The sequence below is a fragment of the Prionailurus bengalensis genome, chromosome X (genome assembly GCF_016509475.1).
Source record: "Prionailurus bengalensis isolate Pbe53 chromosome X, Fcat_Pben_1.1_paternal_pri, whole genome shotgun sequence".
NCBI classification, from domain to species: domain Eukaryota; kingdom Metazoa; phylum Chordata; class Mammalia; order Carnivora; family Felidae; genus Prionailurus; species Prionailurus bengalensis.
The window spans coordinates 100,470,409-100,614,587 of NC_057361.1; positions in this window are offsets into that span (position 1 = coordinate 100,470,409).

The following is a 144,179-nucleotide window of genomic DNA, read 5'->3' on the forward strand; positions in this document are numbered from 1 at the left end:
AGCTAATATAGCCACCAATTTAAGTAGACAAAATTAGTTCAATTCTCATATTGTAAGTTCATATTTGCACATTGTATTTTTTCCTCATCCTTTATATATCATATATATATTCATATCTCTGAAAAAATTTGTTACATATTTCTTAAATATACAATGTATGTTGGAGTAATACTGATGAAACTATTGAATAAAATCAGATGATCAATTATTATAATTTATAATTGTAATTACATAAGTATTATGTTCAAGTAAAATTGAAAAGGATAGAGTTCTCCATGTACACACACACACACACACACACACAAATCAGATCTCATTCATAATAGCATAAAAATATTAACAATACATGAAATATACATGAAATGAATAGAACCGGTAAGAATAAGCTATAACATTTAGCCAAAAGACAAATACTTTGTTGCTTATTGGTTGAAGGTACTGCATATATATGGAGTCTTGGTTTGAATAAATATTTTTCTGCAAGTATTTATTACCAGTGAGTGGCTCTATATTTGTAGAGGTCTTGAAATGGAGCTCAAACAATTCATACATGGGTCTTGTTTGCTGGATGACATTTTTCTAGTTGCAGAGGGAGGGTGTTATGTCTGTTTGGCTAAGGTCTTCACTAATGACATTGAAAAGAATTTAAATGGTATGTTAATTAAATTTGAAATGATAATAAAGGAGACAATGTTGTGCACATTATGAGAATCCAAACAATAACCACTCCAGGAGAGGTTAAGGATGTGAGCAGATAAGAAAGCCAGATTTAACGTATCATGTAGATGGCAATCGTGCAGGGAAAATGATCAAAAATAAGATATTTTAGTCTAGGGAGTGTGCTAACTGGAAATCAGCCATGCTGTGAGCATTTGGCAGTCACCAGAATAGAATTAGGCTTAATAAAATTCTCCAGCAAGGAATGGAAAGATTCACACTGAATTTCTAACTTTTCTCTAAAAACAATTTGTTTTAACTTTGAAATGTTCTAAGTGTTGGCATAGCCCATGGTCAAAGGGTCAGAGATTGTGGAGATTGATCTGGATGATCAGACAGCATTCCATATCTGTTACTGAAGTGGAGAGAAATCTCTATACCATGAGTGAAATTTATTATCTGAGGAAAACCTGACTAGTACTTCACTTTTTAGAGAGTACTTTGGAAAAGGGTAAGTGATGATCTTTTAATCTGTCTTTTAGTGGGCCTTTCTGAAAGATCAATCCTTTTAGAACTACTGGAAATGCCTTTTAAAATTCAGATTTCTGGGCTCCACTCCTGACCTAATGAAACAGAGTGGTTGAATATGGGTACATGGAATATGCATTTTAAAAGGGGTGTTTTTTCCCTCTTATGTAATAACTTTTGGGAGCCACTGTTTTATGTTATCGGTACTAAAATTGGATGAATGGATAATAATGTACAAAATAATAACTATAGTTTAATATGGAATGCTTTTTCTGATGACTTGTAATATAAAGGCCCAGATTATCAGGAGGCAGCCATCTGTGCGTATAGAAAGAGAGGCATAGCAACATCGGAGTTAGTGTGTACAGCCTCACAAATTAAGTACTGCACGATTCCACGCGGCAACATTCACGTGAATTGCAACGTGAATGGAACAACCCAAGGTTGGTGCAGTATAGATCCTGAATTAGTATATACAAATTTTCCCATTTAGGACTAGCTTGGTTCTATTGTAAAGAAGAGGATTTAATTCATTTCTATCCTACTCCAAATGAAAAGACTTAGGTTTTCTTTGATCTGTGTTCACTAGAATTTACAAATTTGATATCTGAAGTGCCTTGATCCTGAGATAGGGATGTCATTGGAAGTAAGTTTATACCCTGTTATAATATTATACAGTCACATCTTCATTCATAAGTCGTTCTTCTAGATTTTGGTGAATCATAGTTTTATAACCTGTAGAGTTGAGGGCCATACCCTGGAGCAAGAAAGATGCAACTAAAATACGTTGATCTCACTGAAGCCACCCTGAAAATATCAGCTAGCTTTGCCCTTGTTATGATTACAGTTGCCATCCTATCATATTATGCATTTTAGTTTGTAAAGAAAAAAAATTGGTGTTTAAGTATATAAGAAAAGTTGCAGACAGCTTGATGAGCCATAGATTACATTTAGAATATTTTCACTCAAATGCAATTTTTTTCTTTTTGCACCTGCAAGCAGATTGTAACCTTGAGAAGTATCTTATGCACAAAATTAGAGGCCACAGTGGAAAATTTACTTCTGAGAGTAGGTCATCAAAAAGAGCATGCTGAGTCCAGATGCAGAGGAAATTAGAACTTTTGTTTGTTCTCTCTTTGAGGACAATTGTGCCCTCTGTGAAAATTACATAGCCCCTCCTTACGCCGTTTGAGGGGGAGAGAAACCCATTAACAAAACAAGTACGGGAGATATTGGAACACAAAATCAGGAGGAGGAGTTAGGAAAATAATTGAGTTTGAAAACTGCTGAGTCATTATGACTGATTGTATAACCTGAGGGAAGAGAAGGGGAGGGAAAATAAGATACCTGAGTTAAAGGAGTATATGGGACTGGGTGAAATAGTTCCTAACAGGGCATGGCTTCTTCCACAGGTTTCCCTTTTCCTGCAAATCATCTGTACTTGACCCTACTGCCCTTTTGGCTTCCTCCTTATTCCTTTCCTTCCTTTTACAACTAAACTTCTGTGTATCATTTGCCTTTCTATCCTCTCCATACAGTCCCTCCTCATCCCCTACCTTAAATACGTTTCATCTGAAATTTCTTCCCACCATTATACCAAGTCTGTAATCCTAAAATTCATCAGTGCCATATCAAACCTATCAAATTTATTTCTCAGTCTGTTTCTGTTTTTCTAAATATCTGCTGGAATCTCTCCCTAAATATAACAGCCACAACAAAAGCAAAAACAGCCAAAGCATCACTAATAATAGGACGGGTTTTTCATGGAGCACAGCCAGGCCCTTTTCCAGGTACTAACTAATTTGATTCTCCGGAGTCTATGAGGTAGGTGCTTCTATTGTCCTCACTGTGGTGTCTTAATGGGGTGTCTCTATCGAATGGGGGCTCCCAAATATGGGGTGACCTGGTGGAAGCTGGTGGCACAGGAGGTGAAAGAATTCACCTGAGGCAGAACAAAGGAGATAGAAGTTTGTTGAATACACCACAAGAGAGCAGCAAGCAGGACAGCAAAGGAGAGGCTGTCTACATGGAGGCAGTGGGTGGAGTCTATTTTTAAAGGGGGGAGATCAGGAGATATGGGACATATGGAATTCTCCCTTTTTTGGTAACTGTGACTAGTTCTAAGTAGTCCATTGGTTAGTTAAGGCCTACGGATATTTTGAGTGTGTCACCTGATGGACCTGTCTGTGTTCAGCCAGGTGGTTGCTGTAGGCCCTCTCTAAGTTCCATTGCTCAAGCTTCTTTGCCTAAAAACAGCCTCTACACTCATAAAGTAACAAGTTTGGAGAGGATTCATAACTTCATCAAGGTCACGTAAACTAGTAAATTGCAGAGCTAGGAGCTAAACTTAGGTACTTTGACTTCTACGTGCTTGGCCACTTGTAAGCTTGCTTGCTGTATGCTTTGTTGGTTCAAATTCAGCAAAGCTTAAATTAAACTCTTAAATATTTATCACTAACCCTAAGTGGGGTTTTTTACTTTTTCCACTTTCATGAAATCACCATTTTTTCCAAATCCTTTTATCATTATATTTAAGTATTGGTGATGGGAAATAAGGAGATTTCAACATTTTGATTTACCAATACATGAAAATGTTGATCAAAAACTTTACAACTTTTCCCATAACTATATGGTCAATTAATCTTTGACAAAGCAGGAAAGTATATTCAATGGAAAAAGACAATCTCTTTAAGAAATGGTGTTGGGAAAACTGGACAGTGACATGCAAAAGAATGAAACCAGACCACTTTCTTACACCATACACAAAAATAAATTCAAAATGTGTTAAAGACCTAAATGTGAGATCAGAAACTATAAAAATCCTGGAAGAGAACACAGGCAGTAATTTCTTTAACATCAGCCATAGCAATTTCCTTCTTGATATGTCTTCTGAGACAAGGGAAACAAAAGCAAAAATAAACTTTTGGGATTACATGAAAATAAAAAGCTTCTACACAGTGAAGGAAACAATCAACAAAACTAAAAGGCAACCTATAGAATGGGAGGAGATATTTGCAAATGACATACCTGAGAAACGGTTAGTATCCAAAACACGTGAAAAACTTATAAAACTCAATACCCCCAAAACAATGAATCCAACTTAAAAAAATGGGGAGGAGATATGAATAGACACTTTTCCAAAGAAGACATACAGATAACCAGCAGACACATGGAAAGATGTTCAACATCACTGGTCACCAGGGAAATGTAAATGAAAGAAACAACAGGTGTTAGGATGTGGAGAAAGGGGAACCCTCTTGCACTGGTGGTGGGAATGCAAACTAGTATAGTCACTCTGGAAAACAGTATGGAAGTTTCTCAAAAAGTTAAAAATGCCACTGCAATCCAGAAATTATGCTACTAGGTATTTATACAAGGAATACAAAAATACTAACTGAAAGTGATTTATGTACCCCAATGTTTATAGCAGTATTATCTACAATAGCTAAATTATGAAAACAACCTAAGTGTCCATTGACTGATGAATGGATAAGGAAGATGTGGTATTTATATACAATGGAATATTACTCAGCCATCCAAAAGAATGGAATCTTGACATTTACAAAGACATGGATGGAGCTAGAGAGTATTATGCTAAGCAAAATAAATCAGTCAGAGAAAGACAAATACCATATGATTTCACTCCTATGTGGAATGTAAGAAGTAAGACAAACGAGCAAAGAAAGAGCCAAACCAAGAAGCAGACTCTTTTTATTTTTAAAGTTTATTTATTTTGAGAGAAAAAGCATGAGAGGAGGCAGGCAGAAAGTGAGAGAGAGAAAATCCCAAGCAGGCTCCATGCTGGCAAGCACAGAGCCCAATGCGGGGCTTGATCCCACGAACCATGAGATCATGACCTGAGCCAAAGTCAGACACTTAACTGACTGAGCCACCCAGGTGTCCCAAGACTTTTAACTATAGAGAACAAACTGGTGGTTACCAGATGGGAGGTGGGTGGGCAGATGGGTTGAATCGAGATGGGAACTTAAAAAAAAAGTACACAAAGAACAACTTCACACCTTTTTAGGCAGAATGTGGATAATTTGATACAGTAACTTATACACAGGTATTTCATAGTTTTTAAGTGTAGATTTCTGTTTTTAAACACTATAGATTTATTTTAATGCTTTCCTGCAAATGCAAATTTCACTTTTAATTCAATTTGATTTTATTTTAAGAAATCTGAGACTTTATTTTTTTAATGTTTATTCATTTTTGAAAGACAAAGAGAGACAGAGTGTGAACTGGAGAGCAGGGGGCAGAGAGAAAGAGGGAGACACAGAATCCAAAACAGGCTCCAGGTTCTGAGCTGTTAGCACAGAGAGTGACACAGGGCTTGAACCCACGAACCACAAGATCATGACCTGAGCTGAAGTCAGCTGCTTAACCAACTGAGCCACCTTTATATTTTAACATTCTTTTCATAGCGCGGCATCTCGCAGTGGGGTGTGGGGCTGGTATACTAAAAGATTGACTCAGTTCTGCCCATGAATACATCTGAACTCTAAAATAGCTGTAGTTTGAAAATTTCCACAAGTTCTGGCAGTAGTCCTATTCTCTAGTAAAGGGAATTAAAGTAATTATTGGCCAATAGCTCAAGACCAAGGTACTCTTGCTGAGCCTGACATTGTGACTTTGTACAATGACTGAGCCCTTTCTTGCCTTCTTGTGGAAAACTGACCTAAGTGCTTCAGAGTCAAAATATAATGGACACAGAGTCTGAGATAAAGAGGAACAATAGCTTTATCGCTTTACAGGGCGAAGGAGGCTTCAGTAGGCTATGGCCTTCAAAAACTGCAACTCCAGAGGAAGGGGCTGGGGGGTTTTATAGGGAAATACAGGATCTAGCTGGTTTTGACAGGAATTGTGTATATGCTACCAGCCTCCTTAGTCTTGTCTTTAGGGTGGTACAGGGTTCCTGAAACAAAAGGCTAAAAAGGGAGGAGGGGAGGTTTTGGGAAGAGAGGAAAAAAGTTACTTTAAAATCGAGCTTCGCTGAAGGGTTAGTACAGCCATTTTGATTTGTGTTCAACTTTATTCCTTTAAGCGTTTTCATTCTTTCCTAAGATCAGGTAGGTCCCTGTATCCTTCTCCAATACCCATAACCAGCCTTGTGTTTCCTCCTGTGCTCCATCCTTTGCGAAGTATCCCGAGTTCCTCTAAAATTATGTTTTCTTTCTTTCTTTCTTTCTTTCTTTCTTTCTTTCTTTCTTTCTTTCTCTCTCTTTCTTTCTTTCTTTCTTTCTTTTTAATGTTTGTTTATTTTTGAGACAGAGACAGAGCATGAACAGGGGAGGGGCAGAGAGAGAAGGAGACACAGAATCTGAAACAGGCTCCTGGCTCTGAGCTGTCAGCACAGAGCCTGACGCGGGGCTGGAACCCACAAACAGCGAGATCATGACCTGAACCGAAACCAAGAGTTGGACACTTAACCGACTGAGCCACCCAGGCGCCCCTGAAATTTTGTTCCTAAGTTTTTTTTAATCATTATATATTCCCAGAGACTAGAATCCAAACTCAGAATTTAATTTCCCATGTCTTGACCCTTGAAATCTGCTACCTGATTTCTCTGGCACTTCCTATGTATCTGCCTAGACCTCATGGCTTTCGCATATGGCCCTGGAAGCTCAACACTGTGCGACTCCAGGGGGCACCATTGTGAAATTTGTGATCTGAATGTTGCCCCTGGAGTTGTGCAATGAGGCAGCGCTAAGTAGATCTTGATGTATTTTGTGTTGATAGACTTCTCTCCTTTTGTAACTGCCTTTTGTAACACCTTGCTCCCCCATGTCATGATTATTTGCCTAATATTTCTTACCAGGGTGCCCTGACCTCAGTTATCTACCTTCCTGGACCTCCTAATAATGCCTGCTCTTTAAATACTACTGGCAATGATTACAGATGCCGTTTTTTTAAAAGCATCAAAATGGCACAGAAAAAATCAACTTGTTAGAATGACAAAATTGCAAACCTCAGAATATGTGAAATAGCTTGTTGTCATGGTTCTGATTTTCACTCTGTTCCTTTGAGTGCATATATTATATACACACACACACACACATATGCAGCACTGGTTGCTGAAAATATTTATTTAAAAAAAATTTTTTTTTAGCATTTATTTATTTTTGAGAGACTGAGAGAGAGCACGAGCAGGGGAGGGGCAGAGAGAGAAGGAGACACAGAATCCAAAGCAGGCTCCGGGCTATGAGCTGTCAGCACAGAGCCCAAAGTGGGGCTTGAACCCATGAACCATGAGATCATGACCTGAGCCAAAGTTGGATTCTTAAACGATTGAGCCACCCGGATACCCCACTTAAAACATTTTTCTAATTGCATTAATTTCAATAAGCAGACTGTTTTGCATTTATACCCTCGTACCAGCAAAAACAAATCTAGACTAGTTCTTTGATGATTCAAATACATATACAATACTGGGAGTGTTTTTGCAGAGGGTCTAAGAATACAGCCTGAGTTGTAACTAGATTCTTTTGTGCAATTTTGCTTAAACTTTTGACTGAAAGGGTTGACCACAGTGGATAGTTCACATTCTGTTTGGTCAAGGAAAACTTTCTTCAGGCTGTGTTAGATGGTCATTTTTTAAATGATTTAAAAAGGAACGTGAAGAGGAATACTATTAGAGTTGCCATGATAAAGTACGTTATTTATACATTATATAAGTCAAATACTGTTCTATTGCAGTTAACTGTTTTAGGAGAAATCTAGACATTTCTTAAAAGCAAGTAACCAACTATTTGTTTAGTTGCACAAAATGAAATTTCCAAAGTGTAGAGATTACTTGAACAAATTAGTAGGATTGGTTAGACAGTTACCCTGCGGTTCTGTGAATGCTAGGAAGTTTATGACAGTGGCTCACGGATTTATTATAGTGCCTTTTCATTTCATTACCAACTATAATAAGTTCAAAATATACTTAAGGGCCCTAAACCTAAAGGCCTTTTTTCTCTCAACTGGTTTGAAAGCTCCTTTTTATTTTCATGAAATGTGGATATCATACACAAAAGAAGTAGAGCCATTCCCCATAACTATAAAGAGAGTGACAGAAGAGGTATCATTTTCTCACCTCATGTAAACTGCCTCATTGATGGAACGTTTTTGATTGTCTTGTGTTTTTGCAAAGTGCTGCTAATCAATATTGGCTAAGAGCACAGATTCATAGCAATCACTCTGCTCCAAGGCATATAATTGGAACATGTAATTCTCTAGCCTGCTTAATATAAATGATAACCAATACTATCATATCTTTGTTTAAAGTTTATTAAGTGGGATGGAAATCACAAATATCTAAGATCCTTGCTGCTTCAATGACTAGACTGAGCACTTTTTTCTCTTCAGCCTCTTTCCATCATTCCCCAAAGGCAGCTTTATTGTATTAGCAAATTCTAGTTAGCTTCCTTCATTGAATTTTTTGATTGTAAGCAATAGCAATCTGACACAAAGTTGGTAGTACTGAAATGTTTAGCCTCAAGTTCTTTCCTTTATTCCTTGGTAACAAAACAAGGTAGATTTACTGTTTGTCCATGCCAAGAAACTTTATTCAGAGTATACCCTTTTTATTTTAGTCAGTGAAATAACCAAACAATGGAATATTTAGTGCTCAAAGCTAGGGTTATCTACATTTTATCAGAGGGCATTCAAAGGGAAACACCCATGCTGGTTTCTTATGCCGTGATGCAAGTTTTCCTAGGGAGTCAGGTCAAAGGAGTCTAGACTTAAATCTAGAACAGATTGTTCAAATCAGAGATTACAAATTTAAATGCCTGTAAGAACCAAACCGGTAACAGATTTGTAATGAATCTAAAAGTGGCATTTTGGGGGGGTGCCTGTGTGGCTCAGTCAGTTGAGCATCTGACTCTTGGTTTCAGCTCAGGTTATGATCTCACGGTTTGTGGATTCATGCCTCACATCAGGTTCCATTCTGACAGTGGGCATCCTGCTTGGGATTCACTCTCTCTCCCTCTCTCTCTGCCCTTCCCTTGCTCGCTCTCTCAAAATAAACAAACTTAAAAAAATAAATGTAAGTGGCATTTTAAGTAATGGTAGGGTCTGCTATGAACTAGAGATTGTATTCCACTTTTAGATAAATCCAGGTGAGCCTGTGACACTATTTTAATGGAGTTTACATCATTTCTATCCTCATGCGGCAGCTTGTTAAACTATGGTAATAAAAAAACAAGCTAGTGGGATATTAAAGCATATTAAAGCCTTTGAGAAGTACCATAGTCAATAAACTTGTTTAACCAAGAGTTTCTCAAATGTGACAATGTGACCCTCCCTTCTCAGTATCACTATCCCGCCTCCTTTATGCCTGTGCATCCAACTGTGGGTATTTGGCAAACACACAGTGCCTATTTGTTTCCTGTGGGATTTTAGTTACTTTATGGGATGCAGTTTAGTAAATACTGTCCTTACGGAACCTACTTGAAGGGGTCATAAAAAAAAACCAAGCAGTCAATTTAATGAAGTTTACTCCTCTTGGATACTATATAATGGGTTCTTCATCTCTGTCCATATTGTGAAACACTAAATATTTGCACTGTCAATTCTTATGTATCTGAAAATCAATTCAAAAGAGTCACTTTCAAGTTGAAATTAGTCATCATGCAAGGTGCCAGTTTTGAGCTTTGTAATTTTTCTCATCAGTTAATGTGATACATTGGTTAAGGAATGGGCTATGTTTTGATAGAAACGAGTCCAATAGAGTGATTCTAAAGAAAGACCAATAATTTTCTGTATCACAGAATTGTCCAAATCTATCAAGGGCAAGAAGGTTTTTCCTTTAGAAGCTGAACCAGGAACTGCACACTGCATTTCCGACTCTATCCCATTATCTAGAACTTAGTAATGTGGATACACCTAACTGTAGGGAGGGTTGGGAATATAGTTTATACCTGGGTTGCCCTGTTCCCAGCTGAAACTGAGAAGAAAAGAATGTGTTATGGGGACATTTAGCAATCTCTCTTACACCCAGGAAACATTTATGGCCATGGTACAATGTATTAGGTAAGAAGCTTAATGAAAATTCAGTGAATGTCTATTGAAAAAAATGGTCATGTTTTGAGCATAATAATATACATATACACAAATATATTTACTGGATAAGAAAGACAGTATGATTTATCCTTCCCTTTTATATTGATAGGCACTTAATCTTAGTGAACCGCTTGTGTATGTTTATTAAACACTGAATATTAGGAACTTTCTTTATATCAGGCCCTCTACTATGGATTGCAGATGCCATGATGAATAAATACATGGCTACTGTCTTGGAGAAGATCATAGCATAGTGAGGATATATATTGTTGCATAATCCCAGAATTTTTTGGCTATGGTCATATTTTCTTGTTCCTAAAAGGAAAATAGTAAAATAACCCAGAAATCTTTTGGTGGGGAAGAAATTCCTATTGTTGGTATGCAATTCTTACTAAATAAGTTTTCATGTTACTCATTATCCTTATAGGGATTTATTTATTTATGTATTTATATATTTATTTATTTATTACTTTTGAGAAAGCACAAGTGGTGAAAGGGCAGAGACAGGGGGACAGAAGATCCAAAGTGGGCTCAGCTCTGACACACTGACAATAGCAAGTGCGATGTGGGGTTCAAACTCATGAACCGTGAGATCATGACCTGAGGTAAAATCGGACACTCAACCAACCGAGCCATTCAGGTGCCCTAGGGCTTATTTATTTCTTTTAACAATGTTTCTATTTATTGAAACTCTCCGATGCAATGAAAATCTCAAGAAGACCAAATATGTGATTTGTTAACAGAAGACATCTCTAAGAGTGCTATGTGATGATCCTCCTTTTCACATTTCTATGATCCTGAAATGCAGTGTGATTGATATAGGACTTGGTTGGGAGTCAAGAAAACTAATTTTAGATTTTTTCAGTTGTCTCAGTTTTATAAAATGTATGATGGAGATAATGAAACTTCTTCCATGTATTTCCTACACTGTGAGGTTCAAAAAAGTCAGTACATGTGAAAATGCTTTATAGCCCCTAAACTACTGTGCATTTATTATTACACTATCAAAACTTGGAGATTAATATCAGGACAGTTGTTATCCTTATCATAGCACTTGGATTACAGTTCTAAATATTTTTTGATTTCCTTTACAGTTTATAGGTAAGAGGTGGAGGGCAGTGATAAGAGATGTAAATTGAAAGGTAGAGATTATGTAGGCCATGTCAAGGAATTTGAAAACTTTTCCAAGTGAAATGATAAGTTATTGAATGGTGTGAAACAAGGAAGTAGTGTGATCTGTTTTCCTCTTCTGAAACATTTACTCTGGCTACTTTATGGAGTGTAAACTTTACAAGCAAAAATTAAAAGCAGGAAAAAGACCATTGAGAGAATTTTACCACGGTCCAAGCAAAAACAAACAAACAAACAAACAAACAAACAAACAAAAAACCCAAAAGTGGTGTTTGGGGTTAAGGTGTTGGCTGTGGGGATGGAGAGGACAGGGCAGATTTGGGAGATGTTGGAAGTAGAGCTGTTGCTATTATGTAATAATGAGTCTATAAGCAAACCCCTTATTATTATGGTAATAGTATAAATATTGTACTATTTATAGGTGGTATGTACTTGATGCTAGGTCTTTTATTTTTGATCTGTGCAATGCATTGTTTTTTATAAACAGCTTCCTGTCTCTCAATGTTACATATCCCATGAATTAGTAGAATATCATGAATAATTGCTTCCAAGACCACTTCTTTTTTTTTTTTTTAATTTTTTTTTTCAACGTTTATTTCTTTTTTGGGACAGAGAGAGACAGAGCATGAATGGGGGAGGGGCAGAGAGAGAGGGAGACACAGAATTGGAAACAGGCTCCAGGCTCCGAGCCATCAGCCCAGAGCCTGACGCGGGGCTCGAACTCACGGACCGCGAGATCGTGACCTGGCTGAAGTCGGACGCTTAACCGACTGTGCCACCCAGGTGCCCCAAAGACCACTTCTTTGATTAAATGAAGTTGGGAGGACTTTTTCTGCCTCAGGTTTTTGTTTATGATTATCACGTAATCAGGTTGATTAGCAAGATTAAGACAGTTATTTAAAGCAGTAAATATAGGGGCACCTGGGTGACTCAGTCGGTTGAGTGTTGACTTCGGCTTAGGTCATGATCTCTTGGTTCATGGGTTCAAGCCCCATGTTGGACCCTGTGCTGACAACTCAGAGTCTGAAGCCTGCTTTGGATTCTGTGTCTCCTGCTCTCTCTGCCCCTCCCCCACTCTCTGTCTCTCAAAACTAAACATTTAAATAAATAAATAAATAAATAACTGTAAATATATAGAAATGTGATGTTACATAAAATATTTGTGAAAAAACAATTGTAAGGTTAAATAAACTTTCATGAGCAAATGTGGGAAAGCAAGGCCTTAAGGATGAAATCTGTTTTGGGGTTGGACTACTAAGTATATGGAGCAATTTAGAAATCATTGTAAGACTCAGAGAGTAACAGGCTTGTGGGGGAGAATTGCAAATTCTGTTTTGGGTATGTTGAGGTTGAGATGCCTGCTGGATACTCTAACCTGTGGAAGTTCTGAGTCAGCAGTTAAGAGTGTAAATGAGTTTAGGGATTAGATGTTGGGAGGAGATAAAGATATGGGAAATGTGTTTTTGAGTATATGATGGAGTTGCCTATTCTATTCTATTCTATTCTATTTTATTCTATTCTATTCTATTCTATCCTACTCAACCTGACCCAACCCAACCCTCCCCTCCCCTCCCCTCCCCTTCCTTTCCCTTCCCTTCCCTTCCCTCCCCTTCCCTTCCCTTCCCTTCCCTCCCCTCCCCTCCCCTCCCCTCCCCTTCCCTATCCTATGCTATCCTATCCCACCCTATTCTATCCTATCCTATCCTATCCTATCCTATCCTATCCTATCCTACCTATCCAAATAACCATGCCTAGTAGCAAGTTGAATATGTGTTTTTTACTAAGGAGAAAGAACTTGGATATAGATTTTGGAGTCTTCAGTGTATCCACAGCAATTGAAACCATGGAAATGTAAACAATTTTACACTAGCTAAAAATGTAGTGGAGAAAGAAAAGAGGGACCAGTACAGAATCTTGGGGAATACCAGGAGATGAAAGAAGAAGGGAATCCCTGGTAAAAAAAAAAAAAAAAGGTAGGAGGAATACCAAAGGAAGAGGGTATTTTTAGGAGTAAGGATTTTTCAACATTATCAAATGTTTTTGGTGGCTCAAGTGTGATAATGACTGATAACTGTTTTTGGATTTAATGTAAGGAGTTCCTTGACGTCCATGGCGAGAGATGCTTGGGTGAATCACTAGAGATAGAAACCAAATAATGTTGACATAGATTACTGATTGTAGATTCGAAATGGAGATAGTAATTGAACATATTTCTTATAAGAAGCTTGGTTGTGACCTGAAGGAGAGAAATAAGAAAGCAGCTGGACAGGGTTAGGGAGTTATGTTTTTAAGATAGGAGAAACTGAATTTACTTAAATGCTAATGGAAAGGACCTAGTACTTGGAGGTTGAAGATAAGAGAAAGGGTACAATCAATTTAGTATGATTTCTTTTATATGACTGGATACAAAGAATAAATGAAGGTATTAGTCTTAGGCAGAAGAGGAAGTAACTCTGTTGTAATAGGAAGGTAGAAGAAAAGGATGTATGGGTGTGAATGCCAGGGAAAAAAAAGTTAAAGTAGTGATTGGAAAATAACAGAGTCCCCATCCTATTGCTTTCTATGATCTGTGAAGTGGGAGGCAAGTTCACCTACTGAAAGTGAATAGTGGTGGATTAGGGTCAATAATGAGAGAGAATGCTGGAGAGCAAGCCTAAGCAGGAGACCAGAACAATCCTGTCTTTTTTCTTTTTAATTTACATTTCATTGCAAAATATTCAAACAGTGGTGAAGTTCATTTGCCAGAAAAGTTCCTTTTACTTCCCCTCAATCCTAACACCTAACTCATTTTTTTTTTACTTTTTTAAAATAAATAATTTCAAACACAGCAAATGCAGAGAGAATATCACACTGGACCTCTGTAGCCACCTAGCAGTAATCTTTGATAGCGTTCTCACTTTCATGCATGACAAGGTGTCCCAGGCTCACCTTGTAAATTTCCTACACCAGACCTAAAATCAGGGCTTTCTCTTTCTTCATTTTACTGGAATATGGTGGTTAAAGACTGAGCAATATCTATTGACTTCTTTTACATAGATGAGGATTTTTCTTATGTCATTCCCTGTAATCAATAGTTAAATCGTAATTTTTGGTTAAATCAATATTTACTAATTATATTACTATGATCATGTAATATGATTCACACAATGTGTTGTAATTACATTTCTATTCTAGTACAACTTTCTGACTTCCTCCTAAATAATTATTATTCCTTTCTTTAATTTCCTTAAGTCTATGTACTTTGTTCTGTATCCTTGTTCTCAAGCCCTCTAGCTATTTGTTAATGAACTTTTCCTCACAAATATATCAGAAAATCTATCATCTCCATTCTTTTTTTTTTTTAGATTCAAGTGTGTTAACATATAGTGTAGTATTGGTTTCAGGAGTAGAATTTAGTGATTCATCACTTACGTATAACACCCAGTGCTCATCCCAACAAATGCCCTCCTTAATGCCCATTACCCATTTAGCCCACCCCCCCACCCACCTCCCCTCCATCAACCCTGTTTGTTTGCTATATATAAGAGTGTCTTATGGTTTGCCTCCCTCTGTTTTTCTCTTATTTTATTTTTCCTTCCCTTTGCTTATAATCATCTGTTAAGTTTTTAAAATTCCACATGTGAGTGAAATCATGTGATATCTGTCTTTCTCTGACTGACTTATTACACTTAGTATAATACCCTCTAGTTCCATCCACCTTGTTGCAAATGGCAAGATTTCATTCTTTTTGATTGCTGAGTAGTATTCCATTGTCTATATATACCACATCTTAATCCATTCATTAGTGATGGACATTTGGGCTCTTTCCATACTTTGGCTATTGTTGATAGCACTGCTATAAACATTGGGGAGCATGTGCCCCTTCAAAACAGCACACTCATATTCTTTGGATAAATACCTAGTAGTGCTATTGCTAGGTCGTGGGGTTGTTCTCTTTTTAATTTTTGAGGAACCTCCATACTGTTTTCCAGAGTGGCTCCACCAGTTTGCATTGCTACCATCAGAGCAAAAGGGTCCCCCTTTCTCCACATCCTTGCCAATGTCTGTTGTTTCCTGAGTTGTTAATTATCACCATTCTGATAGGTGTGAGGTGATATCGCAATGTGGTTTTGATTTGTGTTTCCCTGATGATGAGTGACATTCATCATCTTTTCATGTGTAGGACAATTCCTTCTGTTTCTCTTTGATTACTTCTTGAATGGTCTTCATTTTTTTTTCCTTTTTTTAAATTGAAAGATACTTGAAACATAATATTGTATATATTTAATGTATGCAATATGTTGATTTGATACATTTATATAATGTAATATGATTTCACTGTAGTGGTAGCACAGCTATTGTATCATATAATTACCATTTATTTTTGTGATGGGAATAGTTAGGATTCAGTCTCTTGGGGTGTCTAGGTAACTGGGTCGGTTAAGTGTTCAACTTTGGCTCAGGTCATGATCTCGTGATTCATGGGATTGAGCCCCACATTGGGCTCTCTGTTGTCAGCAAGGAGACTGTTTAGGATCCTCTGTCTCTCTGTCTCTCTGCCCCTTCCACACTCACACTGTCTCTCTCTCTCTAAAAAATAAGCAAACATGTAAAAAAAAAAACCTAGTCTCTTAGCCAGTTTGATGATTATAATATAATATTGTTGTCTGTAACCCCTATACTCTATGTTGGATCTCTGGGACTTATTCATCTACTACTTGCAAGTTTATAACCTTTAAATAACATCTATTTTATTTCTCTATCCCCAGCCTCTGGTAATCAGTATTTTATTGTTTTCGTGAGGTTGGCTGTTTTAGATTCTACATATAAGTGATACCATACAGTTTTTGTGTTTCTCTTTTGTGTGACTTTTCTTACTTGGCATGATGTCCCCTAGGTTCATCTATGTCTTCTTAAATCTATGGTCAAAGAGCAATACCTCCCCCAATCCAGTAATGGTTGTATTTTATTCTTAAGATTACATTGTCAGTCTTTTTTTTTTTTTTATGACTTAGCTGTGAGAGTTTGTATCAGCAGCTTCTTGCCAGATACCATTACTATTTAGAAACCTTTTCTGAAGGATTCCTCCCCTATGCAGTGAATAGGTTCTTAATAGATTATTTCCATCTATAAGAGGCCTATGAAAGGACATTAAATGCATTTGTAGCTCTGTAATTTTTTACAGGTGCATTTTACCAACTACTACAGTTGACCCTTTAATATCATTGGCATTAGGGACATCACTCTCCCTGTCCTTACACACGCATTTGAGAAATCCATTTATAACTTTTGTTTCCATAAAAATTTAACTACTAACAACTTATTGTTCACTGGAATCCTTACTGATAACATAAACAGTTGATTATCACATGTTTTGTTTCTTATTTGTGTTATATGCTATTGGATAAAAAGACCTTCCTCTGCCTTGTGGTCCTTCTAGCTGGCCTTAGAATCAAACTGACATGAGACAGATTAAAAGAAGAAAATCAAATTAAATAAGCATACATATGGAGAATCCACACAGAGAAGAGATTCGAAAGACAATGAGGCCACATGAAGTTTATGTGGGCTAAAGAGAGGGTTGGGTCTGAGGATACAAAGGGGAGAAGGCCATTATCAAGAAGGTGAAAGGAGATGTTTGGAAAGACAAGGTTGCCTTACTATGCAGATTAAGTTCCTTAGGTAAAGGGGAGTCTATTTTAATAGCAGTCTTCCTTTTTCAGGCTCTCCTTTCCAATGTAAATTTAAGTAGTCATCTGGGAGTCAAAGAGCTTTTCCTTCATTTCCTGGGTTTTGATTACTTTTAACTCAAAATAATCTTTATGCCAAAGTGGTCCATCTTTGCACAGCCTGCCCCAGGTCTCTACAATGCTGTGTTTATACAATGAAGTAAGCTAGAAAAAAGAAAATGTTATTAAGGAAAGCATAAGGAAGAGAAAATACATTTCCAGGATTGTGCTGTATTTATCAATACCATAGGTTTCTGTCATCTCTTTACAGGATGAATTGTCTGTCAGTTCATCAATATTGTCTTATGTGATACAGATCACTTTAGATGTTATAACTAGACATCAAAAATGAAAAAAATATATAGTCTGTAAGTGCTTGTAAATTTTGATAAATTTTAACTTTTTATAGTAGAATCATGTATGTTATGGTAGTAAATGATTAAATAAACTAGTAACTACATATATTTTATCTGTTCATGACTCATCTAACTTTTTCTTAATTCTTTCAATATTTCTATGATATGTGATTTCTCTGTGAGCTTTCTCAAACTGTTACAAAAGCCCCCCAAATTATCCAACATATTTATTGAAAAAAATCTACATATAAGTGGCCCCATACATTTTAGTCTTCATTGCTGAAGGGTCAACTGTACTTGTTACTGCTTGCCTCGTTTCCCTTGATGCCTCTGTTATAGAATCACAGGTGCATAAGCATTTTGTGTTATCCTTGGAGGCATTTCTTATGTTCTTAAAAGTACTCTATGTGCCCATCTTAGATATTATTTAGCTATTTTTTTTTAGTTTATTTATTTGTCTTGAGAGAGAGAGTAAACACAGGGGAGGGGTAGAGAGAGAATCCCAAGCAGGCTCCATCCTGTCAGCACAGAGCCCGATGTGGGGCTTAGTCTCACCAACCATGGGATCATGACCTGAGCCGAAATCAAGAGTCAGACACTTAACTGACTGAGCCACCCAGGTGCCCGTTTAGCTCTTTTCTATAGTGTCTGCTTTATTGCCATACTGTGATGATGCCTCAACTCTTCTCAGCCTTAGTTAATTTATAACTCCAGTGAGTCCTTTTTAAAAAAAATTTTTTTTAATGCTTATTTTTGAGAGAGAGAGAGACAGAGTGTGAGCAGTGGAGGGGCAGAGAGAGAGGGAGACACAGAATCTGAAGCAGGCTCCAGGCTCTGAGCTGTCAGCATAGAGCCCAAAGTGGGGCTCAAACTCACAAACTGAGATCATGACCTGAGCTGAAGTCAGATGCTTAACTGACTGAACCACCCAGGCACCCGACTCCAGTGAATCCTTAACTGGTCCATTCAAGCCTTGGATAACGCTGGTTCACCAACACAGTATAATCAAGTATAAATCTCTCCTTTGTTACAACAATGCCTAGGACAGAATTGTTTACAGAAACTCTTGGTAAATTACATGTTCCTTTCACTTATTTTCTTCTGCTTGAGACATATCTGCCCCTTTTTCTCCATTGAATCCTCTCGTTTGTTCTCTTTTTCTTTTCTTTTCTTTTTTTAACGTTTATTAATTTTTGAGAGAGAGAGAGAACGAGCCAGCAAGCAAGAGGGGGAGGGGCAGAGAGAGAAAGAGAGAGTGAATCTCAAACAGGCTTCACGTTGTCGGCTCAGAGCCTGATGCAGGGGTCAAACTCATGAACCATGAGTTCAGGACCTGAGCCAAAACCAAGAGTTAGACGCTTAGCTGACTAAGCCACCCAGGTGCCCCTCTTTTTATTATTTAAATATTCTCTACACCCCACGTGGGGCTTGAACTTAGGACCTCGAGATCAAAAGTGTATGCTCTTCTGACTGAGCCATCTAGGCGCCCTTGTTCTCTTTCTTATATCTATGTTTGGATAGCCTTTGTATACAGTGGTATTTGTCTAATTTTCCCACTAGCACAACTTTTTGAATGATCATCTTATTTTATTATGTTTTTCCTGTCTTCTGTATTACATGGACATCTGTGTCATTTGTAAAATTTTGCTAATTAATTAAAGTCCATAATCTTTTATTAATTCCTGATGGATATTTACATTCAGTGTATTGTACTTATCATTTCTCTGTGGTCAAAGAAAGAAAAACTTAATTTAAGCCAGCTTAAATACAAATGGAATTAATAAGCTGAAATAATTAAGAAACCTAAAGGTAGATATCTGTTAGTACCATATCTGGTGCTCTATTTCTCTCTGTACATCAGGATCATTTTTGGGAAAGCTCTTCACATGGCAAGGAAGATAGCTGCCATCATACCAAAGTTTATATCTTTAGAGTTTGTAAATCATAAGGGAAGAGTTTCTCTCAATCACAGTGTGCATGTATCAGATTTTATGCAAGAGCTCTGCTTATTCATGCATTAGTCATGGGTCTATATAAGAGAAGAAGTGTCTTGATTGGTAGGATATGGGTCACATGCCCATGTATATATATCTTTAAGGAAGAATCAGGCATTATGTTTAATTACCCCACTAGAACCATTTATTATGTGGGTAAAATAGATCCTCCAAGGAAAGAAAGTTAACAGTCAAAATTAACATTTAGCATTTATATGATGTTTTACATAATTTTTCTGTATTTCTGCCTTTAAGAATACATTTTTAAAAACTCAGTGGATGGCAGTACTCATGCCTGAAATCATGGTCTTTTCCAAATTTTTTATTGAAAACTTATATAGTGATTAATATATACTAGACACTATTTTTAGTATTTTATAAATATTAATTCATTAGTATTAGAACCAATGAGGTAGCTACTATGTGCATATTTTAAAGATAAGGAAACTAAATCGTAGAGGGATTGAGTAATTTGCTTATGGCCCCATGGTCAATGAGCATGAAATCCCAATATTTGAACAGAGGCTGTCTGGACCCAATGCCTATGTGCTTAACCATTTCATCCTATGTACTATGCTCCCTCTTTGACACCCTCCTCCTGCCTCATTTATCTTGGTCACAGACTGTGTTGAGCTTAACTTCTATCACATTAATAAATTGCAACCATGTTCTATCTTCTAGAGCTCTCCATCCACTATTGACATTCCGTTCATTCATCCCTGGTACCTTGTTCATGTGTTGTTGTTGTTTTTCCTTTTTCTTTTTTCATGTGGCAAAGTGTTATAGTATTTTACCTGATCTTCTTTTTTTGAGTTCAGTCCTGTGAGACAGGTTTTCCAACTTCCTCTAGGGAAACTTTTCTAAAATACAAATCTAATCATTTGCTTTCCTGATGAAAACTATTAAATAGTTTCCCCAAATTTTAAAGTTAATATTCAAAATCTTTAACACAGCCTACAAAGCCATGAATAAGTTAAACTTTTTCTGATTTTTCAGATACTCCTGACACTCTCACACTTTTGCCTGATTTTTCATACACACCTCTTGCCACTTTCCTACCTATATCTCACATGTTGCCCACACTATCTGGCTGTATGACCTTTGGAAAATCTTACTCTCTGACTGAGGTAGCTACTATGTGCATATTTTAAAGATGTCCTGAACTGTAAAATGATGAGGCTAGATTAGAACAGCCCTATGTACCTGTCAAACCCTTAGAAAATCTGTGAATCTAATTCTTTCCTTATCAACTCTTCCACTGTGATATATTTAGCTTTCTGGATCCTTTGTATATATCCATGATAAGTGCTCCTGGATACAAGTTTTAGCTATATATCCTTGGAGGAAGAAAATTTCTTAAGTTTTCCTTTTTTGTACTTTGAGACTAAGAAAGATTTTTAGGAGAGACTCAATGTATGTATTTCTTTTGTACACTAATGATTTAAATTCTTAGACCAGAACGGGGTCTGATCTCACCAATTTTATAAGCTGAAGAAAAATACTGAGTTATTTACAGAGTGTCAGCAAATCCTGTATCAAAGACTAGAATTCAATTTAAAGTTCAGAAACCACAAAGTTGGAATCTTTGTTAATAAATAAATTTCCATGATCATTTTCAATACCATCTTCACTTAAATTGTGTTCATTCATTCTGGTGACTTCCATAGTTTTCCCTTTGTGTTAGCTAAATTAAAGTCTTGTAGCTTTGACGTATATAAACACTAACAGACTCTGAAGGGCTGAGGATTGATTGTTTCTTGTTCTTTTCAGAGTCAATGTTTTGTAAACAGCATTGCAGAACAGACAAGACCTCCATGGCTAGTTGCTTTGTTACAGAGGGGGAAAAAATCCCAATGAACTCTGTATATGGAGGTGAAAGTATATTTTTGACTTTCAATTTAGTTTCCTTTTGTTTATGATTTTCCTAAAAAGGAACTTGCTGCATTTCTGGAGATTTATCATAAAGTGTGAAGATTGAGAAGGAGTTCCTAAGCATACTTTTCAGAAATGTGATTAACTGGCATTTTATAAAATGTAAGACAAATCGATCTCTAGTACCATGCAGTGCAAGGTTTTTTTGAACAGAATTGGGGCCTGTAGGAAAGAAGAGAATTCAGAAAGGGATTGATTCTTTCCTGCCTCTTTCTGCTTTTCATTACTTGGCTTTTTTTTTTTTTTTCCCGGTAGTGTAGACTTTGGAAACAAGCTGATTAGCGTATGCATCCTGAGTCAGCTACTTCCTAGCTGAGACTGGGCAGTTATTTAACCTCTGTAAGCCTCAGTTTCCTCACAGTCAAGTGGGGATAATAAAAGTACTTATCTTGTAGGATTGTAATAATGATGAAATGGCATAATTCATGTTATGAACTAGACACAATGTTCACAGTCAGCAAAGATTAGGTGTTGTTATTATTATGAAATATTGCTGCTGTCCCATGGATTGGGGAATATGAAAATTATATTTTATACCACACACCAAATTTAATTCACAATTACCCGTGTGACCTTTCAGTTTTCTTCCTGAAGTTTCTACGTGGCATTCCCGTGCCTCAGTTCACTTTTTAGCTCTCTTGCCTCACACAGGCTCTTAAATCTTCCCTGTTGCCTGAGTAATTCAGTTCTTTCCAAAAGTGCTTTTCTAGTTAACAAAATAAAGACAGGAGAATCACCTAACCTGCCTTTCATAGAAACCAGTTTGGCGCATGTTCAGTAATACTTCAAGCATGTGCCTTGTGGGGACTTGCCCTTTTACCTTGTGTTGCTTAAATGACCCTTTCATCCCCACCCCCACCTACTGTCCTTCCCTCACCACTCTTCTCCTTTCTAAAGAAGGAATTCTACTACTGTGAGCAATATGATTTCTCCAGTGGTAGAAATATTATTCTCCTCAACAGGCAGAAGATTTAGCTTTGGCATATATTCTATGTAATTGCATTGTTTGGTTGTACCTTTAAGGTCTCAGATCACACACCGGAAGAAGGCCTGTTACTTTTGGAGGAACTTACTGACCAAAGGTAGTTCATGGCCATAGAAGATGGTGAGTTTTGACCATTTACTGGTCTAAATTCTCTATTCTGTATTCTCTGAAGCCTAAGTCGAAGCAACAGAAGTTACTATACCATACTATATCGGATTGGTGTGTTTAAGATATAGGGCATATTAGAAAAGGCCAGGCCTGGATTCACATCCTAGCTCAGACACTTACTGGCTGTGTGAACTTCACTTTTCTGACCTTTGTTATCATCTATGAAATGGGGAAAACACATCGTAAGGTTATTTTGAGGATTAAATGTAATACAAATTTAAAGTCCCTGGTATATCCTATACATAATAAATGGTTCTGTGATTGCTTATATGTGTGTGCATATCTTACACATTCTTGGTTGAAGGAAATATCTAGAAGCATGGCCCAAAGTGATATGCAGTTCACATCTGAGTATGTGTGCCACTAGAAATTATAAACTGTCAAGAGCATAGATGGCTGCTATTAATAGCTATTAATAAATTAAGTCAATGTCAACATGTTTAGAAATGCTCTCTTGGGGCGCCTGGGTGGCGCAGTCGGTTAAGCGTCCGACTTCAGCCAGGTCATGATCTCGCGGTCCGTGAGTTCGAGCCCCGCGTCAGGCTCTGGGCTGATGGCTCAGAGCCTGGAGCCTGTTTCCGATTCTGTGTCTCCCTCTCTCTCTGCCCCTCCCCCATTCATGCTCTGTCTCTCTCTGTCCCAAAAATAAATAAACGTTGAAAAAAAAAAAAAAAAAGAAATGCTCTTTTGACCAGTCTTTTTGTGTGGACTCCGCATTGGCACCAGGACCACCCTGTAGGTCTGTTGTAGAATTGCAGTGTTGTGGGGTCTGCTTTGTAACAAAGTCTTTTTGCTATTTCAACTTCTAAGTAATTTATGTAATTCCTGAGTTCGCCATATCTAATGCTGAATTCTTCTTTATAACAAACAAAATGGTTATCTTTACCAGAGAAAAATAAACTCCTCTGCTTAAGGAGGAGATAGAAGGGAAAAAAAGGAGTCACACCAAAATAAGAGTGTCTTTTGCATGAAAATGTGGCCACTGCATGCTTTCTCAAGCAATCATTTGACAGGCAATGCTTGACAATTAAATGTTGATCCCCTCTTTTACTGTTAGGTCTTCAATACAAAATATCCTGTCAAGATGACAAATGAATCTAATGTGAGCTACAAAAACAAAACAAAACAAAACAAAACAAAACAAAACAAAAAAACCCAAAACCCAAGACCTATCTACAGACTCCTCGTGTGAACAGCATGTTGTATATTGGATTAGCTGGAGTTTAATCAGATTTTTTTATAGTCACTGAAAGGAAGGAATCTTCTCCTTTCAAAGCCACTGGAATTACCTATCTATCAATTCTAGAGCATATACATATGTATTTTTTGAGTCCTCTTGGTTCCAGTATTACATGCTGCTTAACGCTGTGTGTAGGTATTATACCTTGTTTTGAATCAAGGTTCTCATTGCTCTTATTCTCTAGGGCCATTACTATCATTTGCTATCAGAGTACTTGAGTCTATCAGCCTGGCTTGCTGTTTTGACTACCAAGAGGAATGTTGGTAGGCTCATCAGCCTTGTCTAAAAGAAAAGAAAGAGAGCTGGGGAATGAGAATTCTTCCTATATCATGCAGACTTCACTTGGTCTTGAACACTCATACCCTACTGCACTTTGATTAGTTAGGGGCCACTTACCATTCAGATCTTACTTTAAGCTTCATTTTCTGAAGGAAACTTTCTCTGAAACCTATAATAGATGAGGTTCCCTTAGTGTACACTCTAATTTTTTAAGTTCATTTATTTATTTTGAAAGATAGTGTGAGCGAGCATGAGCAGGGGGAGGGGCAGAGAGAATGGAGAGAAAGAATCCCAAGCAGGCTCCAAACTGTTAGTGCAGAGCCTGATGCAGAGCTCAAACCCACGAACTGTGAGATCGTGACCTGAGCCGAAACAAAGAGTCAGATGCTTAATTGACTGAGCCACCGGGCACCCCAGTATATACTCTAAATGTTCCCTCTACTTTTCCTTAATGATGGTCATCACAATGTGTCATTATGTTAAGTTGACACATAATGCTATTCATGTTGGTCAAAAACAGTGAACTATTGGTAGTTTCATATGGTCTAACCTAAAATAATTATTTGTGGAGTTATTTAATTTCTCTCTCCCTTAGTATACTCTAAGCTCCATCTAGTCAGAATCCAGTCTATTTGTTTACTTCTTTCTGCCTAGTATCTGGCAAAATGTCTGCCAGGTAGCAGTTGCTCCATATACATTTGTTGAATGAGTGAATATGACCTGAATACCAATTCCAAGTATCATACATAAAGTCTTGAAATAAGTATTCAGAATACTCTAGACTAGGACAATAATACTGTGTGTGGAGGAACGATTATGCTTTATCGCGGTTGGGGGTACTTTCTAATATAAGTGACACTGCTTCTTCACTATAGATTCTCTTATGTTCCCTATGGTAGTATACGCTTTCCCACTTCACCTACACTCCCTCATCAGAATTACTATTGGATGTTTCTGTGCAGGATGGATGTCTATCGTCTCCCTCAGAGACTCAGTATAAATACTCTGGCTTCTGACTACTACTTCCCTCACAAACCCGTGCTGTTAGATGAAGCTTTTACTGAAACCAAATCTTTCTGCTTGCTGTTCCCCATTTCTATTTTGGATTTCTTTCCATATGCATCCTTTCTCGTGCCCCTGTTCTGTATCTACTAGTAGTCCACCCATCTTTCAAAGCCCCATTCATGTTCCTCCATTCCTGAGTTGTTTCATGACCATTCAAGGAGGAGTTCTCCCTTCAGACTCCTAGAACACTTCCTTTGTGTCCCATACAATCCTCTTATCACTTAGTTACAACCTAGTTTGACAGTAATTTGGTCTTGTGTGGACTTGCTGTTCTCTTTATGCTTTGCACATTTTTATCCTTCACTGGCAATCATTTGGGATATACACGCTGCTTTAGGGAAAGGGTTATCCACAAATTTATGTTTAAAAAGCTTAAGATATACTTGTTTTATTATACTAAGCATATTAAGTTTATGAGTTTTTATGTTTAGCAAAAGGCAGCATTCGATTGAAAAGTTGAGAAATTCTTCAAAAGGGAAAATAAGAAGCCACTCTTGGCATTATGTAGAAGTCAAAAACGTTCCCTGGCCTGCGGGGAAGAGAAGATGGCACCTTTCCTTTTTCACCCCTCAGAATGTCAGGACATCACAACAACATATAATGGAATCTTTCTTCATCATTCTTCTGTCTCTTCCTTTCCCAAGAGCCGCAGTTTGGGCTATTAGATTTGGACATAACGAAGCAGTATAGGACTGAGGTGACTCTTGCTTGGAAGGTCCTTTAGAGGCAGAGTCCAACTTTAGCTACAGAGCGAAGTGAATGAAGTTGGGAGTTAGCTAGTTTCTCTCTAAATTATTAGCCTAGCTTGTTCAATTAGGAGAGAAAATATGAGACAGAACAGAAGTTCTGTCTATCCAAAGAGACTCATTAGGCTGGAGCCAGTTTAGGCTATTCTTTCTAGATGTAATTTTGTCATAGACAATTAGACAGATGCATCGTCAGTAAATGCCAGAGAAGCAGAAAAGTGTCCTGTCTCTCCAAGTACATTATCAGGTCCTTTAAAATAATGTTCATAGCTTGTACTTTTAGTATTTGAAGCATAGTACATTACAAGTAGTATGTTTTCAACAAATATTTCATTGAATAGCTGAAATTAGTTACTGAAATGACCCTAGGAATCATTAAATTCAATTTCTCCATTTTATAGTTCATGAATGCAACAGACATTTATAATGTGACTACTTTGTACCAAGTACTCTGTCCACTGAAGACCCAAGGACACATAACACAGTAATTGTGTTTGGGGAGTTATAGAGTGAGAAAATGGAAACTCAAAGAAGTAAATTCTTTTGCTTAAAATCATGAGGCTTAGGGTAAGTTGGGTTATGAACAGTTAGTGCTATTTTCTTAAAAATGCCTTTCTTGAGTCTTTAGTGATCATACGAGGTAATTATGATCCCTAACTCGTGAATGTTATCCCTACCCCTTGAAAGTTATTCCTTGCTCCTGTTCTAACCCTCGAAGAGGAAATACAATTAGTAAAGCCTGGTACTCTGTTATATCTTACTGTGTATAAGTTAAGAATTCCTTCTTAGAGTAAGTGAATCCTTTTATATGTTACTGTCTTTATTACAATAATTTATATAAAGATTTACATATCTGAGCCATCAGCTTAACTTTTGCTTCTATTTCTTTCTTTCTGTTTTTTAAAAGTAAATTCTGAGGACAACTGGGTGGCTCAGTCAGTTAAACATCCGACTTCAGCTCAGGTCATGATCTCATGGTTCATGAGTTCGAGCCCCGTGTTGGGCTCTGTGCTGAAAGCTCAGAGCCTGGAGCCTGCTTCTGATTCGGTATCTCCCTCTCTCTCTCTGTCCCCCCCCAGCTTGTGCACACTCTCTCTCACTCTCTCAAAAAAGTAAATAAATAAACATTAAAAAACATTAAAAAGAAGTAAATTCTACACCTAACGTGGGGCTCAAACTCATGACCCTAAGATCAAGAGTCCCATGCTCCCTGACTGAGCCAGCCAGATGTCCCCCCCCCCTTCTATATTTCTATTCAGGTTTCTCTTTATCTATGCTTTTGCCTCATTTTTAGAAAACCTGCCTCTGAAGAGTACTTTCTTTCATTTTTATCAAAATAATTTTTATTTATAACAAATATTTTTCAAAATATTTGTTGTAAATTTTAAAGATACAGAATATGTAAGGAAGAAAAAGAATCGCCCATAATCGTTCATAACCAGAAATAATTACCAAACTTTTTGACATGTTACTTTTGTTTTTGAAGTAAAGTGATGGTGGTTTAATTCTATAATTTTTAATTCTGCAAATTGCTTTTTTCCATCAATAATCTTTCTATCATGTGACTGCTATGTGCATGGAATTATGCTTTAATGCAGAGGCATTTTTCATAAAAAATAATTATAGTGAGAGAGACTTAGACATAGCCTATATACTTAGGTAACTCCAGATTCCATTTATGGAAAAATATGTTGCTTTTGTTTTGGCTTTTGTTGTTGTTGTTGTTTTGTTTTGTTTTGTTTTGTTTTGCAGAAATACCTTGATAACTATCTTGGGAGTAGAAGGTTGAATCTTATGCCAAGGCAATTTGAGAGCAAATTTGGCATGAATAGATTACTGAACTCCTTTGTGTAAGAAAATGTAGCAGGAATATAGGGCTAGAGGGTGAGGTGGGTTATGATAGAAATGACAGGACAGGAGAGAGGGAAGAAGTTAGGCAACATGGGAGGTGTCGAGAGCCATGAGAATGATGTGTCCCACGACCCCAAGTTAGTGGTAGGATTGTTGACAGACATTTAACAGCAAAAATCACTAATCAATGTTTATTTCTGTAGCTATAATGGAAAGTCATTTCCCCTTCTCAGACCTCTAGTAAAGTCTGATATACCTGTGTAATCTTGTGCATTCATGTTGCAATGGACTAAATTCGTGCAGATCTAGAGGGAAGTGTTATTTTACCCTCTGCCAACTCCACTGATGCTTTGTAAGTCTGTGGCATTGAATCACGAGATTGGTCTAGGAGTTCCTGGAAGTGACCACAACAATGTGTTCAGAGGCTAAAGATGATAATCTGGGTAATGCATACAAAACACGGTTTTAACTTGTTTAGAGTGAAGAGTGTCCATTTTACAAAATCCTTCCTTCTGCTATAAATAAATTGGAGAATTAGTCTTTGAAGCCTGGAATGTGTTGGGAAGCTGACGTAAAGGTTACATCATAGAATGTAATACATTCTGTAATAGGGGTATGATCAATATCTTTGTTGGTTCTAATGTGAATTGATATTTACATATAAAGATTCTCCATAGCAACTGTCAATTAAACTTTGGTTTGGAACTAGGAGTTAGGAAAATCATGACAGTAGTAGACACATTTTTCCACTAAAACACCTATTACCTTCCTTAGAACAACTTTGTCAATAAACTTCCTACAGTACTTAAAACATTTCTGAAAAGATAGCAAGATTCATCAATACAGAGTCAATTTAGTATCTTTTTCTGCCTATTGCCAAAAGATTCAACTTACTGCTTCTCTGTTGTGAGATTTTCCTGACATGCATATGAATCATGACTATCTTCATTTAGGGCTTAGTTGTAGTGCACCCTGTGTTCTAGTAACATAATGAAAACCTATTTTATTTTATTTTATTTTATTTTATTTTATTTTATTTTATTTTATTTTGTCATTATTATTTCTAAAATATTTATTTATTTTGAGAGAGAGAGAGAGAGAGAGAGAGAGAGAGAGAGACAGCGACAGCATGAGTGGGGAATGGTCAGAGAGAGAGGGAGACAGAGAATCCCAAACAGGCTCTCTGCTGTCAGTGCAGAGCCCAGGGTGGGGCTTGAACTCACGAACCACAAGATCATGACCTGAGCTGAAACCGAGAGTCAGATGCTTAACTGACTGAGCCACCCAGGTGCCCCTGGAAACCCATTTTAAAAGACCAATAGGTATATCATAGGTCAAGACATCTTTCTAAAATAAGATGCTTTTGTATAGTAAAAACCTGTTATAATATGGTTAACTTACCAAGACATATCTGTTATTCCTATATCCCTACCCCAGCATTATAAACGAGTTCTGCTTTATTGGATTGACTGATTTATCATGATGATTAAATGTGTGTGCCTTAATTCTTGTTCTTTTTCCTTTCTACTCCAATGAAATGGAACTTTTTGAGTTCCTATGAGATGTTGGTGGTTTGTAATGTTTTTCTAGCTGGTAGACGATATTCCATATTGTACTATTGATTGCATTTTTGTCAGGATCTGGAGGCCTGGAATATGGAAGCAGAATATCTCTGACCTGAGATTGAAATCTAGAACACAAGGATAGGTATCAGAAAAAACAAAAACAAACAAACAAACAAAAACCTTTGTAAGTATTTTCTGTACCAGAAGAAGCAGTTTGGAATTAGATCCCAAGTCAGAATGGAGTTATAGAAATGGAGAGCTGAAATGTAAAGTCATATAAGAAAGGAAGTAACTGGAATGGAAATGCGAGGATGTGCAAGGCAGTGAAAGGCAGATGAACTTGGAGTAATTTGTGACACGGAGCCTAGAGTGATACAGAAATTCTCTTCTTTGTTTTAAAGACTATTGGCATAGTCATGTTGAGTCTAATTCAAAGCAGGGTTTCACCAGATAATTTTGGACCAGATAATTCTTTGCTGTGTGAGGCTTTCCTGTGTGCTGTTTGATGTTTAGCAGCATCCCTCACCTCTACCCACTAAAGGCCAATAGCACCCCTCCCCCATTGTGAGTTCCTCTGGTCCCCAAATTTCTCCACTCATTGTCACATGTCTCTTTGGGAAGTAGGGGTGAAATTGCCTAGATGAGAGCTAGTGATTGATGGTTTAACAGAAAGAAATTAGTCAAAAAGGTTATAATATGTACTAAGTCTGTATTTGCCAGATATAGATAAACTCCTAATACTGTCTTATTGTCTTTCTCTGTACCTCATAGTTCCAAGGTTGTATCATGTGTCCTTTCTCTCTTATAAAAATTAAGACTGTTGGGATGCCTGAGTGGCTCAGTCTGCTAAGCATCTGACTTCGGCTCAGGTCATGCTCTCACGGTTCACAGGTTTCAGCCCCAAGTTGGGCTCTGTGCTGACAGCTCAGAGCCTGAAGCCTGCTTTGGATTCTGTGTCTCCCTCTGTCTCTGCCCCCCCCCTGCTCACACTGTCTCTCTCGGTCTCTCAAAAATAAATAAATGTTAATTTTTTTAAAATTAAGACTGTTGATTACACTTTTACTGTTATCGTAGTAATTCAGGTGATAACAATTATGATAAATTTCATATCCTTAGGTCAGGATATGTATTCAGGATCTACCTTCAAATGAAGAATGGTATCATCAGGCAAAGAAATCCTTAGAGGAATTTCTGACATTTACGCACTCTCAGTTGTGTGTAGGAAAAGTTCTAGACATAAAGGAAATAGGCATTCAAATATATTTTTGATGGGTTTTCTGTTTATGTGGTGCCCCAGCTTAACAGTGCAATATAACCTTTGTGCATGTGTGTGTCTGTGTGTGTGTGTGTGTGTGTGTGCGTGTGCATACGTGTTGATATTCAGAGTTTTGTTAGACTTTATTTCTGTTTGCTCTTACAGAGAATAAAAATGGAAAATAAAACAAGGCAGCTTCCCCCAGTGACACTACTATCCTAGTGTTATTTTGGTCTTCAATCCATCCAGTTTTTGGAGGTTTCTTGTCTGTAACTTTTCATCCATTTCATCCAAGACAGCTGAAAATATTACATAAAATGTTTTCCTTATTTGTTTGTTCACTGGGTTTTTAGAATTCAAGCAATGATCCCAAACTGTCCTCTTCCATTGATTTCTGCAATTACTCATTTTAATAGCTTCTCTTGGACAGCAGGGGATCATCTCTAGTGTTGTAAAGCAGCATCTCCTTTCCTTACTCAAAAACAATTTTAGTGATGAAGATTTATTGGCCTAAACTATTTATAACCTTTTGTTCTGTTTGTTTAAGTGCTAGCTGAGCTATATACTAGCATTCTTACTTCAGAACATGTAGGTTACTGTTAGTCCCTTATCCTTTGTTGACAGAACAATCAAGACTCATTTTTAACTCAATGCTATTATTTTTCACAATATTTTGTTTTTATATGGAAGATTTTGAGGACCTTATGTAAGTCCAAATTTTTCCTGAGCCTTCAGTATTTGATTTCTAGATTAATTTTCCATCTTGAAATATCTTATCTCATAAAATTTCCCAAATCTGTAATTTTGAATAGTTGATATGAAATTTGGTAAAATGATTTTAAAATTTCTCTAATATGCTAAAACCATCCCCAAATTACAAAACTGCCTTGTACAGAAATATAACCACTCTGTGAAAATGCAATGAATGAAAATGTACTTTTACAATCAGTTTAATCAACTAGATGGCCCTTTGGTCCAGTTGTATTTATGTTTTCATTATAAAATTTTGTTCATTATACCCTCTTACACGGTTGGTAGGAATACAAAGTGGTGCAGCCACTCTGGAAAACAGAATGTAGGTTCCTCAAAAAGTTAAAAATAGAACTGCTTTATGATCCAGCGATTGCACTACTGGGTATTTACCTAAAGGATACAAAAATACTTATCTGAAGGGGTATGTGCACCTGATATTTATACCAGCACTATCAATAATAGGCAAACGATGGAAGAAACCCAAGTGTCCATTGACTGATGAATAGATAAAAAAGAGGTGGTTGTGTGTGTACACACACACACACACACACACACACACACACATGCACGGAATATTACTTAGCCATCAAAAAGAATGAAATCTTGTCATTTGCGACAGCATGGATGGAGCTAGAGTGTATTATGCTAAATGAAATAAGTCAGAGAAAAATAAATACCATATGATTTCACTCATATGTAGAATTTAGGAAACAAAACAGATAACATATGGGAAGGGAAAAAAAAGAGAGAGGGAAGCAAACCATAAGAGACTCTTAACGATAGAAAACAAACTGAGAGTTGCTGGAGGGGAGGTGGGGGAGGATGGGCTAAATGGATGATGGGTATTAAGAAGGGCACTTGTGATGAGCATTGAGTGTTATATGTAAGTGATGAATCACTAAATTCTACTCCTGGAACCAATATTACCTTATATGTTAACTAACAAGCATTTAAATAAAAATTTGGGAGAAACAAAATTTTGTTCATTATAAATACTTAAATACAGATATTTGTGTATAAAAAGTGAAAGGCTTTTATTCATCTCATATCCTCTGCCCAATCCCTCTCTCCTGACATCCCTGCTGATTAAAGTTAGGTTTATAACTTAGAATTTTGTTTTAGGTATACAGAAATAATGTAAGAAATATGCTATTTTCATGATATACATATATCCACTCACCGACCTATCCAACACATATCTATGTTTTTTAAACATGAAACATGTTCATCTTTTTAAAAATGTTTACTTATTTATTTTTTGAGAGAGAGTGCCTGTGATCGAGCATGCTTGTGTGAGCAGGGGAGGGGCACAGAGAGAAGGCATGCGAGAGAGGCAGAGTGAGAGAGAGAGAGAGAGAGAGAGAGAGAGAGAGAGAGAGAGAGAATCCCCAGCAGGTTCCATGCTGTCAATGCAGAGCTTGAACTCACAAACTGTGAGATCATGACGTGAGCTGAAATCAAGAGTCAGACACTCAACCGACTGAGCCACCCAGGAGCCCCTAATATATACCTTATTTTTTTAAACAACTGCTTGAATATTTCATTGTATAGGTGTAGTACAATTTTTTTAACTGATCCTTAAATGATGGAAATTTATTATAATCATTTTATAATTAAACAGATGATTTTTGAATATATATATCTGTTCTCTAAAAAGACTGAATTGGAGATGAGTAGCCAAAAGTTAAATTCCTAGGATATGCAGACATTATTGGAGGAGCATATTAGACTTACAGTGCAGCTGGCATTTTAAGCCAAATTTACCCGGACCATAAGTGGAAGGTACTTGCAGTTGACATCTAGCTGTTAATGAGAACTAAATGACATGCTTTAAAGCTTAAAAGTGATCTATCTAAGATAAATATAAAAAGGAATCAAAGTATCGGGACTGCAGTTTACACAAGAAAATGGGTCATATATTGTTCACCACTTTGACTTAAATATATTAAGCAATATGGTAAATATTTTTTTTTAATGGAAGAAAAGAAAAAGAGGAAAGGAAGAGATGGAGGGAGAAAAGGAAGGAAAAAGAGAAGAAGGAAGGAAGGAAGGGAACTTATGAACATCCTTCTAAAAAAATGCTTCTGTTTAGCATCGGAAAATCAAGATCTAAATTCAAAGACCTATTTAAATATTTGGGGATAGCTATGAAGTCTTAGATGCATCCCTAATTTATGAATGTATGATTATATGCTTTAATAACATATCCTTCAGTGGTTCTGTAAGAGGTTAAACATTAAGCTGCATCCATTTATTTTTGCATTTAGTAAATATTTATTCAGTGGTCATTATGTATGTACCATGCTCTGTTGTGGGATACACATGATTATTGCCTTTAAATTGTGTATAATCTAGGCTTAAATGCACATGCACGTATTTAATTGACTTAAGAGAACAAAAAGTAGCAATGGGCCAAAGGAGAAAATACATGAGTTTTTGAGTAAGATAGATTTAAGTTCAAATACTGAGTAGCATTGTGACCTTGGCATGTTCATACTACTATTAATCTTCGTTTTTTCATCTATAAAATGAGGAAATTAATATTATTGACCTCATAAGGCTATAATGAAAAAGAATATAATGTATTTAAATACTTAATCTATTGCTTGAAATCATGAAAACACATAATAATGTTGATATGATTATTAGTATTCAATAATAGTGAACACAGGATATGTCTGTAGACAGTATGTGATTAAGTGCCAAATTACAATTATAGATCAGCGGTCAGCAAAATTTTTTTCTATAAAGGAATACATAGTAAATATTTTAGATTATGCAGACCACATATGATCTCTCTCACAAATTCATTATTTTTGATTAGAACTCTTTAAAAATATAAAAACTACTCTTAACTCAGAGGCTGTACAAAAATATGCCTATGGCTGGATTTAGCCAGAGACTATGGTTTCCAATCCCTGTTATAGATGATAAAGTTCTGTCAGATCTCAAAAAGGATACTAGCTGGCATGTTGAGATTTTGTAAGAGGTGGTGCTTGATTTGGTTCATAGAGAATGAATGGGATATAAATATAATTTGGAATGGTAATTCTCATGTTCTTAGAGCAACTGATAAAAATATTGCTCATAGTATCACCCTGAAAATATATGGACTGCAGACTGTAAATAACTGAAAACAGAATTTAGGAACAGGCTTTTAAATGATAGACCACTCAGTGAGTTTCCTGGACCTACAGATGGGGATAATCCTTGATTATCACCCCTTCTATGAAATTTCCCATAATAATTTTTCTCTATAAACTAGCCTTTTAAAAAATTTCATAAGTATGTATGGGGCACCTGACTGGCTCAGTCGGTTAAGCCTCTGTCTTTGGCTCAGGTCATGATCTCACAGGTCGTGAGTTTGAGACCCATGCCAGGCTCTGTGCTGACAGCTCAGAGCCTGGAGCCTGCTTCAGATTCTGTGTCTCCCTCTCTCCCTGCCCCCCCCCCCTTGCGCATTCTCTCTCTCTCTCGATAAATAAATAAATGTTAAAAAAATTTTTAAATTTCATAAGGATGTAAAATTGAGAATTCAGGATATTTGAAAGAGTGGCACAAATATAAGAATAGTTGATTTATACCAAGTGATGTTCCAGGTGACTCACATTCATTAACTCATTTCTTACAATAACCTTATGATGTACATATCATTATTACCACCCCCATTTTACAAATGAGGAAACCAAGACTGAAAGAATTTAGGCAAGCTATCCTATATCTCATAGGATATGAGATTTAAACACAGGTAGTCTGGCTCTTGAGATAATACTCTGAGCATATTTTCTGGGGAGGGGGTTCTGATTCATTAGTGGTCTTAAGACCCATGAGACGGAAACTCAATTTTGTATAATTAAAATTTTATCTTAGCTTATCTCCTAGAATATAAATTTTTATCAATATATTTGAAAGATACACTGATGGAAGACAACTTTTTTGACCATCCACAAATTTCTATGATATTTTGTCTACATATACAACAGAGATAAATACTGTGGGTGGGGGAATATCATCACCTTAAAATATAGACGCTGATATAATCCTCATTTCACAAATGAGGACACAAATTTGGAGAGGTGAAGAAAGTTGTCCATGACATAGCTAATCAAATGGCAGACCCAAGATTTGACCTCAAGCCTGTGTGATGCTAGAGCCCAAGCTTTAACCATCTTACATACTGCCCCCAAGTAATTTACCCCCTGGTTGGGAGAGTAAGGGATATACATATGAAATTATACTAATAGCACCCAATGGTATTCATGAAATTAATTGAATAGACATTAAGTGTTGTTCCCATTTAGAGGAAGGAGAGGACATTTTGGGCTGGACTGGACACAGAGGGAGTAACAGTGATGTTAATTTTTATAACAGTCAATCCAAAATTACCAAAGAATAAATTGCGATGTGGGAGTGGGATAGGATTGGCAAAAGTATTGGAGACATTGCAATGGATTTAAGACAATCACAAATTGGAAAATATTATTTCTGCTGTAATTTATTGTTATGGAGGCAATATACACTAACAATAAATGTTCCAAAAACAAAGAACCAAAGACTAAAGGAAAATGGGAAGTGACATCTGAAATTTATCTTTAAAATATTAAATAATGAGTCATATGAAAACATTGAACAGGAAAGTTAAACATGATACCATTTTGGTACAATACAATCTTTTCATAGCATAGGAAGAAATTAGAATTAGGAATGCTGTATTTTTTTAAAAAGCAGCAACTGCTTTGTGGATACTGTCAACATTTAATAATATGCTAGTGATTTAACAGTTTTAATGCTATGGAACAGGTTATGATTTTTACACTAATAATTTTATTGCATCTTAAAAAATAATCCTATTTTAAACACCAACGTTCTTATTATCTATGTCTGTCCTTTATTATATTTTGATTTTTTAGTCTCATAAGTGGATATAATTTAATGTTTCTAAAAAACTATTATCATCTATTAAGAAGTAAGATCTATTGTTGCATTCATTTTTCTGTTATTCTCTTGAAAAACAATGTGCAATTTCTTTTGCAATTCCTGATAAGGTGGGTATTTTTCTTTGGATTATAAGGTCATTACGAATCTCTGAGTAGATTGATGAAACTGTTAATTTACCTGTCAAGAGAGGGCCACAGATGTATCTGAAAGAGGTATACTAATGGCATAGCACTAATGCAATTTCACAAACGACTTAATGGAGCACATAAAGCATATTTCCTCTATTAAATACACATAGTGTAGAGTCATATCTTGCTTTACGGGCTGTGAAAAATATTTTTAATCAGCTAAAGGATGAAGAGACTCTTCAAGGTTATGCAGATTAAGTTATAAAAAGCCCTTAAACACATAATCCTCAATGAGTGTTCAGGAAGGAAAATTTCAATCAGGGATGTTTGTTTAGATTGACAACTTTTGTGAGGTTCTTAAGTTTCCAAGAGGATTTTAAAAAGAAAATTGGAATGTGAGTGTCATTTTTAAAAAACAAAATAGGGAAAATGCAAAGTTATTCAAGGCTTATGTTCATTAAAAATGTCTATTGCACTGTGATCCTAGATTATTGACCTCTCTTCTAGTCTGGATCAGAGCACAATTATAGCTATAGTTTTTGTTTGATTTCAATTACCTGACTCACCCGTGGATGTTCCTCACTGTCCTTGATACCATAGCCACGTCTTCCTTTTCCTTAGCAGCAATAATTATCAAAATATCTTTAAGTACCAACTTGCTGCCTTATGTATGAGACAAACCCTTTTATAGTTCATTGATTTATTCATTGATTCATTCACTTATTTACTCAACAAATCCATACCTAACTTGTAATATTCTCAGCACTCTAGTAGGCCCTTGAGACATAATGGGGTTCAAAATACTTCTATATGTCAATTATACACCAGTAAAATTCAATCTGTGTGACACTGATCTTATTATGAAGTGGGCTGGGTATTAGACTGAGACGGTACCAGGTAGGGGTTCCAGCCCCTTAATACATAATTGAGGGGTGGCTGCTGTTCCATTTTAGTATGAATATTATGCAAGAAATGGGAAAATGGCATGTAAGGCAGACTTCAGGGAATTAGACATGCCTGGGATCAAGGAAAAAGTCTCTTAGTAGCTTGAGGCAAAAGTCAAAAAGCCTCCAATCACCTGTGGTGAGAGACAAAGTGGAAGATCTCCCAGCCAGTGAATCAATCTCTGTAACCTCTCCCTTAACTTCCAACTCTTATCTTGCCCCAGACAATAAATGACTATTAGTATCATCATGAGAGTTGTTGGTCTGAAAATTGAAGATCCTGAAGCATTAAGGTCTTTAATCATCCAAGAATAATTAAAATTGTTTTCAGCCAGTTATTCTCCCCCAGTCAATATAAACACACCCTCGAGAAGAGGTGATTCCAAAAGTGGCTTCTGCTTTATATTAAAACATTCTGAGAACTCCATCAGGGTCCCAGGAACTGAATGTTGGTTCCAGCTGGATTACTTCTGAAGTGTGTGATCTTGGGCATATCATGTGACTACCTAGACCTGCAGTTTCCATGTATAGAAAAAAATCTGACTCTGCTTAACATTTGGGATGGTTAGTAGTTCTGATGATATTAAATGTGTGAGCATTTTAAAATTTGTTCTGTGATGTACAAATGTAGGGAATTTTTATTTGAGAGTATCTTAGGCTCTGAAAAAGCCTGCCTTAGTGCTTGAGCAGCAAACTGAGTAAGCGTCTCATCTGAAAGTTATTGTAGCAGCGGAAAATATTTTAAGAGTTTATACTAAAAGTGGAAATGAGAGGTATTTTCATTTTGTTATGCAGGAGATGGAATGGCCCATCATCAGGTGAGTTTAGGGCTGACACTCTTATTCTTAATAAATTTTATATTGACTCTTTATAATACCTATTTAAAAAGCTTTTCTAGACTGTTGTGGCCCTCTTTATAGAAGGAGTTTTGTCTCATAGGTTGAACTGAAGGCCATTGTAGTGTATCAGACACAGGAGCGCATTATCTACTCAGTACAGGAAGACAGACATAAAGGCCAGAGACCTAGTTTATGATGTCCCAGTTAATGGTCCCAGTTAATCAATACCACTAAGGTTTTGCAGCATGGAAAGTTTAGCAGTATATCCAGAAAGAAAAGAAAAGAAATTAAACCAAAACATCCTATTATATTTCACCAAAAGTTGTTAAGAAATGTTGTTCTGCAATGAAAACATGTACATGTTTATGATCCCCTCTTTTCTTCCACCCAATTTTCAAGAAAATTTGTTTTCACTAGACTTGCATGTATACTTTATGATGTACAGTTAGGTCAGTTATGAAAAATGCATAAAGTCATGTAACCTTTGCCACAATCTTGTGGCCTAAGAAAACTTCATCTTGTTGCCCCTTTGTAGTTAAACCCTACTTCCATTCATAACTCCTGTCAATCCATTCCCTGTCTCTATAGTTCTGCTTTTTCCAGAATGCTTCTTCCATTTATCAGTAAATTATTCCTTTTTATTCCTGAGTAGTATCCCTACTGTATTACTACAGTTCTTTAACACATTCACCTGTTGATGGACATTTGGGTTGTTTCCAATTTTTGGTGGTTATGAATAAAGCTGCTATAAACATTCTTATACTGGTTTTTGTGTCAATATAACATTTCATTTCTCTTGCCATGAATACCTAGGAGTAGGATTGCTGGGTCAAATGAGAAGTTGTATTTAGTGTTACCAGAAACTACCTAATTGTTTTCTAAAGTGCCTGTACCATTTTCTCTTTTCATTTGCAAAGTGAGAGAGTTCCAGTTGCTCTGCATTCTCTCCAGGATTTGGCATTTTCATTGTAATAGATGTGTAATCCTATCTCATTGTGATCTGAATTTGTCTTTATTTCCCTAATGATTAATGAGACTGAGCACACAAAAATGTGCTTATGTACCATTTACATATCTCCTTTGGTGAAAAGTCTCTTCCTGTGGTTTACTCATTTATTTGGGGGGCTCAGTTGGTTAAACATTGGACTCTTGATTTCTGCTCAGGTCATGATCTCCTGGTTTGTGAGCTAGAGCCCCAAGTCCGGCTCTGCACTGACAGCAGGGAGCCTGCTTGGGATACTCTCTCTCTGTCCCTCCCCCACTCTCTCTGGTGTGCTCTCTCTCATAAAATAAATAAATAAACATTTAAAAAATAAATTAAATTAAATTTTGTTTTCTTTTGTTTCTTTGATAGTTATTTATATATTGTGGATGTAATCCTTTGTCAGATATATGATTTGAGATTATTTTCTTTTAGAATGCAGCTTGTCTTTTCATCCTAGTAATGGAATTATTTTGAGTACAAACATTTTTAATTTTGATGAAGTCCAAATTATCATTACTTTCTCTTTAAATTTGTTGTGCTTTTGGTTTTATATCCAAGAGCTCTTCCAGATCTGAGTCCAGAAATATTTTGGTTCTATGTTTGCTAATGCTGGTTTTATACTTTCTCATTTTACATTTGGGTGTATGATCCATTTTGAGTTAATTTTTTGAATAAAATATAAACAATAGATTGAGGGTTTATTTTTTGCATATGACTGTTCAATTGTTCCAGAACCATGTGTTGAAAAGCTGTGCTATTAGGTACATACACCTTGAGGATTATGATTTCTTCCTGATGATTTGATCCTATTGTCATTATGTAATGTCCCTTTTTAGCCCTGGTAATTTTCCTCATCTGTAAGCCTGGTTTGTCACCTGTCAGCATAGTTACTCCAACCCTCAGTTTGTGTTTGCCAGGTATTTCTTTTTTTTAGACTTTTATTTTTAACCTATGTATATCTACTTCTTTAACATAAGTTTCTTATAGAGAGCATATAGTTGAGTCTTAAAAAGGGTGTTTAGGGGTCTTTTATGCAGTCTAACAGTGTCTGTTTTCATACCATTTGTTAATGCGGGGTAAAGATAGGAGTTAGAGTCAAAAAGAATTTTTGCAGTTTAAAGCTTTATTGGGAACTAAGGTTCCGGGCGAGGTTCCGTGACTCAAGTAGGGAGTCAGGGAAGTCGTGCCCGGGTATGGCGGGGTAGGGTTTTTAAGCTGTAGCAGTTCCGGGTTTAGGCTCGGGTGGGTCTTTCTCTCGTGCCATGTGGTGCCGTTGCTCGGTAATTGGTTGACCTTCAGTTCGTTCTGGAGAGCCTCTTGGGGCTTTCCGTTGGATTGTGCTGGCGCTCGGTGATTGGTTGCCCTTCAGTTTCTTCCTGCTACTGGCGATGTTTCTTCCCACGCGCTGGCGAGAAGGCCATCCCCTTCCAGGGACATCCTAACACCATTTACGGTGCATTTTAACAATTTTTCTTGGATTGGGTCTCTAATTTTATTCTGTGTTTTCTGTGGGTCTCAGTTTTTGGTGTCTCTGTTTTTCATACCTTGCCTTTTTAAAAAATATTTTGATGTGGTTTGAAGTGTTGGGGTTCAGAGCCGATGGCTAAGAAAGAATTTTTGAGATGTCTTTGGTGCAAAAACAGTGGTTTCATTAAAGCACAGGGACAGGGCTCATGGGCAAAAAGAGCTGCACTGGGGTAGTGAGGGGTGACTGATAGACACTTGGGAGTTGAAGGAGGTAAAGGCAAGGGGAAATTTCCAAAAGGACTTTCATATGCTAAAGAAGACTCAAGGGATACTGGAGGCCTAGCTATTGTCAAGCTAAGGTGGTTTTTCCCTCTAGCAAAACATTAACAGTAAGACTGTGGGAGTTGCTGGAAGAATGTCATATTCTGCTTATCTCAAGTATCTGTCAATGGGCTGCGGTTTATATGGAAATTTAATTTTATCTACAGTTCCTTCTGTATTTGTTTCCCACATCAATTTGAATAGCTTTTAGTATTCTGATTTAATTAATCTGTTTTTTTTCCTATATACCATCATAATTGCTAGTGGTTGCTCAAATTAAAATATACATATCTGTATTTTTGCAGTCTATTTGGAGTTAATATTTTACCACTTCAAGTGAAATGTAGAAGCCTTACAAAAATATAGGGTTCTTTATCTTTCCTCTTGTATGTTAATATTTCTTTGACTCTTGTGATTTCTCATGAAGTCCACCAATCATGCACATTCTCTTATATGTAGTCTCTGGATGCTTTCAATATTTCTTCTTTATTTTTGATTTTTACCTATTTGATTATCATGTATCTGGTATGGTTTTCTTTGGGTTTATCTTTTCTTAGTATGTTATACTTCTTTTTTTTATAAATTTATTTCTTTCATTAAATTTGAGAGATTATAACTATTATTTTGTTCAAACGTATTTTGTGTTCCAATCTTTTTCTCCTGTCACCCTGGGACTCCATTGACACAAGTATTAGACCTCTTCAAATTTTCCCACATGTCCTGAGGACTCTGTTCATTTTGTTAAAATTTGTTTCTCCCTATTATTCTGACTATATAATTTGCCTTAATGTATGTTTATGTTCGCCTCCTATTTCCTCTGTCATCTCCATTCTGCACTTGAGCCCAACCCAGTGAACTTTTTACTTTGGATACTGTGTTTTTCAGTTTTTCAGTTTCTGTTTGGATCTTTATTGTGATATACGTTTATCTGCTTTACATTTTTGGTTTCTTATTTCAGGAGTGTTCACCTTTACCTCTTATTGGGTCATTAGAAAAGCTGCTCTTTGTATTTTTGTGATAATTCCAATATTTAGTTCATCTCACATGTAGCATCTTTTGAATGTCCTTTCCCTTGAGAATTGGTCAGATTTTTCCTGTATTTTCTTTTTAATGTCAAGTAATTTTGGATTGCATTCTGGGAATTATGATTATTCTGTTAGGAGACAATGGGTTCTATTACAATCTGTTGGAGATTGTTGATATTGTTATTTTAGTATCTAATCAGCATAGTTATTTTCAGACCGTAAGTTCTAACTTGCTTTCTGTGGATAATAGCTTCATTGTTAATTTGTTTGTACAAACTTTTACTGTGCCGTTTGAATCTAAACATCACATGTACCACTCAGCAGTTACTCCGGAATTGAATGGTGGTTTATATCATATTTCAGTTCTCATTCCTTTCCTGTGTTTTTTTGTGTCTGTTCTTTGTATGTACAGACTGGAGTGAGCCTGTTATGTTATTTTCCTACACATATTTAAGGTGTTGGAAAGGAGGAAAGATCTTCCTTTGCCCTATATTCCTTCTAAGTGGACTTAGAATCAAATTGTCATGATATTTTATGATTTCACTCATATGTGGAATTTGAGAAACTCAACAGATGAACATAGAGGAAGGGAAGGAAAAATAAGATAAAAACAGGGAGGCAAACCATAAGAGACTCTTAAATACAGGGAACAAACTTAGGGTTGCGGAAGGGTTGATGGGGGTTGGGTAAATGGGTGATGGGTATTAAGGAGGGCACTTGCTGGGATGAGCACTGGGTGTCATATGTAAGTGATGAATCCCTGGGTTATACTCCTGAAGCCATGACTACACTGTATGTTCACTAACTTGAATTTAAATAAAAAAAAAAAAACTAATCAACTGTCATGAAACAGATTGACAAGAGCAAACCAAATTTTTATGTGTACCTATGAGAAATCTACACAGACGTAGAAATTCCAAAGACAGTGTGGCAACATGAACCTTATAGGAACTAATGAGAGGTGTAGGGTCTGAGGATACAAGGGGGAGAAGGCCATTAGCAGGAAGGTTAAAAGGAATTGTTTGGAAAAATAATGTCTATTTTTCAGATAAGTCCCTTAGGTAAGGCAGAGTCTCTCTCTCTCTTTTTTAAGTTTATTTATTTATTTTGAGAGAGAGGGGAAGAAAGAAAATCTGAAGCAGGCTCAAGCTCAGGGCTGTCACTGCAGGGCTTGGAGCAGAACCCTGAGATCATGACCTGAACCTAAATCAAGAGTGGGACTTTGGGGCACCTGGGTTGCTCAATTGGTTAAGCTGCCGACTTCGGTTCAGGTCATGATCTCGCGGTCTATGAGTTTGAGCCCCACATCAAGCTCTGTGCTGACGGTTCGGAGCCTAGAGCCTGCTTTGGATTCTGTGTCCCCCCTCTCTCTGCCCTTCCCCTGCTCATACTCTGTCTGTCTCTCTTTCAAAAATAAATAAACATTAAAAAAAAAGAGTCCTTTAAAAAAAAAAAAAGAGTGGGAGCTTAACCAACTGAGCCACCCAGGTGCCCCAAGGGCAGTCTCTGTTACATAGCTCTATTCCTGGTACAGGCTCTTCTTTCCAATATGAATTTAGGCAGTTGAGGGGAAGACAGAGAGCTTTTCCTGCATCTACTGGGTTTTGATTACTTGTAATTCAAAATAATCTTTATGCCAAAGTGGTCCATTTGGGGGCAGCCGGTCCTGGGCCCTTACAATTTCCTCCTCTGAAACTTCCCTCAAATTTCACACATTAAAAGTTGAGCTAGTAAATTGTTCTGTCGTAGCGAACATTAAGTATGTCCTGACATTAGGTATGTTCAGTTAAACTCATTTCAGAATATGGTTATGCAGATGTGTTTTAGTTAGGCCTGTGGTTCAATAAATCAGGTATTAAACAAGAGGTATCCTATGGAAACAAACAGAAAAAAAAAAAAAACCCAGCGGTTAATGATTAGCTCAGAATATAAATCAGTTTCTGATTTCTAAGGATAGTTTGTGGAGAAGATTTCTGGATGTCAAGCTTGAAGTATTTTCAGATAGAAGGAGAGCAGGCAGTGTGGCAGTATGACAGATTTTCCTGGTTTATATCTCAAATGTCTCTTGGTAATATTTCAATGGCCCACACGGCAATAGGCATGACGATTGTCTATACATGAGCTGTTGTGGTGATTTCTCTGAAGTTTACATCAAGTCGTTCATATTTAGTTTGCAGGGTTTCAGAAAATAGGGCAGTTTTATTTCTCAAATGAATCCAATTCAGAAAAGTAGGAGAAAAATAGAAAATGCTAGTTTGGAGAGTGGCAGTCAGGCACCAAAAGAAACCTGGATCTAGTCTAGTTGATAATAAACAGCATTAGAATGTAATATTTTCTCAGGTATGTTGTTCAAACATTTTTTTTCTCTGTATAATCCCCCTCATTTCTATCAGAGATAGCCAAGTTAACATCTGTTTGCAAAACAAGTTTAATCTTTACAGCTTGGCCTAATTAATTACATAAGCACAGCAAGAATAGTGATTTTAAATCTGTTTTGCTGGAACTTAAAAAAACCTGTTTATTTATTTATTTTGAGAGAGAGAGAGAGAGCATGAGCAGGGGAGGGGCAAAGAGAGAGGAAGAGAGAAAATCCCAAGCATGCTCCACGCTGTCAGCACAGAGCTTGACACAGAGCTTGAACCCACGAAACGTGAGATCATGACCTGACCTGAAACCAAAAGACTGACACTTAACTGACTCAGCCACCCAGGAGCCCCTTGCTGGAACTTTTTATAAAGAATTTCTAGATTGAACTTTCCTTAGCCTCTCCAGGCCAGAAGCCAAGCCAAAACTTGCACCAAATGTTTCCAGACTTTGCCTGCAGTACCTACAGATACGGGTGATTTCCCCTCTTCTCCAGGTCTTTCAAATATCTTGAGGTTCTGGAATATTCCAAGAAGTATCCTTCTTTACTCACCAGGAAAGGCTGCTGGAAACTGTAAGGAAGGTCTGAGGCCAGCATCTCCATTGGCTCTATAAAGTCAACCTTAGTTCTTTAAATCTGATCATATCTGAGTTTATGCATATTTCTAATAAGATATTCTAGTCAAAGCCTGGATAATATAACCAGTGATTCCAATTGTATCCTGTTAGAAGAACAAATTCTTATCTTATGTAAATAAATATATAGCCATAAAAATATAACTGTACTCACTGAGTATTTCAATTCTGGAGGGTTCAGATAGGGAGAAAAGATAAATGTTTCAATTCTGCTTTTAATGGTATAATTTATCAAAATTGCCATTGCTTAGGTAGCTTAAGAAAAGATTTCCTTGGATCTGGAAAAACAAAACATTTCAAAAACTTGACAATGTTTAAAGAAGGTCATATGAATTATTATCTTTCTCAGTTCATTCAGTCTCATTCATTTTTATTTTGTTTGAATCCAGTTTTTTCCACTCTTTTGAAGCTTTTACCTAATTCAGTTTGATGATTCTATGGTTATCAGAAACCTGTACTCAAAAGAGTTCTCTCTATGAGTCTCGCTGAAGAGGAAACACATTTGCAATAGCATTACTGTAAAACAGTAACTGTAATGACAAGACTTAAAAATGGTCATTGTTGAAGATTTGGTTAGAGTTCATTATGATGAAATTGGCAAGGTGGGTTGGTTATTTCTGTGACATATAGCACCTCAAGATAATAACATACCAGGACATCAGGTTTCTAGGGGTATTATATACTTTTAGAACACTTAATTACAATCTACACAAATATAATCTAATGAGGTTTAATATCTCTTATTTGCAATTCTTCTCATTTTATTTAACATACCAAATATGTCTAATTAATATAATTTCTCACAAAATGTTTGAAATGTTCCAGGAACATCTCAGTGTGCTTGTGGTCAAAAGAATTCATTTTAGAATTTGATTTGGGAAGCATAAGAGACTCTTAAAAACTGAGAACAAACTGACAGTTGATGGGGGGTGGGAGGGAGGGGAGGGTGGGTGATGGGTATTGAGGAGGGCACCTTTTGGGATGAGCACTGGGTGTTGTATGGAAACGAATTTGACAATAAATTTCATATTTTAAAAAACAAATTTGATTTGGGAAGTATGTCAAAAAATATCCATAGAGTTTGAATTCGATTAAATAGGATCACAGATCGTTATAAAACAATATTTAATCATCCATTTAACCAAAGTGACAATAAAATATTTAAAACCAAATCCAGAAGTTTGCACAGCTGTGAGCAAAATTTTGTGTGTGTATGTTTTTTTTAATATTAAGACTCAATTTTTTTTAATAATCAAAAGACCTGATATACATAGGAAATTATTTTGGCAAAATCAAATCCTTGCTTTCTAGGCAGATAACTTTAAAGATAAAAACTTTTACACCATTTTAATAAGAGCAGATTCAATAGTTTAAGAAAAACAAGGTTTAATTTAGCACCAGTGTATTTTTTATATGAAAATTCATTTACTTACTAAAGTTTACACTAATGTTATCCAGTATTGACCATACATAAAATTCCATTCAAAAGATCTCTTCTCTCTAAACCATCTACAACCTTCCTGTTTACATTCAGAGTTTGTCCTAAGTTTTCCTTCTTTAAATAACCAGTCTTACTTTAGGACAAAATTACCTTCTTTTCTGTTAACAAAAATGTATTCCTTTTACTCATATTTTTTCCCCAAAACACATATCTTACTTTGCTTGAATACAGAGTTATTTATCTTATTTTTGGTAACCTTAATCACATTTATTAGAATTCTTGATGTTTAGAAACTTTAATTTCCAGTGAAAACTATGTAGTAGGCACTTGTGAATGGGTTTGTTATACCAGTATTCTTTTTAAATTAGCAAATGTATGAATACATTTCATGATTTCTAGAAACACATTTTTCTCATAGTACAATTTTAAAAATAAAGCACAATCTAAGTTTATTAATAGAACTGTATTTATCTTTACTTTTTCTGTAATAAGGGCAAAAGTAGACAAACATGCTCAGTTCTCAATGTTTTACAGTTTTATCTTATTTGTAAGTGATCAAGATATTTAGTAAACTCAATTCAACTCATCATCTAACTCAGTAAAACACCAAAATATCAGGTTAGTATAACTAAACCAAACCATTTGCTCCTTGATGAGTTCCAGATACACAAAGTGGAGTTGTTGCACAAGGTACTTTATTTTCAGCAAATAAAGAGATCATGGGGAATAACTTCCAAAGCCCTGTCCCCCTAAACAAGGGTGAGTTGGTTCCTTTTATTTTGGGTGAGGATAAATTTTCAGATAGGGAAGCCATGTTGTCATATATAGAAGTAGACATAAGGCTACACATGAACCTTAAGGAAACTTACTTATACATAGATTGTATGTTATGTAAATGAGGACTGTGCTCCTCCTTGGGCAGGGATTTTAGTATTATAATGTGGTAAAGGTAGTTGTAGGTCATTCTAGAGGTTACTCCATGGTCCACCTGTGTACACACAAGTCAGAGGTTACACTCATACTGGTCTGGTTGTTCTGGGCTGGTTGTAAGTCTTGTCAGAGCAGTCACTATAGCTTGTGGGGTGGTTTTGGTTTCCATTTCCCTGAGTTAAGATATATTCTGGAAAGAATAGTTTAAGGAGAAATGTGAGTCAAAGGTCAGTGAGTTCAAGCAGGTGGGCAATAAAGGTCAGGTCTTGGGGTATAGCTGATGACGTTACCAAACATTTTGGAAACCATCCAAAAGTTTACCTCTAAAATTTTTGACCTTATTTAAATCTATTTAATCTACCTGTTTTTAACAATCATGTTTAGATTAGTCGCAAAATTTCATGACACATTAGACAAAGTCAACCATTATTCTAATTTTTTTGGACCAATGTGCAATAGATACAACAAGAACCCATTCAACGTTAATTAAGCAGGTAAAATAATAGTCTTACATTTAATACATAACTCTATAGACGATTTATTTTAACTAAACCAACAACCTTATTTTAGCTGTAGTACTTACTAGAATATTTTCCAGATCACATGAATTTGAATATGATATTGCTTAGTTTTGATCTTTTAGAGTTTTGGAATGCCCAGTTCTTACAAGAACTTGCCTTCAATCCAACTAAATAGAGCTCTTTGCAAATGAATTTTAGCAATACCATCTGGAGTAGAAAAACGATTTTACATTTATAACATATATAAACACATATACACAGGCAAGATGTATGTACACGCATTCACAGACAAGATGCAATCTTCTAGCCTTAATTCTTACTAATATATGTAGAAAAGACTTTGAAAGACAACTTTCCAAGGGGCTCCTGGGTGGCTCAGTTGGCTAAGTGTCCGAGTCTTGATTTCAGTTCAGTCATGATCTCACGATTTGTGGGATGGAGCCCTCCGTCAGGGTCTGTGGTGACAGTGCAGAGCCTGCTTGGGATTCTCTCTCTCTCCTCTCTCTCTGACTCTCCCCATGCTGACACTCTCTCTATCTCTCAAAATAAATACATAAAACATTTAAAAAAACCCACTTTATAAATACTTTCTTCCTTTTTTCTTTTGAAAAACTTTTCATAAGGTACTCCCTAATTCTTTATATTTCTAAGAGAAGTATAAAGTCCTGGAGTAGATGGAGGTGGTTGAAAATTTACATCACAAAGGCAGAAAAAGTATCCACATTTTCTCCAGAGTGGATATTTGATACGTATCTTCGGTTATGAGAGGTGCTAGAGTCAGGACTCAAAAGCCATTTTAGTAGCAGTTTATATTTTTAAAAAAGAAAATCTCTTTTTCCTTTTTATTTTTTTTAGTTTCAGGCAATTGTGGTCTGTGTTTCTATTTTAAAGACATAAAATTCATAATTTCAAGGGACAGAAAGAATGTGAAACAATTTTTTTTCAAAGTTTCAGGGTTATTATGATTTAAAATTCACCTTTCTTTCTCCTAAGTACAGGACAACTTGTTCCAATATCTTGACTCTTACAGTATCCTGAAACAATTTCAGAGGGGTAGGAATGGTTTGAAGATCAGTAAAGATAGGTAGGTTTTGACTGGTTTCTAGAGTTGCACTTCTGCTTTTGTAGAGAATTTAAGACAAAGAGTTGTTTTTAATTCCCCAAAGAACTAGATTACAGCCTGAATATCAAGCAAGTAGCCTGCCTTTTTAACTAAATTAGCTTCTTTATATTAGGGTGAACTTTAACTGAAATGGTAATTCAAAAGGTTTTTATCTGTATTAAGTATTTTAATAAAAGCCTTTATATTCAATCTTGGGTTCCATTAGTAAGAGGAACTAGAAGAAATGTTGGTCACCTTTTCTTCTGTAAAGGGAAGGTAGTGAATAACTTATTAACCTTTTGAATTTCTATCTAAATTTTGTAGGGTCTTTTTAATGTGAAGGGAAAAGGGCTTGACTAAAGATTTTGCTGCTATCCAGGAGACATGAATTCTTTTCTAGTAGTGGGTCAAGGGTACACCTGCAAGGACATTACATAGGAATGCCTGACACTGGCACAGGTTGATTATTAATCCACAGAAGGTAGGAACAAAGCAAGTGTTATTTCCATTTTCAGGTGCTTTGTTAAATGTATTCCTGTCTTTCAGCATTCACATGAGCAGTGTGTACACTTTGACCCTAGAAATTAGGCCTGAGTGCTCTTTGTAAATCTTTTAGGGAAAGGTAAGTTAAAATAGGCAGATGAGGCTAGATTTTAAGGAAAATTCACATTGTAGGTGGATATTTGTTTTTAAGTCTTAAGTCTAATATCTGTAATTTCATCTTGTCAAGGGATTCTCTATGTCTAGCCATTATACTAATAAGACGTTTGAGAGCTCTCTATAAAGAATATTTTTCTTTTCAATATAATCAGTTTAAAGGATCCATCATCTGGCTGTTGACGAGTAGGATCTAATAGCAACTCAAACCCATAAGCCTTAACGGGCTACCCAAAAATGCAAGATGCATCCAAAATGCGCATAGGGGATACTGCCCTATGATCCAAATATTTACTCCCAAAATTATTCTAAGAAAGCATAGACCTTTGTTGCACAGGCGATAAGGGTTATGTGGTGAAAACGGTTTCTCCAGTCTCCCACAAAATGGTGAGACCCCTCCAGGCACAGACTCACTAATCTGTGGCACCAAGTAGGTGATTCCGGAATGGGATTTTACAGCACTAATAAGCAACAAGGTTGACATGACAAAGGTTTCTTTTTTTTAATTTTTAAAAATGCTTATTCACTTTTGTAAGAGAGAGAGAAAGAGACAGAGCAGAAGTGGGGGTGGGGAAAGGAGAGAGGGAGACACAGAATCTGAAGCAGGCTCCAGGCTCTGAGGCATTAGCACAGAGCCTGATGTGGGGCTCCAACCCAGGAACCGCAAGATCATGACTTGAGCTGAAGTCGGATGCTCAACCAACTGAGCCACCCAGGTGCCCTGACATGACAAAGGTTTCTATGGGATAGAAACTTTCATGACAACACCTTTGCGAGATGGCATGGTCAGGCAGAGGTCAGGCAGAGATAGTCAGGGTCAGATCCCCAGTCTGTTTGACTAGCCCCCAAAGTGCATACTGGTAAGTGCACCCTCTGATGGTGGAGACCAAAGAGAATCTTCTCACTGATCACAAAGCCAAACTCTTAGGACATAGAATAAGATGAAGGGGAAAATATATGCACTTTAGTAGTCTTGGCCAAGCCTTGGGACTCTTGGAGCCTAAGAGGGATGTGCCGTGGGGTTCGAGATTATGTTGTTTTTACATCGTACTGTGATGCATGGACATTTTCTTGAGCTCCGTAGATGACATAGTGCCAATCTAACTGGTGCTATGGCCAACTTACCATATCACAGAAGTCTTTTTGATGTGGCAAGCACTCTAACATACTGTAAGTGCTCTACCACTATCATTTTGCAGCTTTGGCTTCCGAGAGGTTCCTTAGCAATAGCCTTTACCTCATGTGCACGTGAAAAGATACAGAAAAAAAGAATACAAAGACCATATCTGGGATGAAATGGATCCAAAATCTGAGTACTTCACCGAATTTAACCTAAGAGTCACTAGGCCTAAGTAAGTAGTTCCACAATTAATTTCTCCTGCTAATCTAAGTGTAGAAAGGGAGAAAAAGGACTCCCAACATTCTTGCTCCATTGGATTCTATAGATAGAGACTCTGTAAGGCTGACATAGTAAGAAATCTCACTTTCTGCTAGCTGCTTGTTAGATATCCCAAGGATCTCTCAGCCACAGCATTGCCTGGAGTAAGCGGTGTCCAGTGAGGTCAAGTGTACTGCTGACAATACCACCTGTTGGGAAGGAAGAATTTCTGCCCTGTCATCCTTCTAGCTGGAGTTAGAGTCAAATTGTTATGACACAGATTAATAGAACAAAATAAAATTTAACAGGTTTATCTGTAGGAAATCCACACAGACTTGGAAATTCTAAAGACAATGAGGCAACATGAAGTTCATATGAACTAAGGACAAGGGTAGGATCTTAGGATACAAAGGGGAGAAGGCCAGTTGCTAATGACCTTCCTGCTGAAAGGTGAAAGATGTTTGGAAAAACAATGTTGCCTGATTATGTAGATACATTTCTTTGGTAAAGGGAGTCTCTGTTAATAGCTCTCTTCCTGGTACAGGGTCTCCTGTGGAATGTAAATTTAGGCAGTTCAGAGGAAAGCAGAGAGCTTTTCCTGCAACTGCTGGATTTTGATTACTTTTAACTGAAAATAATCTCTAGGACAAAGTGGCTTTTCTTAGGACAGCTTGCCTTGGGCCCTTACATAGGGATCTTTTATTCTTGCTTTCTTGCATAAGGATTCTACCATGTTCTTTAGCAGCTGGAGTCCTGTTACTCCTGATTCCTCTGGCCAGAAAGATGTGCTGCTTTTCAAATTGGAGCCCTTCTTAAAAGATTTTAAATGGTGGGGCTGCTTCTACTGCGCCTATGCAACGTAAGGTTCAGGGATGTCCCCAGAGTCATGGTAAGACATAAAAGAGAGATGAAATGTAGCAAAATGATGGGGATGAAGACAATAACGAAATACCTGTACACACCTATTAGAATGACTGTAATACAGAAGACTGACAATACTAACTGCTGGTGAGAATGCAGAACAACAAGAATTCTCATTATTTCTAGTGGGAGTGCAAAATGATAATAAAGTGGAAGACAGGTTGACAGTTTCTTTCAAACTATACTTAGCCTTACCATGTAATCCAGCAATCTCCTTGGCATTTTCCCAAATGAGTTGAAAACTTATGTCTACACAAAACTGCACTTGAATGTTTATAGCAGCCTTATGCATAATTGCCAAAACGTGGAAGCAACCAAAATGTCCTTCAGTAGTTGGGAGGATAAGTAAACTGTGGCCCATCTATACAATATAATATTATTCAGTGATGAAGAAATGAGCTATCAAGCCACCAGAAGGTATGGAGGAAACTTAAATGCATATTGTTAGAGTAAAAGAATCCAATCTGAAAAGAATGCATACTGCTCGATTACAGTCATATGATTTTTCTGGAAAAGTCCAATGCATCAAAGCAGTAAGAAAAGTGATGTTTGCCAGAGGACCATGGGAAGGGCTGAAGAGTTAAAACACCCCAGATTTGGTTTGGGTAGTGACACCATACTGTTATGGTGGCTAAATGACAGTATGCATTTATCAAAACCCAGAAAACTTCACAGTAAAGAGCAAATCTTAATGTATGGAAATTTAAAATCCTTTAGGAGCTTGAGAGATTGACGAATATGACAAAATAATCTGAATGTATCACGAATGTATGAAACAAGTGAACAGAGTTGGGGAACAAGGTGTATATATATATAGAGAGAGAGAGAGAGAGAAAGAATTATATTTATATACATGAATTAGTATACATACATGTATTTTTTTCCTCTTTTAGTGGGGAAAGCAAAGAAATAACAAGAATCAAGTATCAATGCCATTGCTTAGCATCCAGATCTTGGTTTCTAATACCATTCTGCAATAAAATAAACCTCTGATACCTTGGGAAATGCATAAAATGAGCTTGAAAAAAATGAGCTTGGTCCATCTTGTAATGTCTAAAAATAAGAAAGTACTCCTCTCTAAAAAATAAAAGACCCAAAATTGCAATGGCGGATTATGTCAAAGGGTATCAGAAGCCAAATGAAAGAGCTTCCAATTGTGAAAGTTGAAACATTTTTAGCAATACAACAGCTAAAATAGCATTACATTATATCTTAAAAGATAAAATAAATATTCATGAATAAAACTGATATAAATAAATGATTGAAGAAATATATAAATGAGCAAGAATAGAAAAATCTCCCATGGAGAAAAATCTCAAATAATTTATGTAGCTACTCTGTCCTCAAAGAGGTAGAGAATAACTCTCCCTTTATTATGTTTGGCCTGTGCATAGTGACTATGTTCTAAAGAGTACATTATGGAAAGGGAGGAAAACAAGAGTAAGTATACAGTGGCAAAACCTGACAAGGACACCTCAAGCCTAGTGATGAAGGTTAATATCAACAGTGATAAGACATATTGATAATATGTTACCTTGATATGATGGTACGTGAATGGCTTCTTACCTTTGTGATCTTCTTCCCCAAAATATATCACATCAGAATCATCATAATTACAAGATCAGGAAAATCCCAATTGAGGGAAATTCTATAAAATACCTTGCCAGTAATTCCTCATATCTGTCAAGGTCATCAGAAATGAGGAATGTCTAAGAAACTCATAGGCAAGTAACTGAGGAGACATGTCATGTATATGAAATGTAGCATCCTATATGGCATCTTTGAACAGAAAAACTCCTTGGGGAAAAAGTGAGGAAATCTTATAGTATGGACTTTAATTAATAATAATGTACCAATATTGGTTCATTATTATGAAAATGTTATATAGTAATGTAAGATGTTAATAATTGGGTAAGTGTCAACTATAAGGGTATTCTTTGTACTATCTTTAGAAGAATTCTGTTATCTAAAACATTTCTACAGTTTATTTAAAACGATTTTTAGAAAAGAGTGTGATTGTTCCACATTCTTCACCTTTTAGTGGTCTCCCTTACATGTCCTCTGACTATAAATAAGGAGTTACTCCTGGACTTTTTGTGTACAGTGCTTCCTATAGTGCATTTATATAGCCTTTCAAGTGTAATGCAGGATACAAGGAGGGGAGAAAATCTGTGAAACGTACTGTTATTTAAGTTGTGTCTACCATCTCCAATCTGCTGCCTATTGTTTACTTTCCCCTGCCCTTAGGTGGAGACTTTTATATTTTGTTCAAAGATTGTAGGTGTAATCAGTGGGAGAGAGAAGGTGGAGGTTACGTACACCATCTTGGCTAGGATTGGAAATCACAACACAATTTTATTTGGTTGAAAGGAGAACATGTATATCTTTGGATGATTTATTTTTCTTTTTGAAGTATCTATATTATAGTCAACTTATTTCCTACGTGCTCAGACCCCACTGAATGTTTCCTATAGCTTCATTCAGAGAATCCCTGTGTGACTGCATCATTTTATGCACTAACCCACAAGTTTATCTGTCATTGATTATAATTCTACATTCAAAGATGAGAGAGTTGCTATATATGTATATAAAAATGCCTACGTGTGTGGTGCATCCACCTTTCTATTTGTCTTAGCTATATATGAGAGATAACCTTACTTAAGGACGTACACAAAATACAAAATATGTTGTATTTTTAATTTGATTTTTTCAATAATATATATTATGCATTTTATCATGTCCACACATGCAAATCAATCTCATTAGTGGCTCATTAAGTGGCTGCATGTGTATTTAAGGAAGTTAGATTTAACTCATGGCTCATGGGGAGTATTTAAACATAGGTACCCTCACCAGTTACATACATAATTTTGGCTTAATACAGAAGGGAACAAGGCAAGAAGTAGGGAAGCTAATAAAGAAGGTGAAGCTGGGGTCCTCCAGTCAACCAGGATGAGGACCTGGAATAAAGTACAGTTTGTTCCGGAAACATACTTGTTATCCAAAGCACTTGGATATCGAAGCGAATTTCAAGAACCATTGGCTGAGTTGTGATCATGTGACATTCAGCGTCACGTACTACTCTTATTGCAAGACATCGCTTATTTATCAAGTTAAAATTTATTAGAAACGTTTGCTCCTCTTGCGGAACACTCTCAGACCAAGTTACTTGCAGTCCAAGGTTTCGCTTATTTTGGGGATAGATATGTTTGGATACATTTGAGAAGTGTTTGAGAAATTAACAAAAAAAGTTATGAGGGTTGAATAGGATTTAAGGTAGTGCTTAATTTTATACTATAGAAATGTCTTAATGAACTCTTTTAGCATTGGGTTGTTTTAAGTCCACATAGAGTTCAATATAGAGTTTATGTCAGCATTTCAGTGTGGAGTAATTTTATTTTTTTAATTTTTATTTTTCAAATGTTTATTTTTGGGAAGGAGAGAGAAAGAGAGAGAGGGAGAGAGAGAGACAGAGCATGAGTGGGGGAGGGGCAGAGAAAGAGAAGGAGACACAGAATCTGAAATAGGCTCAACCTCTGACCTGTCAGCACCGAGCCCGATGTGGGGCTTGAACTCGGGAACAGCATGATCATGACCTAGGCCAAAGTCGGATGGTTAACCAACTGAGCCACCCAGGCGCCCCAAGTGTGGAGTAACTTTAAATGTTCATGGCACAAGTACATTTCGATACCATATCATCTGTATAGTTTCATTCTGTTGATCTAGGGCTAGCTTTATGATTAGGGGGAAATGAAAATTGGTTAAGGAAATTGAGCTTGCATGAATGAAACACTATACTATGTTACTAGCCCTGTACTAAACATTTTATTTACTTGATTGCAGTGTATTAATCTGCTAAAGCTGCCATAACAAAATAATGTAGACTGGATGGTCCAAACAAAAGAAATTTATTTTCTTATACTTCTGAAGGCTATAAGTCCCAGATGCTGTTTTCCTGGCTTTATAGACACCTGCCTTTTTACTATGTTCTCACATGATCTTTACCCACTAGAGTGAGAAAGAGAAAGAGCTCTCTTTCTCTTCTTAAAAGGCCATGAGTCCTATCAGATTAGGGTCCTTCTTTTATGACCTCATTCAACCTTATTTACCTCCTAAAGTCTATCTCCAAAAAAAGTTATATTGAGAATTATAGCTTTAACTTATTAATTTTGAGGTGACATGATTCAGTTCATAGCCATCATAGTTAATGCTCATGATAGCCCTACAAAATGTTATTGTCTATATTTTACACATGATGAAATGAAATCTGAAAGATGTTAAGTAAACGGCCTAGGGTTACTGGTCTAATAAGTAATATAATTGCTGTTTGAGCCCCCCATCTCTCAGAATCATTCCATTAGACCAGGGGTTGGAAAACTATAGTTCATGAGCCAAAACTGATCCATCACCTGTTTTGTTGAAACATAGCCATGCTCATTTAATTATATATTCTCTAACTGCCTATGGCTGATTTCATGCTACAATGGCAAGTGGAGGAGTAGTGACAGGGTCCGTATGGCCCACAAAGCCTATTGTTTATTATCTGGCACGTTACAGAAAAGGTTTACTGGTCCCTGTACTATATCAAACTGCTATCCAACAAAATTTAATTTTTGATAATTTCCCCACGTCTTTATCAAATTATCACCTTTTTTTAACCTGTCAGTTTGTGCTACCCTACTTTTCTGTTGGTCCTAAGTTTTGTTTAGAGATGATGGCCAGCTAAGGCTGTTGTGTTCATGGATATTAATTGGTTAATGGAAGATGCTGAACCTCGGGCTTTCATGCTCTGTTAGGAAGCATAGATGAATGAGCAAGAGAAACGTGTTTTGGATACATAGACCCTGATGCTGTGAAAGTGGAGTGTGGAGAAGGTAAATTCTGGAGCACTGGACTAATTTCATGATGTAAAAATGTGTTCCACGAATACAGGTGTCTGGTGTCTGGCTCTCTTGGTAGAGATAGCTCTCCTTGAAACCAAATGTTTACTTTAACAATTTTCACTTTAAAGTGGAAGAAATAAAATTGAAAATTAAGTATAGACTCAGCAAAAGCAACCCTAAAGGAATAATGTCATGACTAATTTTGATAGAGATGCTTACTTCTAAAAGGTTTGTGTTGCACAATCAAGTCTAAGTCAAATGCAGTAGAGCCTTAGGGTTATGTTGCCTACTGTTTTGCAGACCCAGATGTATTTTTTGTCAAATCATGTCTCAGGAATCATAACAACTCCATCCATTAGAAGCTAGCCATAATGTGATTTATGTAAATATTAGTCTTATTCTCTATATATAATTTTTGTAAAAGGTATTCATCTTACTGATTATGTGATATCTGTCCTTACAATGGATGACACTACACAGAAGAGAAGAGAATTGCAACTGATAATATATAGATCACTGAAATATTAAGGTACTTTTATTTATTTTTTGTTTCTTTTTATTATTTTAATGTTTATTTTTGAGAGAAAGAGGGAGAGTGTGAGTGGGGAAGGGGCTGAGAAAGAGGGAGACCTAGGATCCGGATGGGGTTCAATGCTGACAGCACAGAGCCTGATGTTGGGCTTGAACTCACCAACTGTGAAATCATCACCTAAGACAAAGTCAGATGCTTAACCAACTGAGCCTCCCAGGCTCCCCTAAAGTACTTTTAAGGTAAATTACACACACATACACGCACACACACACACACACACACACACACACGAATAATTGGGCTATTTTTGAATTGCAGTAAATTGTTATGTGACTTGATTTTCACAGTAGGAAAGAAGTCCATTTGATTTAGAATTATCAGGTGTCAGAATCGGAAGAACCATTATAGGTTATTTACTCCAGTATTTTCACTTGATACATGAGGTTAACTGTTGTCCAGAAAGGGAAAGGATTTTACCAAAGTCTCACAGTGTATTTCATGGCAGTGCTTGGACAAGAAGTTCTTAGTCCATTCAAAATATGTGATTTGAGGGGCACCTGTGTTGCTCAGTTGGTTAAGCATCGGACTTCGGCTCAGGTCATGATCTCACAGTTTGTAGGTTTGAACCTCACATCAGGCTGTCTGCTCTAAGTGCAGAGCCCGCTTCTGATCCTCTGTACCCCCTCTCACTGCCCCTTCCCCTGCTCACGCGCATGTGCTCTCTCTCTCAAAAATAAATAAACATTAAATAAAATAGGTGATTTCTGTTGCATACCATGTTATAACTAAATGTGATAGGTAGTGGTACAGGTAAAGAAATGATCCATTAGCATTTTGAAAGAGTTTGTGCAATAGAGGGGACCACATTTGAGTAAAGAAGGGAGAGTATATTTTTAGTATGTCACAGGTAATAAAATCAGACTTCTCCTGGGGTTCCTCCTGTGTGGGGACCTTTCTTCCTACCAGCCCTCCATCTAATAAATGTGTTGCCTATGCCTAAAAGAGTCTTTGCACTGGAAGAATTTTCAGTAGACCTGTAGTATAAATACCCCCCATCAGATAATACAGTCCCCATGCTTTGCCATATATGTGTAGAAAAAGAGCACTTGACTTGAAGTCAGAAAACCTGGATTTAAGTGCTACCAGTGACACCATGGATAGGTCACTTCCCCTTTTTATGTTATTCTCTGTACATGTGAAGTCAAAGTGTTGTACTAGAAGATCATGTCTAAGATTCCTTTTAGGTCTCAAAACTCTGGATTTTTTAATCTTCTAAGTTGTTCATCAATCTCCACTTGACATCTGTGGTAGGAAGAAACTCATTATCTGTGTGGTTACCTGGTTTCAATTTTGGACATCCCTATTTATTAGAAAATAGTTTCCAGAGGCGCCTGGGTACCTCAGTCGGTTAAGCATCGGACTTTGGCTCAGGTCATGATCTCACGATTTGTGGGTTCAACCCCTGCATTGGACTCTGCGCTGGTGGTGTGGAGCCTGCTTGGGATTCTCTCTCTCCCCCTCTCTCTGCCTCTTCCCTGCTTGCATTCTCTCTCACTCTCTCTCAAAATAAATAACTTAAAGAAATTTTTAGAGAAAGTAACTTCCATAGTTAGGTCCAAAATCTCTATTCTCATTGTTCCATCTATTAATCATATAAAGTGGAACAAATCTGGTTTCCTTATCTATATAACAGTCCAACAGATATTTGAAGGTACTCAAAATCCTTTTTTTTTAATAGGCTCAGTCTCCTTAGTTCATTCATTCTTGTTTTTTTTTTGTAATGTTTATTTTTGAGAGAAAGAGACAGAGCATGAGCCAGGGAGGGGCAGAGAGAGAGAAGGAGACACAGAATCTGAAGCAGGTTCCAGGCTCTGAGCTGTCAGCACAGAACCTGACCCGGGGCTCGAACTCACGAACCGTGAGATCATGACCTGAGCCAAAGTCAGACGCTTAACTGACTGAGCCACCCAGGTGCCCCTTCTTGGTTCTTTCAACTGTCCTTCACATTATGGTTTATGCCTTCACAGCTATCTTATTGATCCTCCTGTGTATATGGGGTTTGCCACTGTGGAATCCATAAAGTTCCTAGCCCCAAATAACTCATTGGTTTGTTGGGCTATCCCAGAGTAGAACAGGCCAATCTTTTTTGTTTTACTAATTATATTTATTGCATCACATTTATGTTTAAATAGGTGTATTACACAGCTCCTTTATAGTAAATGTAGAGTCAGTCTACCCAAACATGATTTTATTTACATGTGTGGCTTTAGATTCATATTTCCCCTAGTCTTTACTTGAAAAATTTATTAGACTCATGGTTAAGATTCTGCATAGTAAATAATGAATAATTCATCTTAATAGTTTTGTCCCTGTCTTGTTCATCCAATATGTTCACTCTCTTTTGAGTTTCCTATCATTGACAAAGTTGATATGCCAAACTTCAAAATTTTCTTCCAAATAATTAAGGATTATTTTGAATGAGCAGGATTATAGAATGCCACTGATGTTCTAAGTGGACACTGCTTCTCCTATAACCAAATTCTTGTAAATGTCTCAAAGACAAACCAATCTAACTCTATCAGCACCTAATCCGTAGTTTGCTATTTTTTTTTTTTTTTGCATTAAGAGTATTGAGGCTGGTTTTGTTAGATGCCCTGCTGCTGGCCAGATGTTGTGTTCTTGACATTATTTTCCCAGTCATGCAAACCTTCCCTTTTGTAAAGGGAAATTATATTACTTTTGTATAGCTTGTTATTAATGAATACATGTGGAATCCTAGAAAAGTATTTATAAAATCCTCTTTTAAATGATTAATATATCACTTATCTTTTTCCTCTATGAAAAGTTAAGAGACATTCATATGTCTCTTGTCTTCCAACATCCATCCCAGGTTTATTCAAATATCACCATTGTCATATTGAAACAGGGCAGCCTGGTGTGTACAACAGAAAGAGAGTAGCCATGAAATCAGATTTGTATTCAACTTTTGTCTCCAATATTGTTCTTTAGCAGGTTAATTATAATGTCGGCCTCAATATTTTTCTTTTAAAATGTAAATAATGCCATCTACTTGGCAAGAAGTGTGGTCAAAGTCAGTAATACTGTATATAACATACCTATTTCATACTAAGAATTTCTGTTGGTGTTACTATTATTTCTTGGAATATATAATTTGTCATTGAAATTATTATTCCTCTAGAATATATTTCATTTAGGTCTGGTTGTTTAATTTCATTGAAGATTATAAATATTCTCTTAAAAATTTTTTGTGTGTGGCTCAGGATTCCAATTTCTTCTTAATGACCATTCAAAACTTTTTAATCCAAAGATTATCCTCATACCCACTCTGGCTTTGGATTCCTACCCCGTTGTTGCTTCACGTATAGTCTTAAGGACTGTCTGAAGGTACAGTCTCAGAGGCTGAGGTTCCGAATCAGGGCTTCTCCTTGATGTTGCATGCACAGAGCACGTTCTTTTGTTACTCTTTTACCTTTTATCCTACCTTATTTTAATAATAAAACATATACTTTCTTCATGATTCTTCTTCCTTACTATCTTAGATTTTCACTTGTCGGTTCTTTTTCAGGCCTTTCTAGGTTTTCATAAAATCCAAAATGAAGTATTTGATCCTTGTTTCCTCTCTCTCCCCTTGAGCTCTATAGTTCTATAATAGAAGCCTGTAGAATGTTACAAAGGAAGATGTTTCCTGATTTAGACTGCGTATGTATAAGTTCTATTTTCCATGTCACAAATGGTAGCACATGATTAGAATGTGTTGGGTATATCTTCCTGATAGATAGTATTCTTCATTAAAATTGCTTCGTCCTAGTATCTGTTTTTAACGTGCACAGGATGGGGGCTAACATGACTGTGTACAGTGTAGAATTGTGCTCAGCAGTAGTAACATCTGGTTGGTTCATATTCAGATTGATCTTAAAATTTCCATGACTTCTCTGTAAAATAGAAATTGGTATTTGTAAATCAGACCATAGCCTCCTGGGGAAATCCCTAGAATCATAGTGAGAAATGAGTTCTGGAATATCTGTGTTTCCTTCTTCCTAGTTACTATGCTAATGAGTACATTTTAGTCCTCAGTCTCTCTTTAGGATCTGAAACTTTTCATTCTTCCTGATTTCTTAAAAAGTTCTTTTCAATTGGCTTCTATATTTCACACTCCAGATTTTGTTACTTTTTTATGTATCCCTTTTCTTTCTTATCTGTTCCTTCTTCTATCTAGCCTTCAAACACACTAGTGTTATCTAAAATCCCATGTCCTACTTATTCCTTTCTAAATCCATCTACTCTCCCTGTGCTGTTCATTTCAACTACGTGTCTACCACTTGTAAGTTGACGATTTCTCGATCTTTATCTCTGTTCCAGAAGTCTCGTCCAACCTCTAGATGTGTATATCTAACTTCTTACTGGACATTTCTTTTTTTTTTTAATTTTTTTTAATGTTTATTTATTTTTGAGAGACAGAGTGTAAGTGGGAGAGGGACAGAGAGAGAGGGAGACGCAGAATCCAAAGCAGGCTCCAGGCTCTGAGCCGTCAGCACAGAGCGCAACGTGGGGCTTGAACTCACAGACCATGAGATCATGACCTGAGCCGAAGTCGGATGCTTAACCGACTGAGCCACCCAGGGACCCCTTATTGGACATTTCCACTTGGATTTTTCTTGACTTCTCAAGCTAAACATGAAGATAAAAATACCATGTATTATTTTTCTCCCAGTTCTACATTTCTCATAGTAAGCTCTAACTCAATGTATAGTATCACTATAGATCCATGAATTCATTAAATAATATGAATTCGTCCTTTCCCTATGTCCCACTGTGGTGGATTATAAAAACCTAACATTGGGGTACTTGGGTGGCTCAGTCAGTTAAGCATCCAATGTTGATTTCAGCTCAGGTCATGATTTCATGGTTCATGAGATAGAGCCCCACGTCAGGCTCTGTGCTTACAGCGCACGGTCGTCTTGGGATTCTCTCTCTCCCTCTTTCTCTCTGCTCCTCTCCCACTCACATGCACTCACACTCTTTCTCTCTCAAAAATAAATAAATAAATAAATAAATAAATAAATAAATAAATAAACTTTAAAAAATAAAATAAAAGTCTAACATTTATTTTTATTTCTTCCCATCAAGAGGCGGTCTGTTTCCCAGACTTTAAATGTTGACTGATGACTTTTTTAGGTGGAAATCCTATTGGGTGGTTTCTGAACCTTGGCCTCAGGCCTTGCAGCTTTACTTTCATTCTCTTAAAACCTGGTATTATCATGTATGAACGCCTAGGTTATCCTGCTGGTTGTCGAGAACAGCTTAGGTTAACTGTCTTCAGGATGAAGTGCAACCACTTGAGCATGATATACAAGATTCTGCATAATGTGGCCTAAGCCATGATATTGCCACATCCTAGCAAGGTACAGTTGTAGCGTGACATATTTTCTTTAGGTCTATACCTTTTTGCCTACTCTTAGGTATATAATTCTCTTCTGGAATTCAAGAATTAGTTCTATCATTACACCTCCTCTGATAAGTGTTTTTTGAGCCCCTATATTGCTGGTCTGAGTTTCTTCACCATCTTTGTTGTCCCTTAGCACCTGCTTTTGTCTCTATCCTTGTACTTTAAGCTATATTGTCAATGTACCTACCTATATTCCCAGTAGTCCATATGCTCTTTAAGTACAAGCAATGTGCCTTATTCAATTCTCTATTTGCGGTACTTAAATAGTGAAGACTGAAGAGATGAAAATTTGATTAGAAGCATTTATCTAACCAATGTTAGAATGACAAGGAAGTGCAGAATATCTAGGCCCTAAGGCTTGAAATAAGTATGTGCGAAGGACATTTATAAATCAGTGTATCCAAATAGATATGGCTGTAGGGATTGGGGGAAAATTTTTTTGTCATACATTAAATAGTGACAGTGTTTATGCATTGTGATATGTCTGATAGCAGAAGTAATTTTGGATGAGTGTACCATGTTTCAGTTTGTGTTACAACAGTTGGCCTTATACATGGACACACACACATTATATATATATATATATATATATATATATATACACACACACACACATATATATACACACACATATATACACATATATATAAATACACATACATACACACATATACACAGACACATATATATTATTCCTAAGAGAGCTCTAGATCCCAGAAAGTAAGTATAAACTTATTTAATTTTGAATTGTTGAATTTTGAACTATTGTGTTTATATATTATATATAAATGGCATTTAGACTAGTCATACATTTCGTTTGGTTGGAATGTTTATGTAATATAGAGACATGATACACCTGAGGGAGCAGTTTGGGAGAATGTCTGATTAACTGAGGATCTGAATCCATTTAAATGCATATTTATATCAAACAGATGCATGTGTTTATCTGTGTATACACATATAAACATTTTCTGTTTATATGCTCACATGATCTCTATATATAGACCTATGTTTATTGTGTACTGAATTGATGGAAAACTGCTGTATATTCACTTCTTTTAATATTCATCACCAGTGCAGTGTGCATGCTTGAAAGATTTTATGGGAATTATATCTATAGCATAGTGCTCTTGTAGAAAGCTGCCATTTTGTAATTGGTCATGAACATTCAGATTTATCCCTATCAAATTGGAGGAAACATTTATCTTGATGGTGGAGTAGGGTGGAATTGCAAGTAAATTTCAAGTTCTATTCATTTGCATTTAAAATTTTCAATATTTAAGTGCGTATTTTACTTTTACAATCAGCAAAAAAGGAAAAGAAGACAATTTTAAAAAGACATTTGCCAGGGGTGCCTGGGTAGCTCAGTCAGTTAAGTTTCCAACTCTTGATTTCGGCTCAGGTCATTATGTTAAGGTTCAGGCTCTGCACTGTGTGGAACCTGCTCGGGATTCTCTTTCTCCCTCTCTCTGTCCCTTTCCCCTCACTCTGCCTCTCCCCTACTTGCTCACTTTCTCAAAATAAATAAATAAACTTAAAATAAAAGACATTTGTCAGGTGAATTCTGACCTGAGTAGAACTAATAAAGTAGCAAACCCATTAGATACTGCAATATCATGTAGATTATGACAGGTTTGCTCAGATTTCTTTCAGAGATAAGGAAATTAGTGTCAAGACGACCCTGTATTTTATATTAAATCAACACCATGTACACATACTCAAATTTATGAAAATTTAGATTATAATGGGTGCGGCAATTTCAGATTTAACTATATGAATAATCAGAATAATAATTGAGTCCCTGATGATTGCACACTTACAAATTGTTTTGAAATCCATAGATGCAAGTTTATATAACAAGAGGAAACTCGAAAATTGGAACCATCTACCTTAGTGTGTGAAGCCTTGATTTTCACAATAGTTTGGCCTATTTTTCATAGTCATCTTACTTGCTTCTCTTTTAGTGGTAGACTCCTGGTCATACCTTATACTTCATTTTGGGGAAAAAAATCAGTCTTCTATTGCCTTTGACAACGGGTAGCATTTTGTTTACCTTTTAAGAGAAAAAACATACAAATTTGATATATGGGGGTGTGCCATTCATTTTAACAGTGACCTTTGGAGTATAAATAACTGCAGTTGTGATCTAACTCATGAGACAATCTTTGAGTTAGACTGGATGATGTCAGGTATGGAATGGATTGGGGTGGGAAGCATCATATCACACCCCTCAAATCACTCTGTTCTTGAAAGTACTTATATCACTTAAACCTGAGATGATCCCTCAGTGATAGCATCTGTGATTTGTTTATTCGTGAAAAATGGGATTTCCTGTTTATACAAGGGGGAAGATGCTAATTTGGCTCATCAAAGTAATCCAAGGACTCTTTGTATATAATGTATCACAAGAGGAAGAATTATGTTTTGATGAGTCAGTGTAAATGAATCAAGAACATGTGGGCCTGAACTTCCTTTTATTTAGAGACACAGGAAGGATTCTAAACATTTCAGCTAAAACATTATAAATCTCAATATCAATCCACATATCAATCCACATCCATGTCATTTGGTTTGAAGCTCAAAAAATGTTGAACTGAAAACAAGGTCAGCCCTGTGTAGTCAGAGATGCAGTTTTTACATTAGCTAGTGAACAGATGAAGTCCATTACATTCTGATTTTCCAGAGTTCTTAGTTTCTCCCATTATTAATTAGGTACAGTTTTCTACCTTATAATTTATTTAATTCATATACTTAGTTACCATTTGTTAAGGAAAACAAACCCTGCATAATGATAAATGCGTGTCTGAGTGCTTATTTTATATTAATGCAGTATTTTGCATAGCATAGATGTGAAATAGTCACTATATTAATTGGGTTATCTTTAGATTTTTATTTCTTGCACCAGTGCTCCCTATCATTAGTGCAAATAATCAGTATTTTGAATGGTCCGCAATACTATTCTTCCTCTTCTATTACTTTGTTATTATTTTGACTCTTAACAACTTTGGAAGAGCATGTAGTTATTCATGGAAGTTATATAAATTCCTTGCTCTAACTACATCAGTAGTCAAATATGGTTTTGTATTTGAGAATGTGCTTCTCTGGAAAAAGAAAAAAGCATGCATTTTTCTTTTGCTCAGTAGGAAACGTTAGTGACTGCCAGCCAAACTTTTCTCCTTGCTGTGTTCTGAATTCTCAATTTCATTAAACAATTTGTAATCTCAGCCTTCAATCCAGTCTGAATAAATGTTGGTCATCTTATGTGATAGAACTCACTGATAGGGCCTCTCTTAATGAGAATTTTGCTGGAGGGGAGTTGGCAGGAACTGAAGAAATTTTGAGTAGTGTTTCTCCATCTTTTCTCAATGACTAGGTTCTGAGTATAAAGCTCAGAAGAAAGAAATGAAAACCTATCTGTTGGGACAGGAGTTTCATAAGAATTGGCTTAGGCACAATTCCTAGAGAGAGAATCTAATTTGTTAAGGTATCCTGAAAATGCTGAGGTCATGGGTGTTTTTACTTTAGGACAGTATCAAGATACTTGGAAAGTGTCAGCAAAGAACAAATCTTGTGGGAAACTTACTCTAATAGGCTTTTTGAATTTGCTTTTCTAAAAAATAGTTTTAAAAAGGACAATGGCTTTTTCTTTTTATTAAATTTTTTTTTAACGTTTATTTATTATCAAGAGACAGAGAGAGACAGAGCCTGAGCATGGGAGGGGCAGAGAGAGGAGGAGACACAGAATCCGAAGCAGACTCCAGTCTCTGAGCTGTCAGCACAGAGCCCAACACAGGGCTTGAATTTACAAATTACGGGGCTTGAATTACAAACCGACTGAGCCACCTAGGCGCCCCAGACAACAACTTTTTCTTATTTCACTTACCCAAGAGAAACAAACATGCCTGAATCAGAGTGAAATTCATGATTTCATGTAAGGCACTCTTGGTACCAGTTCTGGTTGGGTACAATCGTAGTAAAATTACTAGGTAACAATGATGCAGCATTATGAGTGATGTGAAACATACAATACTTTTTTAAAAGGTGTCATTGACATATAATACTGTATTAGTTTCAGAGACATAACATGATTTGATACTTGTATCATAAAATGGTCACCATAATATATCTTGTTAACATCCATTATCACACATTGCTACTAATTTATTTTCCTTATGATGAGCACTTTTAAGATCTACTCTCTTAGAAACTTTCTAATATGCAATACAGTATTATTAACTATGGTGACCATGTTGTATATTACATTCCTACTACTTATTTTATTACTTAGTGGAGATTTATACCAGTTGACCAACCCATTTCACTCACCCCCACCTCCCATGCCCAGGCTCTGGAAATCACCAATCTATTCTTTGTATCTGTGGTCTTAAATAAAAAACCAAACTTTTGTCATGATGATTGAAGTCACCACTAACAGACCAGAAGGAAAAAATAGCATGCATCCAGAGCAATTCATTATGTGTGTGTGTGTGTGTGTGTATGTGTAATAGTTATTTAAGAATAGATTTTCCAGCTATGTTTTTTCTCCTTCTATGTTGAAGCCTAAAAAAATAGCAGAAGTTAGGTAAATGAACAAGGGCTGGGAAGATGGGAATCAGTTCAGGGCATATGGAATAGCATATGCCACGTCCCAGACATGAAAAAGAACATGACACCTTTAACAACTGAAAAGAATTCAATACAACAGAAGCATATAATGCACTGGCATAAATAGAAGATGTGGGGTTGGGGAGAGAAGTAGGGACCATATCATAAAGGATCTTATGACCCAATGTGTGATTTCAGCCTGATTCTAAGGGTAATGGGTAACCACTGAAGGTTTAAGCAGGAAAGGGATGTGATTGGATTCATGATTTTTTTTAAGTTTATTTATTTCTTTTGAGAGAGAGAGAGTGCATGCGCACATGCAGGGCAGAGAGAGAAGGCCAGAGAGAGGGAAAGAGAGAGAATCCCAAGTGGGCTCTGCACTGATAGCGCAGATAGTTCAATGCTGGGCCCAAACTCATGAACCACGAGATCATGATCTGAGCCGATTTTGAACACTCAACCAACTGAGCCACCCAGGAGCCCCAGATAAATAATTTTTAACGCTCATGTGACTATACTGTAGAGGATGAATTTGAGGACTTAAAAATGGAAGTGGTGAGATGATTTGGGGGGGTTGTTGTAGTAATTAAGAATTTAATAATGAGTAAAGAAAAGTTCATAGCAAATTAACTTACTCAGAGGCTACTGAGGCATGAGGAATGATTCCATTGCCAAGGAAATTGAAATGTTCTTAATAAATGTGAAAATGAGATGGCAATGATGATTATCTAAAATGTACAGTACTGTACAGTTTCCAAATAACTTTAAGAACTGTTATCTAATGTAAACCTTTTTAATAGCTTCATAAGGTACATGTTTATATTATGATTATCATTCGTTATGCAAATATATGAGTAAAAGTTTGCAGAAGTTCTATGAATGTTTAATGTTATACTGTCAAGAATTGTGAAAGGTTTTAGATTTCACCTACTTGTATCCTAACAAATTAGTTTGACACTGTTTCATGGAGGCTGGAAAAAAGCATAAGATTCCTGGGTCAAAGACAAAGGACTTTGTTACTCATGGCTTCATAGGCAGCATGACTATATTCACATCTGTTTTTGTTGCTGTCCAATTCCTATGGGAGTAATGTGAAATTGACTAACGTGGCTGCCCTACATTTAGTCGTGTGCTTCACAGCTGAGAAGACCTCATCTTAGGAAGTCCCAATATTTTAACCTCCCCCCTACCATTTGCACTGAAGGATGATATTATCTTTAGTAGCCTAGACATTAAACAAATCTTCCCTCTGCCTTGGAGGAAGACACTATCTGCATCTCCCAAAGTTGCCAAAAACCCTTGGGAACATGATAGTCTGGAACATAGGCTCTCAATGCTTCTGATGAGAAAATGTGTAGAAATGTAAGAAACCCATGGAAAATTATCTGCCAATGATAATCTTTGCTCTTGGATGCCAAGTCCCATAGATGTTCTGTACTCCTAGGTTTTTGTAGGATTTATAATTTTATGAGCACATTTGTAACATTGCATTAAGTCAGAACCTTTATATAGAGATGAGTTTGCTCTGTGACTTGGAGATTTATGCTCACGAATATACAAGTGTAGAATTGTGTATGCTTTCACAGAAATCTTCCCATATTTTTCCTTGTTCTAGCATCTGGGAGATTTCAATTATTGCTAGTGGCTGGATTTAGAGGAATGAAAACTAAAGGAGCATGGCTGAATGTTTATTTATTAGACTTTCTAAAGTGCTCATTCATGGTGATTGGAACTGCAGGAGAACATCAGTGCTGCCAGAACCATTCAGTGTGAAAGGAAATGACAGGAGCCACAAGGAGCAAGGGAAATGCTTTAGTAGTAGAATCTCAACAAATAATAAAGCTACAGTGGATGTATACATCAATGTTTTACGACTCAGTATCAAATTCAGGTGGTATATCAGTTGCATACAGTGAGAAAACCCCATGTAGAGTCTCTAGAGTAAAGTGAAAGACTTACGCTACTTTATAAAGTGCTTGAAAAACTCCAAATCTGAATAAGTTTACAAAACTGGGAGGGAAGGAACCATGAGTTACAGATCACTTTCTGTATGCTGTGTGCTTGTATTCAATTTTTACTGCAACCCTATGAGATCATTATTATTCTCATTTAAAAATTTTTTTCAACGTTTTTTATTTATTTTTGGGACAGAGAGAGACAGAGCATGCACGGGGCAGGGGCAGAGAGAGAGGGAGACACAGAATCGGAAACAGGCTCCAGGCTCCGAGCCATCAGCCCAGAGCCTGACGCGGGGCTCGAACTCACAGACCGCGAGATCGTGACCTGGCTGAAGTCGGACGCTTAACCGACTGTGCCACCCAGGCGCCCCTGTTCTCATTTTAAAGAGGAAGAATATGTGGGACACCTGGCTGGCTCAGTCAATAGTGCATGTGACTCTTTTTTTAAAGTTTATTTATTGATTTTGAGAGAGACAGAGAAAGCGTGAGTGGGGAGGAGCGGAGAGAGGGGGAGAGTCCCAAACAGCCTCCGTGCTACCAGTGCAGAGCCCATAATGGCATTAGAACTCACAAAACTGCGAGATCTTGACCTGAGCCAAACGCAAGAGTCAGATGCTTAACCGACTGAGCCACCCAGGTGCCCCAGTAGTTCATGAGACTCTTGATCTTATAGTTGTGAGTTCAAGCTGTGGGTGTAGAGCTTACTTATAAAAACAGTAATGAGAAAAAAAAGAGAAATATGAATTTGGGAAAACTAACTTCTTCAAAATTTTACAATTGTCAACTGATCAATCTTAGATTTGAGGTTAGGTATAATTCCCAACACTTATGAGCACTCTATGCCATCACGATACCTATTTATAAATTCTTACACTTCTATAGGATAAGCAGAATTACTGTTTTCCAAGAGTACTTGGAGACTCTTAATGCAATATGTTGACATGGTCAAGTTTATGGATTATCCTATTTGGGGAAACTTAAAAATATAGTCAAAAATAGGAAAATAGTGACTGTAATAGGTTGGGGGCAGGAAGAAGGAAAATCAACCATGACTCTATTTGTTAAAGAGTAGAAAACCCTCTAGATACCACCAATGTGTACTTGTATTAGCTAGTTGGATACAAAAGGATATATAAATCCTATCTACCCATCTCAGCCTAATAGAATGTGTTCACAATGGATATGGTTAGATTATCTAGACTACTCAATCAGATCAACTATCTGGAGATTGCTTCATTACTCAGAAATAGTTTATTACAGTAGTTAAAAATCTTGTGGTGGTATTGCCTATACTTTCTGTAAGAAATTGGTCAGTTCATTTATAGAGTTCAGTGAAACTGATTATTTGGGTCCTGTGGACAAATTAATAAAACAAAGTAGTGGTTTAAGGTATAGAATATTTCCATCTCTAAAAGGATCCAGCATGTTGCCCTTTTATATAGCCTTATTCACTCCTATGTTATCTTCCAACCACTGCCCCTCATTATTTCCTGGCAACCACTAATCTGTTACCCTTTCTATAATATTGTCATTTGAATAATTCTTTATGAATGAAATAATACAGCATATAATCTTTTGGACATTGGCTTCACTCATTCATCATAATTCTTTTCAGATCCATCCAGAAATGGTAGAATTGTACCATTAAAGTATATATGTCAGATGTGTATTATTACCATAATTTCCCTTTCCTCTCTTTCTTTTTCTGAAATCACAACATTAGCCAGGATGGACAAACTAAAGGAGTAGCCCTGTGACCAGTCAAAGATGGTAGTGTGGGAACTAAAGAAAAGTTATCTCAAAACTTCAATTTGTAACCATTGTAGTTCCTATTTTCCATGGAAGACCAGAGGTAGGAATGAGGGCTGTAGGCTCCTGACTTTAATTTTCCTTTCAATTGATTCCGTAAGGCATCTTCTCTCCTGGGGAGGAAGATGAATACAGACATACACGTGTATGTGTGTGTGTGTGTGTGCATGTGTGTGTGTGTGCGTGTGTGTATAATTGTTATTAGAAGTTTATAATTTCTTGTACATAAATGATAGTGGGAACTTGTTTGAGCATTTGTCAGATTTTTCAGGAATTAGAAATATGTGCAGGCAGCAGGCTTTCCTTCAATTGAATAACTATAATTTCACACTTAACCAAATCTTCCCTCTTCATTAAGTGTAGTACCAAGATAAGTGAAATAAAAATGTGGTGCCAAATAGGAAGACTTTCCTTATGTTTTCACAAAAGAGACAATTTAGAACGGGTATTCTTCTATGGGCTACTAGAATAATTGCAGTGTTAGGATGTTTGTATTCAGGATTGATATCATCTCCCTATTGCTGTGTTTTTAAGGAACATTTCACCTTTGTATCTGAAGCATTAAAATACTTTTTAGAGACAGCAAAACGTTTCTTTAAGCCTTTTTCTCCTACTGGATTTTGTAGAGAGAGGTGCTGTGTGGCTGGGCTCACACCCAGTATTTGGCATATTGCTTGCTATTCTGCAGATTTCAGTTTGTTCTTTCTGGAGAGCAAATCTCAGAGCTGAAACTCTTCTTGTCTATTTTCATTCACAGTGCCAGAATCTTTTGAAATGACTAGGTACATAGAACGGTGTTGGATGGGGGGATTGTGTGAATACATATATAAATGAAAATATACATACACATTTTTGCATTCTGACTAATATCAGTATTAATAGTTCTCAATCTTTTAGACTTAATGGATCTAAGTTATTAGCATCCTGCTGTGAGTGGAGAGGGAGTCGATTTAGGGATTAGGGCCTAACACACTTTAATATCATAGTTAGGAGCTTCATATTGATTCCGAGGAATTCTCATTATAACTACTTGGGAGACTGTTACAGAGAAGGTGGATATGACAAGGCAATGTCTGTAATGCTGACATTATTATTATTACTTAAAATGATAATGATTACTTTTTACATGAATTCTTAAATTCCCTATATGAACCAGCAAATTAATCACATCAACCAATATAAAAATGGGCGTGCGAGTTGTGCAATATGTTTCTTAGTCTAGTTTAATGATAAAAGTGGGGTTTACATTGCTTGAAAAACTGACAGTTTGCTTAGAGGATACTTCTGAGACTGAAGAATTTTTCTAATCAGTTTATATTCACTATGAGAAGCTGAGGAGTTCGTCTATTTCCTAGAAATTCTGGGAGTTTCTATTTCCCTGATTTTGCTTTGAATATTAAAAGACAAGAGGTAGGATAGGTTAGAGATAGAGAGATTGCATTAATGAATTAATATACAAATGAAAGAACTGAATTCTTCCACAGGAGTTACTATCTGCAGATGACTTTGGTATAACGGAGCTGGAGTTAAGAAAGGGAAGGTGAATTTGTAGATGGAAAAATAGATGTAAAAGGAAAGAATGAGCCAACCATCCAGGTGTTTTAGACTAATTTAGATGGCACATGAAAGGAGGTGGCTATTTGTAATTTTTCACATCCTTCATCAATGAATCTAGTCAATTTTTGGATGAAATTTTCATAGAAGCAGTTTTAGAAGTTATTCTAGGATATCAGTTTTTCAAATAGTCCGTATGCAGCTTCATTCTTAGGGTACGTGATTCTAAGGATTCATGTGTTTTAAGATAATCTTCATGGAAGATGTTCTTGAAGATCATCTTCAAGGCAAAATAATCCTTTTAGACACTAATTTCCTACTGTGTTTTTGTGTGTTTTTTAATTGATATGAAATTTGCTTTTTCTAGATAGTTCATATAAATAGAATTATATAAGATGTGACATATTGTGTCTGACTTCTTTCACTTAGCAAGATGTTTTCAAGGTCATCTACATTGCAGCATGTATCAGTACTTCAATCCATTTAACTGATGAATAATATTTCATCGTATGTGTTTGGGATTTTTCTTGTTTCTTGAGATAGGCCTAGATTGCAATGTATTTTCCTCTTAGGACTGCCTTTGCTGCATCCCAAAGGGTTTAGACTGTCATGTTTTCATTTTCATTTGTGTCCATATATTTTTTAATTTTCTCTTTAATCACCTGGTTGACCCATTCATTCTTTAGTAGGATGTCCTTTAACCTCCATGCATTTGGAGATTTTCCAAACTTTTTCCTGTGGTTGATTTCAAGTTTCATAGCATCGTGATCTGAAAATGTGCATGGTATGGTCTCATTTCTTTTATATTTATTGAAGGCTGTTTTGTGACCCAGTATGTGATCTATCTTGGAGAATGTTCCATGTGCACTCGAGAAGAATGTGTATTCTGCTGCTTTTGGGTGCAAAGTTCTGAATATATCTGTCAAGTCCATCTGGTCCACTGTATCATTCAGGGCCATTGTTTCTTTATTGATTCTCTGTCTAGATGATCTATCCATTGTTGTAAGTGGATTATTAAAGTCCTCTGCAATTCCCACATTCTTATCAATGAGATTTCTTATGTTCATGATTGTTTCATATATTTGGGTGCTCTCATATTGGGTGCATAAGCATTTATAATTGTTAGCTCTCTTGATGGATAGACCCCATAATTATGATATAATGCCCTTCTTCATCTCTTGTTACAGTCTTTTGTTTAGAATCTAGTTTGTCTGATGGTCTACTCCAACTTTCTTTGGAATTCCAGTAGCCTGATAGATGGTTCTCCATCCCCTCACTTTCAATCTGAAGGTGTCCTCAGGTCTAAAATGGGTCTCTTGTAGACAGCAAATAGATGGGTCTTGTTTTTTTTGTTTTTTGTTTTTTTTATACATTCTGATATCCTATGTCTTTTGATTGGAGCATTTAGTCCATTTACATTCAGTGTTATTACTGAAACATATGGATTTAGACTTATTGTGTTATCTGTAGGTTTCATACTTGTAGTGATGTCTCTGGTCCTTTGTGGTCTTTGCAACATTCCACTCACAGAGTCCCCCATAGGATCTCTTGTCAGGCTGGTTTAGTGGTGATGAATTCCTTCAGTTTTTGTTTGCCTTGGAAAACCTTTGTCTCTCCTTCTATTCTGAATGACAGCCTTCCTGGATAAAGGATTCTTGGCTGCATATTTTTCCTATTCAGCATATTGAATATTTCCTGCCATTCCCTTCTGGCCAGCCAAGTTTCAGTAGCTAGATCTGCTACTACTCTTATGTGTCTATCCTTGTAGGTTAAGGCCCGTTTGTCCCTGGCTGCTTTCCGAACTCTCTTTGTATTTTGCCAGTTTCACTATATGTTGTGCAGAAGATCGATTCCTGTTATGTCTTAAGGGAGTTCTCTGTGCCTCCTGGATTTCAACGTCTGTTTTCTTCTCCAGATTGGGGGAGTTCTCAGCTATGATTTGTTCAAGTGCACCTTCTGCCCGCCCCCCCCCCTTCCTGAATTCCTATGATACAGATATTATTACGTTTCATTGAATCACTTAGTTCTCTAGTTCTCACCGTGTGTTCCAGAATTTTTTTGTCTCTCTTTTTCTCAGCTTCATCTTTTTCCATAATTTTATCTTCTATTTCGCTTATTCTCCCCTCTGCCTCTTCAATCCTCACTGTTACCGCCTCTAGTTTATTTTGCACCTCATTTATAGCATTTAATTTTTCATGACTATTTTTTAGTTCCTTGTTCTCTGAAGCAATAGATTCTCAGCTGTCTTCTATGCTTTTTTCAAGTCCAGCAATTAATCTTAAGACTATTATTCTAAATTCTTGATCAGATATATTGTTTATATCTGTTTTGATTAATTCTTTAGATGTCATTTCTTCCACGAATTTCTTTTGAGGAGAATTCTTCTGTTTCATCATTTTGGCTAGTTTGCTGTCCCTTATGTGTTTTAAAAGCTTGTTATGTGTTCTGCACCTGCGAACACTACTATATTAAAGAGGGGTCATACACATCCAGGGCCTAGCCCTTCAGGAAGTGTTTTTTGGAGTGTGTTACTTGCTCTCTGTTGTTGTGGCTCTGGTTGCTTTATCTCCCTACTTGTAGTGATGTTTAGGACCCTCCACCAGGCATGCTTTGATTTGTTCACTGAAGTAGCCCTGGGGGGAAACAAACAAACAAACAAAAAACCAAAACAAACAAAACAAAAGAAAAAAAAAAACCAAAACCCCCCAAACAATAGCCACAACAAAAAACCAATGGAGTGGGGGCGGTGTTGGTTGAGGAGGCCTTATCCCATACAAAGAAAGAAATGACAGGGGCAGGGAAAAAGAAAAGAGAAGAAAATTGGCCAAGCAGAGAAATGATACAGCTTAATCCAGAAAAAGAGAAAGGAAAATAAAGAAGGAGATATAGAACAGGTACAGAGAATAGATTAAATATATGTGCTTAAACAAACCAACAACCAGAATAACCAGACTAGAAGAGGGAAGAAATAAGAAGGAGAAAAGGAAGAGAAAAAATATATATAATAAGAATTGTCCAAGAATTAAATCAGAAAATGCAAAACCGCTGGGTGCCTTAGAACCAGTGGCAGCGCTGGTCTGGAGGAGGGGCCATCTGGTTTGTCAGTGCCAATCCAGCTCCAGGAGATTTGCAGTTACCAGACGTGGAGGGGCGTGGTTTGGTGTGCGTGGGTCTCGTCTCCCCTGTGGGCGAGCTAGGGTTCCCTGAAGCCCCACCTTGTTGCTGATGGAGAGAAAAATGAGGACACCCTAATCTCTCCTCCCCGGACCGGGTGCCCCAAACCACTTTCTTCAGGTAGTCCTCACGTTGCTCTGTGGGCGTGAGTGGGCCATTTTTGTTTCCGCTTTTCACGCCACAGTTTCCAGTGCCTCTCTGGGGCTTGTCTGTGATTCAAACCCAGATATCTCAAAGGGTCCCTCTCCCCACGCGCCCTGGTTCCAGGGAAGTGTCGCTCTGTCCCACCAATGGAGGGCTTCCTCCCATTGCTGTGTGGGTGCAAACGAGGCAGTTTGTCCTGCTCTGCTGACTCCCACACCTCCCTGGCGCTCTGCTGGGATTTAAACCCTGATGTCTTAAAGGGTCTCACTCTGTGCACCCCAGTTCCAGGGAAGTGCCACTGCGCCCGTCCAATAAATGGCTTCTGGTTGGTGGGCACAGACAGGGTCCTTTGTCCTTTGAACGGCTATATATCCTCTTCCCACAGCACTCGAGGAAGGGGATCGCTATTTCCCACTGCGGACTGTGCCTCTGAGTTAGTTACGAAGCCCAGGGCTGGCTCCCCTCCTCCCCAGGTGTGCAAACACAGCAGCCGGCTCCAGTCTGGAGGAAGTCCCGCAGTTAGAAATTGGATCTTTCTCTGTTCCCAGTCCATGGTTTTTCTCTTGTCCGGATACAGTCCTATACTTTCACAGCCTCTCTTTCTCCTCCCTTTGTCTCTCCTCAGAAGGGGACCCCTCCCCTCTGTGCCTACACCGCCTGTTTTCTCTCTCCCAGTTCACAATCATGCACCTATGTCCGGGCAGGTTGTCCCCTTGGGCCCCTGGAGATGTTTCTGTCACTCTGGAGCCCGGACTCTTGGAATTCAAAGTCCTGTGGCCTCAACACTGCTGTGTTTGAGGGACGAGGGAACTTAGGGTCCTCCTGCTTCTCTGCCATGTTGGATATTTCATTTTATGTGTCTGCCACAATTAGTTTACCCATTCATCTGTTGATGGATATTTGTGTTGTTTCTACCATTTGGCTATTATGAATAATGTTGCTATAAACATTATTGTATAGTTTTTTAGTACTTGTTTTCAATTCTTTTGATTATATACTTAGAAGTGGCATTCTTGGGTTATATGGTAACTCTATGTTTCACTTCTTGAGAAATTAACTGTTTTCAACAGTAGCTGTTTATTCCCACCTCCCATGTATAAGAGTTCCAATTTCTCTGATTGATATTGGAATGAGACAGGTTTATTAGTTATATATAGTCACAGTGTAACAGAAGTGGGACATGTATCCTAGTCTTTCCAGTTGAAGCCCATTATCATTATATAATTTTTCTACTCCAATGATACCCTTTTGGAAACGGAGCAATAAGTGTTTGTGATTTGTGGTTATGGAGAAAAGGCTTGTGTATTTATTAACAAAGGAACAGTACGAGGGATTTGTCAAGAATTCTATCATTTGTCAGGCTGTCTTAACCTGACATTAACATTTATTGTGGGTTAAATGTTATAATGATTGACTTTCCTAATATTGATGTCAAACTGTCCAAGATAATTCAAATACCATAAAATTCACTCTTTTTAATTGTAAAACTGAGTGATCTTTCTTTAGTACATTCAAAGAGTAATACAAATTTTAGTCCATCTAAGTTTAGAACATTTTCATCATCCCCAAAAAGTAACTTTGTATTCGTTGATAGTCACTCCCCATTTCACCTTCCCACTCAATCCCTGGCATTGACTAACCTACTTTCCATCTCTATCAGCATACCTATTCTGGTCATTTCATATCAATGCAATTGTACAACATATGGTCACTATTACTTTTTTTTTCACTTAGCCTAACAATTTCAAGTTGATTCATACTGTAGCATGTACTTCATCTTTTATTATTGCCAAATGATATTTGATTGTACACATATAACATGTTTATTTATTAGTCAACGTACATTAGGATTGTTTATACTTTTGGACAATTATGAATAGTGCTTACATGAATATCCATTTACAATCTTTGAGTAGAAATTTGTTTTCTTTTCTCTTAGTTACACACTTCAAAGTGGAATGACTGGATTATACCATAACTCTATGTTTAGCTTTTTGGTAAACTGCTAAACTTTATTTCCACAATGTCCAAACCATTTTATAATACCACTGCCAATGCGTGAGTGTTTCCATTTTTCACATTCTTGCCATCATTTCTTATTGTCTGTCTTTTTAATTTTTTATTTTACTCAATCTAGTGGGTGTGAAATTATCACATTGTGGTTCTAATTTTCATTTACCTCATAGATTATGATGTTGAGCATTTTTTCATGTATGAGTTGACCGTTTCTGTATCTTCCTTGGAGAAATGTCTATTCGCATCCTTTACACATTTTAAATTGGTTCATTTATTTTTTATTTTTGAATTGTTACTATTCTTTATATATTCTAGAAGCAAATGCTTTAGAAGGTATATGGTCACAAAGTGTCTTCTGTCATTTTGTGGGTTGTCTTCTCTTTTTTTGTGGTTTATTTTGAAACACAGAAGTGTTTAATTTTGACAACGTCAAATTTGTCTATATTTTGTTTTGTTGCTTTGCTTTTGGTGTCATATTTAAGAAAACTTTGTCTAACACAAGGTCTGGTGATTGACCCCTAGTTTTTTATACTAAGAATTTTGTTTTTAGTTCTTACATTTAAGTCCATGATCCAGTTTGAGTTAATGATTGTGTATGGTTCAAGGTTGGAGTTCAAATTTATTTCGCATGTATCAGGAATTGGCAGGTGTAAGGTTGGTAAATTACTACAGCAAACCAAACTGAAAATAACAATCAAGACTCTATTAACTTACTGTGATAGTGTGAGCAAGAGCCTAGAAAGGAGATGCCAGCTTCTCACAGTGTTCCATTTTCCCTCACAAAGGTGCAGGACATGGTCAAATTTTTCAGCAAATATTGGCAGTGGGGTGTTGGCTAGGGTGGTGGGTGATCTCACAGTCAAAAGGCTTCTGCTGTTTTATGGACCTGAGGGCTGGAGAGAATGAGAGAAGAAAGTGTTTGGAGTAGAAAAGTATCTAATACAGGAGGTAAAGCCCTTGATAAGTCTCCAATGAGGCACTTTGGATGGGAATAGAGATGGGCACTGGAGAATGGCCTTTGTTGGGGGATAGGTGACTGAGCCCCTTCAGAGGTTGACATGCATTAACTGTGCAACAAGTCTGGTGTGTAGAATGAAGCTTTCCCTTATGAGGCCTGCCAGATAAAGCCTTTGATAATTGCTTATGGTCTGAGCTGAGAAATCACATATAGCATTTTGGTCTGGAGCCAGAATCTTCTGCATGTGGATTACCATTTGTCTCAGAAGTGTTTGTTGAAGGAACTATTTCTACACCTTTGAATTGTCTTGATACCCCTATTGAAAATCAACAAGGATTTAATTTAGGACTCTCAATTCTACTCTATTGATCTAATTCTACTACATTGGTCTATCTTTATGTGATGTTACACTGTCTCAACTGTTGTAGCTGTGTAATATATATTGAAATCATGGACTGTGAGTCTTCCCATTTTGGTCTTCTTTAATAAGATTTTTTTTGGCTATTTTGGGTTGCTTGCATTTTCATGTGAATTTTTGAATAATTTTTATCAATTCTTAAGGTCCTTCATCATAAAAAATGAAATTATTTTTTGGATAATGTATTACATTATATATTTTTGAAAATAAATACTTCAATGTGTCACATATAGTAGCTTTGTTAATAGAACATGTGAGTACCTTGCTTGATTATCTTCTTAAAGAGAGGAGTTTTTATTGAAGAATAATTGAAAATAAATCTGTGAGATCATGGATTAATTACAAAAACATGTATAGGCCTATCTCATCACTTATTTAATTAGAATTTTTGGGCATGTATATAATATAAAGGCATCTGAAAAAAATATTAAAATATAGGAGTTACTTAATAGAGAGAAGCCATGAGGGAAAATTTTTGATCAAATGTAATAATTTTTTATGGAAAGGCAGTGATAATATTTAATGAAAACTAACAATTCATATTCACTTCATGATTGCTGACTTTAGTCTCACAGCTCCCAATAAGAAGAGGAGAAGACCAATATTAATATTGAGTTTCACACAGATGGGAACTGGAGTTTTCAAATTTGAAGTTATTTGCCCCAAGTCACACTGCAAACCAGAGAGTGCCCCAAATGCATTTTTCCTCATCATAAGTAATGCTGTTTCCTCTGAACCATCTGCCATCTCTTGGATATAAATTATCATTTTACTCAATACAAAAATATGTATCTGAGTTTAGAATTACATGAGATTTATTAATTCTATAGTAGTCAGAGATTTAACCACTTGATGCTGTTCACCCAGTCCTTTATATGTATATACTTTGACCAGTCAGTCACTTTGAAGAGCTTAAACCTCCTGCTGTATAGATTTATACGAGTATTTGAGGCAATTGGAGGGCCGAGTAGCTGGTAAAGAAAAGAATTAATGACATTCATAATGTGTAATGGTGAAAATGCCATTGGGGTTAATGGCAAAAGCTTTTTATTCAGACAGGAATCTAAAAGCTAAGTATTAAATATATTGACAGATTTGTTTCAGTAGATATGCTAGGCAATCTGAGATTGGAGTCTCCATCAGGGAAGCCCATCACCTATTTATGGCAGAATTTTCAGTGACTAGCACATTGGAATGTACAGAGTAGGTGCTCAATGAGATAAGCTGAGTAAATAGAAGAAATAAAGCATCCCACGCTGGGTGAACAACATGTATAAAAGTGTTAAGGTTGGGTGGAGAAGAGGGTTGAAAGGACCTAAGTACTATAATACTAGATGACTTTTGATAACATATTCACTGATGTGGAAAAATTGTTGTCTTTCCATGATGTTTGGTCCTAACACAGAAAAGCTGTTTATTTCTCAAATTCTTAGAGAGTGATGCCTGGATTAGGCCTCAGATATAAATCTCTCTCCCCAGGAATAAGCTAAAAATCTCCATTTCCTCTGAGTCGTTGTTTTTGTTCTTTTTCTCTTTTTTCAATCATTTTCCAATTCACTCTTATTGCCCTTTTCCAATAATAGTTGTACCTTGTCCTTTGTGAGATGAATTTTAATAAACAATGAGCAATAAAGCTAAACCAAAATTTTAGATGGCTGGGGCAAGCTTTAGAGAAAACACAATAATGTCACAAAGATTTATATTCCAAATAACCTAGCCTCTGATAGCATGAAGCCAAGCTCCTTGGATGTCCCTTAAAGAATGTTCCATGTGACAGTCCTTACAAATGCCAGTGCAACCAGAACTCTGGAGCAGAAATCTTTCTTTTTGACCTCCCAGCAATAGAAGACCCAAGAGGAAGCAAGACAGATTGTGAGCTGGAGAGACAGATTCTTTTCTCGGGAAGAACAAAAGTGGATCATCTTGTCTCTCAATCACATCAAGCAAATATAACTTAGAACTTGAAGTAATACTTCAAATATGATTTTCTTTATTTAGCTTTAGGATACTTTTTTCCTTCCAGGACCTTGAGAGCTGTTGATTATATCCAGTTAATGAAACTGCGATGATGGTTTTAAGCACCTGTGTTGACTTATGTACTTCTAAGCATAGATTACCTCTCGGAGGTTAAAAAACAAATAAACAGACTTCCCTCAAGTTATGATCAGTTTGTTTTACTTAGGCAACTATGAATGAGATGAGAAATATTAAAGAATAGAGACTGGGCAGGAAGGATCCTTCCTTGTTAACTGTCTATTAGCAACAATAGGAAGGGAAGCTGATGTCTAAAATGAACATAGGTGGTGAAATATGGAGATTTTCTCCTTGAGAATTTTGAATGACATATGCTGTTTTGATTTCTGCTCATGGTATGGGATAATTTACACAGAGAAAGGGGGCTTTATTCTTCCATATTGGCTTGAGCCTGCTATCTTACAAATATGTGCTATTGGTTAAAAGAGAGTTTGTATTAGCAAGTACTCATTGTGGTTGGGTTAATTCAACCCCATGATTGACTCAAGTTTCTTGCCTTCCTGGTGATGTTCAGTACAATATGTCATCTAGAATGAAAGACAGTTTTTGTCTTGAAATATGTGAACTGATAATACCATTGCAGTCAGTATACCTACGTATTAAGTTAATCCTGGATAATAAAGAGTGTGCAGTGTGAGGGAGGTTTCAATCTGGCAATCTTTGTGTTTATTATGTCATATACATGCAAATACATTGCTTGAGCAAGAGGATGCCAACTTCCATATTGCTTCAAAGGAATGGAAATAGGTTTCACTTACAAATCCAGATTTATGACTCCCTTTAAACCTAGAGGATGTTGCCACAGTGGTTTCTTGTTCATGTTGGCAATAGGAAGCTAGAACTAAGAATAAGTACCTTCATCAGGAAGGGCAGGATCTCTAAAGATTGCCATCATGTCCGCCAATTTCTATTTTTTTAGCACCCAGTCCACGTTGTGTATTTAGCTCACTATTCTTGCCACTGTAAGCAACTGTGTTTGAGAGGCCTGGAAACATTGCTATGTGGATAAAATCTAGCCTGAATTGGGTGAAAGATGAAAATTGCAATAATTTTTAAAGAAAAGCAGTTCTCTTCAGTTACATAATTTTTCAGAACCTGGAATCAATCATTGAATCACAGCTTGAATGTGATATTGCTTCCAGGTCCTTAGACATTATCTAGTCAAATCCCCTTAATTTATGAACCAGAAAACCTGAGGTCCGAAGAGTCAAAAAACTTGCCTAGGTCTTTATAGTTACTTTCTAAAACAACTGATATCAGAAATCCTCATTCTTGGCTGTTTTTAACCATTCTGCTACTTCCAATTAATACATAGATGTGATATTTTCAAGTAGTACATGATTCAATCTCAACTCTATTTTAATGACCTCGCTTACATTCTATCTCTTCTCTGAAGTCTCTCATGACTGGTCCAGGTTATAAGGGCCTACCCCAGTTCATCCTTCCTGTGAATTGTTTTGATATGTATATCCTGTACCACTCACTTGGGTACTTGCTCATTTATTACCTGGTGCAATAAATAAATACTTAATAACAGTACGAGTTTTGAGTTCCTCAAGGCACAGCAGTATTGTATATTTTTCTCCACATTAGCATCCAACACTTGGCTGAACACTTATTAAGTAACTGATTAATAGTTGTTGGGTTGCAATGAATTGAACTGAATATCCAGGGCTGCAGCACAAATCAGGAAATTTTGTTTGCTTGAGTGTGCATAAAACAGCCAGGTGCCTCTCTCTAGAAGAGGAGGGTCCGTGCTTTAGTTCACATGCATGCTTTTGTTTTTTATCCACCAGCCACTGCCCAACCCTGGTCTCTGAGCTGTCAATAGGTATTTCTTTGGGTAGAAAGATGAAGGAAGGGTCTTTGGCATATAACTTTATAAGTAGAGAAATCTAGGAGACACTTTCATCACCTAACTGTCCCTTTTTGAATTTGGAATCCCACAATACCTTTCCTGTACCATTTCACAGCCTCTAACACTTTCTCCCTTGTATTACAACTTTCAACCTTTTATTACAACTATTTGTGGCAATTTAGACCTTGTTCAATAAAAATGGTTAATCAGACAAAGAGAGTGGTAGATGAATACCCAAATCAATGATAACAATGCCAGATTCAGAAGTCCAAGAGAGCCCAGAAAGCAAATTCTCAGCATTTATGGGGGTGTCCAGTGAGTATATACATCATTTCCTATTTGTAGTTTATCACTTCTAGCTCAGAAGTTACATTCTTTGCTTCCATGAAGCTATTGGACCACTGTTCATACTTCATTGACGTTTAGGGGAAATATAATCAAACATGAGAACATACCTATTTTTGTTTTTTATTTTGCTTGTTTTGTTATTTAAAAGGTAGATGCCCTAGCATTGCTTGGGGACCAGTGGATGTCATATCTGAGAATAAGATAAGAGAATCTACTGTATATTGCTCCTTTCATCCCCTCAAAATAACAACATTTTGTTTTGGAGGCCTGCAATTTAACAATTCCCTGATCATTAATATTTTGTCACAGCCATAATTTTTTTCATGAGAAATAAGATACTTAATTCTTTGGATGATATATTTTAGTATTAAGTAAAAGCTGAGATGGTGTCTCAGCTAATTAGAATCTGAATCAAATTTGGGAGAGGAGCTTCAGAAATAATGAATAATTTCTTTGGCTGGCTTGTGATGTTCAATTTTCTGTGGAACTGACAACTACCCAATATTGATACCGACAGCCCATTTCAAATGTAAAATCACAAATACAAATAAAGGATTTAAGACCTTCACCATTTGATGTTTTTGAGTCCATCATGTGAAAATTAAGCCTGCCCTATCATGCTGTCTTGCAATGAATCTGGCACATGTTGGCTGTGCTTATTATAAAATGACCTGTTTTACTTCATTACTTCTTTATCAGAGAAATCTACCGTCTCCTGGCAATTTAAAAATCTATCTTAAAATTTCATAGACTGATCATCCTGTTTCTTAGTGAAGTAGGACTTTAGGATCAGTGTAGTTATTTATTAGTTTACTGCAAACTGAAGATATGCCCATTTAGGCCATCCTTTAAAACCCAGGTTGAAGTGTGAAATGATTGATGGGAAACTTTGACATTGGGGCTTAACTGTTTTGGGCACATGTATGGCTACCGATGTAGGAGCCTCTGAGACCTCTCTGCTTCTTTTGTTAACCCTCAAGCTTAGAAGCTCAAGAGAACAGAAAAAGGAAAGACGCATAAGTCAGAAGGGTAATATATAAAATAAACGAAGAAATTGTAGACTGTGGGATAGAGGAGTAGCAACTTAGCTTGACTGGGCTTATTATCTCTGCCATCCTTTTTGTTCCATCCACAAGCATTTATCAATTATTTATGATATCCTAGGCACTTTTGCATACTATTGTCAAATCTGTCTCCTAGATATTTGAGATATGGGGACTAAAGAGTTATATGCTTTTTAAGGACCCCAGTTGAGTCAGGAAGATAGACAGAAATTCTCTGTTACATTAACCTTTCTATTATACACACAGCATAGATAAAGTGTTTGGGAGTGGTTTGAGTTAGTTGGATATAGTCATGGTAGAAGTCTTCATGCATAGTGCCTGGAGTGCAGTGCTAGTAGGGAATAGCCCAAATACAGTGAACACTTACTAGGTGTCAGGCACTCAACTAAGCCCTTAACATGTATAAACATCCTTAATTCTCAGCAGCAATCCAATGAACTAGATACTGTGATATCCATTTTATAGAAAATGAGGCACAGAGAGATTACCTAAATTGTCCAAGGTCACCCAGCTAGTAAGCTGTATAGTAGGGTTTTGAGCTCAGGTGACATGGCTCTAGAGACTAGGCTCCTAATTGATACATGGCACTGTCTCTAATTAAATGTTAATTGATATAATTGTTGTTATTATGCATATTCTTTATCTGAAATGCCATTGTTACCTGGGTGACATCAAAGTGTGTGTGATTTTTCTTTGCTTTTACATTACTGGAAATTTTATAATTTTGTAATTTCCATACCTTTGTGGAGTAAAGAAAATTGAGTTGTTTTACATTTTATATGATAGTGGGGATGACAACAATGATGGTAATGATAGTTAATTACTAGGTACCAGACACTATCATAAATGCTCCATATTTTTCACACATATATCCTCATGACAACCCCTTTGCATAGGTACAATCAACACCCACTTTACATATGAGAAAAGGAGAATAGCGAAGCTAAATTACTCAAGGTCATATAGCTAAAAAGCAGCAGAGTAGGGACGCAATCCCAACCTTTTACCTCCACAGTGTTCGTGCTTAACCCCCATATGATCCAGTTCATGTAATCTTGACAGTTCTATCACACTGTTTTCCTTAGGAAGTTGGAGGATATTTATTATCCTCCCATCTCCCCCTGCAGTGTTATCTAGGTCCTCTGTGTTACTTAGTGGATAGCATGGTGATGTCTAGAAAACAGAGTATGTGAAGGATGTCCACACACCTCTTCCAATTCCTTACATAAAGAGGGTAGATGGAGGAGACCTTACCGGGATTGGCTTTTTAAACCATGGGTGTACAGCATGCAGTGTGGACAGTCATAGCTATGAACAAAAGACACTTGAAGAGTCAACAAATACATATTGTGCATCTGCTCTGTATAAGGCAGTTTCCCAGCACTGAGGATAGAGCATGAAGCAAAATAGAGAAGTTTCTCTACCACCATGTTAATTGTATTCTAGTGGAGACAGATGAACAATAAACAAATTATTACAATTGTCATAGAGAAGAATAACCAGGAAGTAAGAATAGGAAATGTCATCCAGGAGTGAGGGGATGATATAATTTTAAATAGAATGGTTAGGGCAGGCCATGATGTGAAGGAGATATTTAATTTAAAAAAAAAGTGAGAGATATGTCCACATAAAAGCTTGTACATCAATGTACTACAGTGTATCTAGCATTATTATTCAAAATATTCAAAAAGTTTATAACCAAATGCCCATCAGTGGATAAATGAGTAAATAAAATATTTATATCTACATGATAACATATTACAAATAAGAATGAATTCTGATATGTGCCACAACATGAATGAACTTCAGAGACATGCTAAGTTAAAGGAGCAAGTCACAAAAGGACACAGATTGTATGTTCCATTTATATGAAATTTAGAAAATATGAAGATCCATAGAATCAGAAAGTAGATTAGCAGCTGCCAGGGTCTGGGAGGGAGAATGGGGAACGGTTGTTTTTGTGAATGGGGTTTATTTTTGGAATAATGAAAGTATTCTGAAAGTAGATAGTGGTGCTTACAGCATAACCTTTTGATTATGCTAAAAACTACTAAGCTATACACTATAAAATACTGAACTTTATAGTATGTGAATATTTTATTAATTTTAAAAACCTCAAGACAATATTATATTTAGCCATAGCCCAAGTACATATGGCCAAGTGTGGTTACTTTACGTTGAAGGGCATCCACACAGCCCCTGGAAGTAAAAGGTGGTAGAAACCCAGGTCCTTTCCTAAGCTGATGCCCATCTTTCAACCAATGCAGAGTATCCTGAGTATTGTGCTGGTCACTCCCAGGTGGGCGGATCTTTGAGAGGTATGATGTCACAAAGACCTCTCAGAACATACCAACCATCTTTGAGCACCATTACCCAAGTCTGTAACCGGGCTGACTATCTGACCGAATAGTACCTTGAAAAGAAAAAAAAATTCTGACACAGGTGTTTCTCTCATGGCCAAATTCCTTAAGTGTTCTCTTAATTCAGGTGAGATCCATAGTTATAACTACATTGGGTTAATCTTTAAGGTGCAGACTGAAAAGTTCATTGTTGTCCTAGAGATCTGGCTAACCCCACTCCAAATATAAGTTCTCAGAGGTAAGAGATTGATGAAAGTACATCATTCATGTATTTAATAAAACAAGAGCTAGATGGCAGTTTATTAAAAAATACTTGCTGGCAAATCCTTTACGTATCATTTTTACACAGCAATCTGTTCATATCATGTATAATCAACACTACCAATTATAATTGTAGATTCTCTAATGTTGAACTTATACTTTAATACAGTTAATGTTTCTGTCCATCAATGGATGAAAAGAGAAACAGAATATTAGTGTATCTATACAATGCAATATTTTCATCCATAAAAATGAACGTGAAATACTGTTACTTGGTATAATATGGAGGAACCTAAAAAACATCGTGCTAAGTGAAAGAAGTCAGATATAAAAGGCCATATGTTATATGATTCTATCTGTTTGAAATGACCAGAATAGACAAATCCACAGACAGAAAGTGAATAAATGGTTGCTACAGGCTGAAAAGATGAGGCAATGGGGAATTTCAGGTTTAGTGACTATGAACTATCCTTTTGAGTTGTGGAAATTTTTCTGGAATTATAAAATGGTGATTATTGTGCAACTGTGTAAAGATACTAAAAAACACTGAATTTTACACCTTAACAAAGTGAATATTATGTAAATTTGGTCTTAATCAAAATATATTTACAGAAAAGAACTTCCCAAAAATGGTGAAGGTAGTAAAGGATGGAGCCATCCCAATAGCTGAGGAAAGAATTCAAGACGGTACAAATAACCAGTTCAAAGACTTCATAGCCAGAGCACACCTAGCATGTTTTAGAAACATCAAGTCGCCAGTGTTGGATGTAGTAAAGTGATCAGTGGGGACAGTATAGGGGATGAGGTGTCGGAATTTACAGGGGGCCTTTGGGGGACTTGTAAACCATTTTGTAGACTTGTAGACTTTGACTTCTACTGTAATAAAATGTGGTAACATTGGAGATTTGAACAGAAGAGAAATATGATCTGACTTGAGTTTTTAGAGAGTCATTCTGTCTTTTCTATGGAAAAGAGAGTGTAGCAACACAAGATGTGAAGCAGGGAGGCCCATTAATGGGGCTTTTACAATAATCCAGGCAAAAAATGGTAGTTTTGACGAGAGTCTTAACAGTGGAGGGCGTAAAAAATGTTTAGATTTGAGTGCACATTTTTTGGTTTGAGAAAACAATTCCTAATAAGCTGGGTGGGGAACATAAGAGAAAGAGAAGTCAGTGATGACTCCTACTTTTTTGGCCCAAGCAACTAAAGAATGGAGTCAACTTTAACAATACAGGGAGGGGCGCCTGGGTGGCTCTGTTGGTTGAGTGCCTGACTTCAGTTCAGCTCATGATTTCCTGTTAGTGGGTTCAAGCCCCACATCAGGCTCTGTGCTGACAGCTCAGAACCTGGAGCCTACTCTGGATTCTGTGTCTCCCTCTCTCTCTCTGTCCCTCCTCTGCTTACACTCTGTCTCTCAAAAAACAAAATAAAACATTAAAGAAAAACAATACAGGGAAATCTGTGATTTCAGCAGCTTAGTGGTAGAAGTTTTGAACAATTACCTTTAGCATATCTCTTAGTTATTTCTTTAAAATTTTAGTAGGCAGTTGCATGTATACAGCCTACCTATATGAGATACATACCGGTATCTCTTATGATTGGTTAATACCCTGGCAATACCACTCTTTATATATTTTATTTTATTTATTTATTTTTTTAAATTTTTTTTAAGTTTATTTATTTTTAACAGGGACAGACAGCGAGCATGAGCTGGGGAGGGGCAGAGAGAGAGAGGAAGACACAGACTCCGAAGCAGGCTCCAGGCTCCAAGCTATCAGCACAGAGCCTGATGCGGGGCTCGAACTCACAAACCGTGAGATCATGACCTGGGCCGAAGTCGGATGCTTAACCGACTGAGCCACCCAGGCGCCCCACTCTTTATATATTTTAATATGTCCTCTTTATATAAGTCTTCAGTTCAAGTGAAAGGTGTAGATCAGTGATATAATTTGGGCATCTTATCAGCAGACACCCATGAATATATATGTTTTTCAAAGCCATGGGTGTGTGTTTCTCAACGTATTTATTCTTTAATGTGTCAAGTACATGGATTGTAATAGAGAAAATATGGTCTTCTAGCAAGGCCTGCATATCAAGGAGCAACAAAGCCCTAACTATTTGAGCTGAATGGTGTTAAGGGCAAATTAAAAAAAAAAGTGATTTTTTCCTTCTGCCAAGGGGGAAACTGATTTTCCCCCTCCCTTTTTCAGTACATTCTGTGAGAAACCTATTGTTTGTGACTCCTTCTACTTTTCCTTTGATATCTCTATAGATGTTCTTAGAGTCTAGGTAAGCCTCTTTTGAGCTTTATAACCCAGGAGTGTTTTTCTTAAGGGTCTGGGAGCCATCACTTTGAAATGTAAACATCAAGGAATACAGTGCTTCTATCTTCCTGTCACTGTGGGGATGCCTTGCTATAACCAAATGCTTCTCCTAGTGATAGAAGTTTTATTTTTCCTTCATACAAAAGCAGTTAGCTAACACAAATGGCTACCACAATGCCAGGTAAATTTGGGATTAACTAAAAAAAAATGTATAACAAGTGGTGTTGTGAGGGCCTCTTATGGGAAGACAAGTTATAGCTAATTGTGATAATATGTATATAATGGATTATAACTGCTTGCTGATATATATGGTGGAATTTCTCTGTCCTTGTAATCACACAGCATTGCCTATGATGCACATCGTAATCTGTTTTAATGCTTATTCAATAATAAAATGGTTTTCTTTCTTTTATATATCTCATGGAGAACATTCTCTGCCTTGACATGGTATTTTTAATGCGTCCATCATTGGTAATAAAGGGGTAAAAACCTTATGAATTTAAAGTTTCTGTGGGTGCCTTCTACTGATTACTTAAACATAAAAATAAATAAAATAAATCTTAGATGAGAGACCACTTTGTATAGCATGCTACTGTGTAGATTGAATTCTGAATATGACAGACACCCAAAGTGGCAGTTCCCCTGTTCCAGAATTTAATGCTCTCCCAGTTTCAGGTTGCCCACTTAGCCTCTGATTCTCTGAAGTCAAAAATCTGTGGATATAGGTTAGGAAGCCTATTCATGTAATAATAGAAAATTATGGGGAACTATTATTTTATGGGTTGAGGATTTAATGAGTAAGAAGATGGAGTTTTCATGGAGTTAATAGTGTAGTTAGAAAACTAGACAAACAGGTAATGAAAATGCAGTAAGATTAAGTGGTTTGGTCGAGGCGCTACTGAGTGTCTGGTAAAATGAAAGGATATTTTATAGTCTTTGAGAGCCACAGGAGTCTTCCTGGAGGAAGACTGCTTTAGCTGAGAACTCTTAGCATTAGACAAGGCGATGGAGAGATGGTAAAGGGTGTTCCAGTCTTGTGCAAAATTCTGGATATGAGAGGAAATAACTATATGTGGAGTTGTAACCAGTTTGGTGTAATTAGAGCATGAAATATAGCTAAATAGGGATGGGGATGGTTAGTGACAAGACATGATACTTGCAGTTCCATGCCTTGTTAAGGAATTTGAACTTAGCAAGTATTGGGAAGCCTTAAGGCAAGACATGGAATGGCATTTTCAAAAAGTTGATTCATTTAGAAAGATCAGTGATGCTACAATATGAAAAGTAATTTTGAATCTGAAAAGATCGCATGCAGGAAGACTTGATATGATGCAGTGGTTCAGGTTAGAGAAGAGAGTAACTTGGGGATGGAGAGTAATGGCATATTGCAGGATATTTAGGAGGTACAATTCATCAAATACTGGTTTTGATTAGACACAGAGGTAAAGGATGACACAGAGGAAGGAAGTATAGTGCCCACTGTCACTTTCCTCCCCAAATCCCATTGTTGAAAATCCTGCTTTAAAAAAAATTGAGCTCATTTTGGCATGTCCTTGATGCTTACCCACATGTATAAGAAACACACTGATACCTGGCAATGGGATGGCCTCCCCCTTTTCCAGAGAAACATGAGCTACAGTCACATGTTCAAATTCTCTTTGACCTGAGAGACCATAAGTAAATGCATCCTACTTTGTATTATATTTTGGAGCATTTTACTCTTTACCTACTCAAAGTCAAAATGATTTAAATGCATCATCTTAAAGAGTGGTGAATTTCCTTGTCACCATCACAGATGCCTAAAGACAGCCTCAAGCAGAATACATTATCAGGTAAAAAAAAATAAGAAACGCAAATATTTACCAAAAGTACTCATAAGCTAGCATTCTGCTGATTGTTACAAATGTAACAACCGAAGTAAGAGAATTTAGAAATTGGTAACAATGTTAAAACCTTAATATAAAGTTTAACCTGTTAATTTTACATTTTTATTTAATATCTTTGAGTATGAAGACCAAAATTCATTCTGCCCAGCATAGGGAGATGGAGAAGATATTTAATGACACTCATAATTATTCTCAGTTGTCCATAATATTCAGACAACATTATTATTCACTGTCATTTCATCTGTAGTTCTTCCATAGCACATCTTCCATAAAATATATATTTAACACTATTTCTTAAATAAAGGTAAAACATATGTACATTAACAATTCCCAATAATGATATCAAAATGATGCATTTAAGTGCCCAGAAATCCAAAACTAGATGTAATGTATCTTGGTTCCTTTAGTAATTTAGTATTGACTTTAGAATATTTTAAAAATTTAGGGACATCATATCATCATTTATAGGGATGATAATTGACCAATATTTTAGTTACAAATGAAATGATATTAAATAATTCTGTCGTTGGTTCAGAATAGGCCCTGGAGCATTTGTTTTTTAGTAAAAAAAAGTTTTTTTAATAAATCCTTGCCACCACTATGAATAGTTGTTACTTGTCTTTCATAGTTTCCAGGGTACCTGTAAAAATTACACTTATTTGGGTATCCTAATGGTTTGCCTTCAATAAAAGTTATTGTTTTTTGGTATTTTTATTTGCAAGGCATACTCAATCCCAGGGCTAAAAATTGCTTTATTAAATAATAAGTATTTCCAATACTCAGAATATTGTAACGCTCATCATCCATCCTCAATTGATTCAAGAGAATGAGAAGTAACATTCTATCATAATGAATAATAGTGTTTCCACTAGGATTACTTTATTCAGTGTTTTCTCCCATGCTAAAATATATTATGTTAAAATGGTATGCATTTATGCAACCTTGACTTTGCAAAAAGAAACACTTAGTCATGTTTCTATTTAATTACAAATATTATATACTTCCTGCAGTCATCATTTTATACTTTAAACAGGTTTTATTTTTATTGCTTTAACAAGCATACTTCAAAAATTAAGGCTATATAGAAGCTTTTAAACAAAATAGCAGATTTAGTAATGTCTTCTTTATCAGTCAGAGTCTTGTCAGGAGACAGAATCTAATGAGATGTTTCAAGATATCTATTAGAGAGGAATACTCAGGGATAAGGGAACTGTATAACAGTTGTGGAGGTTCCCAGGAACTAATCACAATAGGATGCCATTACTACCCTTAGGACTTAAGGTCCACAGGGAGAGAGAGAACAGTGTTATTGGAATTTAGAGTCTTACTGGAGCTAAGAAGTCCTATACTTGAATAAACTGTGACTATAGAAGAACCATAGTTAGACACAGAGCCATTAAATGTGGGTAGAGTTCATAAATATAGGGATCTCTCTTTTCCACCCCTCCAATCTTTTCCTGGTACCTACTAACTAAAAGTAAGAAATAAATAAACACAACTATCAAAAGTGCTCCAGTAATTCTTTTAAAAGAGAGTAGTCTTCCAAGAGCACAGAGCAGCAGGTCAGAAAAAGGTAGAATGTGAATATGGGGAAGAGTGGATAGGGACATACAGAGACTAGGAATGACAGCTTCAGAAGTTGAAACATTTTTTTTTCCTGAACACATCTTGACTTCAAACAGATTTTTAAAAGCAAAGTATGACAACTTTGTTTTTAATGCACTACTCAGATATCTTGGGATCTTTTTGATGTCCTGAAACTTTGAAACTAAGAGTGACCATTTTCAAATAAGGAAAGTGAGAACAACAATAATAATTCCAAATGAGGGAATTAGCACTTTCCATTGTGGACTTTAAATTAGCACTTTCCATTGTGGACAAGATCCTCCTTTCTTAGAAATTAGGAGATATTTAAAGTATTTGACCACCATTTACTGTCTTAGTGTTCTTTCCTATTTTCCTTGAAATACACAAGTCTTCTCCATTTATCACACATTTTGAAAAAGTGAAGTAGTCTTATTATAAATGTTGGGGAAGAAAATATTTTCTATACACTTTAAGTTTCTTCTGGCTGACCTAGGAAGTTGACAGGACCATTGTTTGCAGGAGAAAAATCAAATGAAAGTGTCATAACATATGTACCTCCTAAATACATGAGAGAGAGCCAGGAAAATTGAATAACTCCTGAAATGACCAAAGTCATCACCTTAAATACCATCTTCAGATAAAGACAAAAGATGTTGAGGGTCAACAGTCCATTATGAGAGGTTACCAGTAAACACTCAGTAAATAAGAATTATGTTCATTTACAGATTTAAGTCTTTGCCTTCTCAAATGATAGTTTCTAGGGACTGGGTCATCACCCTCTTCCTAGGACATTGAGGTGATACTATTGCAAATGAAGATTTTCTTTGTAAATGTTTCTTACAAAAAGGTAATTTCTACTAGGTTTTCAGAGATTCTCCTGTGTTTACAATTTCTTAGAAATAACCATCTTAACATAGTCAATATGCCTAAGGGGGTTATCATGAATGGCAAAATTTGCTCCCCTACATAAGGAAAAGAATAGTACAAGTATACTGATAAAATGGCAACTACTGTTCATTGTCATATATATATTGGGTGGAAAATCTGGTGTAGAACTTTGGTACCAAACTGGAGGATACATGCACTTCTAAATAAGGCAGACACTAATCAATGATACTGATAATTATTTTCATTTATTAAGTGCTTAATATGTACTATGTTTTCTGTTCATTATCTAATTTAATCCCAATAACAATCTGTTATGTAGATATCCTAATCTACATTCTGCAGATGAAGAAATTAAGACTCAGAGTTGCAATGTGTATGGGCTAAGGGCAGGTTGCCCCAAGATGGACCATTTTGGCATAAAGAATATTTTGAGTTTGAAGGCAATCGAGCACATGTGGGGTCAACAGAAACTTTTGCCCCGCTCATAACTACGTAGAAGAATCTAAAAGTGGGGGTGAGTTTTTCCTTGAATAAGTATTATCACCATAGATAAATTTTATCTGAGCCATCTGTATGGCAGGACAAACATCTAATTATCAGACATTTGCTCTTATCCTTATTATTCTGTACATTACTTTTCTTTCTTTTGAAATCCCAGAGCCCTTACCCCTTCTCCTTAGTTCATGAGGACATACATACCTCATTTTGTCTGATTGTCTTTGGATTTTCTATGACTCTGTGGGTTCCCCGTGTATATGAAATTAAATTTTTTTCCTCCCGTTAATATGTGTTATGCTAATCTGATTCCTAGTCCATCTTAAAGGACCTTGAAGGGGACCAGAATTCTCACTTCCCTGGTTGTGACTTGCCCAAAGTCATTGTTTTCTGTTCAGGAATGTGAGTTTAGCCTTACCTGTTTTCAAGTTTTCAAAAGAAGTGCAGAATCTAGATATTTGTGTAAAAAGTTCTCTATGTTAAAAAAATTTTTTTTACATTTATTTATTTTTGAGAGACAGAGCACAAGTGGGGGAGGGGCAGAGAGAGAAGGAGACACAGAATCTGAAGCAGGCTCCAGGCTCTGAGCCGTCAGCACAGAGCCCAACACAGGACTCGAACTCACACACTGTGAGATCATGACCTAAGCCAAAGTCGGACGCTTAACTGACTAAGCCACCCAGGCGCCCCAAAAGTTCTCTGTGTTTAAATGTAGACTAATTTTTTAAATTGTCTTGTGGTCAAGGAAAATACATGTGCAGGTCTGATCTATTTCACGGGCCATTATATGTAAGCTATTGTCCAGGTAGCTGATAAAATTATCATTACCAGAGTCTTTATAATCTCTATTCAAAGGTGTGAGTAATGTGAGGATTTCTGGGTCTTTTGAAGGGAAATATTTGGGGCAGTGGAGCCTTTTGGTGCTCATGAAATCATAGGGAGGCAACTTACTATTTGTAATTTCTGGGCACTTTAAAGGGAGAGGAAGTTCTTTCAAGGGAGAAGTCCCTGGAAATATCTTAATGCCTCATGTAACTATTGCTCTCCTATTATCTTGGGGTGGTAAAGCTGTCAACTTCATCTTATTCGGGACAGCACTATAACAGTATATAACCCTGTGTTTCACAACAATCTAACAATTTATCTTGTTCACTCAATTCATTGCACAACCACATTATAATATGAACAAAAGCAAAAAGAATGTTCTTTTCCATTCATGTTAATTTTTTTTTTCATTTTCCCCACTGATGCTGTAATCACTGGAAGTAGTTTTGGCAGATGTTAAGGCATTTCAGGGCCCCTGGTACTGGGGGATATATTAGTAGCTGGTAATTTCTTTCTCTATAATTTATTCTTTTCATTAGGATTTTTTTGTAAATGTATAGCACAGAGCCATAATCTATAGTACTGATGGTAAATTTACGTTGAGAATGATAAATATATATTAGGGATAGAGAGCACACATGCAATTGTGTGTACAGGACCATACATTGCAGTGAGCGTGAGGCAAAAGAAAAGGTAGAAAGCTTGGTATGGACAGTTAAGTGCAACGAATCTGAAATTGGAGCAATACCTCAGTCATTTTAGAAGAAAGCTAGCTCTAACTATATTTTTTGATTGTTCATGCAGGCCATCTTTTCTACCTTCTCTACTGTAACACAGTGCAGTAAATATAAGATGAAAAATATAGAAAAAAATTGTATTTCAAAATCCACTGTATAGTTCTACATACTATTATTTTGAATGAGAAAAGGCTTCTAATTCACCTGTGTTAAAGTGCTGCTGTAACCTGCCCAAGGGTGCAAGAGCACCCTGCTCTGGCAGTCCCAAGCAGACCAGGTTTGGCTCTTTGCTGCTGACATAATCCAAAGGCAGAGATATTAGTGTTGGAGAAACAAAAAGGGAATTTATTTCAGTGAGGCCAACCCTTGGGAGATACTAGACTAATGTCTCAAAAGACTGTCTCCAATGTGTTGAAACGTCTTAAAGGTTTATATAAGGAAAATGTGGAACAAAGTTCACTGGGTACATGCAGGCAGGTGGTGAAGGTCAGGTTGATCATTGTCTCAGGGTCAGTTATGCTGAGTCTTGCTGGCATCTGGGCAGTCCTCATTGCTCGAGTGGGTAGTTTCCATTCCCATCACAGGATTCTTTGCCCTCCAGGTCTTTTGCTCGAGTCAAAAGATAGACTGGAAGGAAGAACTTAATGGGAAAGTACAGGGATGCCTGGCTGGCTCAGTTGGTTTAGAGCATGTGACTCTTGATCTTAGACTTGTGAGTTCAAGCCCCATGTTAGTGGTAGAGTTTACTTGAAAAAAAATTTTAAAAAGTACAAACTCACATCAAAATAGAGGTAGTTAAGGCAATAATAACTGGATCTTCTTTCACTACTATGTTTGAGAAAAGCTGTATTTTATAATATTGTTGAATATTGCACATTTATTAATAAAACCACCTATTCTGGGCAAATTTTTGTACAGAGAAAAGCCCAGTTTACTTAAAATAATGTGGAAGGATTGTGGAAGAACCAGAAAATAAGGATAATTGGAACCCATCTATAATCCTTCTCATTTAAATCCTAGTTTCAATTTGTTTTGTCTTCAAATCATTTACCAAAACAGCTCACATTTAAGACAACAAGTCTGAATTTAAACCTTTTACCATGTAATTTACATGTGTGTCATAGAAGGATTTCCACTGCCCTTCAAAGTCATTCTAGCTGGAATGAGAATCAAAGTGACATGACACAGATTAACAAGTGAGAATAAAATTTAATAGCATAAACACAAGGAATCTACATGACATGGAAATTGCAAAGACAGTTAATCAACAGGACTCTTATTTGAGCTAAGGAGAGAGTTAGGGGGCTGAAGATACAAAGAGTATAAAGACCATTTGCAGGAAGGTGAGAGGAGTTGTTTGGGGGGAAAAATGTTGCTTATTCTGCACATATGATTGTGAGGTTAAGAGCAATCTGCGTTAATAGGTCTTTTCTTGGTATAAGCAGGCAGTTGAGGGGGCAGTAAAGAGCTACTCCTGAATGAGTTGTGTTGTGATTGCTTTTAATTCAGAATAATGTTCTTGCCAAAGTGGCCCATCTTGGGGTGACCTGCCTTTGGCCCTTACAAATTTATGTATAAAACGATAAATGTATGAGGGGTAACACTGAGCTTCAGCCCCAAGGACTTAAATTAATGAGAGCCGAAATGGGAAATCAGCATATGGGAAGCACAGAAGAGTTACAAAATCACCTTTAACAGAAATGAAATGGCTTCTACCCCAGCAGGACTTGATATATAACCCACATGAAACTATTACTGTAAGTTAAAAGTAAGTCAGTATCACTCAAAGTGGGCAAATTTGTCAGGCACAGAAGAATGGGAAATAGAGTAACATTGCTTCCCAAGGACTGTGCCAAGCTGATTAAAATGTCGAGTATACGTGACATGTGCATCCTGTTACAAATATGACTACTTGATGGTTCTTAAACAGATTTGTTCTATTGGTGGACACTTAGAGGTTTTCCTATATTTTGGTATTATACACAGTACTATAGTGAACGTTCAATTACATGCCTCTTTTTACACTTATGTGTGTGTTTAATCTTGGCCTAATGATGAATATTTTTGAAAATTAAATGAGCATTAGGCATTTTCATGTTTAGTAATATGTCATATAGGAGAATGTGCATGCTCTCAAAGAATCTCTATGATTGGAGAGTGAAATCTAACATATATGGATGATATAAATTATTCTATAAAGATGTGCAGAATTGTCAGATTATCTGTGTTCTGGGGATTTTGAGAGCCCTGGGGAGTGAGGAAAGTTTTATAGAAAACTCTCTTAAACTCAAAAACTACGGTAGACCTTTGCCTGGATATAGAAGTTCCCAATACTGAAAGTTTCCAGTTAATCTCATAATGAAATTCTGCTCCAGTTAGCTGACTTCTGTAATTTTCCAAGTAGAATAATAAAAGTAGTTTTCTAATAACCTAAGGAAGACAATGCAACAAGCTTGTCTGGGAGTTAAATATGGAGTACCAGACTTGGATGGCTAGAGATTGAATTTCCTTAGGCAGTGTTCACATCTCCAAATCCTTCCAAAACAATTTCTGCATATAGAACCTTGATGCATTTATCAAAATGTAGGAAACATTTTTGATACCCCCTAACATGTAAATGCTATAACAAAAGCTACAGCATGAACTTTACTTCTCTCTGTTTTGCATACATTTGTACTTTTGTACACACACATACACACAGAGCTAAATTTAATCCTCGCATATTTATATCTAGGTAGATACCATTAGTATTACATTTTCCCTGAGGAGGTAACTGAGAATTTAGAAAAAGTAAATGACTAGGGGCGCCTGGGTGGCTCAGTCGGTTGAGCGTCTGACTTGGGTTTAAATCCTAGTTTCAGGTCATTCATGATCTCGCGGTTCGTGAGTTCAAGCCCCGTGTCGGGCTCTGTGCTGACAGCTCAGAGCCTAGAGTGTGCTTCAGATTCTGTGTCGCCCTCTCTCTCCGCTCACCCCTACTTGTGCTCTGTCTCTCTCTGTCTTAAAAAAAAATGAATAAACATTAAAAAAAAAGAAAAGAAAAGAAAAAGTAAATCACTCAACTAACTGGGACCAGCATAGCCATTGGCTCCAAATTTTAACTACTATACTGCAGTTTATTTTCATGGTGTTTAGGAAGTTTGCAGATGCCTTGATCAAGAAGAGAAAAAGAATAACAAATTTTCCTTCCTCCATTTGCATTCATACTACGTGGTATGAGAGTCATTTTTGGACAAGTTTCTTTTTATCTACATAGCATTGTAAATAGGGATATTCTGGCTAATTTTACCTTAGTATTCTAGGGTAGAAAGTAATATATTGTGTTAGCTAAATGTGAGGTTTCTGGAGATAGGCTACCTAGATTTTTAATATGATGCTACCATGTATTATCTGTGTAACCTTGGGCAAGTTATTTTCTTTATTTGTAAAATTTAGAAAGAAGTACTTACCACATTTGTATGTATTAAAATAAGAGAAAATACTTACATCAAAGTAAGTACTCCAAATTGTTATCTATTATCATGCTCACCTGACTGCATTTCCAGGTAGCAAATTTGCTTAGAATAGTGGTTCCAAAATTTCAGTGCATCAGTATCCCCTAAGGATCATGTTAAAGCACAGATTATTGGTTTCCACACCCAGGTTTACTGATTCAGTAAAGCTTAGGCAGGCTTGAGAATTTGTATTTCTAACAAGTTCCCCCATGATGTTGATACTGTTGGTCCAGGGACCACACTTTCAGAATCTGTGGCTTAGAGTGCAGCATTAATAAAATCTAGATTGTACTTTTGGCCTTAATTTTGACCTTTTTATTTTTTTGGTTCTCTATCATCTGAAAACAAGATTATTTGCTTAGAATTGTCAGACCTATCAGAGGTAGGTACTCACATAGGAAGCTTCATGGTTACCAATCTTTGCATCAAGGAAAAATAACTTGAATTTGAAGGTAGACTATTAGGGAAAATCAAAATGTTAATCTTGACCATCTTTGGTTGGTGAGATTATAAATGCTTTGAATTTATGTGTTCTATTTTCAACACTTTTACACTGAAGTCCCATTTTATAAATTAAAGGATTTTTTAGGAACGTAGCCTACTTAAGAGGTCAGTCTATAATGCCAACTCCAAGAGAAAACATATATTTCTTTATTCTTGTACCAGTAAAACTTCATAGAATGTCACTCCAATTAGACTCCCTCACCCTGAAGCACCCATGTCTTGTATCTTTTTCTCATCTTGAAGTCAACTCTTGAACAGCTCATTGTAGCACATACTTAATTACAATATGGAGAATAACTCTCAGGTTGTAGGCTGTTATTTCAATGATTCATCGAATTCATTTTCTTACTCTCTTTATTTTGAAAACATCTATTTGTTATCCCTTTAAAAAATTCAGTCTTGGGGCGCCTGGGTGGCGCAGTCGGTTAAGCGTCCGACTTCAGCCAGGTCACGATCTCACGGTCCGTGAGTTCGAGCCCCGCGTCGGGCTCTGGGCTGATGGCTCAGAGCCTGGAGCCTGTTTCCGATTCTGTGTCTCCCTCTCTCTCTGCCCCTCCCCCGTTCATGCTCTGTCTCTCTCTGTCCCAAAAATAAATAAACGTTGAAAAAAAAAATTAAAAAAAAAATTCAGTCTTAAGTCTATTACTAGAGAGTCTCCTCCTCCCCTCCTCCTCCTCCTCCTCCTCCTCCTTCTTCTTCTTCTTCTTCTTCTTCTTCTTCTTCTTCTTCTTCTTCTTCTTCTTCTTCTTCTTCTTCTTCTTCTTTAAATTGTGAGTACCCTGAGCTTGTATCTAGCATGAAACAGTGGGCTACTAATAAAAATGATGGGCCTTTTACATTTCAAGAAATAGTTCTTGATAAACTAAACTATCAAGGCAGTGCTTAATTTTAATGTATAAAGCAGGTGGCATAGGCTTCCCTACTGCTAGCATTAGTTTCTCTAAACTATTCCTGGGAATTCATTAGGGAACATTTGCCACAAAACTTAGCATTGAATGAGTGTAGATATTTAAAGCTGTAGAAGCCCAGAATATCTGGTCAACTTATTTTAAAATATATATAAAAATATAAATCTTTTAAATTCATCACTATGTATCAGGCATTGAACTAGGCACTTTATATGCATTAGTTTCTCACTTAATTCCCACAGCAGTTCTCAGTGGTAGATACTATTATTGTCTACCTTCTTCTGTTGGGGAAATTGAGACCTAATTTCAACTCCTATTTAATTCCAGAGTGTGTTTTAATGCTACCATCAATCACTTTCTTGTTAAGTGGAAATAAGAGCCTGAAGATGTTGTATGTTATATTGGAAAGAACATGGAATCAGACTGGGGTCCACACCCTGACTCTGCCAACGCAATGTAGTAGTGTGTCTCTGTATGAAAGTTACATAATCTACCCGAGTCTCCTTATCTATATCTAAGCCTCATTTTTTTTAAATTGGGAATAAAGTGTTCACTCCCCAGTGCAATGATATAGTTTATTGCATATCTATTGTATGCTTAGCTCTGTACTAGGTAATGTGTGGTTATTTTGGCCATGATTTGTATATACTCATTGGGGGTTTCATTGCAGTATAAACTCCTTTATCTTCATGGAAAAAATAACTGGTAGAAACAGTAAGTATTATAAGCATTCAGGGAATTGGCATTTGAAACCCTAGCCCTGTCACTTTGCATTTTTTTGACCAAAAGCAAATCCTTTAACTACTCAGTGCCTCTATTTGTCTGTAAAAAAAGTGAATACTAATATTTCCTAATTCATGTGGTTTTTAAGAAGATTAAATGACTTAATATATGTAAAATTCCTGGTTCTAGGACTGGCATTTATTACATATTAGCCAAGATAATGCTAGAGTGACTATATTAATTTTAGATATAATACATTTTAGCTAAAAGAAATTACTAAATATATAGGGAGGGAATACATAGATAGAAGGGGTAAGTTCCTTAGGGAGATTGAGCCATTATAAACATTTTTTTCTTCCAATACTTTATTTATTATTATTATTTTGTAATAATTTATTGTCATGTTAGCTAACATACAGTGTATGCAGCGTACTCTTGGCTTCAGGAATAGGTTCCCATGATTCATCACTTACGTGAAACACCCAGTGCTCATCCCAACAAGTGCCTTCCTCAATGCCCATCTCCCATTTTCCCCACCCCCCAAACCCCCACCGTCATCATCCCTCAGTTTGTTCTCTATATTTAAGAGTCTCTTATGGTTTGCCTCCCTCTCTGTTTGTAACTTATTTTTCCTTCCCTTCCCGTATGGTCTTCTGTTAAGTTTCTCAAATTTCACATATGAGTGAAAACATATGATATCTGTCTTTTTCTGACTGGCTTATTTCACTTAGCATAATACCCTCCAGTTCCATCCATGTTGTTGCAAATGGCAAGATTTCATTCTTTTTGATCACTGAGTAATATTCCATTGTGTGTGTGTGTGTGTGTGTGTGTGTGTGTGTGTGTACACATCACATCTTCTTTATCCATTCATCAGTTGATGGACATTTGGGCTCTTTCCATACTTTGGCTATTATTGAAAGCACTGCTGTAAATATTGGGGTACATGTGACCCTATGAATCAGCACTCCTGTATCCTTTGGATAGATTCCTAGCAGTACTATTGCTGGGTCTTAGGGTAATTCTATTTTTAATTTTTTGAGGGACCTCCACACTGTTTTCTGGAGTGGCTGCACCAGTTGGTATTCCTGCCAACAGTGCAAGAGGGTTCCCTTTCACATCCTCATCAAGATCTGTTGTTTCCTGGGTTGTTAATTTCAGCTATTCTGACAGGTGTGGTCACTGTGGTTTTGATTTGTATTTCCCTGATGGTGAGCAATGTTGAACACCAAGATTTTATTTAAATTCAAATTAGTTAACATATAGTGTAGTGTTGGTTTCAGGAGTAGAATTTAGTGATTTATCACTTATGTGTAACAGCTGGTGCTCATCACAAGTGCCCTTCTTAATGCCCATCACCTATTTAACCCATCTCCCACCTACTTCCCCTCCAGCAACCCCAGTTTGTTGTCTATAGTTAAGAGTCCCTTATGGTTTGCCTCCTGCCTTGTTTTTATCTTATTTTATTTTTCCTTCCCTTTCCCAATGTTCATCTGTTTTGTTTCTTAAATTCCACATAGGAGTGAAATCCTATGGTATTTTTCTTTCTCTGACTGACTTATTTCACTTAGCATAATACACGTTAGTTCCATCCACATTGTTGCAAATGGCAAGATTTTATTCTTTTTCATCACCGAGTAGTATTCCATTGTATGTATGTATGTATATATACGTCACATCTTTTTTTTTAATGTTTATTTTTGAGAGAGAGAGAGAGAGATAGCGTGCAAGCAGAAGAGGGGCAGAGAGAGAGGGAGACACAGAATCTGAAGCAGGCTCCAGGCTCCAAGCTGTCAGCATAGAGCCTGACGTGTGGCTCAAACCCACGGCCCCTGAGATCATGACCTGAGCCGAAGTCAGATGCTTAATCGACTGAGCCATGCAGGCACCCCATATGCCACATCTGTATCCATTCACCAGTCAATGGACATTGGGCTCTTTCCATAATTTGGCCACTGTTGATAGTGCTGCTATTAACATTGAGGTGCATGTGCCCCTTCAAATCCGTAGTTTTGTATCCTTTGGGTAAATACCTAGTAGTGCAATTGCTGGGTTGTAGGATAGTTCTATCCTTAACTTTCTGAGGAACCTCTACACTGTTTTCCAGAATGGCTGTACCAGCTTGCATTCCCACCAACAGTGTGAGAGGGTTCCCCTTTCTCTGCATTCTCAACAATATCTGTTGTTCCTGAGTTGTTCGGTTTAGCCATTCTGTCAGGTGTGAAGTGGTATTTCATTGTGGTTTTGATTTGTATTTCCCTGATGATGAATGAGTGATGTTGAGCTGTTTTTCATGTGTCTGTTAGCCATTTGTATGTCTTCTCTAGAGAAGTGTCTGTTTATATCTTCTGCCCATTTCTTTTTTTTTTAATTTTTTTTAAACTTTACTTATTTATTTTGAGGGGGAGGGAGGGTGCAGGGGGGGGGCAGAGAGAGAAGGAGAAAGAGAATCCCAAACAGGCTCCACACTGTTAGCACAGAGCCCAATGCAGGACTCAAACTCATGAACTGTGGGATCATGACTTGAGCTGAAACCAAGAGTCATACGCTTAAACGACTGAGCCACCCAGGCACCCCCTGCCCATTTCTTAACTATATTGTTTATTTTGGGGGTGTTGAGTTTGATAAGTTCTTTATCAATTTTGGATACCATCCCTTTATGCAATATGTCATTTGGAAATATCTTCTCCCATTCCATAGGTTGCCTTTTAGTTTTGTTGATTATTTCCTTTGTGAGCCCTTCTAAACTTGATTTCATCTAATAGCATAATTTTGATATAATTTTTTTAAATGGAAAGAAATGGAAGAATTCACCAAAGTATAGGGTGATTTTAACATAATTCTCTCAGTGTTTCATATTTCAGAGATTTTAAAAATAGTAAAATTACAGTTTTTCTATATTCCAATATTTATTTTATATAAAATAAACAAACTTAATCTAATTGACCTGTTTTCATGTGTGCAGTTGTTAAAAGGACTACATATATTAACTACAGACTGTTCATTATTTTTAAGGCTACATGGAACATATTTGAGAATTTACCATGTTTTTGTCATAAAGCAAATTAGTTCAAATTTCAAAGTAGTATAAAGACCACATTTTGGGGGCTCCTGGTGGTTCATTTGGTTAGGCGTCTGACTCTTGATTTTGGCTCAGGTCATGATCTCATGGTTTGTGGGTTTGAGACCCTTGTGGGGCTCCGTGGAGCCTGCCTGGGATTCTGTCTCTCTCCCTATCTCTCTGCCTTTCCCTTGCTTGCTCTTTCTCTCTCAAAATAAATAAATAAACTTAAAAATTTTTAAAAAGACCACATTTTTCACCAAAACATAATTGAATTAGAAGCCAATAACCAATAGATAGCATGTAAAAATATATACCTAGAAACTGACAGGCACACATGTAAGTAACTCATGGTCAACAAAGAAAGTATAATGGAACTTAAAATTATTTTAACTGAGGATCATGAAATGCTATATATCAAACTTGTGTAAAGCAGCTAAAGTGGTATTTAGTGGAGCAGTTATAGTATTAAATGTTTATTTTATTAAATAATAAAAGCTGCAAACTAGTGAGTCAAGCATATAAAACAAGAATTTTAAAAAAGCAATGTAAAAAACATAATTGAAGAGTGGAAAGTAAAAAAATAAAAAGACAAAAATACAATAGAGAAGATGAAAAAATCCCAATAGAAATTATAAAAACATGGACATATGTTTGTCAAGATTAATTAAAAAAAACAGAGAAGACACTCATTATTATAAGTAATGGCTAACTCATAAATACAAATGTAGGAAGGAATATAAAAATTGTGAGAACATTATGATCAGTAACATACCTTATTTATTGAAAGACAAAGGCCAAATGGACAAATTCCCAGGAAAAGATAAATCACCCAAACTGATTTAAGAAGAAGTAGACAGTTTTAATAGTCCTATAGGTATTAATGAATCTGAATCAGTAACTATGATGTTATATTGCCTCCTCATCAAGAATGAAGAAAAAACAAGTGTCTGGATATGATGCTCTGAAGGTAGGCTATGTGAATTTTAGATTCTGCATTTGGAAGAGTTCAAGGGTGCAAAGATTTGGCTTGGTCATCCGTAGAATTATTGGAGTGACCCAAAATGATGGAAGGACTCCAGGGGACTGCAGTACTAAAAGGAGAGATTATTATCCAGATGCCAAAATCTTTTAAGAATGAAAAGAAAAATGGTTCATCCAGATGCCTTTTGTCTTGAAAAAACCAGTGTTTTTACACAAAGGTACAGGAGTAATTGTTTGAAAGTTACATTGGAAATTGAGATATGTATCATTTTAATTCCAAATTCTGATCGTACAGGGTAGTTCTGAGAAAATTAATGAGCAGCTTTATCCTTTAAGTGTTGCTAAGGAAACAAGATTCAGTTAAGACATTCACAGCATCAATGAAGAATGGGAACCTTGAATTTAAAATTTAATCAATAATTTATGATCTGCAAGTATACCAGCAGTTTGCTCTGAAAAGAAGCTGTTGGGGGTCAGATGGGAGAAAGAGCATTCAACTGGGAATTTAGTTTTAGAGAGGAAAAGAAATAAAACACTTGTTTTTTCCTCTATTCTAGCTATAACGTGGTGGTTAGATGATAAGGAAGGCTAGAAAAATACTTCATAACTCCATCATTCCACTCTCCTCCCTTCTGCCAGTTTAGAATGTTATGAGATCAATTTTTTTCTTTTTTGATTAAATATTCACAAAATATAACTTAAGATTTGGGATGGAGGCCAAAAAAAGTGAAGCTAAGACCTTTGCTTTGTTGATAACTGCATTTGTTCTCCGTCTAGTTGTAAAGACTTCCTCTTCATTTCAAAGGAGCAAGCATTCCTGCCATTTACCCTCTGCCAGGTCAGTAAGCCAAATCAGTATGGGTACAAGGCTGGTTAACCCTTTGGATTTGGTTCATTTGTCCATAGCTTCTTGTTTCAGAGAAGCTAACCTGAGGTCTGTTCCAAAAGATTTTGGTTTTATTTTCTTTCTCTCTTGATAATAATGAATAGTTTTAGTTCTAGAATAACTAGAAAGTGGCAACCAGTGTTTTTTTCTTAATACTAGAGATATGTGAGCTATGCATATACCTTTATTAAACTAACTTGTGGGAAATATACTGTATTTGTAGGGGTTGATAGCAGAGGGGTTTTATCTTTGAATAATTGTTCTTGTAACTTGGTACTTGCCCCAAAAAACTGAGTTGGTGTTACAGTTATTTGACTTATGGAAACTTTAAAAAAATATATTGCTAGGAGAGTGACATGTCAAAATAGCTGAACATTAATATCATGCCATCTGACATCAATCTAATGATATATTTCTTAGAGAATGAATTTGCCAATTGAATAAAACTTGAAAAAACATTTTCATATGTCAGGCTAACAATGAGAGGGTGTTATAAATGTCCCATATTATGTGAGGGCCTTACACAGTAAAGTCAAATGACTGAATATCAACTTAGTTCATTATCAAGTGGATAAGAAAATTTATCTTTGGTGGGGCTTTCACTCTCCCATAGCAGTGCCAAAAAATCATAAGAATAAAAATATGTGAAGTGCTGAATTTACATGACATTTTCCTGATTTTCATGAACTTTGGAGAAATGTTTTGTCAAATATAAATATCTACTTCAACCCTATTTTTAGTGCCAAAAAAAAGTATTCCATGGTAGAAAAGCAATGTAGGCATCAATTTCACGAAACAAGACAATAATGGTATAAATCAAAAAAGAAAAGAGAACTCAAAGACAAACAGCTAAGCTTTTCCCTAGTAGATCCTCTTAGGCAAATTAATGCAAAAAGAAAACAAATCCAAGCACACATACAACTTTTTCCTTAAACTATAATAATTGTGGAATGGTTGTTATTTGTAGGTTTGTCTAGTATTACAGTTTTGGGGTTAATTATATATTTTTAGTATCATCTAAGGACTGTGATTTTTTTAAAAAAAATTTATTCTCAAGTTAGTTAACATACAGTGTAGTCTTGGCTTCAGAAGTAGAATCCAGTGATTTATCACTTACATATAATACCCAGTGCTCGGGGCGCCTGGGTGGCTCAGGTCACGATCTCACTGTCCGTGAGTTCGAGCCCCGCGTCGGGCTCTGTGCTGACTGCTCAGAGCCTGGAGCCTGTTTCGGATTCTGTGTCTCCCTCTCTCTCTGACCCTCCCCCGTTCATGCTCTGTCTCTCTCTGTCTCAAAAATAAATAAACGTTAAAAAAAAGATTAATACCCAGTGCTCATCCCAACATGTGCCCTCCTTAATGCTCATCTCCCATTTAGCTCATTCCCTCACCCACATCTCCTCCAGCAACCCTCAGTTTGTTCTCTGTCTTTAAGAGTCCCTTAGGGTTTGCCTCCCTCTCTATTTTTATCATTTTTCCTTCCCTTTCTCTATGTTCATCTGTTAAGTTTCTCAAATTCCACATATGAATAAAATCATGATATCTATCTCTGACTGATTTATTACAATTAGCATAATACCCTCTAGTTCCATCCATGTTGCTGCAAATGGTAAGATTTCATTTTTTTTGTTCACCAAGTAGTATTCCATTATGTCTGTGTGTATTATATATATGTATGTATACATATATATATATGCATGCATACATACATATATACATATATATACAATATGTATATGTATACACACATATATACATATATTATATATACATATGTTATGTATATGTATGTATATCACATCTTCTTAATCCATACTTTGGCTATTGTTGATAGCATTGCTATAAACTTTGGGCTGCATGTGCCCCTTTGAATCATCACTCCTGTATCTTTTGGATAAATTCCTAGTAGTGCATTTGCTGGGTCTTAGGGTAATTGTACTTTTAATTTTTTGAGGAACCTTCACACTGTTTTCCAGAGTGGCTGCACCCATTTGCATTTCTGTCAACAGATCAAGAGGGTTCCCTTTTCTCCACATCCTCACCAACATCTGTTGTTTCCTGAGTTGTTAATTATAGCCATTTTGACAGGTATGAGGTGGTATCTCACTGTGGTTTTGATTTGTATTTCCCTGATGATGAGCAATGTTGAGCATCTTTTCATGTGTCTGTTAGCCATCTGGATGTCTTCTTTGGAAAAGTGTTCTGTAAGTCCTTTTAGTCTCTTCACTTTTCATAGTTATTTTTTTGTTGTTTTGTCCTGTTACTCAATTATTTCATCTATCCTCAAATCTACTGTATATTTATTTTTATTTGGTTTTTTTTTTACTTGATCAAGTCTTCATGTTGAATCAATATAATGAATTTTTAATTTATTATATTTTCAACTTCATAATTTCTGTTTTTTTCATTTTTATCTTTTCTCTTTGTTGATATTCTCATTTTGTTCATGTATGTTATTCCTGATTTCAATAGTTGTATATCTGTATTCTTTTTTAGTTTATTGAGCATCATCATGATCGTCACTTTAAATTTTTTGTCAGGTAGCTTATAGATTTATGTTTCTTTAGGGTTGGTTTCTGGCATTTCATTTTTTTTCATTTTTGGGGGCCACATTTGCCTGTTTCTTTACATGCTTTTACAATTTTCTATGATTTGGTCTTTTGAAGAAACAACCATCTCTCCCAGTTTTTGTGTACTGGCTTTGTGTAAGAGAATACCTTCACAAATCATCCTGCCTGGTGGCTCCAGTTTGGCTCAATCCTTTTCTGATCTGTTGGTCTACCTGGTATCTGACTGCAGATCTTCAGCTCTAATGTGTCATTCACTTCTGTTTTTAGCAGTTTCTATATTTTCCTCCAGTCCCATTAGTATTCCAAGCCAGGTGAGACTTAAATGAACCCTTGTACCATCCCTTAGAGAAACCAGAATGTTGATTACACTGTCTTCTCTTTTGTGTCCGTCCCAACGTAGGTGCTCCAGAATGGGTCATTTCTTCCTGGTTGCTTTGCACTATGCCATGCAGGGGGTGGGACAGGAATGGTTGTGATGAACACCATGCATTTTGCTGCCTCTTTTGCTGCAATTCCTTCTTGGTTTTACAATGCTCTGGGTGCTGTATCTTCTCGGTCTCTAGTGTTCTCACAGAGTTATTCTAATCTATACTATGTTGTTGACTTGGTGTCTCTTTGAGTAAAAGGGTCAGTAGCTCCCTACTCTGCCATCTTGCTGACCTAACTCTGCTTGAGTATTCTGAATTGTTCTGAATACCACTAATATTGTTTGTATTCATAAGGTGATCATAGACTACAGTTGAAACCAGCTCCAGATTGAAAAAGAGGGACAGAGAAGCTAAAATTGTTACTTGTTAACTATGAGTTCTGGGGGTAGGGTTAAGCTAATACATGTCTGGCCTAATAAGAATTAACTCTCCCAACAGTTGTGCCAGATAATTATTTCTCCAAGCTTATTCTTATGTGTAAATAGAATGGTTTGGCACTTAAGAAAAACATGTCAGATTATATTAATAATCAGCAGCATTTCTGAAGAAGGCTTTTTCACTCATGAGATTCAGGTTATTAATAAATAAGAGGAATTCATACAGCCCATTTCCCCCCAGGATTTGATTCCACTCTCTGAATCTTCGTTCCAACTGGATACTAAGCCAGCCCTTGGTACGGTTTGCTAGAGAATATCCAATATGTGAGAGCCATTGTAATTTTTCCTCTGGGGCGACAGGGTTAAAAGCTATTCTTACAGCTAATGGCAGCAGTGGTAGAAGGATTACTTTTGTATTGCTCAATGGAATATCACCAAATATCAGCACTAATTGTATTTTCACCCTCACATTAAGTATTTGAGCCAGTCCTCAATTTAGTAATAAAAGGAATAAAAGTATCCTTTGTTAATGGTAAAAATACAAGAGCCAATCCACTTGGGTTCAAATCTATACTCTTCTGTGTACTGGCTTTTGACTTAATGGAAGTCACATAACTTTTCTGTTCTATCTATGAAACAGGCTTAATACTACCTCATATGGTTGTTATAAGAATTAAATGAGTTACTAACATGTAAAGCATTTAAAATTGTCTGGCATATCATAGGTATGCCTTTCCTATGACCAACAGTGGCCTTTTTCAAAGGAAGGATAATTAAACACTTCCATCCTGAAATCCTGGGGTCACCTGTTCTTCCTTTGGTATTTCTGACTTAAGGATGTCTTCTATTATTGGGTTGATAAAAGCTAACAACCTAATTTCAGTTTCCAGCTACATTACCTCCCAATTCATGCTGAAAGCACAAAACTTCTGGTATGAGCTTGATAAGTGATAAGGAATCATTTGAGCCACAGTGAAATGATGCTACTTTCTTTTATATCATTTTCCATTTTATTGATATAGAATAGTGTACAGTAATAATCCTGGACTAACGGGCTATCTCCTTCCTTTACTAAGTATGTCACTCTGAGTAAGTAACCTCTCTGAGTCTCAGTCACCTCATTGATAATGTTTCTTTTCTTTTCTTTTCTTTTCTTTTCTTTTCTTTTCTTTTCTTTTCTTTTCTTTTCTTTTCTTTTCTGAGAGAGTGAGTGAATGGGGGAGGGACAGATGGAAAGGGAGAGAGAGAATCTTAAGTAGGCTCTATGCCCAGCGCAGAGCCTGATATGAGGCTTGATCTCACAACTGTGAGATCACGACCTGAGCAGAAATTGAGTTGGATGTTTAACGCACTGAGCCACCCAGGCACCCCTCCGTCACCTCATTGATAAAGTAGCATGAAACCATCCCTGACTACTAGTAGGATCTACTTAAACATGCAGTAAGTTTGTAGAAAACAATAAATATTACAGGAAAAGATGACTTTAGTCCATCGTTAATTTTATCCACATTACACATGTACTACACAAATACCCTAACCACTGTCATAGATGGTACTTTTTCTTCCTTCATGTCATTTTCCCAGAAACTATTTCATGTCATTTTCCCAGAAAGTATTTCTCTGAGCACTGTATATAAAGTAGCCCACTTTCATCATCCTTTATGGTATTGTCCTGCTTATTGGTTTTATATTGCTTATCACAATCTATAATCATTTTCGCTTATTTATTTGCCCATTTAATATCTGTATCAGGTAGCATGATGCTTTGTCCTCTCTGACCATTATGCAGTAGATATGTGGTAGCTTTTGATGGACTTCTGCGGGGTAGGGGAAAATGAGATTTAACTTTCTATTCCCCACTCCCCTAGTGTGGCTGCAGACGACACTAGTGTGCCCATTATCCCTTCTCTTCTACTCTCTCTTTTGAAAATCCTGTCTTCTGCAAGTCTCAGATTCTCTTCAGATTCAAAAGTGTCACTTGTAAGGGAAAGAATAAGATAATGGTTTTGAGTGTAGGAAGTTGGATGACATCATTTTGATGTTTCTATCTACTTTACCACTTCTGGGTGTGATGTGAGTACTGGAGCATGGGTCATCCTTCCTTCTGGCTTCTAATTCTATCGAAATAATGCAAGTGTTATGACTAGTTATTGTAGCTGAATAGGGAAATTAAGCAGTGCATCTTTTGTCATGTTGTTTAATAGGATCTGTAGGACTCTGCAGACAAAGCATTTACAGTTTAAATGAGCATTTGTTCAGAGTAGGAACACAGTGAATATAAATCCTTTGAGGAAGCAACTGAAAATTATTTGTCTTCAGACTTTTTGTGCCTTAGGTTTATGAATTGATGGATTCCACGTGCTCACCCCCTCACTGCTCTATCAAATTCCTAAAAGATGTCTGCTAGGATGTCTTCCATTTGATTTCTTTAAATGTATGACTTGATTCAGAAGAAATTTCCTCATCTCTTTCAGATGTATCTTTTTTGTTAAAACTCAGGAACAGTGGGAGATATCACTTATCTTTGTGGAAATTATATAGAAAGTAGGGACATATACTGATTTACAATCATGAAGCTCAACTTTGTCCCAGTGACTCAGCACCCCCATCCCCGACACACACATACACACACTGTAGCATATCTCAACCTTCCAATCCCATCACTAGGCCTTGCTAGTGGCCAAATGGTGCTATTCAACTACCTCGATGCTTTTGCTTCTGCTGCTGCTATTCTAGCTGTTGGTGTCTGTGGGTATCCAGATGCCCCATACTATATCTCCAGGAGTTCAGTCATTAAAGCAAAACTATTCTTCCTCCGGGAGTTTGCAGCCTTCATAAATTAAACAGGCCCAATTTGCTGCAGATCCATCTTTTAGCTAATAGGTTCCTCCATGATTCCTGTGTAATATATTGCTCCAGCTAGTTCTTGCTTAAGCAGCTTCTCTAGAGCCCCCAGAGGTCTCTTATACAAATTCTGTCAATGGAAAATGAGGGATTTGAGTTGTTTCTTTCTTTTGATTTTTGTGAAGATCATAAAGGTAGAGAATGTTGGCTAAAGTATTCATTTTCCCTGAAACTGCTAGTCTCACCTTGAAATGAGAGTAGTTCACTAGGGGAATCAGTTTCAGATGCTTTTCTAATTATGTGTTCCGTGGTTATCTGGTATAATTGATAGGAAGGATTATCTTATTTCTGTCTACTTCTGCTTATTGTATTATGCTGTTTCTGAGTTATTTGAAAGAATAGGGGAAGGGACAACAGTTGGGGAAAAAGATTTGTTATGTGTCTGTATGGATTATAATATATAAAGAAGGGTAAGCTTTGCAGAATCAATGCATTAATCCAGTACAGCCATGACTTAAGCACAAGAAAATAGTAACTCAAATGGACACTGAGAACAATAGGTATAAGAAGAGAAGAGAAGCAGTTACAAGAGAAAAAATTCCAGACAGTGCCAGACACTTTACTTTTACTACAGTTTCACCTATCAGCAATAGTGCTAAGACATTTGAACCTAATAATTAAGGTTAGGCTTTAGGTTTTGAAAGAAGGCAGACTTAAATTTGAGACCTTGCTCTGCCATATTACAAAGTGACTTTGGTATATGTGTGCACTTTGTGAACTAAGACATATTAATAATTGTACTATTATTCCACATGGCTATTGTAAGAGGTAAACTTAATAATGCATGTAAGTGTTTGGTGGTTTCCTGGCATATATTGAGTATTATCAAAAGATGGCTCTTATTATTACTATCATTAGAAGCAGGCTAAACACAAAGAATTAACGTATGTTTTTCCTCACGTAAGAAGTAGGTACAAGTGGTCCCATCACTCACATATTTAGCCAATCTTGGGCAAATTAGTGAAAATCTCTGCATCTAAGTTTCCTCAAGTATCAAATGGGCATAAAGATGGGACTTGCCACATCAATGTTTAATGTTTAAATGAACTAATTTACTTAAATCTTAGGTATGTGTCTGGTGCCATAGTGAACGCTGTGTAAATGTTAGTGGCCATTTATTGCTCAACTGACCCCAGGAATCAATAGCTTGTGATTTCAAGGTAGAGGGTTCATTTATTCCATTCTCAGGCATTTATTAAATATATACTAGGTGACAGACACTGTTCTTAGGGGTAGAGATGCATCAACAAAAAAGGCAGAAGAATATCACTAACTTTTTTGTGTTTATTTTCTTTGGGAGGCTTGTAAGCACACTTAATAAATACCTTATTATATGTTAGAAGGTGATAAGTCCTATGGGAAAAAAATGAGTAGGGAAAGGTATCAGTCGTGTTTGAATGGTGAGGGATAGAGATACTATTAATGAATAAATCAGAATAGGCCTATTTGAAAAGGTGTCATTTGAGCAAAACTGTAGAAGAGATGAGGAAGGGATCCATCTGGCTCTCTAAAGAAAGTATGTTCCTGACAAAGGAAACATCCAGGAAAACTCTGAGCCAACAGTGTACCTGGTTTATTAAACAAATAGTAGGGGCGCCTGGGTGGTGCAGTCGGTTAAGCGTCCGACTTCAGCCAGGTCACGATCTCGCGGTCCGTGAGTTCGAGCCCCGTGTCAGGCTCTGGGCTGATGGCTCAGAGCCTGGAGCCTGTTTCGGATTCTGTGTCTCCCTCTCTCTTTGCCCCTCCCCCGTTCATGCTCTGTCTCTCTCTGTCCCAAAAATAAATAAAATGTTGAAAAAAAAATAAAAAAAAAACCAAACAGTAAAATTTTCAGTGTGCCTGAAGTGGAGTCAACAAGGAAAAGTGATGTAGGAGATGATACCAGAGCCATTCAGGAACCCAGATCACACAGGACCTTGTACATCACTGTATGAAATTTGGATTTGCGTCAGCGAAATCAGAAGCCATGGAAAGTATTTGAGCAAAGAAGTGATGTGAGCTGACTTAGCATTTAAATGGATCACAATGGCTGCTGTATTTAGAATAGACCATACGAGGGGGTGATAAAGATGAAAGTAAGGCAGTCAGTTAGGGAACTAGGAAGTAATCTAAGAGAAATTGTGGTTGCCTGTACAAGAGTGATACAAGTGGAAATGGTGAGATGTGGTGAGATTCTTTGTAGTTTGAGATAGGTTTGGCAGGATTTGCAGACTGATTGGATGGTGGGGTATGAAAGAAAGAGGAACCAGGAATAACACTAAGGTTTTTGGCTTGAGTGGAGTTGCCACAAACTGATTGTGGTAAATAGATTCTGAGAGAACTACATGTGGTTTCTGGCCTACTCATGTTTACTCCTTTGTGTGATCACCTCTCCTTGAGTGTGTGAGCGACCAATAACTTGCTTCTAACCAAGAGAATATGTCAAAAATGATGGGAAGTCACTTTCATGATTATATTATTGAAGATAGTCACTTCCATACTACTAGCAGACTCACCTGCTGGCTTTATGAAACAATCAGATATCTTAGAGACGTCCAGGTAGCAAAGAACTAAGGATGGCTTCGGATGGATAGTCAACAAGTATCTGAATCCTGTGAACAAACACATGCCGTTGGGAGTGTATCCTTCTCTCTCAAGCTTTTTAGTGACACCCCAAATATGCATAACACCTTGATTGCAGCCTCCTGAAGACTCTGGAAACCTGAAGACCCAGCTAAGCCATATTCTGACCCCAAAACATGGTGAAATAACAAATGTGTGTTATGTTAAGTTACTAGGAATGTTGAAACCCATTTGAAAACCTGTGGGGTTATTTGTCTATTTACTGATGATTAGAATTGATAGCTCATATGTAATTCTATGTTTAACTTATTGAAGAACCTCCAAACAGGTTTCCTCAGCAATTGCATCATTTTATTGTCACATCAGGAATATATGAGCATTTTAATTTCTCTATATCCTTAAAAAACTTCTGATTTTTGGTTTTTAAATAATTATTTTAGCCATCTGAATTTGCTTATTAGCTATAAATTTTTTGTGTGTGTGATGTTAAAAGCACATAATATGAGTTCTACAGTCTTAAATTCCGTCTTGTTAACTGTAAGTACAATGTTATATGGCAGATATCTAGAAAATTTTCATCTTGAATGACTGAAACCTTATACTTATTCAACAGCAATTCCCTGTTTCTCCCTTCCCTCAGCCCTTGGCAGCCACCATTCTACTTTCTTCTTTAATGAATTTGACCTCTTTTTTAAAAATATTTTTTTAATGTTTACTTATTTTTGAGAGAGAGTGACAGAGCATGAGTGGGGGAGGGGCAGAGAGAAAGGGAGACACAGAATCTGAAGCAGGCTCCAGGCTCTGAGCTGTCAGCGCAGAGCCGGATCGGGGGCACTCATGAATTGGGAGATCATGACCTGAGCAGACCAACTGTGCCACCCAGGCACCCCGAATTTGACTTCTTTAGATACCTTATATAAGTGGTATCATGCAGTATTTATACTTTTATGACTATCTTATTTCAGTTAGTATATCTTCAAGGTTCATCCATGTGTGGCTTACGACACAGGATTTCTTCCTTTTTATAGCCAAATACTATCCCGTTGTATGTATATACCATATTTTCTTTATCCATTTATTCATTGATGGATGTTTAGGTTGTTTTACCTCTTGACTACAATGAATAATGTTGTAATGAACATGAGAATGCAGGTATCTCTGCCAAATCCTGACTTTAATCTAAAATTTTTTTTTCTGGCATGGAAACATAAAGAATATATACATACATCATCTTTAAGTACCTATTATAATAATTATTCAGAGTCCACAATTTGTATTATAGATCACTCTTGGTGTGAATTCTCTTCTTCCTTTCTAGTTTGATGCCTTTTATTAATTTTGTTCCTTGCATAATTCCTCTCTCCAAAACTGCTTGTAAAATATTAAATAGGAGTGTTGAGAGAGGATACTCTCTTCTTTCTGATAATAGGGAGAGCTTTCAGTCTTTCACCATTGAGAATGATAGTAGGCATGATTTTTCATAAATGACATATAATTTTGAAGATGCTTCCTTGTATTCTTACTCTGTGGAAAGTTTTTTTTTTCATGAAATTGTGTTGCATTTTGGCAAATGTGCTTTATGGATCAATAAAAATGATCATCGATTTTTTTCTTTATTCTGTTAACATGATGTATTACATTGATTGATTTTCATTTGATGACTTAACCGTGCATTCCAGGGATAAATCTCACTTTGTCAATATGTGTAACAATCTGCTTCATTTGTTATTTAATATTTTGTTGAAGATTTTTATGTCTATATTCATAAGGAACATTGCTGTATAGTTTTTCAATGATGCTTTAATTAATTTTAGGGTAATTCTGGCCTTATGCATTAGGAAGTATTAGCTTCTGTTTTTTTGGCAGGGATTTTGAAAGATTAGATTATTTCTTCTTTCCATATTTGGTAGAATTCACTGATGAAGCTATCTTGTTCTGGGATATTTTATTGTTGAGAAATATTTGATTACTGATTGAATCTCATTACTTGTTATAAGTTCATTTGAATTCAGGTTTTCTCTTTGTTCTTCAGCCTGTTTTTTTCTTTAATAAAATTGACTTCATTTTTTTTTCAGAGAAGTTTATTTCTTTCTGGTTGATTTTGTTTAATTGGCAGTTAGCTATAAATCAATACACTTTAAATTATAGATAATATAAAAATGTGCAAATTACTCTGATTAGTTTAGGAGTTCTCTGTCAAGGACAGTGAAAGTAAGTTGTTAATGTTACTTCTTGATTTTGTAAACCTCCAATATATTGCTTTGGTTTTTTTTTTGTTTTTTTTTTTTAATATAACTTATTGTCAAATTGGTTTCCATACAACACCCAGTGCTCTCCCCAATTCACAGCAGAAGTGAGCAAAGGTACACAGATCTTTAATATAACCGCTGTCCCCATATTTATATAGCATCCCCTGTTAACAACTTTTTCCACCAGACTGGTGTATGTGTTATAATTGATTAACCTTCATTAACATATCATAATCACCCAAAGTCCACAGTTTACAATACAGTTCGCTCTCAGTGTTGTGCATTCATTGGGTTTTGACAAATGTATAATGGCATGTTTCCATCATTATAGTAACATACAGTGTATTTTCATTGCCCCAATACTCTATGCTCTGCCTATTCATTTCTTGGTACCATTCCCCCAAACCCAGGCACCAGTTGATCTTTTCACTGATTCCATACTTTTGCCTTTTCCAGAATGTCATATAGTTGGAACCATAGAGTATATATAGCCTTTTCAAATTAGCTTACTTCACTTAGCAATAATGCATTTAGTGTTTCTCCATTCCTTTTCTTGGCTTAATAGTTTATTTGTTTTTAGTGCAAAATAATATTACATTGTCTGGATGTACTACAGATTTTCCATTCATCTAGTCAAGGACATCTTGCTTGCTTTTATGTTTGGGCAGTTATGATGCAAGATGCCCTAAGTATAATAGTATAGAATTTTATGTGGATATAAGTTTTCCAGTTCACTTGGGTATATAGCAAGGAATGTGATTGCTGTATCACATAGTAAAAGTATATTGAATTTATATATACAATATATGTATATTATATATATATAATTGTGTAATATATATACTATATATTACACAATATAAATAATATTATATATGTAAAATATTATATATATACATATATATACATATATATATATATATATATATATATATATATATATATAAACTACCAAGCTGCTTCCAAATTGGTTGTACCATTCTGCATTCTGACCAGCAGTGAATGAGTTCCTGAAACTGTGCATACTCATCAGCATTTGGTACTGTTAGCGTTCTGGAATTTGGGGATTCTAAGAAGTTTGTAGCAGTTTCTCATTATTGTTTTAATTTGCATCTTTCTGATGGCATATGATGTGGCACATCTTTTCATAGTTTATTTATTTTGCCATCTGTATATCTTCTTTAGTGAGATGTCTGTTAAGGTCTTCGGCCCTTTTTTCTTGTTGCATTTTCAGAGTTCCTTGTGCATTTTGAATAACAATCCCTTTCACATGTGACTTTTGAAAATCCATATCCATGTCTGTGGCTTGTTTTCTCACTCTCTTGGCATTGTCTTTTATAGAGCAGAAGTTTTTTTTTTTTTAGTTTGAAGAGGGGTAGATTATCAATTATTTCTTTCATGGATTGTCCCTTTACTATTGTATCTAAAAAGTCATCACCATACCCAAAGTCATCTGGGTTTTCTGCTATGTTTTATCCTAGTTTTATACTTTTGTATTTTACATTTATTCTGTGATACATTTTGATTTGATTTTTGTAAAGGGATTAAGGTTTTAATAGTTTTTTGTTTTGTTTTGTTTTGCATGTGGATGTACAGTTTTCCCTGCATCATTTGTTGAAAAGACAATCTTTGCTCCTTTGTGTTACCTTTGCTCTTTTGTCAAAGATCAGTTGACTATTATTTATGTGGTTTTACTTCTGGGCTTTCTTTTAGTTTCATTGCTCTATTTGTTTATCATTTTTTTAAGATTTTATTTTTTAAGTAATCTCTTCACCCAGTGTGGGGCTTGAACTCACAACCCCAAGAGCAAGAGTCACATGCTCTACCAACTGAGCCAGCCACGTGTCCCTATTTGTTGTTGTTGTTGTTGTTGTTATTATTATTAATGCATATTTATTTTTGAGAGAGAGACAGAGACAGAGACAGAGACCGAGCGTGAGCAGGGGAGGAGCAGAGAGTCAGGGAGACACAGAATCTGAAGCAGGCTCCAGGCTCTGAGGTGTCAGCACAGAGCCCAATGTGGAGCTTGAACTCACAGACCACGAGATCATGACCCGAGCCGAAGTCAGGTGCCTAACTGACCGAGCCACCCAGGCTCCCTAGGGTGCCTCTGTTTGTTTATTGTTTAAACAATGCCATATTGTCTTGATTACCATAGCTTTATACTAACTATTGAAGTTGAGTGACAGCTTTCCAAGGTTGTTCTTCTGTAGTATTGTATTGGCTATTCTGGATTTTTTGCCTCTCCATATTAATTTAGCTATCACTTTCTTGATACCCACAAAACAATTTGATGGGATTTTGATTGAGATGTTAGTAAACCCATAGATCAAGTTGGGAAGAACTGATATCTTGACAATGAGTTTTCTATCCATGAATATGGAATTTCCCTCTATTTAGTTTTTCTATGGTTTTGTTCATCAGAGTTTTGCAGCTTTCCTCATGGATCTTGTACATATTTTGTTATATTTATACTTATGTATTTCATTTTACATGTTTTAATGTAAATGATATTCTGTTTTTTTATTTGAAATTTCACTTGTTCATTGCTGGCAAATAAAAAGGCAATTTACGTTGATTGGACAAAAGTCCCCAAAAGTTCTGATTATTTTTCCCCCCCAAACCACAGTCATAGTTCTTTTGGAGAAGGCTGGGAGAATGATGAACGGTATAAATTTTGGGGATTGTACCAAGTTCCTTCCTCAAGAGGACCTGGAGTTATTTGCATTCTTTGTGTTCTGGGTATAAAATCTGGCTCAAGTCAGAATTGATTAAGGAACTTTTGACTCTCCTTTTTTTTTTTTAATCATTCTAGTTACTCTTTTCTTCACTTGACAAATAACTTTTCTGATTGTATAGTTCAAGTAAGAATTTAATAGTTTTCTTATGTAGTTTACTTCTAGGAACATCATGATCAACTGGCCAATGCCATTGGGCAACAGGCAGACTATTTTCACTGCTGATTTTACTGTAATGTCCTTTACAACAACCATACCCATTTTGCTATCAGCAGTTGATTGCTGCGAATTAGTCAGTGCCAACCTGTGATCCGTTTACTCATATTGCTTGTAGGTTTCCCATTTTGTGAACCTAGTTCCCATTGCTAGGTCTGGTGTGCACAGAAAACCAATTATGGAGCTCATCAGAATTGGCAGGACCACCGTCACAAACGTATTTCTTACAGTATCAGTGAAAGGCATGTCTTCTGGATTTTCCTAGTGTAGGTTTATAAATCTTAAAAAATGCAATCTAGCATTCCAGTCTCCCTAAGCCTTTGATTCATTTTCTCTACGTGAAAACAAGGAATTTCTAGTATTTCCACTTCATTCACTCTGGGCCATGTTTTTACTGATATTTCCAGCTAGCCAATCACAGAAACTGTGAGAGCCCTTTATAATGCCTGAGCTACAATATCAAATGAAGAGTCTGCTTAGTTAGCCCATATCAATAAATCCCTCCTGATCCAAATGTGTGTTCCTTCCAATATTATCCCACATCCTTTGTATACATTCTTATTCATATTTCCGATATTGTTGTCTGTATAAGTTTGAAACCTGAGGCTGTTATTTTAGAGTGTAGCATATCTCATTACAGGTCACGCTTTGAACCTCACCTTTAGGGGCCTTCTGGGCCATGTGTTTAGTTATTAGACTAAAGGCAAAGAGGGGTGGTGTGGTTGAGTCCTGCAGAAAATCAGTATTATCTTGCAACTCACCTGCCTAAAGGCTGGCCAGTATTGTTTCCTCACATAATGAAGGGTTAAACCCTGCTTCCTATGGGAAGAGAGAAGGAGGCATCTTCCATTGGTAAAAATGGCTCAGGAGAATTTAGGGTGCTATTGACCCCAGTTTTTTTAAGTGCATTCTACATTTTCCCATCTCATTTTATAGGATCCCATTCTTTCCAAATCAATGTTCTCACTTTCACAATAGATAGCCTGTGAGGCTGGGAGTACAAATTGTGTTGTAATTCATCCAGTCAGGATGCGATTCTGTGTTTGATTTTTCATGTTCTCAGTGCTGTGGCTATACAAAATAAACGTGTCCTTCATGGCACACATAGAAGCTTTTTGGTCATTTATGTGGCACTTGAGCTGGAAATTGAAATCCCTGAGCTCATCCTTTTCTTTCACCACTTTGTCCAGTGATCTTGGGAGTAACCAATGAACCAGCCTCATTATATTTGTTCATTTTCCAAAAATGTTTGAAACTACTGTATACACAGGCACCCAGTTCTTTTTTTATGAAGTAGTTGATTAGGAATATCCAATGGAGCTAATTTGCATATACCTATTGCCAGATCATGCTATGGAGTATCAGTGTTTACTACTGGAAATACAGTCCTTAGAGTTTTTAAATCTAATCTAAAAACAGCAATTTCTATAAACCCTAAATCAATTTAGTCTTTAGAAAACAAATCCTTAAAGTTCTATTCCTCTAGAACCACTCCTTGTATCAAAATCTGTAATATTGAGAGTTTTCTAGATAAATAGAACCAATCATTAGGAGATATCTATATATTTATACATGCTATTTTCATGTAGTTTTATACATTTTTAGACTTACATATTTAGATCTACTTTGTATTCCTGAAGACCCGGAAAAGCTAGTGCTGTACTTCTAATAAGAGTCTGAAGGCCTGAAGATAACAAAAACCAATAGTGCATGTCCCAGTCTAAAGTCAGAAGACCAAGGACTCAACTCATACATTAGTTAGAAAGATCAAATTCTCCCTTCTTCTACCTTTTTGTGCTATTCAGGTCCTCAGTGCCTGGAATTGTGCCTACTCATTTTGGGGAGGGAAATCTGTTTTATTTCTTTTTTGGGTGTTGTGTTGAATAAATTCTTCATATATTTTGGGTACTAACCCTTCACATGATATGTCATTTGCAAATATCTTCTCCCATTCCGTATGTTGCTGTTTAGTTTTGTTGATTGTTTTCTTTGCTGTGCAGAAGCTTTGGTTTTGATGTAGTTCCAATAATTCATTTTTGCTTTTATTTCCCTTGCCTCAGGAGACGTGTCTAGAAAAATGTTGCTATGGCTGATGTCAAAGAAATTACTGCCTGTGTTCTCTTCTAGGATTTTTATATTTTCAGGTCTCACATTTAGGTCTTAAATCCATTTTGAGTTTATTTTTGTGCATGGTGAAAGAAAGTGGTCTGGCTTTATTCTTTTGCATGTTGCTGTCCAATTTTCCCAGCACCATTTTTTGAAAGGACTGTCTTTTTCCCATTGTATATTCTTTCCTCTTTTGTCAAAAATTAATTGACCGTATAATTGTGGGGTTATTTCTCAGGTTTCTATTCTGTTCAACTATGGTGCCTTCTAAACCTTTTGATGTCCATTGAGATCACAAAAAATTTAATTTAATCCCAATTTACCAATTGATTTTTTATCTTGTCCTTTTGATGTCATATCTAAGGTTCATTCCTATATTTTCTTCTTAGAGTCTCATATTCTTTTTTTTTTTAAGTTTACTTATTTATTTTGAGAGAGAGAGAGGGAGGAGAGAGCACAAATGGAGAAGGGGCAGGGAGAGAGGGAGAGAGAAAATCCCAAGCAGGCTCGGCACTGTCAGTGCAGAGACTGAAGTGGGGCTTGCCTGACCCAAAGTCAGATGCTAAACTGTCTAAACCACCCAGGTACCCCTAGAGTCATATTCTTAAAGAGATTTCTTAGGGCTCTTACATTTAGGTCTGCAGACCATTTTCAGTTTAGTTTTTTATGATGTGAGGAAGTCATTTAATTCCCTTCTTTTGCATGTGAATATCAAGTTGTACCAGAATCATTTGTTAAAAGCTATTCTTTCCACATTGAATCATCTTGACACTCTTGTCAAAAATTAGTTGGCCATAGGGGCGCCTGGGTGGCGCAGTCGGTTGAGCGTCCGACTTCAGCCAGGTCACGATCTCGCGGTCCGGGAGTTCGAGCCCCGCGTCGGGCTCTGGGCTGATGGCTCAGAGCCTGGAGCCTGTTTCCGATTCTGTGTCTCCCTCTCTCTCTGCCCCTCCCCCGGTCAAGCTCTGTCTCTCTCTGTCCCAAAAATAAATAAACGTTGAAAAAAAAATTAAAAAAAAAATTAGTTGGCCATAAACAAAGGGGTGTTACTTCTGGACTCCCATCTTCCATTCCATTGATCTGTGTGATTATCTGTATGCCATTATTTCTCTTTCTTGATTATTATAGCTGTGTTTCAAGTTTTGAAATCTGTAGCATGAGTCCTCCAACTTTATTCTTTTTTAAGATTGTTTTTGCTATTTGGGTTCCTTTGAATTTCCATATAAATTTTAGGATTAGTTTCTCAATTTCCTAAGAGACAGTTTGCATTTTTATAGATTGTATTGCATCTGTAGGTCAATTTGATGAGTTTTGTCATCTTAGCAATTTTAACTCTTCTGTTCTATGAACATGGGATTACTTTCCATGTATTTTGATCCTCTTTTATTTCTTTCAGCGACTTTTATAGTTTTCAGAGTTTATTCCTAGGCATTTTATTTTTATTGATGCTATTATAAGTTGAATTATTTTCTTTTTTGAAGTTTATTCATTTATTTTGAGGGGGGCAGCTGGGGCAGAGAGAGGAAGAGAGAGAATCCCAAACAGGCTCCACACTCTGTCAGCACAGAGCTTAATGTGGGGCTCAAATCCACGAACTGTGAGATTATGCCCTGAGTCGAAATCAAGAGTCAGACACTTGACTGACTGAGCCACTCAGGCACCCTGAATTATTTTCTTAATTTAAATTTTTGGATTATTCATTGCTATTGCATGGAAAGTAAATTGATTTGCTTATATTGATTTTTTTAAATGTTTATTTTTGATAGAGAGACAGACAGAGCATGAGTGGGGGAGGGGCAGAGAGAGAGGGAGAGACAGAATCCGAATTAGGCTCCGGGCTCTGAGCTGTCAGCACAGAGCCCAATGCATGGTTGAACTCATGTACAGTGTATGGTAAGATCGTGACCTGAGCCGAAGTCAGACGCTCAACCGACTGAGCCACCCAGGTGCCCCTGCTTATATTGATTTTGTATCCTGCTAACTGGCTGAACTCATTTATTCTCTTAGCTTTTTGTGTGAATTCTGTAGGATTTAGTACATACAAAATCTTGCCATCTGCAAATAGAGGTCATGATATTTATTTCCAATATAGAAGCTTGTATATAGTTTTCTTGCACAATCGCTCTGGCTGGAAACTCCAGTACAGTGTTGAATAGGACTAATGAGAGTAGACATTCTTGTTATTCTTGAGTAAATCACTCAGTCTTTCATCATCAAGTATGATGTTAACTGTGTGGTTTTCACAGATGCCCTTTGTAAGCTCCTGTAACTTTCCTTTAGTTTGGCTTATTGGTTTTATTATGAAGGGATATTGTGTTTTGCCAAATTGTTTTTCTATTTGTTGATAAAATCATGTGGGTTTTGTCTTTTATTTTCATGATATGGTATATTACATTAATTGATTTTCTGATGTTATAATGCCACACTTTGATGAGTATATTTTCCTTTATCTTGGAAACAAATGAGACTAGTAGTTTGTGACCATTGGCCCTAATCAAGATATGCCAAAGTAATTGGAATTCAGAGATATGCAGTGAGAGAAAATAATAGCTTTTGAATTTGGCATAAGTTGTGTTTTGTGTTTTTTTTTTTCCTATAAGTATTTATGTAGTTACAATTTCCCTTTGAGTCCTGGGTAAGACATGGGTTGTAATTTGATTTCACTTTGGTTGACAGTATCTACCCATGGAAATGAAGAAATGTATTAGAGCTTCCAGTGCTTTTTCTGGAATATCTACTCTGTAGTCTCTGCAGTGGCACTCCCATTGGCTGTAAGTAAAATCATTTTTGTCTACATCACAATCACTAATGGATTAGTGTCAATGCTGGACTTATGAGTATGTTACCACTGAGTATTGTACAGTGGTTACCTGGATTTTGTGTGAGTATTTCACTGGGTAATGAAGCTTTAGGCCTTTTGACAAGTATCTGTATTGTATTGTCTCGATGTTTCTACCTCATTGTGATCAAAACATCAAATGTAGTCTGGCATAGAAAAAGGGAATTTATGTTGGTATATGTTCAATTATTCAAGTGAATACCAGTAATTCCACCTAGCTAGTTAATTTGTTCAACTATTTGAGATTCCCAATCTAGTAGTCGTATTTGAACGAAGTGCTGCTTCAAATCAGATGGCCTACAACAAAGTGATAAGCTAGGATGATTTAAATTCATGGTAAGATTTTTGCTTAACTTTTTCTAGGTCAAGATGATCTCTTCTATGTCTTTTGATTTTGAACTCTGAGAATGCAAGAGGATTCCTGTTTAAGTACTAGAATAGATTAAAAAAATTTTTTTAAGAAAACATTTGGCCATGCCTAAAGGCAATCCTGCAGGGAGTTCTATGTATAGGTGGGCTAGCTGCATGTCAGCAAGAATACAAGTTAGGTCTCTGAATTATCATACAGCAGAATGTCAGCATAGTCTTTAGCTTATCAGATATCTAAAGTTTTTCTTTAATCGTAGCTTGGCACATCAGAATACTAGGCAGACTTCTGAGAGTTCAGTTTTGAAGTGACTGCTATCGAGCTCCTGACAAAAATGCAGTTGAGATAGCTGATATATGAGAGGGAATTACTGCACTGCATTAACTATCAATTCTTCTGGATTCTAGTCTCATACCAAGTTTGAACCATAGAATGCAATAGACCTGGACTCTATTAGCTGATTTCCTGGTGGAAATACTTCACTTGAGTTATTATTTAATGGATCAATTGTGGCTTTTATGTGTAGTCTAATAAGAAAGAACTATTTTAATAACCTCTTGTATTTTCTGGGAAAAAACAATCTCCAAGATATTGCTATCTATATTAATCAATATAAATATTAGATAATAATATAAATTATCAACTATTAGCCTCTCAATGATAATTCTGCAGATTGTCTTCTAAGAACATTTCATTCAGCACAGCTTTATTTTGAGGAAGGAAAATGTGATCGAGAAGTATATTGCATCAGAAAACTTCTCAGGAAGGGCAAGGCTGGTGCTTCTTTTGGTAGATTGGATGAGTATTGAAAACTAGTTTTGCAAAACACTGAAAACAAATTAGGAAGCAGATATGAAAATATACTTTATGGTAAGTATTAACCTGGTTTCTTAATGTAGTATTGTAGTATGAGTTTTATAGGAATCAATTTTGTAGAGGTCATTCATACTTCTTGAATAAGTTTGCCAGAGGCAAGTACCACATAAAGGACCACTACATTTTAAATTTTACATAGTTATCTGTGTGAATGTTGCACTCTTGGTTGTGCAATGTACACTTTGCTTAGTTTTACATGGCAGCCTTTCATCTTTCTCCATTAGCATTATGATATTTTCAAAAGAATAATTAAAAATTACCAATAACATGTGTTTTTAAAAATCTGTGAACATATGTGTACTTGTGTGTTTGTGTATGTGTGCATGCTTGCACTTTGTTCTGATTTTAGCTTAAATCCAATTTGGAAATTTTTTTAGTTTGTGCTGATTAATTGATTTTCTATTTGTGTCTTTACTTTCAATTCCAGTGAGGGATTCCCAGATATTTCTAACTGAATAATCTGGGCTAACTGAGATTATATATATATTTTTTATGGATTCCCTTTATTAGGTTTATGAAATTTCCTTCTGCTACTAGTGTGCTGAAAGTTTTTATTTTAACCCTTAATTGGTATTAAGGTATGTGCAATGCTTTTTCTGCATCTATTAACTAGATAATATGACTTTAATTTTTGTCTACTTGTGAATTTCATTAATTGCTTTTAAAATGATAAATCAACTTTGTATCACTAGGATAAATCCTACTTAGTCATGATTGTATTATCTTTTTCATATATGGCTGATATGCTGATACTTATTTGTTGCTATTTTATAGAGGAATTTTCTTTCTATATTCATGAGTAATATCCATATCTAATTTTCTTTTGTCATTCTTTGTCAAGTTTTGTTAGTGGAAGTATGCTGGTCTCATAAAATGAGGTGGGAAATGTTCTCTTCTACTATAAGGTTTAAAGGAATTTGTGTATTTTTGGTGTTATTTTTCTTGAAATGTTTGATAGAAGTCACCAGAGAAATCACCTGGGCCTAAAGATTTCTTTGTGGGAACACTTTTGATTTTCTATTCTTTTTTTTTTTTTTTTTTTAAACAAAGAGGCTGATTCACATTTTCTATTTTGAGTTTTGGTAGATTGTATCTTCCAAGGACTTTGATCATTTCCTCTCAGTTTTCATATTTATTAGCATAAAGCTCTTCATAACTTTTCCTTTTTATACTTTTAATGTCTGTAGGAACTGTAGTGATGCCCCTATTCATTCCCATTATAGGTAATTATTGTCATATTTCTTCTTTTCTTTATTCGTCCAATTAATGATTTACCAATCATATTAATTTTTAAAAGAAAACTGTTTGGTTGTATTGAGTTTTTGTATAATTTACCCACTTTCTATTTCAATGATTTTAGGGTTTTTCTATTTGTTGTGTTTAATTTCATATAATATCAACTAGCTTCCATACAGTGTAAGAATCTTAGTATAATTCCATATTGGCTTCTGTTATATATACTTGTGATATTTTTACTTAAATTATAAACCTCATAATAAGTTGTTGTACACATATATAGAATGTTTTATTTTTGTTTAATATATGTTTTTATAGTTACCCACATACTTAACTTTTCTGGTGCTCTTCATTTTTTCCTTGACAATCTGGGATTTCATCTGGTATTATATACCCTTTTGCCTGAACAACTACTTTTTAAAATTATTTCTTGTGGTATAAGACCATTGGAGACAAATTCTTTGGCTTTTGGATGTCTGCAAATGCATTCATGTAATCTATTTTTGAAATATAATTTTGGGGGACACCTGGCTGACTCAGTTGGTAGAGTGTATGACTCTTGATCTTGGGATTGTGAGTTTGAGCCCCATGTTGGGTGTTAAGATTACTTAAAAATAAAATCTTTTTTTAAAGAAATGTAATTTTGCAGTGCATAAAATTCTAACTTGACAGTTTTTTTCAACACTTGAAATATAAAATTTTATGGTCTTCTAGTATCTGTTTAATTTTTTAAAGAAGTCAGCTGTTATTGTTCATATCTATGTAGAATTTAGTTTTTCTCTGGCAGATTTTAAGATTATCTTTTTCATTGGTTTGCAGCAATTTTACTCTATAGGCCTAGGTTGATCCAGTTTTCTTTGTTTGTGTCCAACTTGAGGGTTGAGTTTTTCCATTCTGTATGTTGCTGAGTTTGACAGATTTGTTGTCAACAATTTCTTTCCCTCCCAGTTTGGTCTGGTATTCTTCCTATAAATAGTAAAGAGGCCAATTTCACTCTTTTTGAAAATGGGTTGTCTTTGTAAGTTTTTGACTAATAGATTGCCATGGAAGTGATGCCTTGTTACTTTTGGGAACCACCATTCTGGGCCTGTGAACTTACTTTTTCTGCTCCCTTGGAGACCACCTGCAATTTTATAAGGTAGTCCATGCTATCCCTCTGCTGTGGAGGCCATGGAAAGAAGAACTGGAAGATGAGACAGTCTGTGGTATATAAGTGCCCTGCAGGAATCTTAGTTGCCCAGCTAACCTCCAAGGTGAATGCAGTCATATGAGTGACCCCAGTTGATACTATGTCGTTGAGAATTAATACTGAGTCAACCTAAAGACTTGCAAGAAATAAGAAATCATTTTTGTTTTACTGTGTTTATGGTGCTTGTTAAACCATAATAGATAACTGAATAGAATTATCACAAAGAAGTGGAGTGTTACTTTAACAAAAACACAAAATATATACTATTGTCTTTGACACTGGAGGACAGGAGGAGTAGAGAGGAAGTTGTTGTTGAAGGCTGATAGAGCAGTGAGGAAACTGCTGTTGGGGCGTTTTGTGTAACGTATTGGTACAACATTGATAATATTGTTACCTTTTATAACTTTGAAGGTAGAAAAAGTACCTAACAAACTTTTAGATCTGGATAAGGTGATTGTCAAAGATTCAAAGGTATGAGTTGGTTTCTTGTAGCTGTCTGTGTATAATAAAGTATGGGAAGTGGGAGAAGAGTTAAAGAAGAGAGTGTTCAGTGTTAAGAAATAATGTGAAGTAAATAGTACCAGTATATGACTTACTGGTTTAGAATTGATAAATCTTTTTTCTCACTTACCACCTTTCCAGCTAACAAATTGTTCTCAAGGTCAAGAATGGCCTCATGCAATTTGTTAAATCCCGAGCACTTCCGAGAATCAAAATCAAATCAAAGTGCAGATATGGAAGGTCCTGGAGGGAAAAGACATAATGTGAAAAGAGATTCCACAGTGAGGAGAACCAAGGCCTGGGCACTGCATTGCAGTAGAAGAACTACCCAGTCAACCCACAGAATTGTAAGAAATACTTTCTTTTATGGTGTTTTAAAGTGCTAAGTCTTTGTAAGCTGTATCTGACATTTGGGCTAATGGTTAGCTTCTATTTAAAATTGCTTTCTCTTGACTATTGGTGGCATTTTCCTGCCTTTTTATTTCTCTCTTTTAAGTGACATATAATTTATTTCACAGTGTTAATGGTCACAAAGCGGGAGTGGCAGCAGCAGGTGAGAGGGGAGAATTTTCATTTTTACTCTATTGATTTGCATATTGTTGAGCTATTTTATCAGGCACTTCTACTTTTGTAAGATAAATACAATTTTAACTACTTTCAGTAAAGTAAAGAACTGTATACAAATTGGTATTCCTTTATGGAATAGAGGGGAAGGCTTGGTCTTCTATTCCTCCATACTGATATGGGCCGTAAAATACAATCCACTTTTTTCTCTTAAAGCTGGATGGGCTCAAAGATGTAGACACTGTTGTTCTGGCCATTTGTTTTTTTTTTTAAACTGAATTAATTGCAACCCTTTAAAACTCTTGATTTTTGCATGAAAACAAAATGTAAATAATGTGGATTGTTACTCTGCATGCATTTCTCACACACACATTTTTTGCTGAAAATTTTTATATTACATTTCGAAGTGGTACTTTAGGTATTTAGCTTTAGCTTTCACCGATCAGATATACTTAAATTAGATTTAAAAAGCAGATGTTCTAGCAGCTTCTGTTGGCAAACATGATCACAGAGGTTTTTGGTTTATCTCTAATAGTATTTCTGTCACCAGCTTTGAGGGAATCAAGAACCTGAGGCAGAAGACAAATCCTTTAGTTGTTGTTATTATTTCTGTTGCCAGTGTGGACCTAATATTAATGACATATGTCTGGAAATAACTATTAACTTCCTTACTTTATTGCTCTTGGTTTTGTCAATCAAGAAGACTAGCCTGTAAAACAATCAAAATGGTTTATTTGGTGTCTTAGAGATTGCAATCCAGGAGACACAGAGTGTTCCAAAATCAAAAATGTGCTCTGAATTGAAAGTAGGAAGTTCAGGCTTTGAAGGTAAAAACTAACAAAGTTACATCAGTTGTTTTGAAAGAATTATGATTGGTGGTGGTAAGATTTAAATTGACTGTCTAATACATGATTGATATTTGACTAAGGTGTTACATTATATTTATTTCACTCCAATGTAAAGCATATTTTCTGGGAGGTGGTTGAATTTGCAACTAATAGAAAGTCAATTTTCATGTCATCTAGAGAATTTAAACAGGAGATGTACATAGGCACTACTCCCTCAATATACTTCTGACTCTATTTTGAGTGACTCTTTTACCAATACTTATTCCATTTTGGAATATTTTTTTTAAGTTTATTTATTTATTTTTTTAATTTTTTTTTCAACGTTTATTTATTTTTGGGACAGAGAGAGACAGAGCATGAACGGGGGAGGGTCAGAGAGAGAGGGAGACACAGAATCGGAAACAGGCTCCAGGCTCTGAGCCATCAGCCCAGAGCCTGACGCGGGGCTCGAACTCACGGACCGCGAGATCGTGACCTGGCTGAAGTCGGACGCTTAACCGACTGCGCCACACAGGCGCCCCAAGTTTATTTATTTTGAGAGAGACAGAGACAGCACAAGTCGGAGAGGGGCAGAGAGAAATGGAGAGAGAGAGAGAATCCCAAGCAGGCTTCCAGCACAAAGCCCAATGCAAGGCTCAAACCCATGAAGCCACGAGATCATGACCTGAGCCAAAACCAAGACTGGGATGCTTAACTGACTGAGCCACCCAGGCACCCCCTGGATTTTAGAATCTTTCATAGAGTCAACAGTTCAAGGGAAAAATTCAGGATTTCTCACTTTCCACATTGAAGTTGTGTTGGCATTTTACTTGAGGTCAGATTCTTCATTGTTCTCCTGCCATTCATTCTTCGACACCCAGCCTCAACAAATTGTCATCATTTGGTTTCTTTGTGTTGAAGCCCTTTATTTTTCATTCTTAAAAGAGTCTTAGTGGTTTATGGTTTCTTTTATCTGATCTCTGAGTGATATGCAAAGAAAAGTAAGAGATCTGGCAACATATGTCACATATTTTGGTTATAGTAAAAATCAACTGTTTGATAGTTATAGACTCTACCATACACCCAACCTCTCAAATGGAGGTAGCCATATGTTAAATATCATTTTTCATTGTATTTGTAGTTTTTTTTTAATTTAAAATATCCCATTTCTTTCATTTATTTTACTCTCCTGGTCCCTGTTGAGATTTGCTATACTTCTAACTCATCTAAAACTTGTTTGGAAAAAAAAAAAAGAATTTTGATGAAGGATTGCTGAATATATGAAGGATATAATTCTTTCATTCTGTAAATACTAAAATTTGGCTCAAAGTCAAACCCAGGCCATCAGAAAGCTGTACACTCAAGCTTCGTTGTGTAGGTTGCAGATGCATGTAGTTTTATGGTATTAAACGTTACCATGATGTTAAACACATACACCATAAGAAATAGCTCTATGAAAGTAATTTTTAAAATCAACTTAAGGATGTTGGGCAAACTGTAATGTCACCATTATGAGGACACATAAAAGAGATTATTCACTTAAAGTTTTATCTTATAATTAAGTAATAGATCATATTTTGCTTTTTGCATTTGCTGTTGGAAAAAAAAGAGTTTAAGCTCACTTGAATGGTTGAATTCTTGTAAACATGAATGACTTCATGCATGCATCTGTATATTAAACTTAAGAATGGCTTTGTCCTACTGTTTAACTTATGTTATTTTTAACCTTATTTCTTGAAGTAATTAAAAATAATCTTATTGTACAATATTTTGAAACCAGTATTGAAACCCCAATTGTTTTTCTCAGATACCAAAGCATTTGATATTTCAACTAGTGGTGTATTAGGTTTTCAATGTTTCAACAACCCCTACAGTCCTTGTTTTTCTTCCCTCCCTTCCTCCCTCCTTTTCCTTCCTTCCTTTCTTCCTTCCTTTCTTCTTCCTTCTCTACCTCCTCTTCCTTATTATTATTATTATTATTATTATTATTATTATTATTATTATTTTTATTATAGCTTTTCCAGTAAGGATGAAGTAATATCTCATTGTGGTTTTCATTTGAATTTTCCTAATGACTAATGTTGTTGACATTATTTTCTTATGCATACTGGCCATTCTGGAATATCTTTGGAGTAAGGTCAATTCAAGTCCTTTGCCCATTTTTAAATTGATTGTGTTTTTATTGTTGAGTTGAAGATTATTATTTATATTTTTTTCTACATACAAATTTCTTATGAGACATGATTTGAAAAAAATTATACTCATTCTTTATCTTTTTAGTTTCTTAATGAAGACCAAAAAGCAGAAAAGTTTTAAATTTTATTTAGTGTAATTCATCTATTCTTTTATCACTTGTGCATTTTGTGTCATATCTTAACAAACTATTGCCTTATGTAAGATCCTGAACTTTTTCTCTTGTATTTTCTCCTGAGAGGTTTACCACTTTAGCTCTTAAATATAGGTATATATTTCAGTTAATTTTTGCATATAGTGTAAGATGGAGGTCCAACTTCATTCTTTGCATAACAATACTCACTTATCACAGCAACATTTGTTAATAGAGACTATTTTTCTCTGTTGAATTGGCATGGCGCCCTTGTTTAAATAAAATGACCATAGATTTATCAATTTATTTTTATGTGCTCAATTCCATTCCTTTGGTCCATATATCTATTCTTGTCCCAGTTTCACTTGAAAAAGATGTCACAATGTCACACACACTATAGCTTTGTAATAAGTGTTAAAATTGGGATATGTGAGTCCTCCAACTTGTTCTTCATTTTAAGTATCATTTTGTCTTTTCTGTTTTGTTTTGTTTTGTTTTTACATTTCTGTACAAATATTATGATAATTTTGTACATTTCTGCATGAAAGTCAGCTGGGATTTTTAGATGATTAATTGGATATGTAGAATTTTTAGGGATTTTTGTCAATATTAAATTTCTGACCCATGAACATGGTTTGTCTTTCCATTTATTTAGATCTTCTATGTTTACTTTTTTCCCATTTTTTCTTTCTTTCTTTCTTTCTTTCTTTCTTTCTTTCTTTCTTTCTTTCTTTCTTTCTTTCTTTCTTTAATGAAATTTATTGTCAAATTGGTTTCCGTACACCACCCAGTGTTCATCTCAACAGGTACCCTCCTCAATGCCCATCACCCACTTTCCCCTTCCCCCCACCCCCCATCAACCCTCAGTTTGTTCTCAGTATTTACTTTTTAGCAATGTTTTGTAGTTTTCAAAGGGTACGTTTGCAAATTTTTTTGTTAAGTTTTTTTCTACATATTTTATGCTTCTTCATGGCATGGTAATGGAGTCATTTTCTTAATTCCATTTCCAGAGTTTTCATAGCTAATGTATAGGTACAATTGATTTTTGTGTATTGATCTCATATCCTGTTACTTGGATGAAATTTTAATGAGTTTTAATAGTCTTTTAGTGGATTTGTTAGGATTTTCCTAATACAATATCATGTCATTTATTTAAAATTTTTTTTAACGTTTATTCATTTTTTGGGAGACAGAGAGAGAGAGAGAGAGAGTGTGTGAGTGGGGGAGGGACAGAGAGAGAGGGAGACGCAGAATCCAAAGCAAGCTCCAGGCTCTGAACTGACAGCACAGAGCCCGATATGGGGCTCGAACTCATGGACCGTGAGATCATGGCCTGAGCCGAAGTTGGACGCGTAACTGACTGAGCCACCCAGGTGCCCCTATATCATGTCATTTATGATTAGAGAGTCTTCCTTTCCAATATGGTTTCCTTTTATTTTATTATTTTGCTTAAAGTGACCTGGTGAAAACCTCCAATATAATGTTGAATGTAAGTGGCAAGAGAAACATCTCTGTCTTCTTTCCAGTCTTAGTAGGAAAGCACACAGTCTTCATAATTTAATATGATGTTACCTGTGGTTGTCCATAGATGTCTTATATGAGATTAAGGAAATTTCCTTATATATCTTTTTTTTCATGAAAATATATAGGATTTTGTCAAATACTGGACCTGAGATTTATTCTTTAACATTTTATTTAATTTTTATTTTTTAAAATTTTTTATTTAAGTAATCTCTACACCCATTGTGGGGCTCAAACTCACAACTGAGAGGTGCCTGGGTGGCTCAGTTAATTGGGTATCTGACTCTTGATTTCAGCTCAGGTCATGATCTCACAGTTGGTGAGATCGAGCTCTGAGTGGGGCTGTGTGCCGGCAGTGTGTAGCCTGCTTGGGATTCTCTCTCTCTCTCTCTCTCTCTCTCTCTCTCTCTCTCTCTCTCTCTCTTTCTCTCTCTCTCTCTTTCTCTCTCTCTCTCTGCCCTTTCCCCACTCACATGCACACACACATACACATACACACATACACACACACAGTCTCTCTCTCTCTCTCTCTCTCTCTCTCAAAATAAATAAATAAACCATAAAAAAATGTCGGGATTAAAAAATGACACTGAGGTCAAGAGTCACATGCTCTTCTGACTAAGCCAGATAGGCACCTCTATTCTTTAACATTTTAAATGCACAATACTATAATTTTATCTATAGGTACTAAGTTATTCAGCATATCTCTGGAACTTATTTATGTTGTATAGCTGAATATTTACGTGTTGAACAACAAGTACCTGTTTCCCTCTCCCTCTAATTCCTGGTACCAATTTCCTGCTTTTTCAATTGTCCGTTAAGTTTTATTGTGTCCTGGATGTTGTGAATACTATTTTGTTGTGTGTCTGTTTATTCTTGTCTCTCTATTTAAAAACAATGAATTTTATTCTGACAAGCTGTGAAGATATTTGTGAATTGGTTATATCCTTTTGAGTATTTTTTTAAAACATTCTTAGGGGTGGCTCTAGAATTGTATTTGCTAGTTCCAATTTAGTTCTGTCCCTATGTTATGACCTTCCTGGTGTCCATACTGAATGCTTTGTTAATTCAGTGATGTCCCTGTCCTCTGATTGCTGGACAATCAAAGAGCTCTCAGTCTTAGGAACAGTGATAGTTGTTCTGCTTGCTGCTGTCCTCTAGCAGTTGTCCCTTACCTGATACTTGTTCCTCATCTGACCTTGTGAAGTTTCAATCTACGTTCATTCAGCTTAGTATTTATTGAAACATGCAAGGGAACCTTGTGCTCTTTTCTTGGGTTTTACTTTCTGTTTATTCATTTTTGGATGTCTCATCCTCCCTGAATTCTGATTTCGTCCTCCTCATATCCAGCTGTCAAATTTCCAAACCACACAGGCTTTTTTTCTTTTGCTCTGTAGCTCAAACACCAGCATTTTAAATCTTAGGATAATTTTCTCTGCTCTGTATGTAGCTCTACTTCAGCAAGCCTAGGTTTATGTATCTTCATCCTGCTAATGTGCCCTTATTCTTTGGTGGGCCATTTCTTACACTTGGTGAAGCCTCGTGTATCTCAACATCCTATAGTGGTTTAATGTCCCAACCATTGATGTGTCCATGCCATTAATTCAGTGATGGTCCTATTCACCTTTGAAGTTTTTCTCTCTCTCCTATCCTGTCAGCAGCCTTTGATATGCTGCTGCTGTGCCCTTTGTGAAATGTCCATAAGAAAAGATTGGCAGTTGATGCAGATTGCCAAGTGACTAGGGCTTTGCAGGGTTCTACTCCAACATTCCAGCCCACAGGCGGTGGCCAAAAGTTAGTAAATATATTGGCTTTTTGTTTTTTCTTCAGTCTGTAACAAGTTTGCTGCTCCTCTTGCTTTGCTTGGAAAATAAGTTATGTGTCTCTTGTCTCCTATGAAGGGTTCATGACTTTATGTAATTTAGATTATTTGGTATACCTTGCCTCCTCAGCCACCTTAATGTGTTAAAAATATGATCATTGTGGCTTTTACAACTTGTTCTCCTTTTTAGAGTGGGAAAGATATTCTCTTGTGACTTTCTAATCATAAACAAATGTGGAATTCTCCCATGGAGCATTTGTGGGTTTTTTATTGACATATTTTTCCTCCACACCACCTTCATCCCATGTGAACTCTGAAAAGAGATGTGCAGCTATGACCGTATGCTTTTATATGAAAAGAAAATTTTCAGTGTGCTTTTTTACTTGTAGGTCACCTCATCTGTGAGGCATCACTTTAGGGAAAGCATAAAAGGTTTTAGCTACTTGTTGAATTAAAAATAACTCTCACTCAAAGTAAAATATTGCTGTTTAAATTGAGGTAATAAGCAAAAAGTTATTAGTGCTAAGAATAAATACCCAAAGTCTGGTATTTATCATTGTTTCCCTTTAATTTCTGAGCTGACAAATGATAATTGCTCAGGCAATTAAAATAATTAGGAAAATGTGGAGTCACAAAAGGAGAAGCCTTTTAGAACGGCAATTTAAATGCATAAGGAGAAATTCTCATATGTTTGCTTCACCTTATCCTGGAATAGACTGATTACCAGGTGCTTTTTAGTGTGTAGACGGTTGATAGATCACATGCCATCTGAGTTTTTTCTGGGACATAGGACCACTGGAAACAGGTCTTGAAAGATAGTTCTTATTTTAAAGAAAGATTTGGGGGATCTGGGCAATTATATTCTGTAAATGTCTTGGTAGTAAAGGATACTTTTAAGTTCCATATCTTGTAAACTTGTAGCGCGTGTGTGTGTGTGTGTGTGTGTGTGTGTGTGTGTGGTGGGAATACACTATTTTGTGCCATGTTTAAATGAAGATAAGAAAAATATGAGTTAAGGGGCACCTGGGTGGTCGGCTTTGGCTCAGGGCATGATCTCACAGCTCGTGAGTTCGAGCCCCCATCGGGCTCTGTGCTGACAGCTCAGAGCCTGGAGCCTGCTTCAGATTCTGTGTCTCCCTCTCTCGCTGCCCCTCCCCTGCTCGTGCTCTCTGTCTCTCTGTCTGTCTCTCTCAAAAATAAATAAATATAAAAAAAAGAAAAACATGAGTGAAGTCACAGGATGATCTTACCATTTTAGAATGCTTATTCACTCTGTGACCTGCAGGAGGCCGTCTGAAGGGGGCTGTGGAAAGAATTAGAAGACTGACAATAGCTTTGTGAAAGAAATGACATTTTCTGTGAAGAAAAGAATATTCCTGGGTAAAATAGGGCAATCTTAATTTAGAGAGACTATACCTTAAAATCAATCAATGGGGGCATTTCCTCTGAGAACCAGTTTTGTGTGTGTGTGTGTGTGTGTGTGTATACAACAGATACTTAAGGTATTCCATATGCTGACTAGGATTGGTGTCAGAGATTGATTATACCAATTTCTAAGGGGAGACTATTTGCAAAGTAAACAGTTGGCATTTTACTACAATTTTGTAAAATTTGTTCTATTAGTCATGACTTAACTCACTTCGGGCATACTTTCTATTAAGTTATACATTCAGAATATTACACCAAAGTACTGAGAGTTATATGCAACAGTACCAAATTATTTATCTCAGGGAACATCCCCTTGATTTAACTAATTTAAGGCTCTATTCCTTCTAACTTAATATTGGCCTTCATTACCTAGAAAGTTTTTCTTTTCCACAAAAACTCATTTATCGTATTAGACTCCTGTCATGCAGGACATGACGTACTTTTGTGCACAGTACCTATTTATCTACTGTTCATGCACAGGTGAAGTGAAATGATTTCAGCTCATGGCAAAATTTAGAACATGATGAGGTTTCAAAGGAGAGTATTCAGTGAATTTAGACAATTCACTCTTAAAATGAAGCTCCTGATACTGGGGTCAGCAGTAGTCACTGGGGAGAGATTCTTGAATGTGATAAGCTGGGAGGCTTATTTCAAAATAAATTATTATGCCATTTTGTTTTCCATTACATAAACATGATGAATGGTACCAAATGAATGACTTTGATTTGAAAACTAATTCTCCTGAGTGATTTTTAGAAAAATGTTCAGAATAACAACTCTAGTCAATCAGCAATTATTTATTGACTGCTCACTTTATGTTAATTTTGTTATTAAGCATAAACATTTATTGAATGTCTGCTCTGTGCAGATCACACTGAAAGTTACACAGAACCCTTAACTAGGCATTACGGAATACGTGGGTTGTCTGTGAATAAACAGAAGGCATAGTCCTTAGTTAATAAGTGAGTATAAATGCATGTAGTATAAAAATTAGATGTGCATCCACACAAAGCAAAGGGGTGATCTGAGTAGGGTAAATGTAACTAGAGAAAATTCCAACTGGGTTTGCATATAGGGTAAATTATTATGGTGTTAATAGGTATGTTCCATAAATAGGACTGTTTTGAAGCAGGACCAGAACACTCATTTTGTTCAACAAGGCAATCAACTTGTTTTTCCCTACTGGAAGTAGAAATATCCTTTAGGCCCATGAATGAATTTTCATCATACTTTCTCACAATATTTTTATGTATTCTTCAAATTTTGGACTTGAGGTGGACTACTAGTGATGATCTCAAGGGAAGATAGAAGTCTAAAATAGATTGGTGTCATTTAACTTCTTACTCCCAGCCAAGGGACTGGAACAATGATTGTTGCACTGTGAATATTGAGAACCACATCATGGAGTTATATTATCAACAGTTCTTCCCACCCATATCTCCTAGCCTTCTTGCAGATAATGGTCTTTGGATATTTTAAAATCTTGGCTAAAATTTATGTTGCTTTGGGACCGGAGCCATAGAAATACTATGTTAGAATATGGTGGAGAGAATCTCTACTTTGTGATATTGGGGAAGGTATAGTATAACCTTCTCAAATGTCTTTGGCAGCAGAAGCCCCTCTAACCAGTTACCTATCTGTTCCAAATGTGGATTTAGATAGATCTTGTTTTTGTGTCAACTTTTCTGTGAAATATGCTATGTGTATCTGATACATTTTTCTGATTTTTCACCGGATACATTTTTCTGATTAGCTAAAGGTGAGTGTGATATCATTTTCAAAATAAGGGATAACATGTAGCAAGCCCAAAAATTATTTCTCAGTTTACAGATAAATTTCAAATGCAATAAATTTTAACTTATATCACACTTTGAGCCTAATCAGAAGACTTTTTGTGTGAAAGCAGTTCACTTAGCTTGGCTCCCTGGGGCTAATTCTGAAGGTGTTAACTTAAACCAACTTATGTGTTTTAAATATATTTTTAATATTTAAAACCCTTGACATCTTATAAACAAAGCATAACCTACAAGCTGAGTAGATAATAAATATGTTTTGAGGGGTAAAGGGCAGTTACTTACCATATCTTGTAATTGTTCTTCCCTGCTGCGATCCCAATGCCGTGCAGAGTCTGTGTTAAGAATAATAATCCATTTATCATATCTTTCAATGAGTTCCAGTATGGAACTCTCCAATTTTTAGTAATACTTTAAACCATGGTAGTAGTCTGGAGTATATCTAGGTTGGGATTTTCTTTTCAAAACATTCTTTGAACAGAAACCCTTTTAAGCAACGAGCTCCTCCAGGATCTACTATGAAGTTGCTGGCAAGGTGCTTCCATTAATAATCCATTCCCAAATTATCCTTCCACAATGAATCATTTAGAATGATTTAAATGAGTGTGCAAGGATTGTCCAATATGAAGGCTTAAAAGTGGCAATAGCATATCTGTCCTTTCAAGCTACAATAGGCAGTATAACAGAATCTGGGATGCAAAAATACTATATGGAGGTTGGTGTTTGGCTTCTGGCAAAATAGTTACCCACTGGATTTTATGGAGACTCAGAGAAGAAAGATTTAGCCTCAGTCAGATGATAGTTTATACCCAGGTATTAAATATAGTCCATTTTAACCCAGAGAGGGAAGAACTTTCTAATGAGGTTGAGTTATGTACATACTTACCATATCCTCATTCTTAGATTGATGTTCACAGAACTCGGGATCTGTATAACTACAATAAAACCTTAGATTGCAAGTAACTTATTCTGTGAGTGTTCTGCAAGATGAGAAAACATTTCTAATAACATTTATTTATTTATTTATCAAGCTTGTTTAACTTGATAAACAAGCGATGTCTTGCAATACGAGTAGTATGTGATGTGGTATGTCACATGATCACAACTGAGCCAATGGTTCTTGAAATTTGCTTTGATACACAAGTGTTTTGGATTACAAGCATGTTTCCGGAACAAATTATGCTCACAAACCAAGGCTTTATGGCATTTAAAATATACACATATATGTATAAGTGCTTTTATGTATAATTTTTTTTCTCAATTCATCTGTTACCTAATCTTGTGTGTGTGTGTGTGTGTGTGTGTGTGTGTGTGTTTAACCTCCTTTGAAAGGACTGTATAGATTTTCTGATACAGTAACATTATGAGATTGTAACAATGACTTGAAAAGGTAAATTGATTATTTTGTTTACTTGATAAAAAATTCACAGTTTGATTAATTTATACTTCCTCTGCTAGATAACAAACTTCCCACGAATCACTATGAGAACACTATGTGACATTGTTAACTACCTACTTTTAAGAACTCATCTATTTTGGTTTGGCATAGTTCTCTGTAGATTCTTCTTTTAACTCTCTGTTAATGTTCTTCATAGGCAACTCTCCGTTTATAGATTTCATGAGGTTTTTGTTCCCCAGACCTCTTTGCATAACTCTCATGTACTCTATCCTTCCTACCTTCATGGTTTATTTTAGTGAATTTGACTCTTCTCCTTATTTAATGATCCCTATGTCTAACTATCACCCTTATATTTAATTTTGGATATGCATTTCACTCTGCTTTCTGCTTATATAACTTTTATGGATAAATTTGTGGAATTCAAACTCAATATGTATAAAATCAATTACATCATTACTTCTCTTAACCCGTGTTCTCAATCTCATATGTTGTTTCTGTTAGGACTTCACCATCTGTCCAGTCGCCACATGTTAAAAATGTAGCTATCCTTAATTTCGTTTTCTCCTCTTTTTTCCCTTCCACAAATATCTCAATCGTTCGCAAAGTCTAACCTATTTTTCTTTGCAATATTTCATCCATCTCCTTTTTTTGTATCATTCCAATTCTGGTTCTTATTTTTTCTCATCTATTCATTTCCTACCTATGCCTGGCTTTTTTTTAATGTCTTAAAACTTTTCTCAGGGACCGACTCAAACTCATCTACTGGTATAAGACTGTTTTCTCTGTGTTCCTCTTTTACATCATTGTGCACATGGTACTACATCTAAGTTTCTCTAATATAAGCTCATCTATATGTCTGCCTTTTCCTGTTAGATTTTAAGTTCTAAGATGTAGAGGCCATATATATATATTTGTACCCCTTTGAGTATAATTCAGTGTTTATATGGAATAGGTACTCTGTAAATATTTGTTTAAGTAAACAACGCAGAAAATTTTAATAATAAAGAGTTGATCATTGTGTTGGTCATATTGGCCTTTGTTTTCTATGGAGGAAAATATATCAGGAATTGTTTGGTTGGCAAATATATATTTGGGGAATATATATATATATATATATATATATATATATGATAAGATGAAATGTAGTAGTTTTATATTTTTTTAAATTTACCTTTTTATTTTGTTTTATTTATATTTGAATGAGCTTATATCAAAGAGAAAGCAGTAGCTCTTTACAGGGGAGTATTACCATAAGTAACCAAATGCCTACCTAGTTGGCAACCATGAAGTAACTGAAGTCTCACCAAGGTACTGAGGTTCTAGAGTTAAGACTTTGTTCTGAAATTTCCAAAGTGCAGCCTTTTGTAAAATTCTTTTGTCAAAGGACATCAGTGTGGGTCCTGGTATAAAAGTAATCTACTGGCCTTTGAGTGCATTCCCAATGAGTAGAGTAGTAGGTGACTGGACTGCCAATACATTTCGCTTTGTGGAACCTTGCCCCTGAAAATCCCAGGGGACTTGTTATTTATACGCTATAGTTGTTCATTCCCTTTCTTCTTGTATATTACAATTTCCCCTGGCATTTTCTTTTTTTCATAGGGAAAGGCATCTGGAATGAATCTAAAGACTGAGGTCTCCAAGAAGCCATAGTTTGAAGTTGGTACTATGGCAGTTATCTATCCAAGATGAAACAGTGGAACATTTTAGAAAAATGAACTTAATGTTATTCAAATTTTCAAATGGCATGAATAACACAGTCCATTTGACTTTAAATACATCTTGTTACAGGTGACTTGGCCATTAACCTTGGCAATGTCAATCTGTTCTTAGTATCATATTCCATTAAATTACTGTTCCTAATAATAGCTAGAGGTGTATTTTACAAGGATCCATGCACTGCTGGCTTCTAAAACCAATATGAGGAAGGTAGGGCTGGGCAAGGGGGATAGAGTGGGGGAAGAGGAAGGGAGAGAGAGAGAAAAAGAAGAGAAGGTGGAGGGGAGATAGAACTATAAAAGGCAAACATTGTAAAAGAGGAATGAAAGAAACAAACACATAGACATGTGCTAATAAAAACAGTCAAATCTGTAAAGGTACAGATCACTGCCTGGAATAGTGAGTTCGTAGTACCTCAGAGGACTCACATCTCTTGCAGGTTCTGTGACAGATTGTCCAGGAGCTATGTCTTAGCCTTCTCGTACAGCCTACTGGTTGAGTAAAGGGTTATATGACTTAAAGGTATGGCCACAGGTCACTGAACCAGGGACAGACAGCTGATCCAAGGAGAACAATTCATATTCTCTCTGCTAGGAATTTGGAATTGGGACACAACATTCTAGTTAGTCTCTCTTGGTCCCTTGAACTGAGAAGATATAGACTCAGGAACTGAGATTACCATTCTGGCAATGGTGTGTTTATATCATGTTTATGGAAAAGTTAAGAAAATCAATCTTCAGAGAAAGAGATAATACTGAAGCAGTATTCCAGAGAGGAATAGAGACAAGAGCTCATGTAACTACAGACATAGGAAAAGAATAATTAGAGCTCCTGTTAGTCTTCTCATTTCTGGTTTTGTCCCATCATGTAGGCCAGCTACGTTTCTTGCCTTTGGTTTCTATACCTTTATTAGTCAGCTTTGGTTGCAGTAACAGAATACAATAGAGTGAGTGGCTTAAATAACAAGAGATTCGTTTTTCAATGTTATGCAGGCTAGAATTCCTAAATTAGGGTGCCAG